Raw genomic sequence first — 143078 nt, 5'->3', positions numbered from 1 at the left:
TAACAAAATAAGTCTTGGGCTTAAGACCAGAAAAGCTCAGTTCATCCTAAAGTCATTTTATACAAATCAAATATAGAAAAGTGGTCAATTTGTATTATTACCGAGTTTACATTCATCGATTGAATAGAATTGTGCCATTATTGTAGAGGAAATGTTTCCCAGGATGCATTCGTTCAATCCCTAAAGAGACCTGCATTTTGATTAAAAAATCTGATGATAAGCATATTTTGTCTCACTCAGTTAAAGCCACTTCATGTCACATTTAGTACTTCAAGATACCTTGAAATCTAATTAATTATATGCTTTATATGGGGGCTACTTATGGGTACAGAATAGGGAACGTAGAGGTCAAGCCTCTGAGCCTCCAAGCCCACTACCTTAAAAAACATTAGTAAATAAAGCTCACACGCTGTTGTCTTTGTATACGGTCGTCATCTTAGTTATTTTTGTAAGCAGTGTGGCCGCAGGACCATTTACCAAAGAGTTGAATGGGCTGTTTGACTATGTCATTGTCATGAGACTTTTAAATTTAGGCAATTACATAATACTCAAACAGTGTGCAGCTCTCAAGGTCTTTGCAGAGCATGCAGGGACATGGCTCATATTTGGATTTCGCACACATGCTTTTAACATTTCTAAAACTTAAAATCAAATTACAGACAAACCAGAGTTTGAAAAGTTGGCAGATACTGATCCTAAAAAGTTAGAAGTGGAAAATACAGTGCAGAAATAAAAAAAAACAGTAACGTCCTCTAGAATAATTTATCGTTTTTCCCTCCACTAATTTACTCACTGGACCATTGCCAAGGATTTATTGGGAATCTGTGTCGTCAACATGTTTGATCGTCAAAATGTACCTTTAAAATAACAGATACTGCACCACTGACTTCAGACCAGGCTGTTATTGGGCAAAAGTACAACTGTTTCCTACTCCCTCTTGCAACGTGCCATTAATGTGCCTGATCACACTTCATTTAAAGACCAACGAGCCCATGGGTGCTCAGATGGGTGTAAGTGCATTTGCTATTTAAATAACGTAGGTGTTGGACAGGGAAATGACAACTGCTTCGGTCTGAATGTAGCAAAGACATTCGTGTGGTGGTTGGCCCCTTGTTGTGCCAGGTTTACGAGAGGGCCTCTTGTGTTTTTAGTGACGATCTCCCTTAACAACTGACCATTGTTTGTGACAGGTTTAAGAGGATCCTTATCAAGACTCCAGCTCGATTATGTGGACATTGTTTTTGCCAACAGAAATGATGTCAACAGTCCGATGGAAGGTCAGTTACAGATGTTAATGAAATGATTATTCTTGTTTGCTGATGTGCAGAGATCTTGTAATATACGGTTTATGTGTGAAACATCTGTAATCCATTGCCTTCAAGTGATCAGAATTGCGTAACTTTAATATGATGTTATATGCTGTGATTTGCAGAGATTGTACGGGCCATGACCTTTGTAATAAACCAGGGTATGGCCATGTACTGGGGAACCTCACGCTGGAGTGCCATGGAAATCATGGTGAGTGCTCATCTCCCATTTAAAGGTCCAGTGTGTAAGATTTAGGTGAAAAGGATGGCAGCAATTGAATACAAAATAATCCTAGTGATGTTTTCATGAGTGTGTTTTATCTAAATGGTATAAATTGTTGCTTTGTTTACCCCAGAATGGGCGCTTTATATTTAAATACTTATTTACACAGGGTCCTCTCTATGGAGGCCGCCATGTTTTTTAAACTAGTCCAAACTAGATAAACTAAACACCTTCTCAGTTTTTATGACAACTGAAGTCTACGACAGGTTCTCCTTCATGTTGTGCACCTTCACCTCTAGAGGTCACTCAATTCTACACACTGAACCTTTAATGCTGTCAGCGTTTGTCACATATGCTGATTGGTAACCATGGCATGTGTCTGTTTCTGCACCAGGAGGCGTACTCAGTGGCACGCCAGTTCAACCTGATACCACCTGTGTGTGAGCAGGCTGAGTACCACTATTTCCAGAGGGATAAAGTCGAGGTGCAGCTCCCCGAGCTCTACCACAAGATCGGTCAGATATCCACACATCTCACAGCTCAATTTATCTTTATTTTCTTAAACTGAAGGTTTGTTTTGTTTCATTCGAATGTCCACAATTATTCCTGTCTTTCAGGAGTGGGGGCTATGACCTGGTCTCCACTTGCTTGTGGATTAATCACAGGGAAGTACAGCGACGGCGTACCAGAGTGCTCCAGAGCGGCAATGAAGGTCAGTTTGATTTGAGCGGTCGTCCTCATGGAGTTTCTCTCCCTCATCAACGAGGTACTGTGGTGTGAAATCAGTGTGGGAGTAGCTGCCTTATGAATGCTTCTCTCCTGGTGAAGGGATACCAGTGGCTGAAGGAGCGAGTGAACAGCGAGGAGGGCCGCAGACAGCTCGCAAAAATCAAGGAGCTCCATCTACTGGCCGACAGACTGGGCTGCACTGCGGCACAGTTAGCCATAGGTAAGCTTTACAATCTGTACAGCATATATAGACTATAAAGACTTAATTTCAAACAGTGTCATGTGATCTGAATGCTGCAATGAACCTAATATTCTTTGAGTTAAGTACCTTTTCTTTGGTTTTGACTGATGTCACCCAGTTTTAACACAGAACGTTTTATTTACAGCCTGGTGTCTGCGTAGTGAGGGAGTCAGCTCTGTACTTCTGGGAGTTTCCAATACAGAACAGCTACTTGAGAACCTGGGTGCCCTCCGGGTAAAACCTTTATTACATTTTTTTTGCCTCCCACATTCATCATTTTGCCCGACACACGCTACAGTTGTGTAAACCAACAGATATGATATTTGTGATATGCACAATGAAGTGGCAAATGACCATTTTCTAAAAGATCGCTTTCCTTCCCTCCTCCTCTCCGCAGATTTTATCCCAAATGACCCCACAAACCATTACCGAGATTGATGCCCTGCTGGGAAACAAGCCACACTCCAAGAAAGAGTCGCGTGCCTGAAGATGCAAATCTGAGTGACGGACGATGTTTCAAGGAGACAAAGACGACAATGACACCGGGAAACATCACTTTTCGCTCTGCTGTATACTCAACAACTTGCATGTCCTCGGCAACATTATGCTTCCAGTATGTGCGCATATCCATTTTGCGCAGTACATTGTTATCATGTATGAAAAAAGAAAAAAAGTCTTTCAATTGTGGAAAAAAAATACAACAGGTCATATATTTGCTCACTGCCGATTGTTCAAAGAATAATTGTTCCTCCAGAGGGGGAGGCTGAAAATGGTTGGAGCGACGCTTCTCTGTGATCCACTGAAACCAAGAGATGACAGATACTCACCTGATTTGACTTGTGTTAATGAAAAGCTCTAATGTGGGGGGGAAAAAAACACCTCTGCGCTAAAACAAAACTTTACTGCGTGAAAGGTGCTTTCCTCGGACTTCGGAGTCTCCTCCCCTCGCAGCCGCCTGTTATTCTGTATGATGTTTATTACCCAGCAGCCAGAGAGCCAAAGGTTAGTACTCATGTGTCTAGCCTAACATTTCCCATAGTGTGCATGTGACTGGTCTGCCACGCTCACTGCTTTACAGGGTTGGGAAAAAATGGATTACTTGTCTTGAGTCTTTGGAGTGATCTGACTGTTCAAAAAATAAAAATGAATCCACTGTGGTATTACAATCAGATCACGTGCTTTAAAAAAAATGCCATTTGAGTTGAACGCGCCAAGACAGCCATCAACACCTTTGACACATACTCAAATAAGGATTGATTTTTGGCCCGATCCAAACCAAGATAAATGGATCACATTAGCATCGTATAGGTTGGAAACTGTCAATCAAGAAGTAGTGGGTGAGATTTTTTGAAAGCAACTTTCCCAACCCTGCTGCTTTCTCTGCAGTCTTTTTGCCTCCTCTTGTTTGTAAACTGTGCGCATGTCCCTTTAAGAGAGAACAGCCCGAAACAGGGCGTAAATGTGGCATGGCTTTTACGGCTTATGTAGATTTGCAGTGCCCTCGTAAGCCATTATTTTTTACTCTAAAATGGTCTGGCAGTCTGATCCAGGTGTGGGCACTTTTGCTTTTTAAAGACTGTGCAGTCCGCAGACACAGCCGCGTGTCCATCTGACATATAATCTTTGTATTGTCCTAAACTGTATCAAAAAAAAAAAAGAAGAAGAAAAAAGACGTTGACATCACTGTCAGCGATGCCATCCCTGTGAAGAGCATCATTGTTGCTAAACCCGAGGGTTGAGACAGTGGGGACTGTGTTGAAAGGTCACAGAGCATCTGATGCAAAGATCTGGACACACTGTGGTGAACTGCTCGTTTTCAAAGCGAAGGGACATGAATGATACGTCTTGCGTTTATCAAATACCACAACTCTTGCCGCAGGTCACTTGGGGTAAGATTTAGCAAATGTACTTTTTTTTTTTGGTGGAGGCCTAAAAATACAGCTTCTCTGCTCATTTCTCTGGGAGCTCTCTCTCTCTCTCTTTCTCTCTCTTTCTCTCTCTGTATTATTTGTTCCCTTGATTCTTGCACACATGCACAACTCATTTTCTACTGTGCACCCCTTGTCTGTTCCCTTTAGTTTTGTATTAAGTCCACTACTTTGTAACGCGAGGGGGATTTTGTTCCTCATGTGAAGACGGCACTAATCTCCAGGGTGGGTGCGTTTTTGACACATGAAGTTGTTTTTCGCTGGCACAGGGTTACATTGTAGTGTAAATATCTGTTTTACAGTGAGATAAGAGGTGGTTACATTTATGAAGAAAGGAACTCCTGAAGGAGTAGCTGAAACGTTGCTCCCCGTGTGTATGTGTGTGTGTGTGTGTGTGTGACTCTGTGTGACAATGTACAATTTGACTGAGTGTAGCTTCCAGTGTACATAGATACTTCGATCAAACCTTGAAAAAATGTAACTTTGCCTGCATAACTTATATTTTACTGTCTTGCAAACAAAGAGAAACCAAAAGAGAGAAGAGACAACTCATACTGAATGTATCCTGTCTGTTACCCAAACCTACAGCATATCTAACCTAAGGGGACAAAGCACATCACGTGTTTTAATGGTATTTTTCTTTTTTTGTCTTTGAACCTGTCCCATAAAAAGAAAACAAATGCAAACATTTAACATTGTGACTGAAGGACTAAAAGATTATTCACAGAGGCTCAAAATGTGCTCGCCTGTTTGCAGAAAGTCAGAGAAGAGTTTTGTATTTACTATTCATAACCAGGTCATATTCGCTGAAACAGGCTAATCCTAGCTGTTATGTTGAACATCCACATTAGCTTATCTTCTATGTTAACATTTGGAATAAAACTGTTTGTTCGAGAATATGTGCAGAGATATTTTATGAGTTACATACTGTGTAAAGAACAAAATAGTGGCATCCTGCCCACAATGTGAACTGTAGGATTATGATCATAACATTCTCATATAACATGTGCTCCATGGTGGCTTCTCAGTTTCCCTCATTCTGTGCACTTTGCTGAACAACATATCTCTGCCAAGACCCAACAGTCCCCTTCTGAAAGCACATCTAAATTCACTAGATGCAGATTTTTATTTGGATCTCAACCAAATTTCACACACTCATAAATATCAGTCCCCTAAACATGACAGCTGTTTTTTTCTATGAAATGAAAATTCCTGGATCCGCCCCCTGATCCAGAACTGCACCAAAATGTAATGGGTTGCTTCTTGGTTCATGCCCAGCCCCTCAAAAAAAATGTCATGGAAATCGGCTGTGTGTTTTTTGCATAATTCTGCTAACTATCTAACAAACGCAGACAAAATTGATAACTAACAAACTTCATTTGTGTGTGTGTACAAAACTCTAATCCCTCTGATGCACAACACATATTTTTGATTGTGGATTTAAAGGAAGTAGAAAGTGAAACAAGCAGGTTTGTTTTGTTACTTTGGTTAAACAGGGTTTTGAAAACCAGACACTGCACAGCAAACATGTTTTGAAAACTCGCTAGAGATCATAAGTTAAACTAATAAACCTTGACACCAGTGGATAACACTTACAACATGATACATACGTCATAGATCAGCAAACACTAAATCTACCTTTGACCCCAAGCAGCATTTCTTCACTTGAGGCTCATACTGAAGTGCCTCATGGTGTCGTACAGTAAAATAGGAAGAGATTATTTTGTAAGCCTAGAAAAAGGAAGCAACATGTACTGAGCATGGAAACATTACCATGACTCTTTTTGTGCTCCTACCTAAAGGAGATATATTCATTTTGCAGATGTCTTAAGCCTCTAGCTAGCTTTGGCCCATCAAAAGCTTGATTATATCACCTATGCTGTAAGTGCAAACAGTACAATTTCATAAAGGATTACCAAGGTCACGATTTTAGTTTTAACAGTAGGATATATTTTCAGGTTTGGTAAGTAATAGCTCTTGTCTTTGATTTACTACCTCAAAGGGGGTGACAATTTATGTATAAAAATGTCATTTCAGTCAGAGTAGATGATCAAGACATTTCTAACTTGCAAATAAACAAGCCATTTTTTCACTTTCTTCTGTGAAAGACAGACAGACAGACAGACAGAAAGAACTCAAACTAAATGGACCCCTGTCCTCCTCACATCCCACGTGTGGCAGCTCTCTGCCAGTGGACCCCAGGGTCATTCAAATGGACGGTCCAGGAGCAGCATCACAGCTGCAGTGCCCGCCGCTGTCTGTGCTGCTAAAATAGCAGAACTCCGCTGGGACACGCCACACACACTTAACCACAAAACAGAGAACATCTGCGACGCCAACACTGTTAATCTCTCCGCTAATGGACTCCATAATGTCATCAGAGTGAGAGATGAGACATATGTGTGTGTTGCAGACAGCCACCCTCTTGATAAACATTATCACGTGTGCTGAAAAACGTTGGATGTCTCACCGCCAACACTGTCGGAGAAAAAAATAAACAGGTTTCAACACATGACTCATCCTTCCTGCAAAGGAACAGGCTGGACGAGGTGGAGAAAAATAGAAACGAGTGGCTGTGGAAAGTTAATAAGCACATTCGAGACGTACAAGCCCCCACATCTAATAAAGTTTACTTCATATCTTGTCTCGTTGTTGCTTTTGGATTAGATCAGAGATTGTGTTCCTGGCCAGGACAGTAGCAGCCTGTAGCTGCTGCTGTTTACCCAAGGTCACAGGACACAGTTGCAATAGCTGGTAAAAGAAATACACAGTTCTCAAGTTAATATCTCTTTTACTGTGGGATGGAGCTGGTAGAATATTTTTCGTATCGTCAAAAAAAAAATCCACTCAAAAGACAAAACCCTGAATTGATCCTATTAGGGTCGTAAGTATTGCCTGTGTAGTCAAATCCTGACATCGCCTATTTGTCTGCACCATAAAGCTCCATTGTTTCCAAAAACACATCAATGAGCCATTTCATTGCACCTTCATTATAATGAAAACAGCCACTGTAATTTAACTTTCCATAGGGCAATACACCCTCCTTCTACATGAAGTACTCACCAGAGCATCAAATGTGTATTCATCAATTCCCCAATAATTCTTTTGTTTTAACAACATTTGATAAGAGCTAACAAAATAAGTCTTCAGTGGGAGCCACGAGACAGAAATAAGGAGACAGACTAACATATTCTTGGTTTTGGTCTTTGCACAGGATTTAACAACATTAGCTTTATTCTTCTAGTTGTATTAGTGAATTATTATAATTGTAATCATATTGCTATGGTTTCACTTTTACAGATTTTACAGCAAATCATGTCACAACATAGTAGTTTTCATTTGTTGACCGTATCAAACAGTCACTCAATATAGATATTGTATCAATTGGACAAGCAAACAACCAGATACCACCCCAGACACAAATGTTCCTCCCTAATTCATCCCTGCTGTCTGCACATCTGTTGCATCATCATTCAAATCCCTACAGGCTGCTTTGCAACAAAAGTCCCTGACATCATTTCAACACGCTGTGGCCTTTTAGCCTCCTCTGCCTGCAGAGGGAATACACACTCCCCACAGCTGATTAAGTGCTTCTCATGGCTGCTTTTAAAACTGTATCCATGCCCGGATCTTTTGCCAAATGATTATTGTTTACCTTGTCCACTAAAATTGATGTCAACAACAATAATTATTATAATTACAAGTGCAGAAATGAACAAAGGGTGAGTCCGATGATCACAGGTTACCTTTATTTTCTACTAAAATACATGTTTCATGCAGGCTTTGTCACTTTTCCACAACAGTCAACAAAAACACAATGAAACTAGCACGGAGTCGCCTCGAGCCATTTTGCCTCACGACATCGGGCAAAGACGGATGTTAAAAGTTGTTCATTACAAGGTCTTGTATGTTTGCAAAATCCTAGCGACTTTGTAAAGAGTGTAATATGTTGTAACATGCGTTCATGTGACATCCCAGAGCCAGCTGATCGTACTTGGTCATATTCCTGCAATTGATAAATAATGATACGATAGTGCTTGTTTGGAAAATCATGCAAAATGTGCTGGAAAACTGGAAAAGAATAAGAAAACATTGCTGGAAAATTAAGGTCAAAAGTCGCCGAAATGCTGTCGACAGAAGTCGTTGGGTGAAGGTTCTTAAACTCTCTCCATCAATCTCCAACCAGCTGTGTTACAAGCTGGTACAGTTTAGTTGGTCTCTTCATTGATCATTAGCTGGATGTGGCCAGTAAGAAGTAAATGTTTCTTTTCTGTGACCCACAGAAAAGCTTGTGCGCTGACAGGCGACAGCGGCACAGCTGAAGTTCAGAGAGCGGAGTAGAAGGCATATGTGAATCAGAGTACACTGGATCTCAGGGAGAGACTGAGCATGGAGAAAACTCTTCACTCGACTTTACAAGGCCCGCGAATGATCTTCATATGAAAATAAAAAGAGGTAGGCAACTTCTCTCCACTGCTCAGGAATACTGACACTTTAATAAGATGCAGAGTTGGGTATGAAGTGCTCGGCAAACATGCTACACACATCGTCTGTTTTTAAAAAATGACAGTCCGGCACGGCATGCTTCGAAATCTACCACCCTCCCCTTTTTCCTTCCTCTTGTACAGTTGGTTGCATATCAACACTATTAGGACTTCAATTACGTTTTCATGTAAACAGGGAGACAACAAAACACACGGCTCATGCATTATCATCTCCAGAATGTAGAACAACAGTAAACACAGACGGATGTTACTGCACAGCATATTCAGTGGCGGCGGCGGCGGCGCGGCGGGGTGGGGTGGGGTGGGGGGTGGGGGGGTAGTTTGGATTTTAAGGTTGCATGAGAATGTCAGGGAGCTCTGTTAAGTAATACACATATAAAGCAACCACGATTCAATGCATCTTCTTTCCTTTCTTACCGCCTGTCTGCATGACATCATTAAGGGTAAACGACATGAAGGCAATCTGCTCAAGTTCACTCTCTTTCCCGCACTCCATCAGGCACGAGAACTGATCCTTGTCTCCGTTGTAGGCCAGGTCCGAGTAGCCGCTGGGTCCCCTGTGGAAAATCCTGGGACGGTCCCATCCCGACGAGTGCAGGGGGGACCGGTTCAAATACACACCCATGTCCCTTCTACTACACTTTTTGGTCGGATGCATGAAGAGGAGCCAGGTTTGTGTGTCGGGAGACAAGAGGGACGTGCCGCAAGCTTTGCTTTCGGCGTCGTCGTTCGGGACAAATTCTGGAGCGGGGAAGCCGATGATGCTGCCCTGACAACCCGTAGGTGGTTCGACGAGCTCTCGGGCCGTGTGGGGCTTGTCGAAATACAAGCCGCTGTTTTCGCTTAGGGCCTCGCATCTGTGACCTCCGGTGTGACGGGCATTGCAGTAAAGATGACTCCTGCCCTCGTGGTCTATAATCTCTGCCATTTCGCATTCACACGACTTTTTTCGAAGCATCTTACCTATATGCCACGTCTGTCCAAAGTCCTCGCTATAAATGGACAGTGCACGTGGGTACACTGTGAAAGGAATGGGGTAGGAACAGCATCTGTAAGGGACGTAGTAGGCGTAGGCGGGGATGATCAACCTGCCGTTCTCCAGCTGAACACCGTGGCCTGGACCCACAGCGAACGTGGCCCACTTGTGGATAGTTTCGCCAACCACACTCTCTGTCAAGTCTTTTGCTGGACTCCAAGTTTGCCCGTCATCACTGCTGCTAACACAACAGAGGCGGGCCTTGTTCTTACCTGTGAGGATCTGCCTCCTCTCTGTGGTGTTTCCCCACACGCAGACGAAGAATAAAAACAACATTTTGCTGTTTTTCTCATACACCGGGCAAGGGTTCATGGTGCGGCGGTTCGGTAGGAGCGCTGTTGACAGCTCCTGACTGGGGGACCACTGGAGGAAGACAAAAAAAACAAAGGACAAGAATGAGAAAAGGTGGGCTCAGATCCTGCTGAGGGGTTTTCAGTCTGAAAGCAACAGGGGTTAATGAAAGGTGCAGACACCAACCTGAACAGTTCCGTCATCTTTCAGCGTCCCTCTTCTCATCACTAGAATTTTGGCATCCTGATCCTGAGGGGAGGCTCTTTTCTCTGCAAAGGCGAGGAAGGTGCGACTGTGCCTCAGATAGACGAGAGCAGGGATCCTGTATGTGATCCCACTGAGCTCCTTCTCGAACAAAGTTGTCTTGACCAGTTCCTCCATGCTGCCACTCTTCGACGCCGTGTTCCCCATGGTGGATCAGAGCTCCTGGGGACAGACAACGATCCGGATGTGTGACAGGCGTGTGTTTGTGCTCTTGTTGTGGCTCTAAAAGCCCAGACTGGTGCTCAGAGTTGTGCGATACATGACACATGACCGCACAGCCACACACTGAATCGAACGCACAGTGCGTGGACTGCAACGAAGCCTCTTACCTTCACTTGTCACTCGTCACCCTTGGCTTTTGGCGTGAACGACATCGTAGCGTCTAATCTCACGCTGAACCAGGGACCTTTGGTGTTCACGACACTGACGCTGTGGGTTCATCGGAAGAGAAGACTTGCTCTGGAGCGAGAGAAGACACTCGCGCGCACTTCCTCGTTTGTCGTGACGTAGCCTGGAGCAGCAAAGACTATATTGAACGTGTGTTTTCCCGTTTTTATGCTAACATAATAACAGACAAGCTAACTGCTAGCTGAAACAGGAGACGAGGAACCAGTCTCCCGCTGCACTCGCAAGAATCGGCGTCCGTGATATGCGCACTGTGCTAGCAAACAGGTTTACCGCTGGCTAGCAAAAAGAAACGAATAGCGGTGGGACGTAACGTTTTCTTGCTAATAATCATATTAAAAAAACTTGCGTTGCGTGCTGGAAAACAGCAGGATAAACGTAACAACAGCTGTTAAATACCCTTAAATATCCCAGGCTAGCTAGGTGGTGTATCATCTTATCATCGAGTTCAATCTTTGAGCATTTACGATCTGTACCCACCTTCATCGCCCCCTGCCGGACCGGAGGGGGACACTCCCATTTAAAACGCTGTTGCTAGGATACGCAGCACCACATTGGCGCTGCAGCAGTTTGTTCAGCGCGTGAGAAGCGTAACTAACAAGCGTTATAAAAAGTTTACTTTTCTTTCCTCCAGATAAATGGATTTAGATGAGAATTCAAGATGACTGCTGCGTCCTGTAAACTGGAGGATGGACAGAGACATGCAACCAAATGTTTCCCTGCTCGGTCATTGCTCCATCGAAGGAAGGACGGTGGGTTAGATTCAATTTAAAGGAGATAATGCATGAAAAATAACTGGTTTATATCGTCAGGCTGCATGGAAATATCAGCACAATGGCAGCGTCACAAAAGAGTAGGCCTGCAGGTTAGTATACTAAAAATAATAATGACTCATTGTTACTGCTTCACAGTAGGATCAACAACCTTTGTGTCGTCAGTCAGGTTGTTGAAAATCTTCCTACAATATGACACTTATACTCAGAGGCCACCAAACATCATGTGTGCAGCTACACAGCATTAATAAAGAGTAACGGGTTTCTCAATTCAGCACAGTTCAGGCCGACACTGGAGATCACTTCTGTAAGGGTTTGATAATGTGCAGCATCTGCAGACTGTGGATTCAAACATATTATTTCATATGAGAAGACTTCGATAAATGGTTCATTTCAGTAAACATCTGATCAAGTGCACGTGTTATGAATCATATGCATTCCAAGCTTTGGTCATAGTCTGTACAGCAATACCATACATTGTGTATTTGACACTTTGAGTGGATTAACTGAGGACAGAACATCTATTTTGATCATCAGTTAACTGTCTGAGAAAATGCCAAAATATTCTTAGCTTCACAGCCTCTCAATCTGAAAAAATCAATCTGAATTATGATCCCTACTTAATCATGTTTTACAGACAAAATGCAAAAGCACATCATCAACACAGTCATTCAACTGCATAAAAGTACAGAAGCATTACAAAAATGTAAAGTATAGAAACAGTATAAAAACACACGTTACAAACCATTATAATGTCTCATTAAAATGCAGGATTTAGTGATTAAATGAAGGCAGCAACTTCTTTAAAAGCAGGTTATGGCATTAATAAGAAAATTACCTGTAAATTAATCTATAAAGAGAATAATTATTAGTTACTGGAGTGTTTGTATTTTTGAATCTCCAAACAACATCTGCTGACATTATTTATTCAGTTTATTTCCCTTGCAGGTGGTGGACACTGGCTTGTGGCTTACAGGAAGGCAGAGGAGCAGAGTTACAGTCACGTGCACAGACGGATTAAAGAGACTCATAAAGAACATGAGAACATTGCAGTGACTGATGCTCCTCATGGTCACACATTAAATGGACCGTTCCTCGTAAGTCACTGAACTCTACCAATGTGAAAATTGCCTATTTGACTAAATGTAGCACGATAAGTTGTCCTCAGGCCGATCTCAAATAATTACAAATGTCACTTTTCCTTTGCAGCTGCGGTTACATTGTGTGGAGAAACCATCTGAGCTGTGCACCGTTCACATCAGTGAACAGGAGCTGGATTCTGTAAGAGCCACTTTTCACATTTTAGTTCAAATTATTTGGTCGTCTGTGGAGGAGATGGACTATATATATATTTTCCTGTATGTGCTCAGGTGAAGCCTGAAGATCTCAAGATGTTCGATAGTGTAGCTTACATCGATGCCTCTGTCAACCTCCTGTCTTTAGGTGATTGTTTTTACACATCATGCAAACCCTGTGTAAAATCCTCTTTTGGAAAAGAGTCAAAAGTTCCTGAATTATTTCTCTACAGGGTCTTTCAGCAGTTTCGTGTCTTTATGAGAACTCAATCTGTCGGTAAACGGGATTCACAACATGACGTTTGATGCCTCTGACTTCCCTCATCTCCAGGTGAGATGACTGATACTATACATATTAAATAAATCATTACATACAGTTGTATAATAGATAGTCACTGCATCAATACACAACTTGACCTCACTTTTCAATCCCAACAAGAACTGGAGAGTCTTTTACTTCCATCCCACATGATTTAATTTTCTTTGCGCTGCTCCCTCTGCTCGTTTTCAGCTTCTCTCACAACTCCAGTTCTTTCAGAGCTTTTCTCTGATCTGGTGACAAACAAAGGAACCATGTACAGCTAATTAAATCTCTACTGACGCTACATCCTGCATTTCAAAATATAATTTCAAAGTTTGAGCCTGTTTGATGATTAAACCAAGTTTATTCTGAAGGTGCAAGGGTCAAATTCATAATTAAGTTGTTTTAGTGCAGGACAGATCAGGAGCCGATGTAGAAAATGTATAAGTGTGTAACATCTGTAACATTCCTCATGTTTAAACTGCTGGGAGCTCGTCACTATAACTCCTCCATGGTTATGTTTATCTTTGTTATTTATTGAAATCCTCAGGTTTTGGATTTATCCTACAACAGTCTGTCAGCTGACGATGTTGTTTCCATCGGTCGTCTTCCTCGTCTAAAAGTGCTTCATCTGACTGGAAATCAGCTTCATCATCTTCCTCCTGATCTGGGATCCACTCAGCTGTTAGTAGACTAACTAGCATTCTTATTACTTATGAAAAACATGCTCGTCTATGGTCAGACAACCAGTTAATTAATTAGCTCTTTTTGCTTTTATACATTTTGATGTAAATTTAGCTAAAAATCTACATTAACACAAAGGAATCCACATCCTTTGAAACAGTATTTGCTCATTTGATCTGGGAAAAATGTCAAAAATGCAAATTGATTGATTAAACTAGAATGACACATAGTCGAGCACATAGCCCCATCGAGGCCAGACGATCCCACACGTCTGTCTGGCTCTTAGAAGAATAAAGGGAGAAAGGAACAAACAAACATTCCAACCAAGAGACAAAGGTGAGAACATGACCTCGTAGATGGAGGTAATTAGCATGTGTGGGCGAGTTTTGTTTTTTTGATCCCATCTTCACACGCAGGTCAGTTCTGTCAATCACTGCATTGTGTAGTTCGACAAAAAGCCGACTTTCCACAGAAAAGCTATTTTTGAAAAACTCTGACATGAGTCACGGAGAAGCTGGCACAACGAAAACATATTTTCCACATCAAAATGATTGAATTCTCCGACTACGGTCCGACACTGCCTCCAGGCTTCTTTATTATATTACTACATAAAACATCTCAAGCAGGCAGCACACATGAAACAATATGTTGATTATGTCTTTGTGATTACAATTTATAAGCAAGAATGAATAGTAATATTTTCTAACTTTTTTAACACATAATGATGCAAATGTTTCATATTTGTTATGCTGATATCTTTTTATCTAATCATAATTACCAGACATCAATTGGCAATTTTGTACATTACATTTTTATATATTATATATAAATCATGTATTATTATTTAGATTATTTACATGCACATGTATTTTGTAATATGTTTTAACTTGATCAGTGCATTAATGTACTTAATGTCAAAACAGTTTCATTACAGAAAATTCACAAAAATTCAAGATGCATTTGAAACAGTTTTCAAATTAACCAGAAGGTGGCGTACACATGTACCAGATTCTCACTCCTGATCCTGGTGAAGAAAACATAAAGACGTTTAATACACCTGCTCCACAGCCTTGTATATAAAGTCAAACAGGAAACACACACACATGCAATCATGTTAAAGTATTTTTATGACTTCAACTGCATCATTTATTACTTTCACTGTTTATTAGCTCATGTTCATGTATAGACTCTGAGACATTGGTTAATTTCACTATTTTCTTTTGTGTGTGCAGGTCAGCTGCAGAAGAAGACTCACAGTTTAAAGCTCTGGAAGTTCTGATGCTTGATGACAACAAACTTTCCTCTGGAGTCTTCAACAGTCTCAGAAACCTGAAAAGGTCATTATGTGGTTTTATATTTCATATTTTCTGTTACCAAATCTTACTTAAATCGACATTGCACCAAGTCGTTGTCTAAACATACAATAGTTTATAACATCATCTAATGACGGTTTAGACCTGAAAAGCCAATATACTTATTTTGGGAATCGTAGGATCCAGTGTTTCTTTTTATATTGATTTGTTTATGTGACAAGTACAATGTAGAGACACATCGTAACAGATTGCAGGAATATATATGTAAAAAATATCTATTTTGGCCTTTGCTGCATCAAATTAGTCTATTCTTCTTTTCTATTCATCTGTTGCAATGGAAATACATGACTAAATCTCTGAAGAACCATTTCAAAAATATGAATTTGTTTTTCAATTGTCACTTACAGGTTAAAGTATTTAAATCTACAGGGGAACCGCATTTCTGAAATCCCATACGTGCAACCAACGGGGCCTTTAGAACCTGCATCCATTTCTGAAAAGGAACCCGGGGAAGACGAACCTGGTAATTGCTAAGAATCTGCTTGATGTCATTAAGTAAATGATTTAATAATCGGCCTGCGTGTCAGAGTTTCTGCAACATCTGCTGTAAAAACTCTCTTCAAAGCAGCTCACACTGAGCCAGATCCCAACAACGATGAATCTGTCGAGAGAATCTCACAGGTAATTCATTCTGCAGTTGGTGTTTGAGATGTTTCATCGTGTTTTTATAGCCTGCATTTAAAACCCGTGTGTGGTCCTTCACAAGGAAAACCTGGAGGAGCTCTGCAAAGGATCCAGTTTGCCACTACCAGAGCTTCAGTTCCTCAATTTATCTGACAACAAAGTGCGTCTCCTATTTCACATAAATCACTCCACAATTTAAAAAGAAATATTTCATGTGTCTCATCAGTGTTTTGTCGTCAGATTGCAGAGGAGGAAGCACTGATGGCCGCCGCTTTTTTCCCCATGCTTCGTGAAATCGATATTCGCTCCAACCCTCTGACCACACACAGAAGCGGTAATTCTCCTCTATCAACAAATCGTTTTTAAAAGAAGTTTTGGATTTTGAATCGCTAAAATCTCCTCCATGTCTTTGTCTGGACACAGGAGACCCTCCCTTACTGACCTACTACCTCCAGGAGAGACTGGGGATAACAATAAAGCGTAAAGAGACACGAGAAGTTGTGAAGATGCCACTGAAAGTGTCCACTGATCCAAAATGGAAGGTTGGACATGTGTTCTACATAGTGAATACTGTCTAAATCACAGTATGAAAGTTGAACAGTTATTTTAAAATGCATCTTTTTGGACATTCTCGTATCGCAGGTGGAAGAAAGAATCCCAAAGGTGTCAAAGAAACATTTGCTGATGGACGAGGAAACTGTAAAGAAAACATCAGAGTTTGAGGGGAAGAACAACGAAGACGGCCCCTTCACAGAAAACACTGATAACTTCTTTGTCACTCAGGTATGTACATGTCCGGTGGCCTTGATTTTCACACAACTCCTGTTGTTTCTAAAACTATGAATTCTACAGCAATGCATGTTAGAGTAGCGCCTTCACAATTTCTTATTTCACATTGCCGTTTAAATCGGACATAAACATAGAAACAGTGAAACCAAAGAGCATAGCAGTGATTGAAAAAACACGATAAAACAAAATCCAGACGAACCAGGTCATGGAGGGGAAGAACAGAGAGCGCGAGAGAGAGAGAGAGAGACAGACAGATGAAGAGAAAGAGATGGGGGTCCTCTCAATTCAGAAAGCCTTTAAGATCCCCCACTGCTTAGATTTATATTAGTTTGATTGTTTCATCTCTCGCACGCAATAGCGAGCCCAAGATAAATCAACAGTGAGCACCCATTGTCGCAGAGTGTGTGTGTTATGGGGTTTCCACTTTCTTTGTGTCTTTACTGAATGTTATTTCAAAATCAGGCAGCAGACGTTTCTAAATTGGATGAAAAAGAGACGGCGGAGAACGAGGACGCCACCGTTCCTGAAAAATTCCACCATTACCAAACGTTGATGGACGCGAAACCAAACCCTGGTGCGGTGGAGCCCGTTGGTGAGGCCTGTATAGTGTCACCTGCAGCTGTTTATTTTCTGTACATGTTCATCAAGCCCTGAGAGGATTGACCATACAATGGCTCCACAGTGAAGAGGAAGATTCATGCTTTTTTTTTTTTCTGTCAACAGGAATTCAAACAGCTGTTCGGATGCTGGAACACACACTGAAAACTCTCAATGTTTACGGAGACTCAAAACCAAAATCTGATAGCATCCAGATGCCACACAGAGAGAAAGAGAGAAGGGTTTGATATTCGTGCTTCACAAAATTCCCTTTCGATCAATGTTACCGTCAAATTGTAACAACAACTGTAAATAACAAGGAGATGTTTGGACCAGTGTGACTTTAAAAAATAACATTTCTGTGCACAGATAAAAGATCTTCCACCTCTGAAACCAGCGAAGCAGCCGGCAGAGAGGGTGGATGAAATGCTCAAGGAAATCAGAGAGAGTACAACGATAAGAGAACTCGCCCTGAGTAAGAACATTTCCGATACATCCCCTGAGTTACATTACATTACATTACATTTCATTTAGCTGACGCTTTTATCCAAAGCGACTTACAATAAGTGCATTCAACCATGAGGGTACAAACCCAGAACAACAAGAATAGAGAAAGTACAATTTCTTCAAAAAAGCAAAACTACAAAGTGCTATAAGTAAGTGCCATTTTAAGTGCTACTAAATTGTTAGTTTTAAAAATGTTATTCAAGTTATTCGAGTTGACCTTTCATGAACCGACGCCTTTCTTTCTTTATGTTTATGGCTCCGTGTCAGCGATAGTTCGTGGCCGGAGGGAATATGTTCCCAGGTGGTATGTCTCTCTCACTCCTCTGAACCTGATTTCCCAAGAATAACTTGAGGGAATTTCTTAAAATTGGGTCCAAAGTTCATTCGGACACGAGGATGAATTGATTAGGTTTCACTGGTCAAAGGTCAAGGTCACTGTGACCTCACAAATTTGGTTCAAATGTTCACTTAGAGGCATGGATAAACAAATTAGCATTTGGTGGTCAAAGGTCAAGGTCACGACACATATTTTTAGCCTCTTGAACATAATATCTCAAGTCTGCCTTAATGGAATTTATTTGATTTTAGACCAGTTGTCACTTGGACCCAAAGATTAAAGGTTCAGTGTGTAAGATTTAGGTGAAAATTATCTATTAGCTGAAATTAAATATAAAATAATCCTAGTGATGTTTTCACTAGTGTGTTTCATCTAAATTGTAAGGATTGTTGTTTTCTATACCCTAGAATGGGCCCTTTATATTTTAATACTTTATATATACAGGGAGCGGGTCCTCTTTACAGAGGCTGCCATGTTTTTTACAGTAGCCCAGACTGGACAAACTAAACACCTTTTGAGTTTCTATGACAACTGAAGGCTACCACAGGTTCTCTTTCATGTTTGGAAGGGGAGGGTGAGGTGAGAGGTATTCAGCTGCAACATGAAACTTCACCACTAGATGTCACTAAATTCCACACACTGAACCTTTAAATGATTTGATTTCAGTGTTCAAAGGTCACAGTGACCTCATATGAGTCTGGAAAAAAAGTATCTAGACTGAAATTGCCCTCGTTGGAGGAGACATACAACCGCAGGGGGGGTAATTCTAATTTTTCTCCACACAGGCGATGCCATAGATGGCACACGTGTTAACAAGCAAGAACATAAGGAAGTTTTATCGCTGCTGAGGGACATGAAGACAAAGTACAAGATGCTGCACAAGAAAAGCATTGAACAACTAGCCAGCGTTGAGTCTGACAGAAACACCGACCTTCATAAAGCTCCACCCCCACCTGGTCAGACGCTCTAATTCATGTTCAGATGTTACGATGCACTTTTCTTCCTGCTTTGCTGATGGCGGTGTAGACCTGGTGTGTGAGGAACTGAAATCTCCATCTCATTAATACTATGACAGGCATGTAGTATGTCTTAATATGTAAAATGTTTTGAAACCATCTGGAGAATATTTATACTCTGCAAGATAAAGGTAATCAATAGATTTACTATCTCATATCTCCTGGTTTGTTTATCAGACATATATAATTGTATGATTCATATATGATCGGTCACTATTTCATTTCCATCAGGCAGGATCCAGAGCACTGAGTCGAGCAGTTGTTTGTGAACAGACCTCAGCAGCTCAGTCAGATTTTCAGCTCACACGATCATGTCTTATTACAGCACTGGTTGATATGTTTACATGACGTTCCAACAAGCTCAATGTTTCTTTTTTCATTTGGAGTCATGTTTCTTTGTTTGTTTTCGTTGTTCATTCCTCGTTTGATTTCATGCTTCGGTCCTTCATATGATTCCAATTATTTGTCTTCGGCGCCGCTCGCAGATGTGGAATGCGAGTTCAGCCCAGGTGAAATAAATCAATAGGTGCTGTGAAGATGCTGTCATGCGAGATTCGACTTTGTTACCTTCATCTGTGAATATTTCCCTGCTTCTGTGTCTATTAAATGGTAAATAAATAATGCATTGCATATTGTTTAAAGCCACCCGATGGAATCTGTGCACTGTCATCCTGTGACATATTTCATGTTTTATTTTTGAAATAATAAAAAATTTAATTTTTATTTAATTTCAAATGTCATTTAAACCATGATATTAATTTATCATCTAAATATTTTCAGATATATTACCTTTAAAATAGTTTCAAAGCTAATGATTAATTTCTAATATATATATATATATTAATACAGCCATATATGAAAGTAATGATAAGACTAGTTCTCATCGACATTGAAGACCCAATATCAAATATTTTGTTTAGAATTATTACAATAACCGAACCAAAATGAAACTGGCTATTTGTATAAAGACACAAGCACAACTGAAAGCACTTATTTGGTTGTCATGCAATTTGAAAATCAGATATCAGAATATCCAAAAGAAGAAATAAACATAAAGTCACAGCAACATGTAAAAGAGGCCGTTCGCTCTGGTGAAGACATTCAGGTCCTGGAAACTCTCAGTGGGCAAACACCTGGCCAGTCAGTCTCTGTCTGAGTTTTTTTTCTGTTAACCACGATACTTTTACTGCTCTACCCAGACTCTAGTGAAACTCAAGTAAAGGCCTTTCAGAGAATTTAGTTGGAGGCTGTTCTCCAGCCAGTGAGTCCTGGTACGAATTAACTTCTGACAGGAAAGCTGCTTTCAAAGCTGTGAATGTGAAGTGATAATGATTCGTACTTAAAGCACTCACACGTTGCACGAGTGCAGCGTTTTCATGCTGGAAGTGGACACGTACCGAGGTTGTGAAAGAGTTTGTTGTACATGTTGGTTTTTCCACTAACAATGATCAGTCAGAGTAACCACTAATGTAATCCATGCAGACAGAAGGCACTCACTGACCTCATCTCTAACCTCTTTTGTACAGACTGTTCAAGGCGGGAATGTGGCCTCACAAGACTCTTGAGTAACGAATCAGAAACTGTTATTTCTCAGATATCAATGTTCATAATATTAGAATAAGTTTATATGTTAGCTTATATCAACGTTTTAGATAAACTACAAATAAGCACCATAAACTAATAAAAAACCCTTAGCCCCCAGCTCCTATCTTGCATTATCTTTTTAATAGCCTACAAGCATCAGTTCTCATCTCATACTCTCACCACTACCTTTCTCTTCAAATAGGCTCAGAATTGAAAATATAAAGGCAATGGACAACTTGAGATTCCCTTATGATTCTGATTCGGTGATCTGTAGGCTGCACAATCAAATGCTTCAATCTGTCAGCACCATACTGTTCATAAAGGTGGATGACATGACTGTTTCCCAAAAGTGAAGCCAAAGCATCCACCTGGTGGCTGGCTGCAGTATGGGTCATAAACCCCGCCTCCTCCATGTTAGTCGGATGGAGCGTGGACTAAACTTAAAAGTCAAAGTACACTCAAATGTATTTTCTTAAAGATGGTTTCTGTTATTTTAGGTATCAGTAAGTCCGGTTTTAATAAGTTATTTCATGCTATAAATACATAGTGAAACCTGATAAGAGTGTTTCTATCGGCTGAACCACGCTACTGTGGTTGACTCTGGCTCCAAATGAGCAACATGGCAGCGTTCGTATTCAGGGTATTTTAGCTTCACTTCGGGACAGTGGGAGGAAGTGGAGATGCACCGTCCATTTTTATATACAGTCCATTGTCAGCACAGTTTTAACTTAGCACTGTGGGAAGGGGTTGTTGCTTTATATATGTGACAATGACAATTATAGCAGTCAGATGTGTATTATATCTTTAATTTTTTGATTTTATAATCACACAAAACCATGTAAACAGTTGTTGATGTAAAATCATCATCATCATCATCATCAAGAGCGAAACACCATCATCAAAAATCATCAAACAGAGCAACTGATTTTGTGTCGTACATAAAGTGCTAGAGAGATATATTTTTAAATAATCCTGACTTTTAATGCGTAGTTCAAGTTTCAAAAACATTGGATACTTCTGGACTTTCCCACAATGCAACCTCTCATCAGAACCTCCCTGTCTGGTACATGTTGTATTAACATGCCACACCCCAGGTCACAGGCTTTCTGTTATGAATTTGTCACGTCTAACACTGAGCCGGGGTAACCCTGATGACATCACTATGACATCATCAATGTTTTTTTTTCCCAGCTCCATCCAGCACCAGGACACATGATACTGTTATATCAGTATATCTGCTGGTTTTAGTTAGATAACATTATTCCGTATAGCCAGTAAACGAACTAACTTTGTGTGTAAAATTGTTCTCCTTTAGGGCTTTGTGTTACTTATCTCAGCCAAGGCGTTATGTCTTTGTCTGCTTTGTAAACATCACCTTTGCTTTCTGCCCTGCTGATCCTGGTGATTTACACTGACTGACCTCATGGAGGCGTGCATGTTAAACAAGTGAAAACAGTCCACTAATGTGAAAAATCACTTCTACTTTGAACATAATTACACAATCGACACATATGTCCTCCAGATATGGGAAATTACTCCAGAAGTGTGATTTTTATAAAGCACAAAGCTACAGTTACTTCATGTTTCAGAGTGAAGCCAATCGAAACCCATGTCTCTTTATTTATTTTTATTGGACCCGTTAATGAACACGGAATAAACGGACAAACAAAAAGGCTCAGTTGTGCTTTTCCTCTTTAACCTCCTTTGCTCCTACCATGAAGAACTGATGAGGTGAGTTATTAACTGAAAACACATTTTATCCGTGCTCTCTGATATAACGGCGTCTGGCAGCAGAGCCGGACACTGAGTCCAAAAGCAAAAAATAACAAAAGACAGGATGAGGAAAAGCATCCGTGGACCATGTCAGACCTGTGTTAGACAGGTTCGTTGCTTACACACATCTCCTGTATATGTTTTTTATCATGTATATTTGAAGGCGGTGCGTGTTGACATCTGGAGCAGTCATCACCGAAATCAAGCCTGAGAAATGTTTGGGTAAGATTTGTTTGACTCTCGCGTTGAGGGCCAACAGTTAAGCTTTGAGAATAACCCTGTGGAGATTCAGACACCAGATTTGGCTCAGGAAGAACAGGCCTGAATACCTCATGAACACTCCTCATTACTCCAGTGCCAAATGAGTTCACTGCAGACTGGACCTATTCATTATTTCTTTTGATGGACAATTGAACTGTAACACAATTATCATGTAATCCTGGACCCGGCCCTCGGATACTCTGGCTGACATCTGAAAAGAGGCCATTATTAATAATTACAGATTATAGCTGTAAAGTAGTTGCAGGTCTTTATTTTACTTTGCGAAACAATACACCTCACTGTGGTCTGTCGTTAATAGTTTACAGTCGTCACAAGCAAGTGTTTCAAATTTTCACCTTTCAGCCGAGCCGCTCGGGACGAGGGGACGAAGACCAAAGTGCTCGCGACACGTACCCCCGGTATTGTCCATGTTTTCCTGGCGAGGGGCCAGTCGCCGGCTAAAGTGATCAGGGCCAACTTAATTAATGAGGGGGCGAGGGTGTAAAAAAACAGAGCCTTTGATAGATTGTGGAAGCATTTTGATGAAGTATAAACTCAGGGGTTCCGCCGAGCACCTTAATCAGCTATGAAAGCAAACACGTCTATCAGACTTAATTAACTTAACACAACTTGGCTCGCTTTGAACCAAAAGGCTGCCTGATGGATTTGCAATGCTTCAGTTGTTCACAAACACTGTACACATGTGGCGAGGAGCCTCTCGCCGCAGCAGATGAGGATGCTTTGTCTTTAGAAATAAGTTCAGCCCCAAAAAAGACTGTGATCACTGGAAAGCTGCAAAAACCGAATCTGATTCATTTCAGAGTCTTTTCTGTAGCATGCATGAATTGATTCTGTATCTTCAAACGTGGACTATGAGTGAGTGTTTCACTGCAGTGGCTGCAGATGGTGTCCCAAGAATTTTGTCCAATTTTACATCAGAGAATCAGATGTCAAATGTGTTTTTGCCAAGTGAAAAAGAAGTAAATTACATTTTTCTGTGTTGAATCATGAACAATAATGATTTTTTTTTTTACAACTCTGTAATTATTTAACTTAATGTTTCACTAAATAACGTAACACAACACAGAGATGAAAGCAGCAAAAAGAACCATTTCAAGGTCTTTTCTGTGGCATGCATGAACGGATTGATGTTCCCTGACCCAGTCACAAAGAACTTGACATGCAGAGGAGGGAGAAAAGCAAAAGAGAGTTGTTAATATCATAATAATGGCTGAGAGGTGCCTCCCATCCTGAGCTGAGTCGTGACCCTTTGACATTTTCTTCACTTCTGACTGAATCTGGGCTACAGTGGCAGCAGGGTGGAGTGCACATGCACAGAGAGCCGAGCGGCTGCTTGATTTATACCTACTGACTGCCCCCAGCTGTTACCATTGCCAGAGCCAAGAGTAAGCATGCATAGCAGAATTGGCCCGTGAGACGAATTTAAAAATGTGGACAGAGCGGAAATTCCATTTAAAAAAATGACAAATATAAAAAAAATGCACAGCCAGATACAACATTGTTAGTTGAAAAATAAAAACCAGAACATTTAATATCCATCGTTTAATGACCTGCATGGGAAACTGACAACGTGAAAATGTTAATCACTAATTTATGTTGGCAGCGGGGAAGTAGAACACCCCTCCTTCGCGCCCTTTTGACTGGAACGACCACTTTGGACAACTAAGGCTGTTGTAAACTGTCAGGTCCGGCAGCGCACACAAAAATATTTGTGCGAGTAATGAAGGCGTGCAGGGGGGAAGCGCGTTTGTTTCAAAATATTGTTTCATGCCCTCGGGGAGAGACGGACAGAGCTGTCTGGCTGCAAAGTGTGAAAGAAACACAATGAGTCATTGTGGACGGGGAGGGGACGGAGGGAGCACGTCGGGAGTTCACAGAGGAGGGAAGCGATATTGTTCCGAAGCACCCGCTCAGTCCACCGACTGAGTCATGGGAACCACAGGGATAATTTGACACCTGTTGATCAAATGGGCCTGCGGACAGAAAACTTCAACAAACTTTTCCACAAGCAGGTTATTTGACTACTGGGATGTTATTTGAACGTATAAATGTGTTTTTAGTGAAACCTAACTACTTAATAAGTATCGTTCAGGCTTCTTCCTTTTCTCTTACGTTTTGGAAATACAGATGTTGTCCAGTTTCTTGACCTACTTTTGGATCCATCAGCACAAACCATGTTTACAAGAGAGTAATCCCTACCACAGCAAGTCAAACGTTTAACCGAAGATGTGTTTTTCATCATGTTGTGATTTGGAGAATTGGAGAAACCTCAGACAAGAGAGGGACACATGCATATTTGCAAATTGCCCTTCCATATTTTTGCAATTACTAGTATTTGGGGGGAAAAGCAATATATTGTTTTGTCAATGTCAAGTTGCCAGTCACACATCCAGAAGATACAGATTGTCATTAATTTGGAGACATCATTCTGAACCATCTGGTGAATCTAAGTCAAATATTCTCTCTCTTTTAGCTCAGTTTATGGTCTCCACCAACTCCTGACACAAATATCTGGCTCTTTAGCTGCTAGCTAGTAGCTAACTTTGCTGCTTGATAACCAGTGAGTTTTTAGAGCTTTTTGCTAAGACTTCTGCTACTGTGGCTAAAAACACTACGGAGCTCTATAGCTCTGTGAATTTATCACTAAAAGAAAGATCTTTCACATACATGTGATTCTATGTTAATGTGAATATATTGATAATAGCAGCTTTAACATTGGCTGACCAACATTTTAACCCTGAGGTTCTCAACAGTTAGAAAGGGTAATTCAAGTCAAATGTATAAATAGTAAAATGTTAGATTGACCTTGACAATAAATAACGTGCCAGTTGAATGGATTTGAGGCTGTTGCTGTTTTGCAACTCGACAAGGCACAGAACAGGAAGTGGGGAGCGCTGATTTGCTAATGCAAATACAAGTTAAATTGTTTGTTTCCTGCAGTACTTCAACAGCTTCAACTGCTCCTACGTGCCATCCTGAATAATGAATAACCTTGTCGTATAATAAAATCACGTAAAGACCAGCTGTTTCAGGGCAGTAAAACTCTCACGTTTTGTGAGTGAACACTGGGAGTGAGACAGAGGAAACCAGCTCCTCGGACCATCGTCTGATTATGGTATTATATACCTAATAACAAATAACAAGACATTTTAGGGGAAATACTGGTGCTGGGCAAACATTACATGTGTGTTTGTTTGGGAGGTTGAAGGGAGTTTCAACTTCTGCTTTTGATTTTCACGTCTCTGATAACATTTCATCTCCAGCGGGAACACAGTTTATCCGGCCTTCCGGAGCTCCATTAACTGAAGCCCTGGGGGCGATGATGGCGTCCGCTGTTGCCTGGCATGCGGATCAGAGTTGAATCAGCATCATTTTTATACAATGCTTTGAAAACAACTGTGAGCTCTGAGTCACATCTTAAGCTTGTTTCAAATACACATTCTCACTGTCGCACAAGGACAATTGGTTCCAGTGCATGCAACATTTAAACATGAAAGCTACGGCCAGAAATAAATCAGACAAAAGCTGCTGACTGGTGTAAAACACAGACAAAACTTTATGGGTTAAAATTGTGAGCAGGGGGGTACAGAGTGAATTCAGCTACATCAACAATGGCCACTTAAAATTGAAATAGTTCTGGTATGTGGAGTTGTAAGATGTCATTAGGCTGTGATAACAAACCACTGTTTGGATAAAACTGTGCATTTACCACAATGCGATGCCTCTTGCTACTTCATGCAAAGGGGAAAAACATTCAACCACACAAATGTACTGTATATACAGAAATCATACAAGAACCAAAACGCTTTAAATAAGGTGCCAAAAAACCCTCAATATTTACAATAAATACAGTATGTTGATCATACATCCTTTAATAAACCCTTTACATTCCAGAACATGGCAGCTTGCCCCGCATATTCTGAAATACAAATTATATTTATATGTTTAAGTAAAGGGTTTGTTTGAAAAATACTGATCCCTAAATGTCCTCAAAGTCTCAAACTACAGACTCAGAGCTGGAGACGGAGGCTGTCTCCACGTTCACTTCACCTTTTGTTGCATTTTGTCTCCCAACATATTGAATTATTACAGGTGGAGGCGGAACAGTTGTAGCCTGTGTTTTACATGACAGAGTATTAGGGCCACTTAAAGGGGGACATTTTCGAGATTTCGAGAGTAAAATTGTTATATTACAAGAATAAAGCCGCAATATTATGAGAATAAAGTCAAAATATTTCGAGACTAAAGTCGTAATCTTAGACTAAATGTCAAAGAAGGGGAAAATCAGAAGATCAGACTGTGTTAACACAAGGAATGTGGAGAATTTTTTTAAGTGACAATGAGATAAACATTTTTCTAAAGTTTTCTCATTAAATTACGACTTAATTCTCATAATATTAGGACATTATTCTTTAAATATATATATTTAAATATATCAGAATTTGGCAATACCCATAGTTTTGCAACCTAATAATCAAATAATGCAAATATGCGATGGTTCAAACATGATGCACAATGATGTCTGAATTAACTGATGAGCAACAATATCATAACTAGAATCTCCACCATTACAAAGGGAAGGATTCAGGATCCAAGTGCAACATGCATGACAGGAAGTATGTATATCAACCATGTGCTTATGTGGAGCATCGACACAAAGAGTGTGTATCAGGGTGAGCACAGGCCTTCAGTCTGAGCGGGGTTTATGAACGTCATCACCTCCCGAATCCCGTCTTCACACATCGTGGTCTGAGGAGCTTTCGTCAGGTTTCCTCCCTCCTCTTTAAATTTACTCCATGTGTCTGAAAAATAAGTCAATAAACATAACAAACAATCACATCTAACAAACATACAAACATACAAATGCATCATGAAATCCTTTTTCAACAAACCTTCATCAAGCGTCGTGAGCATTGTGTAATTTTCTGGATGATCCATGATGTGTTTTCTTTGAGTGTCACCAATATCCAATATTTTCAAAACACCTGTATAAATGAAAATAAATAAATAAAACAGGGGACAATCAAACAATGCTGCAGCGATAAATTACGTTTGTCTAAAAGTATTTTTTTGGGGGTATTTTGGAAAGTACTTTTTTCATGAGTCAGATGAGAGCCACTATCAGGATATAAGGGGTTAGCTTAGCTTAGCAAAAACAGAAACCTCTGTCATGGCTCTGTTTTCCTTTGGTTCTATGCTAAGCTAAGCTAACCAGCTGCTGGCTCTAGCTTAGTATTGAACGAGTGCAAAACCTGTTGTAAACCTGCCTGTTTGGAATGGGCTGTTTGTTTGATGCTGGTTGCAGTGTTCTTTCTGAAACTGGAAAAGTGACCTGCAGTGATAAATAAAGACAGACTGCAGGAATCTGAAGCCACCGCTGCTGCACAAAGAGCTGTTCCCCTGTTTATCCAAACTGGAGAATAAGTTGTTGTTGCCATTGTCGTGAACATCCCTGTTGTCACGATCTTCATCACTTAAGTTGATGAGTCCCATCTGCCGCTGCTACACAGCGGTGGCCGCTTGTTTATTCAAATTTTATTGGACTCGCACCAAATTCAACACGGTTCTCGGTGATGTGTGGAATTAGTAGATAAATGGACAGATATGAGAGGATCACTGATCTTCTCATCAAACTTTGCTAAAAAGTCAATATGCCATTTTCTCCTGTAACATAGCTCCCAGCAGTGTTGGCGGTACCTTCATCCGTCTTCCATGCTTGCACTTCAACTTCAGCAGTTCTCTTTCTCTCAGCAGCGATGATCCTGACTGCGCTGGACGAGTCGAGTCTCAGAGATGATTCGACTTTATACACCAAGACGCTGTTTTTAAATCCAGGATAACACTGGGTGCGGTTACTTTCAGCTTTGGTCTCTGAGGAGAGAAAAAAAACACAGGTTGTGTGGATACAGCCGATCAACATCATAAATGGTCCATTATGCAACAAGCCACGTTTTCTACCTGGACAAGTCTTGCAGCACTTTCCCGCTGACTTCATGGGATGTTGGCACGGATACTGGCTGGGACACGTGATGCGTTTGCAGTCCTGGAGGCCATCAGTACAAGTGCACAGGATGCATTCCAGGACCCTCCCCAAAACTGGGTGCCACATGTCTCCATGAGAGTACGTCTTGCCATTGTATAAACACGCTGAGAGAAATGGAAAACATCTGAGCGTTGGGCTGCATATGGGAACGATCGTAAACGTTGCGAGGAAGATGTCCATAAAAATCAAACACCTATAAAGGATCGCTCTGTTTTGTCAAAGTCTCACCTCTTTGTTGTTTCCTCTGCAACAGAATCTTCACAGTGGTCTCCGAAGCCCCTTTGAGGTTGAGTTTACTCAGGATCAGGCCTCTGGGAGAAGTCCTGACCCTGGGCGCAGTGGCACGGTCGGACCGCACCTTGCTCGGCTCTGCAGGACACTGGTCGACTGAGTGCCTCTTTTGAAAGCAAAGAAATAACAAGACGCAGTTATCTTTCCTCAATTCAGCTATAAGCATTTCAAATAAAGCAACATAGTTTAGTCTGATTCATAAGACAACTGCTCTGTGGATCATGAGGGCAAGTGTTAGTATTTATTGATCACAGTATGAATCTGAATAATGCGATGCCAAGTTGAACAAATGATCCCAGCAGTATTCAATGGAAAATAATAGTTTTCCTCTCCCCTTGCACAGGGAGGTGATTGGTCAGGGTCAGTAGAGATCAGCCCCCTCCTCAACACGTTCAATGACACTTCACTGTGACACTTGAACCCAAGTCCTGTGATTTAAGTGCAACTGCACCTCTTTACTGCCTTCCTCTACATTTAAACATGTTTTAAGTTTAAGTTCCATGTGAAAGCAACGTTAATGATATATTAGTTTAATGAAAAATAAAATAAGGACATACAACGCCTCTGTTCAGCTGCTGGTTTCCATCCTCAGCCGATGAGGACCCACTGGTGCCGTGATCTAAAGGAAAAAAAGGACAAACCTCCTATGAGGAAACTGTAATTGCCACAGAAAAACATAATGGTTCATCTACACAGTGGTTGGGCTGTATTTCAATGTTATTACCTGAGCCAAGGTTATGTTTTCACCCCTGTCCATTTGTTTGTTGGTTAGTTTGTTTGTTAGCAGGATGACACAAGAACTACAGGATGGATTACTAAGAACCTTGGTGGAAGAATGTGGAATGGGTCAGGGAAGAACTCTGGGGAAAAAAATCGGGCACCTTTAGGGAACTGATATTTGGTGCAAAATGAAAATCAGGATCTAGTGAATTTAAATATGGTTTCATGAGGGGACTGTTGGGCGGAGTGGAATGTTACCATAATGAAAAGATCATATTGTGATATTTCACAAAATAATCGTATTTACTGCATTACATCTACACAAAGCTAATTTTATTATTAAGTTTAACTCTGCATTTTTTTTCATATATATAAGTATCAGAAAAAAACTAAACATTCTTTCAAAAGCTCAGCCCTGACCCGCAGTTCAAATTCCTAAAAGCGATTATTGTTCCAGGTTGGAAACAGAGTAAAGACATTTTGTCTGCTCGGCGCTTGGAGTTCGACTACCTTTACACACCAAACAGCAGGTATCTGGAACTGACACTGGAGAGGAACAGGTGATTGGTTGGCACGTTTTCAGAGCACAGAAGATGTTTCCATTCTGAGGAAAGAGGAGAAGGGAGAATTACTCATCTTTTACATTGTCCAAGTATGTGCTGAAGGTGAGGTGAGGCTGAAGATTGAATGCGAGGTGCTGGCCGGCTCATTGGAAACAAGTAAGGAACATAGGACACACGAACCAGCAGCTCTATGAATAATGGACTTCCTGCTTTACTACCTGAACCACCTCAGGGCATCTCAGGGCATTTATTGTAAAACTGCAGTAAATCACAATCAGCTTTTCCCCCGTTATCGGAGAAACTAGTGTCAAAGTAACAATTCTCACAGACTCTCTCAAAAGCTCAGAGATCTGTGAAGGCCTGAACAACAGAGTCAGCTGAGCTCTAAACGTTATTACAGAGAGATAAATAAAATAAATATCAAGACAAACATAATTTGTACTGTTCTAAAATGTTTACAAGTCCTTTTGTTGAGTTTATGTTCATGTTTTGTCTCCTTGGAAACGTAGAAACGTGTGTTAATGAACACCACTTATCAACTCATAAAATGACCTCCTCGCATCATGACAAGTCCAGGGAGATTTCAACTTTGGCTCCACGTCTTTTACAGTATCTGCCTTTTGTTATATATATGTGAAGACGTTCATCTGTTCTCTGGCGACAGTCACAAACACGCCAAGCCAACACGCAAACCAAAGCAAGATGCTTTCACCGGCTGCAGTATTTAGAAATACATGGGATACAACAACGCATGTCTACTTTGACTGCACATCATTAGTAGGAGTAAGTTTGTGCGCAGAGATGCTCTTCGTGCATATGTAGTAATCTTTAAAAGTTTTAATTTTATCACAGCTAATATTTAAAAATGTTTGTTTTCCTGTTTGGTTTTAGACATTTAAAGCTGTGCTGGTATGTTCCTGAATAGGTTTGAGTTGTTTAAGATGCAAAGAGCAAATATAAATCAAAGTAGGTTCGTGACAAATCCATGAATTTTCAGTCAGAAAACTTTTTCTTGCAAACAAACCTAAAGATTTGTTATGTTTTCATCTGCGTTTGTTTGTCTGTCTGTCAAAAGGATTTGGCTAAAACTGCAGGAGGGATGTGTTATCAGACAAAAAAAACATTGAATGTTACTGTGGATCCAGATCAGGGGGCAGAGCCAGAGATTCTTTTCCACTTTCTTTCACATTGTTTTTCAACATTTGTATTGATTTCTCACAGACTAATAAATTAATGGATCTTGATGATTCTTTTTGTTTCATTTAATTTAAGTGTGTAAAGTTTACATGATAAATCTGCTTTGAGAACAAGAGAGAGAATGTAGGGTTAAAAACTTCAGACCACAAGTTTCTTATTTACTATCTGCATTCGAGATATGATCAATAAATCACAGCCTGACTGTAAACGAAAGCAGTCTGTTACTTACGGAGCATGAGCACATGGCACACTGGTTGCTCTGCTTGGATGGAAAGAGGTCGACCTTGGTGAAGGTTTCCCCCGGCTGATAAAGACTCCCATTGTGCCTGCAGGACTTCACTGATGCTCTCAGGCCTGCAGGGATCCTGGGCCCGTCTGAGGAGAGCACATCACACACACAGATGATTAGAGTTTGAAGTCGCAAAGATGAGAAATTGATTCTGTCAAAAAGCCTGGAGAGGTGTGGGGAGACCTACCTGTGCACCTTGGACAACACTGCTGAGGCACAGCCACTGGGTTCTCACAGGACAGAGCCGGGCACTTGATTGTGTTACATTTCACGTGGCCTATCTGAGAGAGAACAGCACCAGTTTACTAGCACAGGGATACCAACCCACCTCTAAACCATTATTACAGAAACTGAAACATCAGCAGTTACCTCAGTGCAGATGCAGCGCATGCAGAACATAAATCCAAATGGCTCCAGATAGGGATGCCAGCTGTCTCCTGGGCTGAACGTCTTGTCTTTAAAAGTACATACCACCGCAGAGCCTGCGTGTCAGAGATGAGACAGACGAGCTATTGAGACACATGTGGTGCAAATAAACAGAAGCATTTACATGGGAACTAATCTGACTAAACATTTGTCATTTTGTCAACAATCAGCTCTAAGTATTTAAAACTGAAGAGGGAAAAACATGCACTACAAATACAACTGATCTGATTTGAGGTTAATGCAGTGCTGGAGTAAGTACTCAAACAAACTACAACATTAACTGTAAGTTAAAGTTAGCACTTGCTTTCAAATGCACTTAAACAAATAAAAAGTAAAAGTACCACATTAACTGTTCTACTTGAGTAAAAGCTAGTAAATAGTACTTGCTATATGATATACTGAAAATATTAAAAATAAAAGTACCACATTAACTGTTCTACATGAGTAGAAAGGAGTAAGCACTACTTGCAACTAAATATATTTAAAAATATTAAAAGTAAAAGTACCATATTAACTGTTCTACCTGAACAAAAGTGAGTAAGTACTACTTGCTATTAAATATACTTAAAATATTGAAAGTACCATATTCATTTTCCTCTTGAATAAAATTTTGTAAGTATTACCTGCTATTAAAAATACGTATAAATAAATAACTAATATCAAAAGTAAAGGTACCACATTAATTTGTCTACTTGAATACTCTGACTGGATCAGTGGACCAGTTATCCTCTCATTATTGATTAATGTTAAAACAAACAAACAAAAATACTTGCTGCTATAAAAGGTGGAAAGAATGTGATAATAAATCTTCTAAAGTAAAGTACAGATACATGAAATATGTACTTAAGTACAGAAACGAAAGTTACTGGTACTTAGTTACATCCCACCACTGGCCCTGTGACTGTTCAGACAAACAGACTTCAGGGTTCCACTTTTAAATGCTTCTATGACCAGACAACATTTTACACAAAACACCAAAGCTGTGTTTAGAACAACAGAGGATGTTAAATGTTAAAGTATGAGATCATCTTCTTGGCAAAGTGCGACAAAGCTGTCCTTAACTTCACTCACAATTTCTCAAGCTTTTCTCTTATTTTAAGCCCCGAACGTTTGATGCCAGAGGAGAGAGAAAGATCATGAGCAGGGTCTGGACTCACCTTTCCTGGGTTTCAGCTCTGCATCTGCAAACCAAATGATGAAGAGGAGGAAAAGCATGGCCTTCATTTTTTTTTTTACATGTGCGCGACTCGCTCTCCTGTGCGCAATAAATATGTTTCTGCAGGACAGTGAGAAACAGCAGGGATTTTAAAAAAAAACTCGGTATTTCTCTGTTGATCTCTGGCGCCTCCTTCAGGACAGAGGCGTCACAACATCTGGAAAGGCAGAGGGATGACAGTGGAGTGAAGCAGGACCTTAAAATAGACGTGACCTAATAAAACCAACAAATCCACTGTAACCCATTTACCTGTTCGTCGAAAACTGACTGTCAGATTTAATAATAGTGTATTGATAACATATTTTATATACAGAGAAGTGAGTGCATTTATAAAAAAAAAAGTCATGTTATCCATTTAATTTAGTGTCTGCTTATGTTTCCTACCCTTTTATTTATTTTTTTAAATCAATGGAGAGCTAAAATGGAAAGATTTGGCTGTGCAGAAATGAAGGCAACATCCAGGCACAGGTATAATACTGTTTATTGACACACATTGGGGATAAAACAGTGCAACCATGTTAAAATAGACATCAAGATGCCAAGAACCCCTCGACAAACAAAAAGACAGTAAAACCTAATGACCCATATCCCAACAAGGAGTCTGGCAATCCCCGCTCCCTGCGATGTTGCCTATTGCAAGACATTGCATTGCTCGATAATAAAGCCTTTCACTAAACGGTTTGATTCACAGTCAGTGCAGATGGAGAGAAACAATCAGATTCCTAAAACCCACAGCAGTATTTTCTAAAATGGGGCTCCTGTAATGATGGAGGAAAGGCTTGTATCCAACTTTAAAATTTCACAACAGGTTACGGTCAAAGAAAAAAAAAGAAAAGACACAAAAACGGATCAATGGATGACGTTGCTGTTCCCCTTTTAAAAACTGTACTGCATATTTGGAACACTGTCCGTGGGACTTTTCCGTCATGCTTTGCCTAAAACCTTGTTTTCAAAGCGTCATCTGGTCCTGACAAAGCTCAAAACTGGAAATACTTTTAGTTATTAAAATGTCACTACAGGACTAAAAATGTTGATCACGCTCTTGACTGTCTATCTATAAAGCCTTACGTTTTTTTAAAATCATGCATGAAGATATCAGATGTTTTTATCCAGTTGTAGTATTTTGTAAGTCAAAAACTTTCCTATTATATGGGATCCTATCATGTGTGAGAGGCTTGACAACAGACACTAAAATGTCACGAGAAATCGTTAGACAAACGTAGAGTGATCCACTTCCTGGATCAGACACACCCAAGCAATTTCCAATTACACAGGATTTCATGGTTTCAGCACAGACCCAGTAAAAGAGTGGCAAACATACTATATTTGCTGCCTGTCATAATAATTAAACTTTAAAATGTCTGGAGAGAAGGATATTATTTTACAGCATGAATTAAGAGTGTTCAAACAGACGCACTGATGCGCCCACACACACCCACACGACAGTAGACAAATCAGGAACAGTGGAGACTCAAGTTGTGCTGCTGTGTTCCCCTGTGTCGTCCTCTCGCTTCTGACGTTTCTTTGCTCTGATCGCATTCATGGCTTCCTCTATGGAGCGAGTGTCCCTCTTGTTGGCCACAGGTACTGGGAGAGAAAATGACAAATGTGGTGAGTAAATGAAAAGAGGGGTGGAGGCAGAGCTGTACAGTGTTTCTATGACCACGGTCGGACCTGGTGTCAACATCTGTCTTGAGTGATCTGATCACAAGTGAAAGTACTGGTGACTACGCACCCAAGACATATTGAGGTCGCATCTGAGATCTGATCACTCAGACATTCAGAGGTGAACACATGTGACCACCTTGCTTGTATCGGTGTGAAAGCAAATGCGCCCTGGCCACATTGTAGGACGCTACAGTTTTAGAATAAACCATTTTTTACACTTCTGGACATATGAAACAGATCAATGTAACTGATTAAGTGATGTACTCACCACAGCCATAAGTGCTGTTTGCCTCTAGAGTATGCGCCGCATCTTTTGCAGCCGAGGTGCCGATCAGGTGAACGTACTTGTCTCTGTAGTTGGAGTTAGGAACCTCTGTCTTCTTCGTCTCACTGGAAGCTTCAACTTCCAGTGCGGCTTGCTCCTGTAATTTGACAAAAACACAACATGTCTTGTGATTGTGTTTCTTTATGTATCTATGAAGGAACTGGTGCCTCTTTGGATACGTTTTCTCCCTGTGTGACTGTACATGTTTCTACATTATGGCAGGTTTCCCTGTTATTCTGCGACATCCAAATATATTTCAATTTGTTGGTAATTTTCTCATAAAGCTAGAACCTGTCTGCTTTCCAATGTAGTGTAGGTGTGAATGTAAGAAGATTATGGGATATTTATATTGTAACAAATATTTCCCGATGTTTATTTATCTACATTGATAAGAATTAAATACTTGCACGACAACAAAATTAAGCCAGAGGTGCAGGGTGTATTGCCAATAGCTAATTTTATTGCTATTCAATACTGTCCCCTAGACAGACCATAATACCTGTGTAAATACAAAGAGTGAGCATCCAGTCTTACTTTTAGTTTTCGTCGTTGCTCTGCGAGTTTGGGATCCCACTCCTCTCCTTTGCGATAAGCGTCCAGCTCCTCATCTGATGGCGCAAACTCCTGCCACGGCACAAGGTTGAAAACAGCCAAATTACTACACACTGTTTTTTTGTAACTTGAGCCTGACAGTCAGGTTTATTAAAATATCAAACACTAATAAGTATTCAGACCTTCTTGAAGAGCATGACATAACGACTCTCCTCGTCCTCCCCGAAGGAAAAAGAAGTCAGTCCAGCCACTTCGGAAACATCGTGCCTACGAGGTAGGAAGATAATAAATGTGAAACAGTTGTGAACATGTGACAAAAACACCAACATCTTTTGCCCTAAAGTGTATATTTTATGCACTGACTACTACTTACAATATACTCCTTTCAATTTTCCCCATAGGGTTGTACTTTCGGTTCTGTTGTTTACTGTCCTGGATGAATTCCGACACTTCTTTCTCCATCTTATCAAGAAATAAGGGAGAACAAAGTCTGTGAGGAATACTAACAGTGATGAAGCCAGGGCAGAGCAGCTTCGTGTCAGAACTAAATTCAGTCTGCATTAGATGTGACACATAGACTCTTACCTTTTTCCTGAACTCTGCTTTCTTTCTTTTCTCATGTTCCTCCATCTTCTTGAGTCTTGCTGCTTGCTCTGAAAACAGCAGAGGTTAAAGTTGAGGTTTGTTTACGTCCAATAGCAGTAATGGTTTGTTTTGTAAACACCGCTCATGGAGTCTTAGAGCCACACCCGGCCTAATTGTATTTTTAAAGACTGAATTCACAAAATGGCTTCTAAAGAGACAGATATCCTTCCCACAACGTTTTCGGATCATTCAGGTCTGGAGCACAGAGCGACTCTAATCCTTTTATTTTTTTAAATCTGTCTAAGTGGGCACATCCTCTAATATTTTATTGATAAACATATTAACAACCCTTAAGGAAATTGATTTGGCTACATTAGATTGAAACCTGAGCAAAATGGGATTTTTGAGGGCCAGTGCCCATGCCGATATTTTTGGAGGGAAAATGTGTTATACTAACTTTTGAATGCTTAGAAATTTAAAGATTGATATTTTACAGTTGAAAACCAAAACTTAACACAAATATAACCAACTATGTCCAATTTGAATGAGAAAAATCTAGATTATTTCTTAAGAGCACCTCTTTTATGCATTGTTTACTCTCTAAAATACAAGTTTTCATTTCAGCACATATCTGCAAACATAAATATACCAATAAGTCTGTGTAAAGCTCATATCAGCTGATTTGATCTGTCAATCATTATATTGGGTCAGGCACAGCTTTTCATCCCAGCCATTTTATGGCTAAGTCTAAAAACTGAAAAGTTGTTTATTTGTCATAATACTACAGTCAGTCCTATTGTCAATATTGTGAAGAATTCCTAGTTTCTAATATTTTCTTGGTGCCATATAACAATTTGGGGTTATTGCAGTTTTTGATAAATAAAAATGGAGCCACAGACCTTTTTCACCTTTTGGTTGAAATAGTCGATAAACAGAGGTGTTTGTAATGAATGAATATAGTAGTAAAGTATAGTAATGAATCAATGGAGGTTCTGTTGTATTAAAGTACATGTGATTAGTAACATCTGTGTTTACCTGCTGTCTCAGGTCAAAATGGCTGCTGTGAAAAAGCCCTAAGGAACCTTTCAAAATCATCGTTTATCTTTTGTTTTTTTATGACTACAAATGACAAAAGCTATGAAATATATATATATATATATATATGTTTTTATTTAGATTCCTAGCATTCACTTATATTTTTACACACTCGTGTTTTCTGTCGATGATTAATTCCCTGTGGCCAGAGCTAGTTAGCAGATTAGCTTAGGTCTGATCAGTGACTTCATTTGTACATCACTGATCGGGATTGGGACAAATCGTGGCTCAGAGGAGGCTGGTGTGCGGAGGGCAGAGCACAGCCGCTGCTGAGGAGCGACCTCTCCCCTCAGGGGACATCCAGGAGGAGGCTGCAGCGGGTCACACGTGTTCCCCTGTTTTGAACCCTCCACAGTGAACCGGGTTAAATAAGGCTGAGTTCAGGTTACAGTTCGGGGGGTAAACACACAGCTCGATTTCTACACATCACCGGTGCGGTTTGTTTACAGTGTTTCACCACCGGCAGCTGCCTGTGCTCCAGACTCTACCCTCTGCCCTGCGGGACATGAACCCGAAACAGAGTCGACTTGACCCAGTGGCAGCAGCAGAACGTGCCCCCTCCGGTCCGGTCCGTATTCAACACACTCCGGAGCCTCATATCACGGCCATGGCAACAGTTTCAAACTACCGCAACACTGGTCGTTATTCAGGGAACACACTATGTACCTCGAGCCTTTCGTCGGCTCTCCTTGTCGCCAACAGTCGGAGGCTTCTCCATCGAGCTTAGGATCGAACCGAGGAGGTCCGCCATCTTGGAACGATAGAGCAGACTGTTGTTGTGGGCTGCAGCTGTTCGAGCTGCGCATGCGCACACGAGCACGCTTTTCTTCGCCGCGTTGAAATAGAGGTGAAGTAAACTGCTTTACAAAACTTTAGCGCCCCCCTCTGTACAGAAAAACACTGCCCACCTTTCACTTGTTATTGAACAATGTTAAATATACACATAATATGGCACTTAATCCAAATACTGCACTGTGAAAAGAAAGGACAAGTGCAGCTATATATAGAGTATAAATAAAAAGAGATAAAACAGACACGAAACTAAAAAACTGTAAAAGTTAATCATTAATAAAATAAATGAAAAATAATAAAATTAAAGTTAAAAGGGCTAGAGCTTTTCTAAACCACTTTTTTTTCACGAGTTTTAGGGCTTTAAGGAGAAGAATTCATTATGAAACACGTGAAATCTATAGGTTCCATCTATCTATCTATCTATCTATCTATCTATCTATCTATCCATCTATCTATCTGCTGCAGTACATGTGATTCAAACAGAGAAGGACAGGTGTACTTTTCTGTGAGCATGTTATAGCCATGAAAACAATATACTCACTCCATTTCTCTCTCATCAATAAGAAGTAAATAAATAAATAATTGAAACAGGAATTTATCATTGGGCCAAAAATTGTGACATGACCAAAAACTGTTTTATTGATATCTATCTCAATTAGTCATTATTTATTGTAAGTTTGAATAATAAATACTTAATTTAAACTTCATTGTGCTTGCACAAAGCACAATAATTATATCAATATGCATTCGGCTTTTGTTTTATGATCAAAGATTATTGCAATAATAATTGATATAATTTTATTGCCCAGCTCTTATTGAGCAGCTGTGAGACAACTGCTTGAGTGAGTTTTTGCTCTTCTTCAGGAAAAGTCTTAGATTTGATTGTAAATTGTTCCTTTAAGTTGATTTTTGGTAAATAAAACAAGCAAGCAAACAAATATCTTTACAATAAGCACTAGGGGGCATGCTGTACAAGTGCATGTTGTATGTGTTGTGTTGTTATTGTTTTGTTAACAATCCCCCCCACGTCACTGGAGTCGTGTGTTTTGTGCAGTTTGATTGTAGTTTCACAGCATCAGCAATTGCACATGAACTACTGGCATATTCAGATGTGGGCAGAGCAGTGGACGAACAGAGGGCGGCCCTGAAAACACAGTGGGACAGAATTGTGCTGCTCACCGAGTCTAAAACAAACAGCTTAGTACTTCACCCAGTAATTATAACTTAGGGAGTGCTTTGTGGTCTGTGTTCACGCCTCTGTCCAGACATAGAGGTGTGTGTGAGAAAAGAACTGTCCCTTTTTTTATTTAGGCTGACTAAATAATGACTTGTTTTGCTCATTGGAAGAAAATGACAGTCAAAATTGAGCTGATAGTCCTGACCCTCAGCCCTCAGACTCCCATCATTCAGCGATACTTTGTTATTGTGATTTGGACAGAGCACGACGGACGGACTCCTCCCCCGTGATGGAAATGCTGTATAAATGCAGCATCAGCCTGTCAACAGCAGTGTCTGAAAGCTTATTGGTGCCCGAACATGAAGGGACTGAGCTTGGTTCTCCTGGTGCTTCTCCTGATGCTTGCAGTCGGAGAGGGTAAGAAATGAAATACACCCATTTTCTTACTGTGTGAGATCAAGCAAATCATGATGCTCAAACTTCACTGTGCTCAAATGGGGCCTGACAGACATGACAGTTAATGTTAACTTATTTATGATATTAACATATTTATTGGGATTGCAGTTTATGAAAAACACTATCAAGTAGAGTCAGTATTGATCAGTCTTATGGGAACATATCTGTGATTCTATCGACAGGCAATGATCCAGAAATGCAGTACTGGACTTGTGGGTATAGAGGACTCTGCAGACGGTTCTGCTATGCTCAGGAGTACATCGTTGGTCATCACGGTTGCCCTCGGAGATACAGGTAGGCCTGCCAAGATCATACTGTAGACCTGCACATAGCCCTTTCATATTTGTGTATGTTTCTGCATGACTTCCAGCAGAAGAAAAACACCTATTCTGAAGAAAGACAGAACCTTTTTGAGATTCTCTAAAGTCGCCCTGTGCTCATTTCCAGGTGTTGTGCCATACGGTCTTAGCAGCTCCTGCAAGGTGTCCCGGCATGAGGGCCGGCATCTTCAGCTCACGCAGCTGGGATCCCGGCAGCCGGCACAGCCTTATTCCTCCGGATAAACCATCCGGACAACTTTGCTGTCGATCAGTCCCTCTTGGATCTGACGCCGAGTGCTTTTGAAGTGGACTTTATATGCTGTACTAAGAACCTAACTCATTTACTCATGTTGTTGCCTGAAACCTGGTGTGGCTGATCCTGTACCTCACACTGAATGATGTCTCATAACACAACAGTTGGTTCCTTCTCTCTGAAATGCGGTGCCAATGCCAATAAATGCATGGAAACAGATGCACTGGTGTTTGGTTTGTTTAGCCCAGAGGATCCTCACATTCAGATTTGATCATATTGTCCCAAATGCAATGCAAAGTAAACCAGTTATTTTGCATGTGAGAAAACATCTAAAATACAGTGTCTAAATGGAGCTCATTGCCCACTTGGCTTGACCTTGGGGAAATAACAGCATGGAAAGCAGTCTGCGTGGAGTCTGGCATGCTGTCGCTCAGCGCTGTACTGACAGGACACAATAATGGTCAAGTGACTGACCTAAATAGCTGTTGATGAAATAGAGCTTTTGTGAATGAAGTGTTATGGCTCTGTGTTTATGTTATCTCACCATTCTGTCGGTCTGGACAACATTGTCTGGAACAGACGGATGACGTCACGATTGCAAAGCAGATTCATTGTCACATCGCCGGCCCGTCTCAGATCATCGTGCGGTCAAATGTCGTTGCTGGTAAATTTATTGTTTCTATTTTTTTAGGAATCAACATAACTGTCTGCTCAAAAACTAATTTGCTCATCTCAGTTTGAGGGAACACCAACACAGGCCGACAAAAAGGCTGTGGTAATAAATAATAAAAACTGCACCACAATGACATTCAAACATTTGGTTATCCCTCTGCCTACTATACGTTGCACTAACTGATCCAGGATCTGAAGATGGTTGATGACTGGCCCGGGCTGGTAGGTGTTAAAGGCATGGATGCTATTTGTAAACAGGAGCCACTGTATTGTGCCCTGCATTGTGATCTGGGTTGAATCTTTGTACTATTCAGACAGCGGAGCGTGACCAAGCCACAAAGGGGCAAACCCCCACAAACCTGTTTACATGAGGCTTTCTGTCTTCACAAAGCAACAGACAGCAACAGGTTGGAACTGAAAATTATGACAGGATGCATGAACTGTAACTGTATAGACCAGTGTTACTGTGGGGAATTCAGGGTTTGACGATGTTGATGACAAATGAATCACAGGGACCAGCAGTAATTTAAAACTAAAGGGACGTTATGACCTTTAACATCGCATCTTAAATAATCTGAGCTCTGGGTTGAAGTTTTCTTGTGCATCCCCTCAAACCTGATCAACTTACCTGGTTATTTAACTGGACTTTTTAGCATAGCACTGGTCTCTTACTGTTATTTTTCATTGCATCTTTAAACATTTTTAATTAAACATGATTAAATCAAACAATCAGAGAGAACTGACACTGGATTTAATGTAAATTTCAACGGCATCTTTTCTATATTATTCAGTTTCTGATTATTTGTTTGGCATTATTCATCTCATTGATTGCTTTTAATCAATTATTAAAAACATGGCATTAGCATGAAATGTACAAAATCAAGAACAGTCTCTTTCTATCCTCCATTATGTACAGTCCATTTAAATTGCACTGTAACTGATCAAATGTGAACAAGTATATCTTCAGCTTTGGTGTTCAGAGCTTTTTATTGGCCAGAGGTAAATTAAGCTTTATTTTACTAGATGGCTGAGTGTTCAAGATCCTTTTACAACTTCCAATAATGTTTCTGCTTCTGGGTCATTTTACCTTGTGATGTAAATGTCAGGTGAAAACAAACTGTCTTTGCTCAGGTCAGATTGTTTTGTGGCCTCTGGATAACAGAGGATAGCTTCTCTTAAAGATCATTTACAGATCTCCATCCCTCATTCCCACAGTCTGCACCCCAAAGGCCTTTCTTAGGATGCTGACACCACACGGATTAGCCAGGTGATTATGAGCAAAACTCGACTTTCATTTGAAGTAGTCTTTCACATTCAGGTTTAACTTCCATGGAATCAATCCAGAGAAAATGTTTCTTCATGCTCGTAGTCTATTTAATGCCATTATAGCTCTAAAGTCACAAGACTCTTACTTTTACAAGCACACAGGCCTGATCTATGGAGCTCTGCAGAGGACAAGCCGGTCCTCAGTGGAGGATTTCTGAAACTCTGTAGTGGACCTGTGTCTTTTCTCACCTCAATATAAAGCAAATGTTTCTACCTCGAACCTGCTTCTAGCTAAAAATGTCTGAGCTTGGTTACTTTAGACTTCATTGTTTGGTTTTTGATTTAAAATGAATCTTAAAATGTGCATTTTTTTTCAACCACTTTGAATGGTATGGTAACTTTTAGAAAGGATAAGAAAAATTAAGGTGAGGGAATGAAAACTTAACAGTGGCCGTTACACACAACAGAAGAAACACCTGCACAATATTATGCAGCCTATTTCCAAGGCCTGAGATAGACCGTTTTTGGGAAACTATTTTACTGGCTAGTAATATAATTTCCAGGTTCGGGCCTTTGTGTCCACACCCTTTTCCAAACAAACTTTGGACTGTCGGCCTTTATATGAGACATAAACTGCAGGAAATAACTTTTCCCTTTGGAAGGGGTCAATGAGAGGTCTGCACTTCCAGATGTTTCCAGATGAGGGGGGTGGATTTAATCTTGGTTGGTTGCTAACCTCCTTACAGATTATCATCACATCAATAAGAACAGTTCTGGGGCGGACCATGGGTCACTATGACAACAGCTTTTCTGTTCAGGTCATATGAAAAGAAGCAACATGTAAAAAAGCTGTAGGGCTGAAAAGATGTACAACACTTAATTTGATAGAGTTGTTCATACATTATACACAATGAACTAGTCCACGTCTGGACCAACTTCCACCCCAAAATAAAAACTTACTGAACCACAAAATCTGGAACCACTTTTAATCATTGAAGATGTTGAACACAGAAACATTCAGATATATCTTGTTGTTGTTGTTCAGAGGCATGAAAATTAAAAGCTTCCCTGACAGAACTGATATTTTATTCAAACAGTTTCTTTTAAACCGATCCTAGTAAAAGGTACACATGTAAAACATCAACTTGAACCGCAAAAGGCTTACTCAGCTAGTTTAATACCCTCGAGTCATATCAGTGCAAATTCAACATGAAGAGGTGACTTTTTAGTGCCGTTAAAAGTCATGCACACCTTGAATTTATGCATTTGTTGTGCTATAAAGAGATTACAATTTCCTCTGTTAGTTTTAGAACTGTTTTATGGACTTGGATGTTATGAAATGTCTACAAAATGAGAAGCAGGTGGGCAAAATGTTAGTATGACAGAGTTTCGGACAAATATTTGATCGACATTTCATTGCAATGCTGCAGAACTCTTATCAGGTTGTAGCTACAGGTTTTTAGAATTTAGAAAATGTAATCAGTATTGAACATGATTGTTTAATTTCTTTGGCATCCACAGATCTCTAAAAATAAGGATTACCACACATCGTTAAATAAAAACCAGAACATCTTTCTCTCAGTCAAATAACAAAATTCTGCAATTCATTTAACTTAGTATTGTAATGGATCCCAGTCTTCAAGTTGCAAATATAAAACAGAACAATAAAAAAAACTAAATAGGGTGAACTTTGATTGAAATTTACCATGTCATATTAACCTATTATTTTCTTTGCAACATGAAAACCTGGACTCAAAATCTTTCACATTCGAAACTAGAAAAGATTTCTCAAACTCAAATCTATCCTACACTTATGGTGGCATAGATTTTTGTCGATGAAAACAGATTTAAAGAGCAAATATTGCACAAAATTGTGACGGAAACTACAACCTGAAATGGGAGACCTGACCATGATAGGCTTTGAAATAGTCATAGTAATATTCCTCACTGGCATCAAATCCTGTTGACAGGGTGTCAGGTTACTTAGAGCCAGGTTTTTGTGAAAGTTAATTTAGTCTAGGGCTTGGCACAACTTTGTGCAAAACTTCAAGGGAAGTACAAAGATTTTAAACAACACTGTATGACAACATGTCATTTCACATCTTCGGCAAAGACATCCTTTCACTTGGACACCTAGACTTACAAGTCAGGCCTAGGGTTGAAATCTGTGGGAGACCACTGCTGAGACAGTAAGGTGCAATCTTGAACATCGATGGCAAAACCAAATGAACTTTAAACAATTCATTTTTCAAATAAAACGCTTATTATGTGACCTGCGAAAAGGAAAGATTGTTAATAATACAGAATGCAAAATGCCCTTAAAACTACAGCAGTGGGCTGATCTAAGCCTGAGAATCCGATTGTCTGAGCTTAGGAGAGAAGTGTGATTTGGTGCCGTGTCTGTTGGGCCAACTGAGGCTGCGTCCAATTCACTTTTGATTCAAAACATAACCTGAAGCTTCGTTTTATAGGTTAATCAGTGTTCCACAATTTGTTATAAAAAAGTCTGACGGAAAAAAGTATGCAAAATCTGAATCTTGAAGAATTTAAAAAAATGTCTAGAACATGTCAAATGAAGTGAAATGAAAGTGCATTAACACAAACACTCCTTTCAAAGAGTTTATAAAAAAAAAATAAAGAGCTAATCTAACAATCCATGTGCCTGCCAGGACAGAACTAATCAAATCATACCAGAACTTTGCAATGTACATGTTCAATTGTTGTGACAGAACTGGATTACTGATCCGTTAAAGGAGACGGAAACTCTGACCTGGGACTTAATTTGCAAATTGGCAGCAAACATTTGAAAACACGTCCAAAAAAAAAAAATCCACTTGAAAAAAAAATGACAAAAGCAGTTCTGAACTAAATATTGACAACAGTAAAAACAAAACTTCCAAACTAATTTACATTGATCACATACTAAAATAGAAATTATCCATCATCATCAACTCCTACCCCAGTGTGCTAAATACTGAGACTGAACCAGTCACAAAAAAGGAAGATTTTCTGCCCCAGCCAATTTTTACGAAAGGTTGTAGATGAGTGATCGGTGCACTCCAACGAAGATATGATCACAGAAAAAACCTGACTACCTGTAACTCATATCTGTTCTTATTGGGCCAAAGACTAACGCGATGATGATACATTGAGGAAACAAGAGGAAAAGACACGTAAAATATTTTTGCACTTTAATACAAACAGCATAATTATATTCAAATTAGGTTAAAGAAAACCTTCATGTGGATAGATTCCAGCAATTAATCTATTTTTAGCCTTAAAAAAAGCACCAGAGTACTTCAAGTGATTCTGATGCTGTTTGAATTAAAGCCTGTCCAGCAGTGATGATCAGACTGTGCAAAACTAAGCATATGTCACGATTACACGGCACTGAAGACGCTGTAGCAACTCTCTTTACAGGCCTCTGCCTTCAATTTCACTCTTATTTTATTCTCTTGTCAGAACTCCGTGGAGGACATTGTAAACAACATGTAAGGTCGGGCTATGGCTTCACTGTCATTAAAAAAAATTATAATGAAAACAGATTACTGCATGCCAAACTTCTACTTTGCAAAATAGTCCTTGTGATGTCTGTGCTGAATGATCTTGAGCCCACCACCGTGTCACAGCAGCTCAAATGTGCCCCCTACCATTAGGATGGAGCATCGAAAAGGCCCAAAGAACCCATGTGGTGATCTGCTGCTTCCTAAACAGTTAAAGTTACACTCAAAACAGCCCAAACTATTTTTCTTGAAAATGCCAACATCTGATTTTTCAATTTAGGATTTAGAATTACAGCTGATGTCTGATTTCAGAAGCCAGACTAAGTATTCTGCTTTCCAATTATAGGAAAGCACTGTTGAACTATATAGCCTCTTATCCACTGATGAAAACCCCCCACTAACACCAGCTAACATCTGGCTTTTATCTGCAATGGGAATGGATACAATCAACATTCCCTGGCGGGTCAAAGGACTCTGCAGAAGACACTGGTTTTCAACGGCTCCAATCGGCAGTGATGGAAGCGAGACACTTGAGTGAACGCACCAATTTGGCAACACAGTGAGGAAAGGGAGCTTCACAGGGACTGGACGGAACAACCAGTTTGTCGGTCATTACTCTACCATTATACAGCTCCTTTTCACTTAAGCCGCACAAAAAGAAAGTATCACTTAGTGGTAAATGTGTTGCTGATAAAGGGAAGTAAACAACAGCACTCACAACAACTTTCAGGATTTCACAGGCTGTTCCCCGTTTTGGCCGTTTTGAGTGCATCATTATCTTCATCACTTAGACAAACCTCTTTCCACAGGTCTTCAACAATTAAAGAGCTTTCGGTTTGTCTATTCCAAAATGAGGAGTTTTACATTTTTACAGCTCTGTATCAGATTAGGGTTAATTCAGCTCAAAGGTCCATTTTGCAAAATAATGACAAAACAAACTACATATTAGGGTTAGGAGATGGGACAAATACTGTACATGCGCTATTAGTGATCCACTGATTGACTCTGGCTCTTTTAAAAACACCCAAATTTGCATTAATGTGTCTGCTGATGCAAAGCTTCAAACCTAATCCAAATACTTAGCGCCGAAGAGAACATTTCCTGTGCCATCAGTGGCAGCTGGCAATATGGGGCTCTGTTTCCCATCAGCCTGCAGTGTCCTCTATCTGCACTCGAGGGCGGGCTTTACAGAGACATCATGTAAATGTTTAATAGCTTTGTAATCCAGTGTTACACTGCAGGTTTACAGTGAGATAATCTGGTGAATTCACCAGTTATTTCCAGTTGAAATGGCGATGGTGTCCCATTGGAAAACTCTGCCTCATCCCCCAACCCTAACATGTTACAGTGTGGTAACGTGGTGGCACAGAACTAAGTCATGAAAGCAGAGATATATGGCCAAAGGTATTCAAACATGTGTTATGGCTGTGTATCAAACTGGGGCGTCATTAGCACGTGGAAACTGTTCAGATGAGCTAATTTTCCACAGTCTGGCCAAACTGTGATGTCTGGCTCCAGGTTGGACAACGTTGTAGACTCCCATCAGAGTTCATCTCATACCGAAAGAATTTGAAGTCACAGAAAATTCTGATAGGTGCCTCTTCTCAACGGATCTCATCTTTACAAAATTAATTCGACTTCTGGTCCCATTTCATCTTCAGCGTCTGAAAAAGCCGGAGTAACTCTTAAGGATTCTCGAAGATTCCTTGCAGTCCAGAGCAGCTGGCTGGCTTGTTTTTAGGCTACTCACATTCAATGATCTTCAAGGCAGGAGCGGTCATTTGTGAAATAAGTAGATTGGCCTCTGAAAACCTGTCACGATGCAAAGAAAAGTTAAAGATGGCATCAGGCTGCGATGGTGAATAATAAGTAGGTTATAAACTTGCACTGACAAATTGCTGAGTTACCTTTTATTGAACATTGGGGGGTCCCAAGGTGCTCAAAACTGGTGAAGCCCACCTCAGATGTAAGGTATGATGAAAACTGGTCAGGTTTGAGGTGGATGCTGTGATAATGCCCGGTAATATTATCCTGTCACATGAGAGAGAAAACAAATATTTGTTATTTCTCAGCAAAACAACAAAGCTTTCAGAAAGAGAATGCTGCAGATATGCACTCGGTGTCTCGGTCTCTTACAGTCAGCTTCCTTCTCCTCACATACGACTCCCACGGCTGCGGCTCGAGGATGAACAAGCCTCCAGGACGGAGGTGTCTGTAGACTCGCTTGAAGAGCCGCTTGAGGCCAGTGTCTCCCCAGTTCAAGTGAACCCACTTGGTAACGCTCAGGCAAAGGATTACGTCATACTCCGGCCGCTGAGTCAGAAGCAGATTATCACTCTCCAGTACATAATTGGCCTAAAGGAGAGAAAGGGTGGAGTGAGAAAAACAGGACCTTGACAGGATAAACATCGTTTTGGGGTAAATTAGTCCCACAGCTGTCATGAAGTAAAGATTATTTCTGAAACATAAACACATCCGGGTTTTTAACGACAGGTGAGTGGAAAGTCAAGATCTCATTTATATGGAGTTCATCACATTTTGTGTGATACTGTCTCAGCTATCTCTCAGCTTCTCCATATTTTGGATTGGTATTCTGCATGTGCCTGACCATGCATTTATCACTAACTGCTGTTCAACAACATTGTGAAGAATCAGTAATGCGATACCGTTTCAAATTAATATCTCAGCAATAACTCAAAAAACTACAGACCCAACTTTCTGGAGGTCTTGATGACATTACAAAATAACTGAGGAAAATTTGACTAACTTTCAAATACAGTTTTTTGGGGGTAAAACAACTTTTATTGTTATAATCATTCATAGTGCTGTTATTTTTTTACATTGGGGATAGCAAAATGTTGAAATATAATACAATAAGGGCGATATGGCCAAAGTCAAAAATATCAGCAAACTGAATATGTGATATGGGTGTTTGGTAACTGGGTCACATCAACCTGGGTTAGAAATCCCACATACTCCTGATTAGAATGTTTTTGGCCGGTATAACAGATAGAACCTTATAATGGACTGATATACATGAATACGAGATGACAGAAGAGCAAAGTTGAGGAGAAGGGGAAAGAGAAGGAGTGTTATTTCATCCTGATCAACCTTTTAAATAGAATACCACTGAGATCAAATTCTGGGACAACGTGATGACTGAGAACAGACCTTTTTCGCTGAAGAGATTTTGAAATATCACATCAGGAAAAGCACCGTTGTTGCTATTTAGCGGCAGTTTGGTCTATTACACAGCCAAGATCAATTTTATTTCTTAATCACTGACACTATATTTTGTAGTTGTATAATTTGTGTATTGATAAGTATTTAGTGGTAAGGATCTAACAAATCTTCAATATGCTTCCCTTCACCTTTCAAATGCTCTGCAGCCTGACATTCTTCTTTCATATCCAATCTTGCATTGTGCAGACTGAGCGGGATCAGGCGTTCATCTTGGGGCCCGGTTCACTGCTTTTACAGGATAAGGTCTGTGCTACACTGCTGTTATCTCTACTGCTTCATTCCCAGACACTACAGTTTCTGCTCCAAACCCGTTCATGTGGCTGCCTACACAACGCCAGCAGGCACAAGGCCAGTGGAGTGAAGAAACGTCCGTAGAAACTAGAGGAACAAAACCCTTAATGAGAAACTTTTATGTCGATTAAAGTAAAGCTGTCAGAATATTTGTCACATCCTCGACAAAGGGAGGCAAAATAAAAGCGGAAGCCGTTGGCCAACTTAAAAAAAACACGATGAAAATGATAGACTGCTGCCTCTATGTCGCTTCCATCCTTCAGTTCCCAACATCAGTGGCAGCTTCAAACACCAACATACAAACACACAGAGAAACCTATGGGTGACAAATGAGTGGAAATTCCCTGCACACTCAGTTTGAGCTTGTAAAGACTCGGATTAATCAAATGTTAGAGTCTGACTTACAGAGATTCTGAACAACAGGCTTGATTTATATATTATTGTGTAAACTATATTGAGGGAGGAGAAACTCTGGTCTTTTTAAGAAAATGCTGATAATCTAAAACAAGAAACCAATAACTAGAATAACAAATCCAATCACGTGAACTTTGATCAATACCCTAAAAGACCTACGTGACTCATTACTTTACTGTTGGAGGCCTACGACTACAACTGAATGGAATTAAATCTATAAAACCCTGATGAATGCACATTTGATTCCACTCATTTGAATATCAGCAACGTTTAGTTACAATGTTAAATTTGCATGCAAATCAAAGCGGCCGTTCATTATCCTGGTAAGTTATTACCATACGAGTATAAGTGACTGTGCTGTGACAGTGCCACCCTTCATTGAGATGCAATATAATTATCACCCATGTTACAGGGAGAAGAGAGGCTGCGCAAATTCTATCAAATCCTCAGAGTGAACTCAGAGTTTCTCCTAACATGTAGCCTCTTTCTTAATAGTTCTGTTTGTTTTGTTCAAGCGCTAACGACACGCTGTTACCCTCGTCTTAATGAATATATATGATGCACTGCAGACGTAATGCAGGCAGTGACATGCTGAATTTTATTACTGAATTGCTTTCATCTAGGCTCCCAGGATGCACCAACATGGCAGCATGATTCCGCCTGCACCAGATGTTCACACACACACACACAGAACGTCTTCTTACCTTCATGAAGGACACATTTGAGGGGAACTCCCCAGGCCGCGTGGTGGATGTTTCTGTGAGTGGTGGTGCAGCAATGGGCCCCCTTGAGATCCGCAGGGACATGGGAAAAGAGCAGCTCACAGAGGGATCAGCAGGGCCCGAATCACAATCTTCCTGCTCCATTTCCTCTGTTTTGCTGCCCTGCCTCTGGGTCCCTGCCTCATCTGTGCGACGGGAGTCATTGTCATTTACAGCCTCTGCGGGGCCACTTTCTCCTTTCACTGGTTTCCCATTTTCGTCCCTGCTCTCGTCTTCATTGTGCTTCTTTTCTGTGCGACTGTCGTTTCCATTCCTCTCCTCCTGTTTAGTGCTCTTTTTCTCCTGCGTTGCCCGCCTGGCCTCTTGGGTCTGCATCTCAGAAAGATAATGTCTGATGTTCTTTCGGGCTGCGTGCACCAGGCCACTGTCAATATCCAGACCTAATATGCGGGCAGGTCTGAGCATTTTGGCAATATACAGTGTTATGTGGCCTGAGTTGCACCCCAAATCCAGTACCTCTTTACCTTCAAACCATTCTGGACGAAGCCAACGCGCCCGCGGATCTTCACTAGCGCCCGGGTTACGGTAGCCATAATACTTGTTGTAGTTCCCAAACTGGAACTTCTTCTGTTGCTCCTTTGCATGGTTGTGTGGCTGCTGGTGCTGGCGGCCTCCCGGGCCTGTTTTAGAACCACTTCTTGGTGTGTGGAAAGACTGAGAGTACCTCTGTCCCCCTGTACTGCTACTCTTCTCTCCAGATCCTGACCTTGCAACGGGGGTAGAATGGGTTACCGGAAGCTCCATTTTGCCAGAGTTGCGCCGCCGCTTGCGTCTGCCTGCGTGCTGGTTTGGACCTCCCAATAAAGAGGAAGCGGAATCCTCCATTGATACAGATGTTGTCTCCTCCTTGCAGCTGGCTGTGGTGTCAGCTGAGTGCTCATGGGATTCTCCTGTGACATTGGAGACACTGTCTGACTCTTTGGAGACATCTAGTGCAGAAGATGAAGCTAACACACCAGGAAGCAGTGCAGAGCAACCAGTTTTTACCTCAGGTTTTCCCGATTCGGAGGGGTTGATCTGCGGGTGTGAAATTCCACCTCCTCCTGCTCCTCCATGGTGTCTGTTGCGGTGTCTCTTCCTGCCACCGCCCTTATAGGGGGACACCAAGAAGCTGCTGTCTGCTAACCCGCTGTTCAGGTTTAACGGATCTGTGATGTCTCTGGGGATAAGGATCTCCACGGGGTCTCGACTCTTCGCTGGCAGCGGGGAGGATTTTGGCGTCTCTGCATTCAGGGCCCTGTTCACATCCTCATCCAGCAGGCTGTTGAGATTTAGGGGGTCGAAGATGTTCCCACCCAGCAGGAAGTTGGTGGGCAGGACGGAGTCACTCTCAGAGTTGGCTCTTCGTCTCCTCTTGCCAGATGTCGGATGCTTGAAACCAAAGCTAGCTGTGTTGCGCCGCTTCGTTAATTTCGTTTGCTGCTGCTGCTGTTGTTGTTGTTGTTGTTTGGAATGATGAAAGCTGTTTCTGTGGCTGATGTTGTCCTCGTTCCCTCTGGTTCTCTGTCCAGTATTGTCTGAGTGACTAAGCACGTCAGTCGTGCTGGTGTGTTTCGGCGAGGCTGCAGTGCCCGGGACGGGACACGCAGCTGCAAAGTCAGGGGTGGCTGTGGTACCCTCCACCATAACGGATATGTTACTGTAACCTCCAGTGCAATCTGAGAGCTGCATAAATGAAGCTGAGCTGGCCTGTGGGCCGCCAGTTTTTACAGTGTCCTCATCGGCAGACATCTTGTTAGGTTTGCAGAGCTGATGCAAACATTGAAGTTTTTTGTCTCGATCTGAAAGTCAGAGAACAACAGTTAAAATAAAGTTTTTGAAATAATCTACTGAGTGCCACCAATTTGTGCAATTATGGTCAACAATATTACAATAGGTTAGTTAGGTTTATATATAGAATGTTTAAAATAAAAATAGTAATATCTGCAAGTATGAAAAGGCAAAGCAAGCAAGTGAACTTTAACAACAAATGTTTGAAATAAATAAATAAATGATATCCAAAAAGGAGAAGTAAATACTTATCGAGTCCTACCCCCATTTTTCATATTTCTTAAAAACATTTTGTGAAATGCTGCAATATTCCAAACTTTAAAGCATCTGCACACCCCATCCCACTGTGCTGATAACAATAATGCATTGTATTTGTACAGCTCTTTTAACAATGCTTAAAGACACTTTGCAGGATGACTGGAATAACAACAAATAATAATAATAAAATGCACGTCCTGATCACACATTGAAACATGAGCTACACGTCATAATCAAACATTAACAGCAGTTGCAGGAGCTTAAAATGAGCCTGGAGGAGCTTTCCTGTGGCTGCGATCTCACAAACTTAAGAGTGCAAACTTGTAGTCGCTTGTACCAGCTGAAGTTACTATGAGGCTATACTTCTGGGCTCCAGAGTCCGGGGACCTGTGCCCTCCAGGGAGCAGCTCACTAACATGGGGTCAGCTCGAGTGGACGTCGTGGTCAACTCCTCCGCTTCCCACTTGTCATTTCAAAACATGGTCTCGCTTCTAAATCCGGAGTGTCAGTCACACAGTTATCGGACTGAGGATGCGACCTCTGGGTCGGGTCCGCTCAGGGGGGGGGGGGACTGACCTGAAAAGTTTCCCTGGCTGTGTTGGACAGTTATCTAGTTAGCAGCTAGCTCCTAGCTTCTCCTCCGCGGGCCACAACGTCGAGCAAACGTCCCGCTGCACAAACCGCGTTATCGGACAAACAGTGGAGGAGCCCAGCTGCTGCCCGAGCCCCGTGTGTGAGTCGCCCTGCCCGGGGTGATACTATCTCCCCGGCGGCCTCCTGTTCGCCTACAACTCAAGTGTGTGTAGTCGCCATCAAAATAACAGTCTCACCTCGCAGTTCTCCTCCCCGCCTCCGGCCGGACTGTCACTACCCCGCTCTCGGAGCTAGCGTTAGCCTGAGCTAACTCTCTCACTCACACACACACACGCTCACATACACACAAGTGTTCCTACACGGCGGCAGGTCGACGCACAAACACGGAAGAAAACAAAGCGCTGTGGCCGCTGAGACGGCTCCTCTGTCCCCCACCACCGCCGGTGAAGACTTCCTCAGTCAACTCCTAGTCCTCCAGCGGCAGGCAGGTTGCTGGAGACATTATTCGCTCCGTGGTAGAGGCGGCATGGCGGCGCATCCGGGCTCCGAGCTGTAGCCCAACATGACTGGGGCGGAGATCTCCGACCAGCGGCCGCAAGATGGTGAGGGGGGTGGAGGCTGTCTCCATGTGATGATGAGCCTCACGGATCACAATAATAAAGGCTAACACGAGGCCTGCGACCGTCCATATGTCTTCCTTATCGGTTATTAGGTCGATAATAATCGATTATAGGCGAAATTAATCGATTGATCGTTTAGTTGGTCATAAACACAGGTCATAACTGGGGCTGCAACAATAAAATACCTCACATTTTGAACATCTGAATTACTGAAATTAAAAAATATTGGCCATTATCCTATCATCGGTTTGATCGATCTGTTCTCCTGATTAACAAGTTGAATATTGTCAAAATGTATCAATTAACCGTTTACTTTGTCATAAAAACAGGTCATAACTGAGGCTACAACATTAAAATACCTCACATTTAGGACAACTGAATTACTTCAATAAAGAAATATTGACATGGCCTATCAATAAGTTGGTTGATCTGTTCTCCTGATTAATAAGTCGAATATTGTCGAAATTAATCCATTAATCGTTTAGTTGGTCATAACTGAGGCTACAGTGATATACGACCTCACATTTTGGACATCTGAATAACCTCAATTAAAAAATATTGAATTAATTGATTAATCGTTTATTTGGAAAAAATAAAACAGCCCATCAAATTGATGAATGATCAAATTGAACTTAATGAATCATCACGTTGATCTATCTATTTTCCTTATTGATTAATCATACAAACACTGTTCAATTTAATCAATCATTTAGCTTGTTTGATTTACAAGTGGATACCATCACTGTCTCTACACAACAGGCCATAACAAAGGCTACAGTGATGTAGGACCTGCATTCCATTATATATAGACAGAGGAGTCACCTGTGTAACATGGAACATGGAAGTGGAGAATGTAAAGGCCATTTCAAGTTCATGGTTATGTTGCACACAAAATCATGGCTAGATTTTGGATGTTTTGATCTCAAAGATGTCTTCTTCTTTTCTTTGTAACCACAGCATCGCAGCCACGGCTACCATCCACAGACCAGTTGTTGGTGATTTGATGACCCCATCACAGCCAACTTCAAGGTTCCAAACTACGAGGTAGGTTTAGGAAAATGTCCTAAGGGAGCAAGGCAACCTTTTGTCACCTTGACCTCCACATAATTGTGGTTGTTCACCGGAGCAGCCTTTGCAGGGTTTGATCAAGGCCAGTGTTCAGCTGTCAGCTTGAAGATATACAGTTGTTCTTGGTTGAGGCAGCAAATTGGTCTGTACTGCTTACTCCATATAAAATTCTCTAAAAGACTTGAGGTTTGTATTCTATGACACACCTCTCTGGACCTGAGAATGAACGTTTTAGACCTCAGAGGTATAGATAAATATATATGTGTGTAAATGGTCTGCATATATATATATATATATATATATATATATATATATATATATATAGTGCTTTTCTTGTCTTTATGACCACTCAAAGCGCTTTACAGTACAGTTTATTGACATTCACCCATTTCCACACACATTCATACAGTGCATCTATGGGCAGCACTTGATGACCGCTCTACCCCCTCAGCCACAGCTGCCCCCCTATTCACGTCAGTTACATTCTTAATGCAGATTTTCTTTGTACTTCTTTGTTCTTGTAAAATAAACACGTGACACTTGCTGACCATTTTGTCCATCAGTGACGCTAAGTATCAGTGAGTGGTGAAGAGTGCAACATTTACCACAGCCATTTAATTTTGATGAAATCGATCAGTTAAGTCAGCAACAGAATCTTTCCTTCTTTCAATGAATACAGCCAGTGATTTGTCAAAATACCTAAATGTTAAACTTTCATTTTGAAAATGACGTTAACTTCAAATATGGCATAGGCTGTACCCTGTTCTCTAATGTAAGCTGGACAGCACTTTTTCCTACGGGTGTAAGAAAGCTGACTTTGCATTGAACTAATGGACTAAATACTAAATTAGTCTAAATGGGACACAGCAATTATGTAAAGAGATACTGTAATGAGGATGGTCAGGAGGAAGTCAGAATTTACTGGAGATTTTTGCAATCCTCCAAATAACCACTAGGGGGAGACAGAATATGCAGTAGAACAGGTATGTACGCCTACAGAAACAAACCTCTCTCTCCCTCCGCTTTCTCCCTCTCTTGTTTTTAATCATACTTTTACTACATTTTGTTGTTGTCATATGAATACCATTATTGCATCACTGCAATTTGAAACTTAAAAAGTTGCTGTTTAGCTTCCCCTATAAGTTGGTTTATTATGGAGTAATAGAAAAAAAAGAAGGAATGGCAATATTTATTTCAGAAACTAATATTGTGGTTGTGAGAAATACATTGTGGTTAGTGTGATTAATGAGTCAAAGCAACAGAGCGGCCCCATTCCACCCACAGAGAGGCTCCAGCCCTCGAAATCTGCAGCTGTTGCAACAGTAGTATTTGTGTTTTTTAGGGGGAAATTTGCCTCCAGTGTAAAGAAAGGAAAACACCACCAACCCTCAAGGAATCTGTTGAGGTTTTGTTTTGAAAGGCTATAACTCAATCTGTAACTGTAAGATAGCTTTACCAGGTCCAGGAACATTCAGGAAAATCCAGTCTTTGTTGCTGCAATAAGTCCTTGCTTTTAACAAAAAATATATTTATTCCCAGATTACAATCAACAAATACTGTAGCAGCTTTAACTCTGGCTTTTGTTTTATAATGTGAAATCCCAGTATGTATATCCTCTTAAAACGGAAAATCCGTAAAAAACATTTTAAGGATTTTACCACCTGCTGGCATGGAAATTTAAAGGTTTAGTTTCACAAAAATTACATGAATACCATGGAAATGTAGCCACATGCACAAAGGCACACATTTTTATTATAAAAGCTGAAAATATTTTGAACACTGTTCATCTAAAATGACAATCATGAGTCAGTTACTCTTGCAGGCTAACATGACACTTGCAAAATGAAGTTTAATGAAGTGTGGACCTGGAAATCTTAAATATGAATAATATATGATATTGGAATAAGGAAAACTACCCTTTTCTCTAACTGCAGATTTGACAAACAGGGTCCTCACACTTGATGTTCTCTGTTGTGTTGACAGCAGCCTTCTAATTGGGTCTCAAATCAGCACCACAGACTCTGTTGGGCAAACGCGTCACCCCCCTCTAATCTCTTTAGAAGGGGAATATAGGAGAGAGGGTACCTGTTCCCCGCCCCCCGGCCTCTGTCCCCCTCTTTTCTCATGTTAATGGGGGTGCGGTCCTCGATCCCGGAGACCATCTGCCCTTCCTCAGGGTTTGGGCCCCAAGCACTCCAGACGTGTCCCATTGTTTGTGTGTGTCCATGCAGAAAGTGGTGAGTACACACGGTTCTTGTGGCCCAAAAGGCTCCTCCATCAAGAGTGCGAGCCTGCTGTTCACAAGAATACGTGTGACAGAGCTCGCGTGCCCCCGTGTGCAGTAACATCCGGGCGCTCCAACCATTTGTTATGCTGCGAGTCAAGTTCAGATGTAATGTGTGGTGTCATTGTAAGTAACCGTCGGCTGTGGGATGACTCAGCAGGTCAAAGTGCTATATAAAAGTGTCTTTTTTTATCAGTACATTGATCCAAAGATACCGTTGTTATAATTTATTGTCACACTTAAAACAAATCAAATATCACACGAACAATATGCATTAGGCGCAAAAATAATAAACACAAGGTTTACATTAGTGTGATCAGACAATTATCTAATGATTTTCATTGTTACAGATACACTGAAGGTAGAGGATAAACCAGTATGGCTTTGTTGACATGCATCATCCCCCCACTGAGCTTGGTCAAAATTGGGTGTCTGTGATGTGACAGATGCATGAATCAACGGAACGATAGAGACCAAACCGTAGATGGCCTTTCTGGATTTCATTATTTGGAGGGACAATAAAATGACAGAACCAAATGTCATTGTTCGATATTGGGGAAGAATAATTGCAAACATGCCACAGTAACCTTTCATGTAATTAATTTGATCGCAAACCAAATTATTCAGCAGATATAAGAAAAGGGACTTGACTAATAAATGTAGCTAATATTCACACATTATACATGAAGTAAATGTGAAGAACACGCTGTTGGCAAATTGCAAAGAAAAAGGGTGTTTTATTCAGACTTAACAAGAACTCTTTGCTGGAGTCCGATCAAAATTGAGAATTAGGGCATAAAACTTTGCCGATACAGATACATCAACCAATATATATGTTAAGAATAACAAATCTTTTCACATTGGTGCATAACAACATAAACGCCCATACTGACGATGTCTGTGAAAAGCTATTATAGGCCAACTGATGAATTGGTCGAGCTCTACTTTTAACAACTTGAAGAAAACATTTTTATTTTTACCTCGACCAAGAAGGTTATGTTTGTTTGTAAGAATTACATTTTGGTGCAGATCCAGGGATTTATTTCACTTCCTTTAACGACAATTTCATTGAATAATTCATGTTTTCTGTTGAAAAAAATAAGATCAGACATGTTTAGGGGACTGATATATAGTGTGTGCAATCTGGTGCAGGTCAAAATAAAAATCTGGATCCAGTGGATTTATATGTGGCTTCATAAGGTCACTGTCGGGCCCTGGTGAAGATTTGCACTCTGGTCTTGGTTCGGTATTGTGCGGCCAAGGTGTGCGCACCATCTCTGACCCTATCCATGAATCTTCATGTCAACTGAAATGGCTCCCAAGCGGGTGGCAGACAGCAGTGACGAGCGGATTATGACTTTCCATCGGACCTTCCCTGCTCATTTTCAAAGCTACATGCTGCTGGCTGCATTGAAATTAGTTATTGAACTGTCCAAGCAAGGGGAAACAAGGCCGCTTCAGAGGCACAGCACACAATAAGCCAGCTGTCAGTGGGAGGGGCCTGCTCAAACCAGTGTTGTAATGGATAGTACTTTAGTGCTGCCTTTCCCTCCGAGAGCTGATAGGTGCTCCTGTGCAAGGCCGCCATGGAACTGACTGACACTGACACAAGGCTTGATTTAGGGAGCAGAGCTAAAGAGAGCAGCATAGAAATGTCAGTGTAAAGTGAATCTAGATACTCTGTATGGGCTCTGAATATCCACAAGTTACATGACAAAGCTTAATGATAAGAAAAGTATTTGTGACTTGGTGCTCAAAATATATTTTATATATATTTTTATGTTCAGAGGTGTTGTATGTACAACTAGATTACTGACCAGCAACATTGTAATTACATTTGCACCAGCCTTAATTTTGAATAGTGCATAAATAATAACTGATTTAAATGCACACAGATGCTCCTCTCTAATCCCCACAGGCTCCTCATTTGCTTCCTCACACCTGTTTTACATTCAGAGGTGTGTCTCTCTCTCTGAGCGTCTTGTTCGCCGCATCAGAGCTTATGTCCTTGCTGAGCGTTTCATACACTAAACTGTGCGATTTCACACTATGCTGAATAATGCACCTGTGCTGTCACGCTGCACAGAGACTGAAATAATAAAGAACCCGAGATATGTGATTTCAATTTGTTTTCCCTTCATTCTAGAATAGAAACAGAAAAACACAGTATTTAACGTGTTATTCATAAGATCGTACAATGGGCCTTACAAAGTTTATTTCATCTCCCTTATTGTTACAGTCGCCAACAGCATCACCAGATGCTAAAACATCAGTTATAATTATTGCTATGTAATTTTCATCAATAGCAATATAACACGGGAAGTTCAATTATACATCAGCATAGCACAGAGATGAGGTGTAATGCTTCATTGATATACCCCCTAAGTGTAGAATACTGGACAAAATATTAAACAGCAGGATGAGACAGCATGTTACAGAGCAAAGATAGATCATATGAAATGTAGTTGTAGAGCAGTTACCATCACCATAGTATATTTATCAAGGTTTTATGCATGTTTCTGTAATTTAATTGATTCATTTAATTTAGCTGTTAAGGCTTATACAATTTCCCTGGACAGTTATGTGGATGGATATTTCACAGAATGTGGTACTACATTAACTGCAAAAAAGATAGTTTTGAAATCAATTTATTTTATCGTCACACATATTGCAAATTTGTTCAGCGTCATGTAGTTGATTTACAGTAAACATTAAACATATACCAGCCTCACAGTCATCAGACAGAGCAGGGTATGATACTGCAAAATATCAGTAAGACCCCCCCCCCCGCTCCACAACACCACCATTGTGGGGAACCACAGATTAGCGGTGTGAGGATAGGGGAATCACGTTTGATGATATAAACCAGCATTCATTATCCGAAACAGTCACTTGAACAGTCAGAGACGCTCCCTCTTAGCATCCTCTTTGAGTTAGCAGGTTGAAACATGTAACTTAGCCTAAATTTAGAATTGAGTCATAACGGCCAAGGTGTTAAGTGCACGGTATTAAACTGCACTGTAATCTGTAATTACTGCACTGGGTTGACAGCGCTTATTTACTGCTGAGCATTTTTCCATCTGAAAAATGGGGAGTCGACCTAATGAGTTCTCACAAGACCACGTGTAACCTATCAATAGGTTAACCACAATCAGCAGGATAGAGGCCTACTAACCTCAATTATATTCCTTTGGGGGGTTTGCTGTGCGCCAACCCACACGAAAAGTATTTTCTGATTTCTCCTGTCTGTGAATGTAGCTGTAGCATGAGTGAGCGTGACCCATTATCTTTTACATGCAGCGTTACCAGCGGCTTACAGACGTTAATCTGATGTAGTAAAATGAAGAGCATTTAATACACTGTCCATACCAGTCCTCCCTTATCCACACATATCCGCACACTTACACAAACATATCATATAATGGTGTGGATGCGTGTGAGGTGTGTTGTCAGAATCAAAACAGCTGTAAAACAACATTATGTAAAATGTAATGTTAATAAAAGTTGTTTCAAAAGCTAAAATCTTTCAGTTTAGTTTTTGTTTGTGCTTGATTTAAATGTGATTGGGTTTGTGAGTAATATCATTGCAAATATCCACTGTTACAAAACAGATCAAATCATAATTTTAAGTGTAGTACAAAAATGTAGGGCTTGTTGATATGGCCAATAACTATATCAAGAACTTTTTATATTTCGTCAATCGATATTTATCATGATAAATGTCATGTTATAATTTCTTTTAAAATTAAAGACTTTTTGATCCTGAGTGAAGGTTGTGCTTTTAAACTCTTCTTTATAGACTGAGAATGATTGAGAACAGCAAAACAAAATCTGAGACCAGGTTTATTTTCTTACTGATATTTTGTTTTATTACCATGATGTTTTTAAAATACACTGGGAAATGGTGGTAGAATCATTTCTTGTCATAATATTGTCATAATATCTAATAGAATATAGTCAAAGCGACTTGAACCTAATGAAACCATCTGAAAACAGTCTTTTTCCCAAATTGCAATGCCTGATTAACTTATAGAAAATGTACAAGATGTACTTTACGCGTATATTCAGGCACAAGTGAGAAGCGAGAGATTTTATCGATGCTCCTAACAGAAAGTGAAGTTTAGTTCAGTGGGGATTCACCCACACACCTCATCTCGTCTCGTATATCATCGTCTCCTGCGAGGCATGCAAGTCTCTCCGAAGCCTCCCTCTACCTCTGCTCCCTCCCGGTGCACAGTGAGCTCTACCATAATATGATAATCCAAACCATAATTTGATATGGTTTATACAGCGGTGACTGACCAGCGCTATGATTATTTGATTCCGGACCAAAGGAGCTTCTTCTCAAATTTCTTGCTTCCATTTTGCAGAATGATACATTCCTCTTGGACTGATGAGGAAGGATCATCAGGAAATGCTGCAGCACACAAGCAGCGATGACAATTCACATTCATAATGCGAACAAATTGTATGAGGTGTCTGTTGATGGAATTTATGGTTGGGCTTGCTGAGTTGGAAAACAAAAGGGATCCTTGAGCAGATAAAATAGATTGGACTGGATTGAAAAGCTTCATTGGCATAAAATGACAAACATGTCCAGAACAAAATAATCATTAAAAGGTGCACAAATCTTTGAATTCTTTATACAGAAATAATATATACAACACATGAAAACAAACAAGGTTAGGCAGCTGCAGCAAAGTTACCAGCTCCGCCGTAATAACGTACAGTGGTGCTTTGTGCTAAATTATAATATCAGCACGCTAGTATGCTCGCAATAATAAACCTAACCTGCTAATGTTCGCAGGTGTAATGCTCACGCTTTAAGTTAGCAGTTTAGAATCCTGTAATTTGGGCTGATTGGGAAGGTCTTAATTGTGTAGCTATTTCAAAAGTATGACTCTGCATTATATGAAAAGTGAATTGATCATCAGAGACGTTACAGTTCACCCTGAGGTGGGGGGCGTTTCTCTTAAAGCATTAATCATCCAGGAACAATGTTTAACTGTACAAACGTTTGTGCCAATGCATTCAGTGCATGTGAAGGTATTTGACTAGATTAGTACTGACCTGCTGGTGTTGCCAGAGGAAAGGTCAGGGGATCCCCAAAGTCCTTAGGATTCCTCCTCTGGGGACCATGAATATACCACATTTCATGGGGTTCCATTTTGTGATACAGTGGAAACCGGATATAGTGATCAACGGTTTATTTGGATCAAAAAGATTCAGACAGAATCTTTGCAGATACAAATGCTTTTTGAATAATTTGGTTAGATTGATGAAGGATTCGGCTTACAGTCAGCCAGGTAACTGTAAACTGCAAATGCACATAGCAAGATTACTTCATTGTTTTTAGGAACCTCTCAGATTATGGTACTGATGATAAGATTGTTAATCAGAATAATTGTAGGTTATACAGATATAGGTTATACTTAATTTAGAAAGCAATTTTCCCGACTGACCGAAACACTTGAAAATTCTGACACGGCCTATAACAAAATGTCACCACAGAGATGTGCTCAGCCTCCAAGGATATTTATAGGATTCATTATATAAACCTGATCACTGACAGCAGCAGCCTATGGGTACTAGTAAATCATGCTCCTCCTTACTGCAGCTGCAGGTTGTCCTGTCAGCTCCTGATCTGAGCTTGACTGTCAAGTTTTAGGAAATGATCGGCCTTGAGTATTACTCAGCAGAATTCACAAGTGATTATCACTTATTCAACAGAATGTGCAATGGACAATATTGCAGCAGTCACATTAACGTCAAAATGACTGATAGAGTTTAAGTTTAAGACATATGCAACTTAAAGCTGGGAGACATATGGTCTTTAATTAAAACATTTCATATTGTTGTCAATTGTGACCATAGACTGTATATAAAGATGGACGACATGACACTAAAAGTGAAGCCAAATCTTCTTGAGCACCTCCTGGTGGCTGGTTGCGTTATAGGTCATAAACCCTGCCTCCTCCATGTTCGTGGATGGGAGACGGATCAAACTAAAAAGTCAAAGTAAATGTGAAATTAATGTTTCTCAAAGATGGTTTCTGTCATTTTAGTTAGTTCTCATCACACTGATATTGGTTCAAGTGTTCATTCTCCTGGTGTTGGTTATTTGATGTTATAAAAACATACAGCACGTGTATCGGCAGGACCTCGATTCTGCGGCTCCACACTACATGGACCACAGCACAGACTTTATATACAGTCTATGACTTACAGTGAGAGAGAAGATGTGACTTCAGTCGTGCTAAAGGCCACAACTTCACACATGCATGAAGGGACATTCATTGGCTGTGATAGAAAGTCTGTTATCTCCACCATTGCAGAAGGGAGGAAGTGATTATGTGTGTGTTGTTTCTTTGTTGGGTGCTGGGTCCAGGTTCTGACCAGGGTCATGTAACAACTCTGAAGGCTGAAATGAAGTGTGTACAGCAACAGATGGATTACAGCCTCTTATAACTCATTATACCATGCAGCATTCACTCTATAATGGACAGCATAAACACAGTTGGCCAAAAGCACTAAGCAGTGAATGTCTGAGAACAAAAAAAAACAGGAATTGATCAGCCCTGGTTCCGGTTGGACCATTAGGTGTCTCAGTTGGTAGCACTGCCGCCTCAACGGGTGATTTCCTCTTGCTGGTCTTTTTATGTTTCTGTGTTTGTATGGATTTCTTTTGTATCCAGTGACCTTTGGGTTGTGTTAACGATGACTAACACAGTAACGTGTTTGAGAGCGTTTCTCTGTCCATGTGTTGGACCTGTGATGGACAGCTGACCTATCCCGGGTATTTCCTGCCCATCAGCCACATGCTTGCTCGTGCAGCCTCACTGTGATGCTGGTTAGTCATAATTACAGTCACATGTAGGGAAGTGATAGGCGTAGGAAATGGATGAAGTAGTGGTTGCAGATATTTTAAACTTGTGGGAGGATTGAATTGGCTATAACAAAAAAGACAGTAGATCCCCAGAGAGGATAACATTGAAGAGACTAATATAATCCATATGTTGTTTTCTTCATGACTTAAAGGCTTTGTCATGCTACAGTAGGGTTGACTCAGATCCAGTAGTATTTTGACATTTTTCTTTATAAACCGCGTCCCACTGCCTCTGTTGTAAGTGTACAGTGATTCTCAGTGTCTGTTGTCAGGAGGACAGAGCAGAACCTCTGCTGCTTTGAAACATTTATGTGGCACCGCTGATCTACATTTGCATTTCTCTTTCTTGTCTGTGCTGGCAGGTGTGAACCTGTAAAGCTGGAAAAAACTGTCACAAAAGATGTGCATGGAATTGTTTGTGCATGATTTTTTTATGCACACCTAAGACTCCACAAAGTTGTATATGATTGTTATAAAGATATTAAAGTAAATTTAATTTCAGATTTGAGACATTTACCAACATTTATGTGTTCTATATTTTAAATGCGTTAAATTTCTCATTTTAATTACGATTTATCTAAAACTCACTAATGCCTCCTCCTGATGTAAACAAGGGATGATAAGAGACGTTGTCTTCTTGCGATCATCATTTGAGTGAACGCTGTCACAGAACAGCCATATTACTCCCCGACAAGGAATCAACATTACAGGGGTTGTCAGGACAACCAGCCATGATTCACAGAGCCTCAGATAGGCCTCCACCTTGGGCTAGAAGCACTAGCCATGAGACTGAGCAGATGCTGTGACAGTCAGCCAATCACAGGTGAGACAGAGGAAAAAGATGACATCATAGGCAAATTAGGGCAAATGCAGTGAGGATTGTGTTTGTCGTGTCCGCCTCAGCCTTTTGTTTTCACTTTTACACCTGAAAATCTGTTATAAAATCTGTGTTTGGCAGATATGTGTTTGGTAAAATGTCCAAACATGGAAAACAGACCTGTTTTTAAAAAAAAGAAAAAAAGAAAAACCTTTGTTGGTATATGTTCAGCACAATCTTGTATGTAATTGATTGCCTCTTTAATATAGGGAATCTTATATAAAGAGGATACATTTCATACAGTACTTGTAAACATACAAGGCTTAGGGAAGGGAACTCTCAATAATGAGAACTAAGATTATTCTGAAAGCTGTAGATTTCCTACACAAAATAAAAGTGTGCTATTCCACGTAGGATGTAAAATAGCAAAGTTCAGTAGGTTTGCGATATGTTTGAGTTTTATTATTAAATATTATTTAGTCACAACTAATCACATTTTAACATGTGATAAAATGTTTTCTGTTCTTGTACTCTGGACATTTGATCTTTCAAATATTATACTCTTACTATTTATAATACTTACATACTGTTTTCTTATATATGTTCTATACATACTGCTTTAGAGGAAGTAGTGCATAAAAACGCAGCTTTGTCATAAAAGCCTGTCCTTATAAGATTTTCAAATTTTGTATAATGTTTATCCAATATCCCTGAGGTATTAAGAGCTACAGCAGCGTGGACCTCTGCGAAAGATCCCAACACAGAAAGAGGTGCCTCCCTCCCGCCTCTCTTCTCACTCAGCAGGTTTGTTCTGTCAAACAGCAAACCAACCCTGTCTGGCCGTTGGCTGCCTCCTCCCCCAGACCCGCTGCCTGCATTAATATTCAGCCTCTCAGCCAATGGGCAGAGCAGGGTGGGTGACATCATGGACTAGGGAACAGTGAGCAGCCAGTGAAGCATCCAGCCTGCCGAGCAAGCTTTGCTTTTTAGGGTCAGGAACTGGTCTGACAAGAGAATGGCAATCCTGCCTTTAAACTGTCACTAGTGCCGCTGACGATGAACCCTCCGCAGCTCCGGGCCCAAAGGCGAAGCACTGAGCAAGAGAATGTGAAGACATATTTCAGGTAATTCCCTCTCTGTGTATGTAATAGGGGATGTGGAGGGGGGGAGGCAGATGAGGGAGGAGAGGAAGAAGAAGAGGAGAAGGAGGAGGAGGAGGACGAGAAGGAGGAGGAGGAGGTGGGGGAGGCTGTGTATGTAGGGGTGCTTTGTAGCCTTTTTTCCTTCTTCTTCCATTCTGCATTCTGCCCTGCTAAGGAGGCAGCTGTTTCCTCAGCAGCCTGTCTGTGAGGGCGAGATGGAAATGGATGCCTGCATCAGATGGGCTGGACATGTTTTGTATTACCATATAGCCCCCTCACCCCCCTCTGCATCACATCATCTCTGTATGTTCTCCCTTGTGCCTCACACATAGCATCTTTATTGATGGGGAGGTGTTATAATCAATGGTGGCATTTGTACAGGCCTTGTGTGTTTGTGTGTGTGTGTGAGTGTGTGTGTGTGTATGTGTGTGCGTGTGTGTGTGTGTGTGTGTGTGTGAGAGAGTGTGTGTCAGTCCTGGAGAAATGCAGCAGCTGCAGTGGCATCACTGGCACAAAAAAATGAAGCAATGCTATTTTGGGTCTGTAGACCCGAGGCTGACGGAGGGATTTGAGCTCTATATGCTGTGCATGGGGTGGGAGGGGTGGGGGGGTGATCGATGATTAATATGCTGATGGGTGCTCTTTTGTTATCTCTAACATTTAAGGTTTTTCTAGGGAGGGTTCCATGAAGAAATGCCTTTTGATTTCCATTTCTGCATGACACTGATCTCACGCACAGAGCAGAGACGTGCCTCTGTCTCCCAGCTCCAACATGGATGTGTGTAGCGGTTTCATGGCGTCTGTGGTGACAGGGAGATATACAACATCTGGTCACCTGACTTCATTTGGGATCGGAGTGGGGGTGGGGGCCGGTCCTGTGAAAGCTGAGCTATTCCGCCTCGGCTCCTTCCACAGCCGTCGGTGGTGGAGGAGGATGGAGAGGGTGCTGGATGGGTGTCTCTCCCCCCCCCCCATCACCTTTTTAGATTGTGGTGTCAGAGCCGACGTGGAGGGGCTGAGAGAGGTTCCTCTCCCAGGAAGCGCAGTCATCCTCAGGTCTGTGAGGATGAGCAGGGCCTGATGGGAGACCTGTTGTCTGGCTTTCGTGTGAAGGAGGGATGTTAGGGAGTCATGTCAGTGATGGAGGGAGGGCGAGATGGTTGTAGAGGGGAATTGGGGGATGGGATATGGAAGGTGCTATACTCTCTTTGAACACCGGCCTGGTCTATTGATACAGATACATGCTCTTCCATTCACCAATATCCAGACAACACAAACATATTTTTGGCTTAAAACATAAACTGTCCCCTACCATCAGCGCCAACACTACTCTCCTGTCCTGAACATAATTTGTCGATCTAAATTGTTGTTTTTTACTAAAACACCATTGAGAATTTCGTTTTTATTTATGCTAGTCCAGCACATTACTCAGCATTGGTCTCGGCAGGAAAGACACCGGGCCTACACTAATCATCTAATGCAGTATGCCATCAGACAGAAACGCTGTATATACCATTACAGAAGAATGGAAGTGTTTTTGAGGCTTGTACACGTCCTGCTGTTTTCAACTGATCTGTGAAACTGCTGCTGGATAATTGGTCTCCTCTCTGGGGCCTTAGAAGCTACACTCCACATGCCACACTCTTGACACATTTATCACACCTTTATTCTCACACGTCTGGTCCAGCGTTGAGATGCACAGCTAAAAGCTTTATGGGTTTGTGCAGGACGTGCATAACATCAGTTCGATGTATTCAAACCTGCATATCGGCTGTTGCCTCTGCATTGGTTACATGCACCTCATGAAATTTTCATACGAGCAACGAGAAAAACACAGACAGAAGCTGTTGTTGGTCCAAATTGGATGATGTCACCGGTCTTACAAAGCAAAAGTAAAACTGCACCTTTCAGTGTGCTGTTTACAGTGTAAACATGTAATTCTGCAGGCAAAATCCAGGTTCAGCTTTGATGCAAATGTTTCCACAACTGAACCTGATGATGGATGAACAATGAACTACAGTTACTTTCATTTTTATTCATCACATCATGTCAGCTAACTACTGGCATTGGATAGAATAGCTTTGCAAGACTGAAGGGGGGGGGACAAGAAGAAAGATTATTAATAAATGACCACAGAAAATAGATAAAGAATCCTCATTTATAGTATCTGTTTTGCATGCAAGGGTTTGACTTTTCCTTGTTCGTTCTGCTTAAATAATGTACAACTTTATTCTAGCTTGATTTGACAGAAAGGCGTAGTAGTAGTTCTGCTGAGGAGATTATACCTGGACCTGCTTATCTCTTTCACATTTGGATAAATGTAGTGGATGTTTAATTTTCCTTATTTATTTTTATAATATGATCATCTGCCCAGAGTTAATATCTAATTTGCCACCACATCTAAGCATAAATTGTCCTGCAGCTTTATATAACATGGTCGTAGAGGACAAATTTGTCCCCCTGAAACAATGCAAACCATTTCTTTTTCCATTGTGTTTTAGTGTGCCGCTTTGGGCTTCCCCATGTTTTCCATTGGCCGGTGTAACCCAACACACACAGCTTCTCTTACCTCACCTCAGCTAACAAAAGCAAAAGACACAGGACCTCATCTGAGTCTGTAGCCTGCTAGCTGGGCTGGCTGAAATATGATAGTAGGACGCACACACAGACACACACACACACACACACACACACACACACACACACACACACACACACACACACACACACACACACACACACACAAGTAGGCCTCCATCTGTTGAGGACTTAGTGCAGCTGAGTTGTGCTGCTATTGTTGAGTGGAGTTATCGTTGAGGACTCCTGTTGACAGTTTGTAAATGTGTGGCGGTCTCGTGCCGTGCGATCGTGCGCGTACATGCGTGTGTTTTAAGGGCACGGCCGCCTAGAGCCTAGCGGTAGTCTTGCGGTAGGTGTGTCAGGACTACAGCCTGTGTGTTGTGGATTAGCATGTAGGATTGGAAGCCATCTGGCCATTTTGTCTCCGAAAGGGGAGGGAGAGTATAAGTGAGAGAGATGGATGGAGAGAGACAGGGAGGGAGAGAGAGACAGAGGAAACACTCACACACTGACACATTGACACAGCTCCCTCCGTAATCTCCCTACTTGATGTCTGCTGCTACTTAGAAAAGGGTTGCTTGTCTGTGTGTGTTTGTGTGACATATGATTGTGTGCACTACAAATACAGATAGTTCTTGTGTGACCTGTCCTGTTTCTGAGGCCTCAGGACAGTCGGAGGTGGGATTCAAGATCCCAAAAAGTGAAAGACTTTACGTTGAGGTGATGCAATGACGGTGAAGACATCCCAGATGGATCAAGACTGTGGAAAGGAAAGGATGAAATGTGGCAGAGGAGGAAAAGGGTTCAGGGGGTTTAAAAGATTAACACGTTTCACTGGGGGTAAAGAGTTTGCAGAGAGTTGCAGAGAATGGCATCTGAACTTGAAGTTGATTGAAGATGAACAGGCTGCAGGAGGTAACACGTTGGAGGCTATCAAGTGGAAAGAGTGTCCAGAGAATGAAAAGTCTGCACGAGCGGGTTACAAGGTTACAATGTAATTTATCCTCCAAAAAATAATTGTTATAAGTGTTATAAGCTCACATTTTTAACCTTGTTTTAGTGGCTGTGCTGTATTTTCTGAGATTAGAAATGTACCTTATGTTCCTGGAGCATTATCTACAGGTATAAGGGCCACATTGAAGGAAATAAATTCAGAGATTTCAAGCCTAATGTAGTAATATTACAAGAATAAAGTCGTATTTGAGTACCAAGTCATAATATTACCAGAATTAAGTGTTTTTTAAATGAGAAAATGGTCATAAAAATTAAATTTCTTAGGAAATAGGCAGTTTCACTCCTTCTGGATCCAAATCGTGAACCAATCTCATTGTTTCCTGAAAGCATGAAAGTCCTTTGAATAGAACTCAGATGTAATGTAACAAGCGATAACTGTATCGTCGACCACCAACAAACATTTCCTCCTCCACAAAAGAGGCAATATCCTCCAAGTCAGTGTCGCTCTTTCTTCTGAACAGACTCAGTTTTCATCACAATGTTTTCAATGTCCTGATACTTAAAAAATAAGAGAGAAGTGTTTCATTGTTTGTGAAACTTATACTAAAGTATAACTTTACAAGATGCTCCACATTCATCATTTTAAGGCAGGCAAGAGGCTGATGTGATATCCCCCTTCTAAAATTACATGTAGCCTAAAATTACGACTTTCTAACTGTAATATTTTGAATCTATTCTCTTGAGTTTATGATTTTTTTCTCATAATATTACAACTTAATCATCAAAATATATTTCCCTTCAAGTGATACTCTCTGTACTCTGTCATACCACAGGATATTAGACTATTTGGGAAACTTTAATTTCAATTATGGGAATGCAGCAAACCTTGATTATTATTTGTCATTTGACATTTTCATTTACACAAAGTTTGATAATTGAGGAAAACCTCGGGCACAGTTTTGTTTCATATTTATAGAGAAGCTGTTTTCCTAACCACATTGTGTTTTGTAACTTTAGGTAGAGTGAATGCTCACCAATAATAACGCCAAGTCCTGCTGACACACTGTTGCTTCACAGCCAAGTAACTATGAGCAATTCTGCGTCTTTTCTCAGCTGATATTGTGATTCACTTGTTGACACAGTCTCATCTGTCTCATGGTAACGTCTTTCCATGCAAAGTCAAAATGCAGCCAGGCTGTATGAGCTTGTCAGGGCAGAAGTTATTATAATGAAATGCTTGGGCAGGTTTAATTATGGGAGAACAGTAAAACTAATATTATAATGTGCTGTGTAATTGTAGAACATACCAGAGGGCCAGGCCTTTTAGATACAGGATGACGTGGAGAAACAAATTAAGTTTTCCTCAGACATTAAGTATTTTACACATTTTAAATTCCGTAGTTATGCTCACACAATAACTGGCAGGAGTAAATGCTTTAGAGCAACAAATCTCTCCCCCCCCCATACTGTTTTCTCATCCTGTCCTCCGAGGGGTGCATTTTAACCCTTTCAACTCGACTCAGAGTTTCGTGCACCAGCTGGCGTGGCAGGAGGGAATCCACTCCCCTCTCTGCCTCCAGCTGGCTCTCAAACATTACCCACCCATGCCACACTAATGCAAAAATAAAAAATGCTGGTACCTTGAGAGCATACGATACAAGATGCTGCCTCACCTGTGCTTGGTGCTCACGTCTTTCCTGGACATGGTAGCAGAAGGTCAAGGCAAAAAAGCAAACTACCGTAAACAGCGAAAGTGTAGTTTGGTTCAAAAGTTAATTCAAGTTGCTTTCGATCATTGTTTTGATAGTATGAAACTAAACCTAATGGGCCTGTCTAATTGCTGGCAAATCCTCTGACAATGCAAGATCAAGGAAACCTAGAGATGCTAATAGCGAGAAAAAACTGAGACTGTGTCGCATCAACCACAGGAAACCATTACTGTGTCTAGTTTGTCATCTTGAAAACTGATGTATTCTATGGCTCATTATTTACAGTATATTTATTCCACTTTATACAGCCACTGACATAGAGCTGGGGTTATTTGGTGGAAGCAAGACATGAGGTTCAAGGTTTTTGGCATCTCTGTGGCCTATACTGTAGGTGCATCATTCATTATTGTCTTCAGGCTGATCTTCCATCGTTTTCCTGGAAGCCTCCACTACCATCGAGAAAAGACCATCTATAGGTTAAAATAGGTTCAGAGCTGTTAAATTATGACAATATCCACTGGACCGAGCCAAGAGAAATCACAAACTTCTGCATCCATGTGTTTATTTTTTCACCCAAGATTAAATTGACAAGTGCAGAAGTAGAACCTCAATGCCAAAATATATCAAATAACACAAGATGGACCATGTGCTTGTACTAGTCTAACAAACGTGGGCTTTGTCAGACAGGAAATACCAATCAGAATAAACTAGAATATGATACACTCAATATGACACAATATGATACGATATAAAACAATACACTTGATACAGTACATTTGGTACGATACGATATGTTACGATACAACAATACAACTAGCTTTCGTCCATTTGACAGAATGAGCTGCATATTTTAAGCACGTACTCTACTCCTTGGTCGTCCTTTTCCACACAAATTCCCCTGATGCAATAAACTGTTTCACGTTAAAGCCTTTTCAAAGCAAACTGTCAGAACAAGGTGCACGGCCCTCTTGTCAGCCGTGACTGTTCTACAGTGCCATTTATTGCTTCAAATTTAATGTTGTTTACCGTTGCTGCTGACATGTCATCATCCAGCAAAAGGGAGTCTACACACAGCTAATTAAATTACCTTGGAAAAACGCTGTTAACCAAACTGTCATTTTTGAGATTGTGAAACTAATGTGACAGCTTTAGGTTTTAAGACATGAGGGGGAAAGTGTTTTTTCTGATATGAGGGGAGCAGCACATGGGCCAGGTTCACCAGAACTAGATATTAAATGACATAGCGAGCTCTCAGGCCTCGGCGGCAGGGGAGTGTGTGAAAGGATGACGCCTGATAGAAAGAAGAGTGCTGGTGGATTTGTGGTCTGTGGGGAATATGAGCGTGGACCAACCTGCCTTTTCCCTGCTTTGTTTTAAATATGAGGATTGTTATCCCACACCCTGTGAGCAGAAGGTTACTAAATAGTAGGTAAATCAACCAGGGAGCTGTTGGGTGGCAAGACCCACTGAATCCTTTGACTCCCAGAGAGTAATTAGTGCGATCAACTGAAGAGAAGATAAGGCAGGTTTTTATCACTGTGTGCTTTTTCAATCTCATTAGTGTTGCTGCTGATTAGCATCGCACGAGATCAGAGTGGAGTTTTCAAAAGCCAAACAAAAGATGCATTGGAGTCGTCTAATTTAGATTAAACAAGAAGTGTATCAGGAAAGCACCTTGTGTGGTTTTGAAGCAGATTACAGGAAAAACAACATCAAAACTCAAGAGTTTAAGGACTTGTTTATTTTCTTTTATCTTCATATGATATGAATTTCCAGCTTTGTAACTGCTGGTTAAGTATCATTGTAGTGTCATTTTTGTGTGATTTGCAAGGAAAAAGAGCAGTAATATGCAGCATTATAAAAAAATTATGATTTAAAAAACATTGAATTTACGTATTTCAACTTCCATGTAACATACGTTCAATGTTATATTTAATGCAGTGTTTTCTGTCATGCTGCGTGTAAATATATCAAATAACTTGAGAGTAATTTGACTGAATAAAGAATGGAACTTAATGTAGGCCTAATAAATTTACATGGAAATGTAATATGTAATTGAAATACATAAATTCAATGTTTAAGGTACAGATGTAATAAGCTAATAAGGTGTAAAAAGTTTCACAGTTTGTCTCCATAAGCTCTAATACCACTGGCTTATTGAGTTCTGGTAGAAAATCCAGAAAAGCAAGTGACTGAAGCGAAACAACATCAGACACAAACATCCGTGTGGTGGCTAATAATAGATCACTGGTTACTGATTATGTTTATGAATTTGACTACATTTGCGTGTTTGCTCTCAGGTTTCTGTCTTTTGAAAAACATACAACACGGGAGGCGAGAGTTCAGCTCTCTGAGGAATCCAATGGGTCAGTGTGATGGGCATTTAACATGGAAGAGCAACTATTGCATCCATTTAGGTTTGCCTTTGATATTGTGTAATCATGCTCTAGTTGGCATATTATGAACGGGTATAAACCTTTTCTACCAACACGATTAAAAGATGTTCATGTTCAACGTTTTTCCATGGCTTCCCCCCTCCTCCCAAGGCATGTGTATCTGCTAAAAATAGAAGTTTGGAAGAAAAAAAACAAATTGACTCAGAATATTTTTGTTGAGTAATGAAACTCATGATTTTCACCGCTGTGAGGCAATTAGCAAATGATGGAGGGGAGAAGTGATTCTGCGTTTTATGAAAGGTGACAACAACTGAGTCAATACTTTATGAATGTGTAATGAAACTCAGTTCTAAGCGCCATCAATATCGCATTGGGTTTATTTATCAATTTTAACCCTGTTTATTCACAACTGTTGCAAAATTGTTTGAAGGAACGTTTTCTAGTTTTCATCCTGAAATTTAAAACAGCTTCTTCTGCACCCAACAACATGTAACTTGATGATGAACTGTCTCACCTGCCACATGTTCTCAGAAAACTAATGAGGACTTGTCCCTGTTATGAACCAAACGTTGGCAGCTGTATGCAAAGCAGAGTAACTGAGTCTTACAGGAGGGGGAACAAACCAGACTAAAGAAGGTGGAGCCTCTGTAACTGACAAAAGCTGTTAGGGCAGAACTTTTTTTTACACTCTCAGTCACAGTCTCATCATATTTAGATGTTTTGGAAAGTTCGGGTTCAATTCATGCTCTCACAACGTATAACACGTTTGTCAGTTGTCAGGATTACGCAGAACTACTCCACCTACTTCCATGAAATCTTGTGGAGAGGTGGGACATGACCTAAGGAAGAACTCATTTCATTCTGGTGCAGATCTGGATCAGGCAGCGATTGAGGAATTATTTTCCTTTTCTTTTACATTGTGAGATTCGGTTTCATTCAACATTATCCTTGATTTCTCAGAGAATAATTCATGGTGGTTTCATAAGGGGACTGTTGGTCCTTGGTGGAGATATGAGCTCTAGTTCACAGATGAAGTCACATAGATTTCTAATGCTGACGTATTTTATGTTTACTTTAAACAGTGCAAAATGTAAGTGTAAAAATATCATGTTACAGGTGTAACTATATATAATGTGTTAATAAGTGAGTTTTAAAGGTGTTTATAAGCATAATGTACAGATCGTATAATGTCAACTCTTGGCAAGAAAGAGAAAAAGCTTGTTTATGGTCATGTATAAGTCAAGGTTAATGACTGGACATAAACTGCAGTAATGCAGGAGTGCGCTCATAATGAGAAAAATGTCAATATAATAACATCAAAAAAGACGCCATTGTCTTATGTTGAATTTGAAAAGTTACATAAACAAAAACGACCCCAAAAAAACTTGAAGGAGATCAGGTTGTTTCCTCGAGGAAGCTGTGGCCTGTTTGGCCACATGAGGTTTTGATCTTGTGACCATAAATTCTGCTCATGTTCCTCTCAAAGCCCTTTTTAACAGAATTGAACACCACTCCTCCTCCTCCCTCTCTCTCTCCCTCCATTTGAAATTAAAGGGGGATGGCGTCCGCATGGCATCTACACTGTGGCGCTGTGTGTTTTTATATTCTGACCTTGACAGGCCAGCCATGTGAGAGAGGAGTGTTTGTGCAGTAACATGTTGACATCCGTGTGTCGTCAGCCGTCAGGGCTCTAACATCTGGGTGAAGTGTCTGTGTTTTTGTTGTGCTTTTAAGGTTTTCTTGGTTTTGGTGTGTGTGTGTGTGTGTGTGTGTGTGTTTGTTTTTTATATTTTGGTTTTTCAAGTAACCTGGCATCGCCGTTCTGCCGCAGCTTTTTAAAAATACACACTGTAGTGGCCATTAAAACCAAAATAAATAAGATAACAATGGTAAACTGTGGTTTTGGAGTACCCCCCCTCCTTCCTCCTTATCCTTTGAATGTCCTCTAGCTGTCCATCCCATCCAAGTAATCAGCATCCTTCAAAGAAGCACAGCCAAAGCTAAAGCCAAGTCAAACAGTGAGTGTGTCCTAATCAGGGGCATGAAGAGCCAGGCTTATGGAGCCCTCCCCCCGCTGCGGGGGCCATTACTGAGCCGCCATGGGCTCAAGATTAGAGTCTCTTCCTGTGTTAGACATTCAAATTCAGCATTAATGTTTGAAAGAGAGTGAAAATGCCTGCTCTTCATGGATATATTAATATTTTATGGGACAGAAATAGGAAAACATCCCCAGTAATATATGAGTTGAGCTGGTGTGGTGGCTCAATTATTTTTTTTTTGAGACACTTGAAGGTTTTGATGCTGTTGTCGGCGCGCCAGCTCCTACCAAAGCATGCAGAAGCAGAAGGAAGTTTGAAGCTGTAAGATCTGACAAATTAGCATCTCGTGGATCAGTGTCACATCTGGTTTACATTTCGAAAAAACAAATCAACAACTCATGAATGACTGGTCTCTTTTTTTCCTGCTGGGATAGTTGAGCCTCATGTAAGACTATCCTCAGTATCAGGCAAACAGCAAGCGTAGCGTTGATTTATGATGTCGAGAGACTGGCCTATGTGTGTTTCAGAAAGAGGAGCTGCTTGTTTCAGGGACAGTGCACTCGCTGACTGACTGCTGGCCTGCCTGTCAGTCTGCACAGTAAATAGGTCAGTGTTTTATGTGAGTGAAGAATCTGAAATGTCTGGGCCTCCATGAATCTGCCATCCTCCGCTGTCTAGCGGCTCGCAGGCTGTCAGGTGATAAGCCAAATAGCCACACGATAGAGTAGTCAGCTCCAGAGTGAAGGATTTGTTTCATTTAAAATCTGTAATACATCAAATTATGAGATTCTTTGTGGTTTTCTGTGGTTTTCTGTTGCCGCGGGTGGCTCAGATTCTCACTGTTGCTTGATCACCACAGACTTTGAGGAGTTTTTCAGCTCCATCCTTCAGCCACACTGTTCTCCAATGGCAGTTGTTCGCTGAAATGATCATATTTATGAGCAATGCGCTACCTTTACTGTTTTATGTAAAGTGTTCCGTGTTGCCTGGTCCAAAGGAGGACACAAGAAGCCACGAAGTACAGTGTGAAACTACCTAGAAACCTCACGAAAATATCAATTTCATATTCAAAGGAGTCATAACCTCCTGCAACCTCGTCATCATTTGATGCTGAAGCCACAGATTTTGTTCTTTCCCACTGTACTTGCTGGATAGATAGAGACCTGATTGATGATATCCCAGTTACTCTTGTCAGGTCTTTCTTGTGCCATGTGAACATGTTGCTGAATCCACTTTTGTGTATAACTATGAAAGCTGTGGGACAAACTGAGTTCAATGTGTTCACACGATTACGCTAATGGATTAACAGAGGCATCAGTCTCAACGGGACAGAATCACTTGTATGTGTCTTTATAATGAACTCAAGGCAATGTGGATACATGCATGTATATAAAGGATTGAATATTGAATGCTTTTTAATGCAGCCGAGCATTAAGCAGAAACAATTACAGTAATTGTCTTTCCTTCACTTAAGGATTTCTGGGGATATGAATACAGTTTTTATTGTTTAAGATAAAAAACTGTGGCAGAGTTCACATTGTTTTTAAGATATGATTTACTGTGAGCTACCTTATATCATAGTGTAGATGGAAAACACGACAGCTCCCCAAAAGTGAAGCCAAAGCGCCTCAATTGCCCCCTGGTGGCTGGCTGCAGTATAGGTCATGAACCCCACCTCCTTCATGTTAGTGGATAGACTTGTTCTTGTCACACTGATGTATGTTCAAGTGTTCATGTTTGAGACTGACTTTTGATTGACTGTTTCTCCCGGTCGCTTCTGTGGAGACTCTGCTCCACATGACGTCATCGGCACAAGATGGCAGCGTTTATTTTGGGGTATTTTGGCTTCATTTCTGGATAGTAAGAGGAAGTAGAGGCGCGTCAACAAAAACTCATTTATGCAGGGGGGCAGTGTAGCCAATAGTTCAACCCAGACGACCATAGGACATGTGGAAGACATTTCAACAATGGCGTAACTTTTTTGAAGAGAGACTTCAGGTGTTGGAAAGAAATGAGAGGCATCTATATGAGGATACTTTGCATGGGCAAAGGGACAAACAGCCATCGCCATGTTTGTCGTGGTTAGAAACCCTGTGCTGTCCTCAAGCTGATGTATTGCTTAACAACCGTGCCAATGTAGAGGATGTATGGAAGTTTGTGGGCAGTGATGGTTACATCGATTGAAATGGACGTATCTCTTTTTGCAGCACGAATCAGCATAAACGGTTCAGTTTTCTTTCAGTGTTATTTTGCTGATAAATTAACCTCAATCCACAACTGGTGATTCAAGTGAACCTATATAAAGCTATTTGAAGCCATTGTGTACCAGCATGGTGAAAGCAGACAGCTCAACCCTGGTCAGTTCCACACAGCACTTCCTCCTGCATCTAGGTGGTGCAGGATGAGACTAATCTCCATGTCTTCCATGTTACCGCCACAGCTTCTGTTTTTTCCCCCCTCAGGTGTCATGATAGTGATGTTGTCAGCAACTCCCAGTTGCTGTCGCATGTCAACACTGTGACACTCCTTTGTAAACAGCAGAGTTCCTCCAGGTTTGATTGTCACTGACACGCCTAACCTCCAGCGTCAGAGAACCTGTTCGCTGCAGATGTCTGGACTAACACCGGCACCACCAGTATATCCCATAAGACCCTGGAAATACACCAGGAAAACAATCTGAAAAATGTATTAGCACATTATGACCATAAAGTGTGACTCTGTAGCTGTGTGGTAGCTCTACAAAAATAGTGTGGGGCCCCTCCAGCTAAGATGGATTTACATATACAGTTACTTTTATTTATGAGTATCGTGAACCAATCTGGAGTAAGTCACCTTTTCATAAATCTGTTTTGAGACGGGTTAATTCAGTTGTTTCCCGTGGCTACAAATGATTTGATCTTAATTTAAACAGGAGGAGGGGGTGTTTTTTATATCGAGAGTTTTTCATTAAGGTACACACTTCACTGTTGATGCCACTCGCTGGCTTTGTCAGTGTATAACTTATTTCCACAACGTGCTGCATCTTGATTTAGATAAGAAATGAAAATCTGATACTGAAGGTACGTCATCGTTCGGGCTGCTGAATAACAGATAACATCCTGCGGTTATTTTGAATAGTTAATCTCGTTTAAAAGACCTCAGTGTTGAATACTCCAGCTAAGTGAAAATTAATCCTTCTTTTTCTCATTATATGAGAGCAGAAGGGAACAAAAACAGTCCAATTAATAAGAAACATCAAGATTATGTTGATCATCTTTTTTTTTTATCTCAGGCCAATGTTTGATCTTCAAGACTTTTTCCACATAATAAGAATTGTCAAGTATTTAGTCGTTTGGTTCATATGAATATAACATAAAAACAGCCTGTTGACACATTTTAATTTGTATTTGATGGGAAGAAAAACTGTTAGATTGTGATTAGAAGAGACACTGCTCAGTTGTTCTGGAGACGAGATCGACTTGGTCAAGTTTGATGTGCACATAAACTTTTATTTATAGTAGATGCAGCATTGCCAGATGTACGATAATTATCCTATATATATACGATAACCTGATGTACGATCCATAATGCTAGAATTCCCACAATGTACGATGAATTCAGCATTTAGTGACAATATTAAAGTTATTATTATCAGTATCGTATAGATCTAGGTCTGTGTGTGCACGTGCTTGTGCTGAGGATGAACGTGAATATGGACCATATGTATCTCTTTTCTTTCCAGCCAATCATAATTAGCTATTGATGTAGGAGACAGGCGGTGATTCAGAGGTGAAGCTTTAAATATGTTTTTTTTTTCTTCAGGAGGCTAGGTTCATGTGCGATGTCAAATACTTGTTTGTCAATATTAAAGTACTGCTCATTTATAAAGATTTTTTATATATGACTTCGATCATTTCCCCAAAATAAGCCTTTGGTACGATTCTTCAACATTTCCCAATCTGGCGTCGCTGAGGAGATAAGAAAAAACTGAATTTAAGTTAAAGAAGGTAATCAAAATATCCACCAGCCCTGTTAATATTTATGTTATTTTGTGTCAGCACATATTTTTTGCTTCTCCTGCATCGAGATTTACAGCCATAAAGCCGCTGCAGAGTTGTAAAGACGAATAACTCCTTCTGAGACACTCTTAGTACCCGTTCTGTTTGCTCAGGTCACTCAGGTTCATGAGGAAGTGTCACATTACTGAGAAATAAAGAGGAAAAGTGTATATATTAAGATTTGAGGAAGCTGAGGGGAAAGCCCAGACGTCTTGTGTAATAATGCTGTTGCTGTCGACACATCCGATTTAATCATGGCGTCAAGTTACATCTTTCTGCTATAATCAAATTCCATCTTTCAAAACCAGTTCCTTTGGTTGACTAACAAAGAGTAGGGTGTAACCAACCAGAGCTGGTCTTGTGCATGCTGCGATGGTTATGTAAAATTGTAAGGGCCTCTGTGAAGGCACATGTGTAATTTGTCAGAGGCAGTGTGCACCGTGTAAGAGCTGAGGAAGGCTCTTTGTTTGCTAATGTAGGTCTGCACTAAAGGGGGCGGCCGGGATGGCCCGCTTTCTGGGACGGTCGTGCTGCACATCACATGATGGGCTCGGCCTCGGGGTGAGGCAGGGAAGGAGTCCTAAGATGTTGGTGGGACAGGGAGATAGAAGACGAGAGGATGAGTGATGGGAATATTTACTCTTGCCAGTTTCTTTTAGAATCAACTCCTGGTTACTGTTTTTTTGCAGCTCAACAGTCCCACTGGACATCGGACCCCACTTCTGCTCTATACCGCCTCCATTCAATTAACAAGGGAAACACTAGATAGATTCTTTTGAATCATAATCGTCATTTCAGGGTTAGGTGTTTTCTTCTAAATCTAAAACACATATCTACATTTCTTGTGCTATAAACAAAAATACACACCTCAGACCTGCGGATAGTGTTGCTGTTGCAGGTTTGCTCAATGCTACAATGCAAAAACAGGCCAAAGCTTTGAAACTGTTACTAGGAATTTTCGGGAAGTGTTATATCTGTCTGAATATGACCTCCACCTCACTCCAGTGCTACTGCTTTAGAAACCAGCCACAGAGAAAAGATATTCGCCCCATGTGTTAACCACTTGTCTGTGGCCAAAATGTCACACTTCAATCAAATACCAGACGTTTAGTAAAAAAAACAACAACAATAGATCTACCAGTTCTCCCTTCAATTATCTATTATTTCACCCTATATATCTTTGTGTTTTGGACTGTTTTGATTTTGAATTTGAAAACATTACACTGGGCTTTCTAACATTTTATAGATTATCTGATAGTTATAGAGCTTGCATCGGACCTTGTTCATAAAACATTTTAAAACTAGAATGGTAGGAAGTAGAGTGCATACTTCCGCCAAGGCCTAACAGTCTCCTTATGAAACCACATTTCAATTTCCTCAATGTGGATTTTAAAGTGGATTTAAATTTACACCAAATTACTTTCGCTCATAAGTATCAGTCCAGTCTAAATATACCTGATTTCTGAGAAATCAAAGAAGATGTTGAAACCCGCCCTATCTCACAATGTTAAAGAAAGCCCCAAAAAATCCACCCCCTGATCTGGATCCACAACAAAGTTTAATGGGTTCTTTCCTGACACATACCACATCCATCCATCAAGTTTCGTGGTAATACATCAAGTAGTTTTTGCTTATATATCTAGCTTATAAAACAACCAACAAACAAAACAGGAGGTAATCATGTATAAAAACAACAACGTGTATTTCTCTCTTTGCCCCTTGATATTATCGTATCTTGAACACTTACCTGGGCTAAGCTCTTGTCACAATTTAAGTTGGTTGTGTTTGGTCCACTGAAAGGAATTTTTAAACCGTTCCTCACCTGTTGACTTCCTTACTGATCTATGATCAGACTCCACTAACTCTAACTCCTCCATCTCTCTCTTCCTCCCTCACAGGACATTGTGAGTGCCACTAAAGATGTCTGATAGTGTTGATATTGAAGAGAAACCACCAGCCCCCCCCTTGAGAATGAACAGTAGTTCCCGAGACTCTTCATTGTTGAATCACGCCTCTAAACCGCTTCCAATGGCTCCTGAAGAGAAAAACAAGAAGGTCCGCCTGCGCTCCATCTTCCCCGGGGGAGACAAGAGTGAGTATCCCCTCTCTGGCTCTAAACATAAAAAATCAAAATAAATCAGCCTGTAATCAGGTTTTTGTTCTTCTCCTGCAGCAAACAAGAAGAAGGAGAAGGAGCGTCCTGAGATATCCCTCCCCTCGGACTTTGAACACACCATTCATGTCGGCTTTGATGCTGTAACGGGAGAATTCACAGTGAGTATCTCTCTCACCTGACGAGCAGACGTATAAACAGCAAGTGATTCTAAAATCCTCCTCCCATGGCAGAGATCCAGGCACACATTCTAAAATAACAACTCCCTGAAGTGATGGAGTCCACTGATGTGTTTCCCCTCACCTAACGTTGGTAATAAAGTCACTTGAATGAACATCATGCTATCACCGCTATCAGGTGAAATCTGAATTGAAATCCTTTAGTGTTTCTCGGTGAATAACATTTTAGTTGCAGTTTGCAGTTGATGTTTTATTCCAGCAAAAAGCCTGGATAAGCAATTCCATAACACAGTATTTCCTTATTCTTATATTTTCTCAGTTTGATATTGTTTTCATCAAATTTAGTGAATTAACAGACCTGTTCCAATGTTTTTATGTTGCTTTTATGTTTTGTACCTCCCCCAACCACCAGCTACTCTAACCAGGTTTACTGCAGCATATTAGGAAGAAATAAATCAACATCAGCATCTGTTTCACACAGTTCACTGCAAAGATTTGTAACTTTTAAAGGTTTTAATCTCAGGCCCCACTCAGCGATATTGTATTACACATCGTATATATTGAAAGGAGAGTTTTACTTTAAATTCTGTTCTGAGGGGGATTTTATTGCAGGTGTATTATACTGTAAGTGTTCATGATATTCTTTTCCACACTTTGTTTATGGTAGTCAGTTTCCCTCAGGAGATTGTAATGATAATGTCAGATTAAACAATGGAAACCTACTCAATTATTCATGAACAGCTAATTTAATTTGGCAATAAAAAAAGAAAAAAGAAAAATCTGACATGGTTTTACAAAACCAGGACTTCTCTGGTATTAAAGCAGTAAAGTCTTGTCTTCTTAATTTGTCCTTTAATCCAACTTTACACTAAGGACTAATATGGATTCCAATGGATTTGACTTCCAAATGAACAACCCTCAGTTCATGGTATCACTTCCTGTTTCACAAATAGAGCCCTATCAACACAGTCTTTAACCAGACCGCTCTGGTTAAACCAGTCCTGTGGTTTACTGGGAAGAAACTGTAAATTACTGTTTGCTCCTTGATCCCACTCAAAGTAGCATCTCTTTTTCTGAGCCTAAACACCACTGCTTCTGCAGAACAGTGGACTTGCTTTTCAACACAGTGGGATAAAATCCTCAGGTGTAACAATAAAGGACAAAACTTTCATTTTGTAACTTAAACCTTTAAACATTTGATCTCCGTCTGTTTGCACAGGGTATCCCGGAGCAGTGGGCGCGGCTCCTACAGACCTCGAACATCACCAAGCTGGAGCAGAAGAAGAATCCACAGGCCGTGCTGGACGTCCTGAAGTTCTACGACTCCAAAGAGACCGTCAACAACCAGAAATACATGAGCTTCACCTCCGGAGGTAAGCAAAACCAAAGCGCTGATAACCATAACACAAAAAGGTTAACAACACACATGTGAAAGATTTTTTGAGTTTGCCATCTACAATGATGTTTTCTCTCTTGTTACAGACAAGTCGGCACAGGGGTACATAGCCGCAAACACTCTGGTGAGTTGTGTTTTTAACCTAAACTTACTTTGGTTAGTGTCGCTTAGTTTGCCAAAGTCTGTGTTAATACGACAAAATTACTATTTAATGCTTGATTTAAAAAAAAAATTGTGATGTTGTTAATTAAGAATGCCGCTCTTTGTTGGAGGCGGCTCCTCGGTCTGTTTTATGAGTGTTTTTATCTCTGCACTGCAGATCTTGTCCTCTCTAGAGTGTCTGGTTATTACAGTAGAAAAAACTTTACAATTAGAAATCAATCCAGTCTCTGGTTCTAAACCATTCACCATCTCTGCTTTAATTCATTCCTTTTGAAAAATCTCATAGTATGGAGGGTATTTTATTTCTTTATGATTTATACAACAGTGTAATAATTTAACAGGTAAGTTACAGCATTATGTGGCTTTATATCATCATCTTAATCCTCAGAGCAATTACACCGCCCCGGCCGCACCTCAGTAAATCTCTCTCACTTAACTCTCGCCAACTCTGTCTGGGAATTTCGGGGATAGACTGTGCCCCTTTGAGCACATTAATTTCACACAGACTTCTCCCTCTAATTGGCAAAAATGTTTGTGTTCCCCTCCGGAGCCGCACCGCTCCGACTACGCACCGCAGTGCCCTCACTCTTGCACACACGCCAATCAGTTTTGCAGCTCGTGCACGGAGACGGTGACGTCCGCGGGAGCTTGCCGTGGCTCATTGTTTGTTTTTCCAATCCACTTAACCAGATTTTGAAATGCCCATAGACAGGCTTCACTGGAGGCTCAACTGCATCTAGAAGGGACTCCCACTGTGTTGACCTCATTCCTGGCTTCGACCAGAGTAATCTATGCTTTCAATGCCTCGGCCGGCGCACGCTCAGCCGGGTGAAGAAGTGGAAATCCAAGTCTGTTCAGTGAGATTTGCTGCCCAGGGCAAACTATACTGGGAGCACTTCACGCAGGGCTATCGCATGAAAGAGCTCTTTGCCAGTGAAGGGCGAGCGGGTGTGGCGTTCAGTCTGAGAGGTTGTGCGAGCCCAGTGAGGGCATTCGAGAGCATCTCAGCCTCGGACTGTCACACTGGTCTACGACTGCAGAAGTGACTCAGCTTTTGGCCGCAGTGCCGCAGATAGTCTGCGAAGATTTGGCCACGCTGTCTGACACCAGCAGAACTACAGGACAGGTGCCAATAATTTTGTAAGCAAGTTTTCTAGAAACTGTAACAGTCACCCATCCCGAGCTGCTACCTCGTGCTCTCTGTCAGATTATATCAAACACCAGCTCCTGCTAACCTGTAATACAGGTACATGAGATCTGGTGTTTTATTTTCTTACATTCTCCTCTGTACTCGTACACGTACAGCCCTCGTCTATCCTGCTGCTATCCTGACATCAGAGATTAAGAAAAATAATGCCCATAATGCATCAGCACGATGGAATAAAAGACAGCTATCTACTGGCTATTTTGTGAGATATGTCTAGGAGATTTCCGCCAGTCGTCCCTAACCCACGTTCTAGGTCGACCTAGTGCCTCAGCTTGACCTCAGCTCAGCGTGCACCTGTGGCGGTAGAGAAGACACGCTGTGTTGCATCCTAATCCGACCGACTGAAAAAGGCCCATTTGAATGTTAGATTCAAGGACAGCAGTAAGAAAACTTAACTTCTGATTGTCCCTCATAAGGACACGGTTACACACAATGCAGGTAAATGTCGCGACGCAAGGTTCACCAAAGTCAAATTCCCCGGGAGGCCGCGCTGCTACATTCTCGTATGTGTGACCATGCAGTTACGATGCTAAATCTTGTTCTTCTGCACAAAAGATTTACTCCAGAGATTTAAATTTTTAGCCGGAAACACTGATGATTTTTATCATCAACAGAAATAAAGATAAAAGTGGTTAAAAAAAAGAGCAACACATTCTTAAGAGTGTTTTCGGATCTGTTTCGTTGCCTCTCTTTAACTGACTGGTGACTCAGTGTTAGTTTTTCTCTTCTGATTTGACATGTGAGGAGTTTTTCACTGTTAAACCATCGGTTAAGTTAATATGTTTGAAACAGGAGGTTGTGGATATATATTTCACTTCAGTGTTTGTCTGTCAACTAACAAACACAGATCAGCCGCAAGTGTTCACATAACTACGCTCGCAACATTGACAGTTTGTTTTGCTGAGTGTGAGCTTTACCTCATGCTGCACTTGACATTTCATCTCCCGTCTGTTGTTGAAATTACGGCTCAGCTTCACAAGACCCTTAAAATCCAGCACAGTTGGAGCATGGATGCCACAATTTTGAGAAACGTCGCACGCACATTTTTTGAGTGTGTTTACAGAATACAAATGCTCCTCAGTATACACAGGAAAAGATGACGTTTTTTTACAATGTCTTAATATTGTTGGGAACATCAAGTCAGTATTAAGGTTTTTGTCCTGTAATATAGTTTGTCTTTTCAAATATTTGATAATTCAGTTAGATCTTAAAGTCTCTTAGCTTTGACGATATCTATACTAAGACTAATGTATTCTATCCAAAACAATAATACATGTATATGCACAAGCATACACAGCAGTGGAATACTGCATTAAGAATTAGGTACAACTTTTTTATTTGGCTTGCAGACAAGTTGAATACTACAACTTTATATACATTAAATATATCATAACTAGATAACCTCCGCCAAAGCCTAACAGTCCCCTAATGAAACCATATCCAAATTCACTAAAAGATTTACACACACTCATAAATGTCAGTCCCCTTAACATGCCAGATTTTTTTCATCAAGATTCATGTCAACAAAAGTGTGTAAAAACGCCCAATCTCGCAAAATCCCTGTGCCTGTATCTTCATCACCATTGTAACATTGCAAACTGGAAGTAAGTTAAAACAAACATGGACCAACCACAACACGGAGGAGCAGAAGATTCAACCTACATTTCAACACATCTGTCTTTATGTTGTTATGCTGTGTATGCTATGAAGGTTCTGGACAATAATTAACAAGGTCTAATAACTACTACTTCAATTAGAATTAAGGTACTAAACTAAAAATGTTTTGAAGAAATTGCTAAATGAAGAGGAAACTGGGCACGTGCAAGGACAGTCCTCAGGTGGCCTGATCTGTCTCTGTCATGTCCTCGTCTCATGCTCTGTGTCAGGAAGATGATTCTGGGACGTGATGTCCATCCCTCTGTTGTAGCGGACCCCTGCCCCCCCCTCTCCCCCCCTGTCTCCCCATGAAGTCCACTTACTCTTAAACACTGTGTGGGTTTTGTTTTGAGTAAATCCTCCCATTTTCAACCTTCACATTCAGAACCGGCTGCTGTCATCTGGGCCTCCTGTCAGCCTTAGAACCTGCAGCGCATTATTTGACAAGGTAACTCCTCCACATTACTTTCCACATGATGTATCTCTACATTGGCTTTTAAAGCAAAATTTCCACCATTTGATCTCCTAATTTTCTGCCAAAAAATGAATTCCTGACTTTCGAGGCATCCTCACTCTCTGTCTTGAAATTCCATGGGGGGTGTGATTGGATCTGTTTGTTTTTTGATGACAAATGTATTTATTATCTATCTCACTTCTTCTCTTTTTCGTGACTGGACTGTGTCTGAACTGGAAGGGCAGGGGCGCATGTCACAGAGGGTTGTGATTACTGTCAAACTGCATGTGTGAGCTCATACTCCTCACAGATTAACCCACATGACCAATAATGTGCCTTTAACTTCATCACCATCGTAGACGTTATCGCATGGCTCTGATAAAATAAAAATGTAAAAAAATGATAGCGCTGCTTCCAGTGAGCCAGATTCTCATTTCTCCACTGCAGTCTTGGCTCGGGCCTCCCCGGAGCAGGTCAGAGGCCCAGCATGTCTGACTGGGACTTTTCCTTCAACCAGACCCTCTCCCTTTAATCACTAGAACTAAGCTGTACTGATTCATGTATGCATGACGAAAATGGAAATGGATGAAAAACGTTTCCATTCCATAAGAGGAAGACGATCCAAGGCTAACAGAGTTTTGGATGGGGGGGGGTACTGGCTGAGCGACTAGGCATAATAAACATGTCTGAGGAATATTAGTCATGCTTATTAAAAGCTATCTTCCATATCGAGAGGATGTGGACAGTTCATCACCATACTGCACATTACTGCAATGTTGCGGCATGTTGTTTCTTTTCTCTTAAGGCAAAGTTAAATCAGAACAGTTTGTTCAGGCGTAGAAACTCATCGTCATCATTGGTTCGCGGCCCAACTGACCCAACCCCTCAACTTAAAGACCCCTCCGATAAACTGCACTGAATGGCACCTCACCCCTTGAGTCTCTTTAGCTCTCACCTGACCCATAATGCTTTCCTCCATTATTAACAGTTCAAGCTGTTTTTGTTTTTTTCTTTCACAAAATGTCAGATGCACTGTTCCAGCGTAGGATATCACGATAGATGTTGGCCACATGCTCCTGTTTTTGACTTACATGTTTATGAGTATGGTGAATAATCTGTTCTACTGTATGAATGATATGGTTTAAATATCTATTCATCATCATTAGAGAGACAAAGTCCTCTTTAACCTCAACTGGCCAGAACTCAAACTCTGTACATGGCTGGTTTGGGGTTTTCAGGCTCTTTACTGTGGTAACAACTCATGACAGAGAAATTTATTCCAGGGTGCTACGTGGCACATGTATCCAGACTAACTTCCATGTCCTCTCTCCAGGGTGCCAAAACATCATCGTCAGAGCCCCCGATCGCTCCACCTGTATCCGAAGAGGAGGATGAGGAAGAGGAAGAAGAAGAAGAGGAGGAGGAGGAGGAAGAAGACGAGGACGAATTGCCCCCCGTCATTGCACCTCGGCCCGAGCACACCAAATCTGTGAGTTTCTACGCCACGATGGTTGAGATCCTTCTCCTTTCCTTCTGCATTTCTGTGACACTATTCCCCTCTCGCAGATCTACACGCGCTCCGTCGTGGAACCACCAAAGCCTCCCACCCCTGTGAAAGAAGTGTTGACTCCGCCGGAGTCACAGGTCCAGCCGGACAACACGTCCAACACGATGTACCGCAACACTGACCGCCAGAGGAAGAAGTCCAAAATGACAGACGAGGAGATTCTGGAGAGACTCAGTACGTGCCTTGAGAGCCACACATGATTTAATGCTCATCAGGACAGAGTTTTAGAAACTTAGAGAGTCAAGATGAGATGTTAGTGATTCATTTAATTGTTAAGTAAAATTTTCACTACATTTGATCTTTGTAGATGATGGAGAAATCCTAAATCTTCTCATTTACATGTTTATTTTCCTAAAAACAATCAAATATACAGATACTAAGTCAGACATCGATCATAATAATCAGCACAAATGCCCCAAAACAATCTTGAAGACATGACCATGTTGTCCCATGTGTATCTATGCATGATTTCTGGCTGTGTCGGGCTGTGTCGCATAGAGGACAGGCTGGATATTTCGTTTCCAGTGGCTTTTTTCCACATTTTACCTCCAGTGCATCTAATCTGTGTATTCATAAGAAATATGCATAAGACAATACAAGGACACTGTTTCATAAACTGTGGCCTTCACAAGACTGCTCCTCTCTATTATGCAATTTTAGCACGTATTACCGGCATCAAGTAGAGCTGCATGTACTTAGAGCAGCTGCACCAAACAGACTGAAGTAGAAAGGCAGAAATGGTTCTGCAGTGATGTTTTCTGTGTGTTTGTGTGAAGGCTGTCATGACACAAGCTCAAACATGGTGTTCTGTGTTTTCTCTCTGACTCAGGGAGTATTGTGAGCGTGGGGGATCCCAAAAAGAAGTACACACGCTTCGAGAAAATAGGACAGGGGTAAGTCCGTCCGTCCGTCTGCACGTGCACATCAGCCGCAGTTTCTGAAATAGAGCGATTTCAGTGGCAGTCACTCTCTCACCGGGAGAGACGCAGCTCCAGTGACCACTTCAGAGGGCCAGAGAGAGGGTTAGGTTCAATGACTGGGAGAAAAATAAGAAGGGGGGAAATGAGAAGTGTTTCCTGAAATGGCCATGGGGCAGATTAGCTCTGCCATCCCTCCCTCTCTCTCTCTCTCGCTCTCCCTTTCTTGTCTTTCTTTTTTTTTTTTAAGCATGACACTTTTCTATCACTCTCCCTGTTCACTACATCTCCACAGAAAACACCTGTGTGGCTCTTACCTGTTTTATCATGCACTGTGTTTCCACATCTGATATCAGGAAGCTCCTATCTCCAGCAGTAGATAACTGTCTATTTACTCTCCACTGCATTATCTATTAGAACCAGGAACTGCTCTTCATTAGTCATAGCTTCTGAAAGTAGACATGTGCTGCGGAGAGTAAGAGAAAGAGGAACGACTCTTGAATAAAGCTTTTTTTGTATCATGAAGTTACATTTCCAAATAAGGGCAGAACGGCTGCATACCAATCCTTTGAGCTTAACTATTAGACACCATGAAGTGTTTGTGGATCCACTATCTGTGCTCATAGGTAAGTTTAGTTTCCATGGTGACATGAGCACATACAGTTTGCTAATGAAAAACCCCAAAAAGGGTTTATCATGACATCATTACCACTTCCTTTTAGCCAGTGATATTAAGTATCAAAAGAATAAAATCATCTACCCTTCACTTTTTCTTAAGGTAAAGCAGGTTACGATAGGCCAGTATGTCTGTGGTCTAAGTAGCAACTATTAAACATTGGACCTATAATGGAAAATAACCTTGTAAAATAATTTTATTGTTATTTCTCTATATGAGTCTGTTAAATTCAGAAAATATAAGTAGACTATGACTTTCTAAGAAACCTTTGATACTGCTCCTGTCGTGGCAGCACAAAATTCCAATTGCCATAAAATATTATTTTTTATTGAATTAATATTATGATTATTATTAGTGGTTGTAGTAATAATAGCCGTGGAGGTGGTTGTTTTTTAATTACCTTATTTATTTTGTTGAAGTATTTCATCAAATTTCAAATTTTCCAGAGACAAAATATTAATCATATAATAACACCATTTAGTTTCGGTTAAATGTTTGAACACACTTCTCTATGATTATCAATGTCCATGATTCATTTGAAAAACAATTAAATGGCCTTTTATTGACGTGAGTTTGATCTTTTCTTTCAGAGCATCCGGCACTGTGTACACTGCCATCGACATAGCAACAGGCCAAGAGGTACAACATCCTCATACTGTGTGTTATTTCTTTTTCCTCACTAAGCCATCAGGCTTTCTCTTGTCCTGGGCTACAAATCCCCTGTGTTGTTTTCTCAGGTGGCCATTAAGCAGATGAACCTGCAGCAGCAGCCCAAGAAAGAGCTGATCATCAATGAGATCTTGGTGATGAGGGAAAACAAGAACTCCAATATAGTGAACTATTTGGACAGGTCAGTTTACACTCTGTATAAACCTGTATAAACTCATCAAGTGACATATTTTTCCAGACAACACTCCAAAGCCAAAAGATATTCAGTTTCCTTTCATATGTGTATAGTGGAAAGAAAAGAAGCAGATCGTGCTATTTGATAAACAGCAAATTCCAAAGTTATTGTTCATTGAAATTTCTCGTCCTTTATCGCTGCCAAAGAGGTTATGTTTCACCTCTGTCCGCTTGTTTGTAACAAGATTACACGTAAAGAACTGAACACATTTCCATGATACTTGGTGGAAGGATGCGGTATAGGTCATTTTGTAGAGATCGGGCGTTTTTTCTGCATTTCACCATTTTTTTCAGAGAATAATTCATGGATCTTGATGAACAAAGAATCGGGCATATTTATGGGTCTGATGCAAGTGTGTGGAATTGCAGCGTTATTGAATTAAAGGGAACCGTTGGCAGAATTGAGTTTAACAAATGATCTTGTTACTGCAGATATTTATCTGACGTCCTTGGGTCCCTTAAAAAAACGCTATATAAATGCAAGCCATTATTATTAATATTATTATTATGATCTAATATGAGAAATACAAGGCCCATACAAAGAGTTCATACCACTCAAACCAGACACCAGGAGGAATACGACACCGTTTTCTAACATTGTTAAAGGTTCTAACACGTCTCACACTGTTGAATGAATATATGTGATCTGCAGTAAGAGGCTGAACGAGGTCAGTGCACATTGGAACCACAATGACATTGAGGATCCCTCTGAGCCCGTCTCTTTCTTCTTCCTCATCGCCTTCTTCCTTCTCTCTTCTGATGGTAGACAGCCTTCATCGTAAAGGCACATTACTGCCACCTGCTGTTTAAATCTCAAATAAGAGTGAAACTACACAAGTCTCCAGTTTTCTTTTTAAATTTTTAGCACGAGGTCCCCTTTAATTTCATTAAAACTGCCCTGCTGTTTTTTCCATCTTGCAGTAACATGCTTGAGTAGCTTCTGTTGTCATAATTGACTCTGCACCATCAAACACACAGTGCAACTCAAACTGTTCAGATGTGTGTGTTGTACTTATTTTCAGGAAGCTGTGTTGGTATTGTACTATTATTATAATTTGCTATGGAGTGATGGCAATTTATTCACGTTTTTAAAGAAACTACTTTGCGAAATACATGCTTCACTAGTTCAGAACCTGTATTTTTCTCTCTTTCTCTCTGCACTGTTCAGTTACTTGGTAGGAGATGAGCTCTGGGTGGTGATGGAGTATTTGGCCGGTGGCTCTTTGACAGATGTAGTGACGGAGACCTGCATGGACGAGGGCCAGATCGCTGCGGTCTGCAGAGAGGTAAGACGCCAAGTTTAGACATCCGCAATACTGCGATAGAAAGAGACTGTCCAAGAGTGTGCTTAGTATAGGGTTGCTTGTGTGTGTGGGTGTTATTAAGATATCATTTTTAGATGTCATTTTCTTTCCCCCTTTTTTCCCTCTGCAGTGTCTTCAAGCTCTGGACTTCCTTCACTCCAACCAGGTGATCCACAGAGATATAAAAAGTGACAACATCCTCTTGGGGATGGACGGATCCGTCAAGCTTAGTAAGTCCTAACTTTTATGACATTAATCTAAATTGGTGAAAAGCACAATTGACGTCAAACAAGTGGTTCAGATTAAGTGTTTAGAAACATGGCATTGTTTTAAATGAAACATAAAAAGCAAGAATGAATAACTCAATGTCTCCCTCTGCAGCCGACTTTGGGTTCTGTGCCCAGATCACCCCAGAGCAGAACAAGCGCAGCACGATGGTGGGAACGCCCTACTGGATGGCACCGGAGGTGGTGACTCGGAAGGCTTACGGGCCAAAAGTGGATATCTGGTCCCTGGGAATCATGGCGATAGAGATGGTGGAGGGAGAGCCGCCCTATCTGAACGAGAATCCACTTAGGGTAAAACACAAACTGCAGCCACAACACAGGACTTATGATGTTAGCTGGAGTAGTGGAGATAAAATATCCAGATTTTGATCGTCTTTTTGCCCACATCCAGGCGCTGTACCTGATAGCTACCAACGGGACTCCAGAGCTGCAGAACCCAGAGAGGCTGTCGTCTGTGTTCAGAGATTTTCTCAACCGCTGTCTGGAGATGGATGTGGACCGCAGAGGCTCTGCCAAGGAGCTCCTACAGGTGAAACTGAGACTCACGCACCTACACACACTTTTTCCACAGTTAATATCTTATGAATCGACTAGTACTGTACCATGTGGGTGATGTAGCATCAACCAGGTAGTATTATAATTTAAAACTTAATACTGATCAGAAGAAAATGCACAAACACTTAAGGTGCTGACTTGTAACAAAACCTGATGCTCATAGTCATGATGTAATTATTATTTATTTTTATTTAAAACTGGTTGGAGTACAGTTCAAAGTAGCAGATTTTGTCCACTTTACTTTCATAAATCAACTAGCAGAAGGTAATGTATGGTGGCCCTTAAGTGAAAACACAACAACAAATCAAAAAACACAACAGCAAATAAGAAAACAACAACAAATGAAAAGACAACAATGGTATTTAATTCTAAAGAAAAGGAATCAACAGGTAGGAGATTCTGGCAAAACATGTTTTGTGATTATTTTGTGATTTGCACATCAGGGCCACCCTCACCCTAACCTTAACTAAACCTTATCCAAATCTTACCTAATACAGTTTCTGTCAACATTAATAATTCAGTCATATGCAAATATTTCTAAATCTGCATCTCAGTTCGGCTCCACACCTACATACCCTTTCTATCATCCACAGCATTCCTTCCTCAAGCTGGCGAAGCCTCTATCCAGCCTGACGCCTCTGATTGTAGCTGCGAAGGAAGCCATAAAGAACAGCAGTCGCTAGGGGCGTGCCCTCTGTCCGCACCCAAGGCTGGAGCCCCGTCTGTGTTGTGTCCGTTCATGGGGGCAGGGACCTGGGTGTGTGGGCGGCGGTGGGTGACCCGATAGCGATGGCACAAGGATGGTGGTGGTGGTGGGGGGTTATGTGACTTACAGTGACAGCACAAGGACAAAAGAACCCCAGGCCTCATGTGTAGGACGGACATCTGGCCTTGCAGCCTCTCGGCCCATGCTGCTGAAAAAAGACCTTGCCTCTTCGTTTTCTTTTCCAGCACTCTGTACATGTAGAGCAGTCCATCACAAGTACGTGTGCTGTGTGTGTGTGTGTGTGTGTGTGTGTGTGTGTGTGTGTGTGTGTGTGTGTGTGTGTGTGTGTGAGCGTGTGCACATCTCTTTGTGTCATTTGTCTTGTTTGGGAGGCAGTTGCTCCCCAGACCCCCCAAAATAGGGTGGAAAAAAACTGAAAAGAAAGTTCGCTCAGTTTCAAGAAGAAACTATTGGAGTAAAGAGGAGAAACTGGGAACTCTGAAGAGCCCTTGATTCTCTCCTTGGCCGACTGGGTTCTCTCTCCTCTAGTCCCTCCACGGGGAGGCCACGCCTGCAACGACCAGCTGATGCAAGAGAGCGACTCTGGACCCAACCTTTGCCTGCATGACCACAGCTCTGTGCAGAAACACTGTTACTCCTCTGCAGATTGTCACATCTCAACATGGTGGCTTTGTGTGCGTGTTTGTGTGTGTGTGTGTGTGTGTGTGTGTGTGTGTGTGTGTAGGGGTGCAGCTACAGGGGAAAAACTCATGAATTATTTCACAAGACCTATGCCAGCTTTAAACATCCTCCAGTAATCTGCTTCGTGTCAGTGAAGAGATACAGGTCTCATATTTCTTTTGAGCCAGCCTCTTCCACAAAGTTTCCGACACACTTGTAGATATCAATTCCCTACGTGTGCCTGATTTTCATCAAGATCCATGAATTATTCTCTGAGAAATAAAAGAAAATGTAGAAATCCTTCCTCTCTCGTAATGGTAAAGCAAGTGGTAAAAAAAGTTCCTGGAGCCGCCCTCTGATCTGGATCCAAACACAAATTGAATGGCTTCTTCCCTGACCCAAAACCCATCCTCCACCAAGTTTTGTGGTAATCCGTCCGGTAGTTTTTGCATAATCCAGATCTGATAATAAGAGAGGTAATTTAAAAATGCATGTACATAAACACTGTGTACGATCAAGAACTATTGTGTTGTCCTGTGTAAAATAAGAATTGAGTCGACGGCTCAACATCAACAAGGCTCAACAGAAATATGTTTTAATGTTATTTTGAATCTATATTTGGTGACACACATTCCGTCTCAAGGTGCCGGTGCAGTGGTCTGTGTGTTACCCTGAATCCCAACATTTCACATTTTCACATTTTTTTATGACAGTGGGGAAACAGAAGGTCATGTAGTTATTTACCTGCAGTGAATGGAAGGCCCGGTGCCACACTTTATCACAGTGTCCCAAGCATCCTTGCGTCCTTAGACCTATAACAAGATGACCTTTGAGAACAAAAAAACATTGCAAGAATAAAACCCATTAAATGACAATGCATTCAAACTGAAATGGTCAAAACAACACAGTTGTGGTGACTGTTTAAACGAGAGTGGCCTTCAGTAGATTGCACAACTCCACCAAGGCCCAACAGTCCCCTTAAATTCTCCATCCACACCAAAGTTTAATGGTTTCTTCCCTGACCCACATCACATCCTTCCCACTAGTTTCGTTATAATCCGTCCTTTGATTTCTGCGTAACCTTGTTGACTAACATAGAAACAAACGCAGATGAAATACGTAACCTCCTTGGCGGAGGTAATAAAATGAATGTGGACATACACGTTTGGAATGCCAGTCAAATCCAGGCCGTCCTTTCCAGTTCAACACGTCCAATAAGGTCCCAGCTATCCTCACCCCCCCTGCCCCCTTCATGCTGCTCATTCATGCTTCTGTGTCCTTTTCTCATGTGATCCATAAGTTTTTTTTATGTCATGAGCTGTTTGGATGTGTGGCAGATCAGAGAGGGAGGAGGGGTGTTGTCCACTGAGTAAAGCAACGAGTGCCATTTCATGATTGTACCTTGTCCTGATGAGCGCTGAAAACAGAAGAAGGTTCATTTTGCCTCCTTACATTCCATCCGAACCTTAGTTAGCGTTTTTAACTCATCTCTGTACAGAAGGCTTTCCACTATGTGTCGTAGCTTTGTCGGGTATTTCCCATGTAGCATCCCTCAGTGCGTGAGTGTGTGTGTCTCAGTGGATGCGTGCTAGGGGGGGGCTACCTCAATCTGCACTAGAAGATGCCTCACTCGTGTCGTCCACCTTGACTCTTGAGGTGCGGGTAAGCTGCGTAGTGTTATTGCACCTCCGTTGTACAGCCGCTGTGCAGAGGACGAAGGAGGCAGCAGGATGCGACAGGATCCATGCATGTAAAACAAAACCATACACTGTATCTCATCTTCGAATAGGTTAAGATTGTTAGGTTATGTATGTATGTATGTAAATATGATGGGAAAACGCCCCCCTTTTTTTCAGAAATATGTAACTTAAAATGACAATATTCAGGTTGCTCGATGGTATGTATCAATAAATGTTTTGCACCCTGGAAATCAAAAAAACAAAAAAAGAAGAGAAAAGAACACACGCACTCCTGGATCCAGCTCTCCTGTCGCCTGGGGCTTCATGGGACCCTCCCTCGTGTGGACAGAGAGCCGGTGAACGCAGCGCTCTGTGTGCGGGCCCACACAGTCTGTCCTGAGTACCACTGCTGAGTGTTCGTACATGTATGTGTGTGTGCGGTAGGTGTGTGTGGGGGAGGGGGAGGGGGTCCTGTCAGGAAGCTGCGCCGGCCCTGGGATGTTTTTTTTCTTTCTTTTTTGGGGGGGGCCTCTCGCCCCCTCCCCCCCATGTACAGGTCTGAACTATATGAGCACAAAGGTGAATATTGGGACAAGAGACACCGCTGACGTGCCCCTTTCTCTGTGATGGCGCCTGTACATTCCTATCTTCTGAATGTGTAAACCTGTACACGTGGTGTGAAAATTCCTCTATTAATGTGTATCAAGAGAATGGAACAAAGACAAAAAATGTTACTTTTTAAATTATTATTATCATTATCATTATTATTACTCTTATTATTGTCTAGCTTTGTAAAACTGCTGAACCATCTGGCATACCTCAGCAGGCCTCTCCCCATCTTTGGAAACGGACAAAAACGATGGATGGGGGAAATAAGGTTTTGGATAAACTATTTTTAATTGTGGTTGAAGCAATAGACTTTTTGAACTTTGAATTGTGCATGGCTGTGTCTTGAGTGTAATAAAAAAAACGACAAAAAACTAAATATTGCAGTTTGGGAACTGGACTGAAATAAAAAGAGGAAGAAAACCACAGTTATCGTGACGATGCTTGTGATGCTGAGGTTTATTTTTGATTTTTGTTAAAGATTGTGAGGTGAACTGATTCGAGACGGGAACAGAGGCTGAATTAAAGAAACAGACAATACATGAATGATGAAGTTGTACATGCTGTTTAGTAAGTTTCTCCGCATTGTGATGAATACAGGCCATAAATATGAAAATCATATGGTAAAGACCATATTACTCACAGTATGTGTAGTGTGACAAATAGAGGGATGGTGTCCCCACAAGCGACCTTGACAAATGTCGATATAAAAATGTTGTATAACTTATAGAAACATTTGTTTAGAAAAGTCATTAGAGAAATTAAAAAGGAAAGAAGTTTGTATACAAAGTAATTAACAGGAAGTGACATTCAGTCTGTCCAATAGTGCCCTGCTTCTAATAGTGTAAAACTGCTCAGTGTGATCGCATGTGTTCTACAGTGGTGGAAATCAAAGCTGCTGGTTTTGGTGCTTCTGTCCTCCACATATAGTTCAGTGACTCAGCAATGACTCGGCTCTCTCTCTTGAGTCACTGAAGGCCGGGTATCACATGGCCAGCAGCTGAGTGGATGTGACAATCCTCACGCCGATGAGGCCGGGCATCTCGTCGGCCATCTGCCGGCCTCGCTTCCTCAGCTGGAGCCTCTGGGGGTCGGCGCTGTCCTTCACCGAGCCGGACAGCACCACTTGGCCCATGAACTCGTCTGCCACCGCGTTGCTGTTCCACACCTGAGGAGGAACAAGTGAGTTTTAGATACAGGTGAGAATTTCACTGTCACACAGTATAAGATGGTCGTGTGTCTTGGTGTTGGTGACAGTGACTTCAGACAAACATGAGGCCCTGGACCCTCAATTGTCATGTTACAATCACTTATAAAGAACATAGAAGTTATACGTGAGCTATGTAGTTTAACATTTAACATTTATATTATCTTCAATATATGTTAACGAAAAAGTACACATGACAAAGTTCACAAATATTGCTTTAAATCTGTTTTTTAAAAAAGATACACACCACTTTTTAAAAACATTACGGAGCTGAATATGGTGAAATGCCATTTTCTTTTTTCTTTCATTTGTATCGTAGAATTTGAATTTGAAAGCTCCAGACACATTATGTACCAACTAATGGACTCCTTTTGCTTTTAATCCTTTAAAAACCCACAGAATTATTGCATTAATTGTCTTTGAGCATCGAACTGACTAACTGAGATGAATGACAGTCATCAGACAGACGCCATCTTACCTGCACAGTTACAGGCTTCCTGGGCTTCTTCCTGTAGAAAATGGCGCTGGTTGTGAATTCTGGCTCCAAAGTGTCCTTCTTGATGGTGGAGCGCACCGAGCGGCCCTCACAGGATATGATCACATATGGGTCTGCACCTGCATGAAAGATAGAGTTAAAGACATGTTTCTATAGACAGAAAGACACTGGCGATATTTCAGACCCATGGGGGTGAAGTGGAGCTGTGTGAGCGTCCTCTGACCTCCTGGGTTCTCCTGGCTCTGCAGCCCCTCAGCTCCGTGGACGTAGACGTGAGTCACGACCTGCGGGTATCCCAGAAACGAGCTCCAGCATCTGACTTTGGGTTTATGCTCTGTCAGCTCCCTGTGAGAGTAGAGGAGGATTACGGGACCAGGAGAGAAGTTGAGTTACTACATCTTGATACTCTGACTTTGATATTATCAGCTATCAGACAACTGAAAGACTGCAGTGGTATTATGTCTGTGTCTCAAAAAATTAAAATAAAACTGCTTGGACGAGCTGTATGTGAGAAAACAGGGTCAGGTCTTGTGTCATAAACTTGCCAACAAGAACGTCAGAAACAAAATAAAATCTCTGTCCAAGAAAAGCAGTGGAAGGGTGCTGTTTTAATTAAAAGTGATTTAATGTGAGCAGACTATCAACAACCATTGTGGGTACATTTTATAGTCTCCACTTTCCAAAACACTCATTTGTGTGGGTTTTCTTGGACATTATCCATCCATGAACCGTCTGAACAGAGGGACGCTGTGTTCTCCCTTTCCCTCGTGTGTCTCACATCTGCCAAAATTACAGATTTACGCTGACTCCACCACACAGCCGTACCTGCAGTCCGCGGCCACGTCAGTAAATATTCGGATCATGTAATCCCCCAGCGTCTGAGGCCTGAAGGTGGTGGGGAAGACGATGTAGCGGCCCTGCGGCAGCATGCTTCTCAGGAACACTGTCCGGGCATTGATGTAGGTGGATGTCCCCACGGACGGCTGTGTCAGGATGTCATGCATCCGATACTTCCTGTTCAGCTCCACCTGGAGAAGGGAAAAACTGTCACTATTAACCAGGTTTCTCATGTTCCACATCAAATTTAAAACCAGGATAATAGTTCGTATTAAATACAAACTCAAGCATTGTTGTTAGACTGGACAGGATGGACTGTTTGTAGACTGGGGCTCATGATATAAAGAGCACTTAGTAGAGCGCACACCTCCGTCAAGGGCCTTTCCCTTATTAAACCACATTTAAATTCAGTAGATCCTGATGTTTAATTTGACCATCTGCACCAAATTCCATGAATTATTCCCTGAAATTGACCAAAATGTTGAAGAGTATCCTATCTCACAATTTTGAAGAAAGTGGGGAAAAAAATCTTGTATCTGAACCCAGATCTGGATTCCACACCAAAATGTAGCGGGTTCTTTTCTGAACCATACTACATCCTTCCACCAAGTGTCATGGTAATCCTGCTAAATAATAGACAAACAAACGCAGATGAAAACTTAACCTCCTAGGTAAGTGAGACGGCTGACATCTTGAATAAACACTCATAATGTATAAAACATATGCAGTACACACACAATCTTGTATCTGCAGGAGTAATGCTGCCTACATGTATTCTCCTGCCCCCTGTTGGCAGAATAGTGATTGAAAATCTAATTCAGCTCATTGTAAGTGTGGGTTTTTTTCAGTTCAGAGTTAAAACGTATAAAATCCTGTTTAACATGCACCTTTACATTATTTATTTCTTTGTGTATTAAAAGTCTTAAAAGAGGCCAATTGATTCAACTACCAGGAACATTGTTTCACTGACAAAACACGTCTCAAACAGAAAAATACAAAGTTGCTGTGGATGGTAGCACATGACAGAGGGAGTGTGGACACAACATGTGGAGTCCATCACATAAAGGAGGACACGTTGACCATCAATGACACAGGTTCAACTCAGGTTCATTGAGCTCGCAGCAGGTCAACGGGCCACGTGCACACGTGCTGCTTTTTTAATCCCACGCCCTGTGTTGTTTATGGCTGTCCAGCACTTGTCCCCTTTGGCAGCACTTCTGTCAGCGTGATAAGAGCGTGTGGTGTGTGTTTGAACTGAACCAGATCTCTGACAAGGGAGCCACTCTACAGTAAATGTGATGTCAGTTTTTTTATGCCACATACGGTCACGTGGCCTCATGTGAATGTGACAGACTCTGCATGCGAGATCTAGTCTGACATGTTTAACAGCCGATTTAAAGGAGTAGTACTTTGACTTTCTTATCAATAATCAGTTAAATCCACATAGAGTAAAGTTAATGCATTGTCAAGTCTTCAGCTAGTTTACCAACTTTTTTTTCCCAAACAGTGTCACAGCTCTTGTCAGATTTATTTTTGTCCTTTAATTATTTGAATTCATTGGTTGAGGCACATGGGGTTAGGGGTTGGGTTAGGTATGGGGTTAGGGTTAGGGATATGGATTAAAGATAGTAATGGGGATAGGGATTGGGGTAGGGGTAGGCATAGGGATAAGGATATGGATTAAGAATAAGGATAAGGATATAGTTTGGGTTAGGGTTAGGGTTAGGGAGAGTTAAGTGATCTCAATGACTCCCCCTGCCTCGTCCGTTGACTGGGTGGTTAAGATGGGGAGCCAAAGGCAACGCACTGGCTGATGCATGTGAGTGAATAGCTCTCCATGTTCCATATCACCTTTATCCCAACATTTCTAACTTTCAGGGTTAGGGTTAGGGGGTTGGGGTTAGTGTCTCAGGGGGGTTAGGAGGTTAGAGTCTCATGTTGGATGCAGAGTAAGTTGTCCAAGTTTGTGCTTTCAGTTGTTTGACTTGTATTCCTGTATTTGAAGTGCTCTCCTAGCCCTGCTTTTGGGAGCTTTGGAAGCTTTATCTGGTTGAGATCAGGACCCTCTGACCTCTAGGTTCTACACCAAGATGGTTAGGTTTAGGCATCCAGGTCAAGGGTTAGGGCGATTGGTTGGTCAAGGCATTATGATCTAGAAAAGCTATTTTAAATGGTCGTCCAAAAGAGGGTTTCAAACTTCTGACCTCTACGTTTCTTTTTTGTTTTTGTCAGGCTGAGGTGTGTGTCTCTGTTCTGTTTTCCAGCCTGAAACAATCAACCTAATTGTGCGCATTCTTTGTGTTTCATGATTCGCTGAAATGGTGTGTTTTAGTTTCTGATAAAAAGATCACGTAATGTCTGCCTGATGCTTTAAAAATTACAAGTTTTGCAAGAGAAAAGGCAAGTGAAGCCAAATTTTCCCACAAAAATGAGCCAAAGTTTGATGGAATGACTCTTCCCCCCCCTAAATAAACAAATATTTGACAAGCATCATTTCCTCTGGATGCATTCATCACTAGTGAGCCTCACCCTGAACTCTGTGTAATGTTTCACAAACCCTTCATATCTCATACTGATTTTTGCCAGTCTTTTGGCACTTATCATTCAATATGCTGCATCAATCAATAACCGTTCATTAGATCAATACAGTACTGTGGATAGTGTCTGTGTTGCACAATATATTACCCTAAAGATAATAAAGCCAAAGGTTATATTTTCTCCTTGACCAACTCGTCTGTGGATCTTCACGTCTTTCTGTTGCAAGGAGATTTGAACTTCATCGACCTCCTTCGTCACGTCAAACAAATACTGTAAGAGAAGAAGAAAACAAGTAAATATACAGGTTCACATGTGCATGGACGCAGGTGATGTGAGGAGAACGTGCAGCCAAAATGTGCAGCACCTGTGGATTTTGCAGGAATGTCTGCTTGTGGTTGGCGCAGCCGCCACAGCGGTTCAATAGAGGATCTGCGTTTTTGGTCCAGCTCCCAAAGTGCACAACCTCATGCCACGTCTTGTGGACGCTGATCAGCGAAGTGTTGATGATACGGCAAATATCTGCATCTGTGAAGAACTTGCACCAATCTGTGAAAGACATCCTGTGAATGCAAACACATGTGTTGTTAAACTGTCAAGGTGGAAATAAACTCAAGAGGTGGAGCTTTGCATCTGGAAGAACTCACCAGAACTCTCCATCGTCCTCCACCGTGATGCCGAGGTTGCCCCTCTCTGTATCCCCAACCTTTGACCATTCCTCAGAGCTGATGAACAACAAGTAAAGCAAGTGGTTAATGCACTTAAAGATTTTTTCAAGAACCAAATTCATAGTTCAAAATAGAATCAACACAAAATCCACAACTTGAGTATTAAAATCTGTCTGTAAAAGTTTGTCTTTTAAATAAGCATATACTCACTTACTGTTACTCAAGTAGAAAAGTTAATACTTTCAGTACATTAGTATCTATTTATTTGTACTTTTACTTAGTAATATGTTTGACTGCTTCCTCCACCACTGATTGATACTGTTGCCATCTTAGATGCACAGAAGTTGCATTAGATTCCAAAATGATCTTGCATCAGGAAAAAGAATGACCACCCCACATCCTTGTTCTTGTCAGAACTTCTGATAAAAATCATGTTTTTTCTCAATAAAATCTTAAAAAACACGTTTTTGTTGCAATAAAAAAAGAAATCAGAGAACAATGAGAATACATGTGTGGATAAACAATAGATTAAAGTGGATAATGACACAGGACAGGTTTGCAGAGTTTTCCTGCAGAGTTACTTTTTTGTCACTATTGAAATCCACTGGAACTATTATGAGCTTAGATTGAACACAGCTCTTCTCTCCATTCAGGAACAAACTTCCGACTTTTTACTTTAATCTGTTAAATGAAATAGAAATTCTAACGAGGGATAATAAGTGAATGTTAAAATGCTCTCACCTGTCACTCCAGGGTCCTTTCCACTCAATCTGGCCCCAGGGGTTCCTCATGCGGATCAGGGGGATGGTTTCGTTCTTGAAGTACGACAGCAGCCCGTGACCCAAACGCACCTCCTTCACTGCGGTGATGGCGTAGGCATGTCCTTTCACCAGCCCGTTAGCCATCTTGAGCTCGATTTCATGAGGCCCTGCCTGGTGAATTTGTAAACAGGAATAGTCCACTAAGTTTCTCTTTAAGTACAGAAACTGAAGTGAACATTTGGAAACGGGACAAACCTTTATGGAGCAACTTATGATTCCTCCACGGTCGTAGACCTTCAGTAGGTCCTCAAACAGCTTGTCTTGTTTTTCCTGGTCTTTGTAGTAGGCTTCCTCCTCCAGGTTAATGGCTTCAGCCACAGCGCCACTGAAATCCACCACAGCTTCTCCGGTGTTTCCCCCCTCCAGAGACTCATAGCAGCTGGCGAGCCTGGACACAGAGGACACAGTGCAGGGCAACCACAAGTTTAGTTACACATAGGAAGTGTTGCAGAAAGTATAAAATGTAATAAATTTGGTAATAAAGTAGAAGAAGAGAATGGATTCTATTTATTTGTAATTTGCAATACATACTAAAATATTGACAAAACAAAAAACATTAAAAAAACGGATGTTTGCTCAATATACAGAAAGCAGTAATAGTTGCTTGATTATACTATGCATTTACAAAATATTTTGTGTTGTTATTATTAGTATAATAAGTAGTAGTATGTATGAGTAACAATAATTGTATTTGATAGCAGTTTGTTCTACTACTGACAATTATCAATAACATAAAAGGTCATATTTTATAAAATCAACAATACGTAAATATGAAAAAGAAAAAGACAGGGGACAATCTGATTGAAGTTTACAGACTTGGCGTAGGCCTTCTCCAGCAGAGCGCTCCAGAATTCATTGTTGTTTTTTGAATGACAGTAGATGAGTTCTCCATTGACCGTCGGCAGCCGGTCGTCTACCACCACATCCAGCCACTCTCCAAACACCCAGAATTGAAAGTGGAAGATTCCTGCGTAGCCCTCCGGGTGTTTGGGATCCCACTCCTGTTCCTTCCAGTCAGGGATCACCTGGAAACACAGAAACATCAGTCTGACTACTGAGGCGCATGGCTCCTGATGTTGTGTATCTGACGAATTTAGATAATCATATATCATACATCAGTCATACAGCATTTAGACGTAGAAGAGATCCAAATATCAGACTTTTTATATAATATATACCTATACAATACATATATGTTTTAATATATCATTCATAAGAAAATGTGACAACACATGTCATCTACCAGCAAACACAATTTGACTGATAGTTTTAAGTCTATTTGACAAAGGTATTCCGTTTTGCAGTCAATCATTAGTGAACACCCTCAGGCAAATTCCAGTGCTGGTCACATTTCATGCAAAAACCTACAGGCCTCATTGATGTTTAGTTGCCAGCAGCGAATACACCCAACACCTCGACTCACAGAGTGAACAAACCAAGTTAACTCACCTTCTTCCAGAGGTTTGGCTTCAGGGCCAGACAGGAGCAGGCAGCAACGAACCAGCAGTTCCCCACCACACCCTGGTTCAGGTCGTGGGAACTGATGCCCTCCACAAACAGGTGGGGCTCATCGGATATCTCCTGCAGCAGAGAAAGTGACAAAATGAACCAAACAGACTTTATTCTTAAAGATTTGTGCACATCATTGTGTAGGTTTTGTTGTCAGTCACATTGCATAATATTTTTTGCAGGAATATCTGTATTCATTGACAGATGCTAGTGATGGACCATTACCACGACGGACTCACTCACCCCTGGTCGTTTCCACTGCACAGTACCAGAAGGCGGTTTCCTGAAATACAGCGATGCATTGATGGCTGGAAATTCTGGATCCTCGAACAGCGTCTTGTCCCTGATACAGTTGTTCTTCAGCTCAGCGTAGTGCTGGTTTTTGTACGGGACAGCAGAGGAGAACATGGTCCAAACGCTGAGACCTCACAGCTGCAGACTGAGGACAGACACCAGATGTTTCTCAGACTCTATGATAAAATGTTATAAACAGTTTTTAGTTGTCGTTGTGCGGGGGCAGGAGCTCCCTCCAGCCACTGACACTCAGCGTTTCTGGACGAAGCCTGCTGGACTGGATCGTTTAAATGTCTGTGCTGCTGCATTCCCACAGCAGACGATGAGACAGAGACCCTCTGAACTCAGTTTACTGATGAGCATTAAGCAACACTGGGCTGTGACGACAGTATATATGACATGGTTTCTATGGAAAGAGAAAAATTGGAAAGCTGAATTTGTAACGGTATATTTAATCTATCAACAAATGAATTTATAATAACTTTTATTCTTCAACAACAAAGGGCGAAGACAGAGGCTGCTGAGCGTGTGATTGGCTCTTCAAGTTATTTTTTCTGTTTAATGCCATATTGTGCATTAAAAAGATGTGTTGTACTCATGACTGAAGCAGAGATGAAAACCAGTTGTGTTCTCTGGGGAGTGAAGATATTTTAACCCCTTGACATTTGTCCCCTCACACTAAACCCTTGAGGCTGAATTTGAGTCAATAAATTTATTTTGGATCCATCTTCTAGTATTTTTCCCAAGAATAACACATCACAGCGAACCTAATTTAATTTACTGGAAGAAACAAGTTCAAAGTTGACTGAAGTTTTTTTCTTGGTAAGAGCCCTCAAGAGAGTTTGTGGGTTTCTTTAGAAGTAAATAATAAGTAATGAAATGTCTGGGTGAAGAGCATGAATTTATATTACTCATTTACAATATTTTTACACATACTATATGTATAAAGTACAATATGTTTCAGATTAGATTAAATGCTGCAGATTTTTATTTCATATATAAACATGTTTTAACAAACACCCAATTGTTTTGTAAATACTTATCTTTTCAGAATATATAATATACAGATAATATTTTAACATTGACGGTATTTGTAGTCATGATCTCTGTGCGTAAAGCTGATAACACTAAGCATGTATTCTGTTAACGGGTTTTTAGTTAATAAGCAACTTATTATATTACTAACATTAACCAGAATCATCAGACAGACTACATCATGTGACAGCTAAAGTATTTGTGACAGCTATGTGTACCTAATAAACTGCTCACCGAGTGTCATGTTTGAGTTTCAATTATCTTGGAGGAGTCTGGAAAGTTTTACAATAAGTTTACATGAAGTGTAACTTTATTTTGAAGCATCTGTAACAAGTTTCACACACTGTTTTTTTAAATAGCTACATATAATACATATATCATAAAATGTATAATCCTAAGTAAGGTAACTGAGGATAGAAGGAAAGGGTAGAGGTCCAGACGGCAGCACACAGTTATTCTCTCCTGCTCCAGGTGGTGTACCTGCACTTCTCTCTCTCTGACTCACCATTGACCTACTTATGCATGTATACTGTCAGAGCCACACCCCGGTTGTGTTTGTTCTATTTCATATTCAATTTTATTACCTGCTATCATTGTTTCACTCTGCACTGTGACGTCGAGAAGACGGAGTGCTATATCTTCACTTCTTAGCTACCAGATTTTTTTTTTTTAATTACTGTAGAACTAAAACAACTTGTGGCTCCTGTGGGAAACGAGGTCGTGAGCCTGTTTTGCTTGTGAGTGAATGTTATCTGTTTGAGAGTTCCTGACGAATGTGGTCAGGCAGGTTATTTTTGGTGGGTTATTTGTGTAGTGTAGCACACATCTGTATAAAAATGTCTGCTTCACACACTGTTTATTGACACATTCTCAGTTAAACTGGTTTAAAATGTGTAAAAATGGACCATTCTATACATGTCTGTCACAGCTTTAGTCTTTTTCAGTGTTGTCAGGGCAGGAAAAGATCTGAGATTGAGATTTAAACTTCTGAGGTAAGAGTGTTACTTGAGAAACTAAAGATGTTTCATAAAAAAGAAACAAGTGAGATTCCCCAAACCCTGAGTAAGAGAAAGTTACAAGAGAATTAGAAGAGACTGTAAATATCGGCTTGTAGGTGTAACGCTCACCTGTGCTGAGCTGTGTTATCCCTCCAGTCACCAGATCAAACACATTCACTGTCCTGTTCAGCTACTGTTGGATGTGTGTCCGCCTCAATCCCGCACTTCTGTTAAACCATCCGTCACATAAAACAACTCATCCGTGGTGCCTTTCTCAAAACAAAACAAAATCCAGCTCCCTTGGTTTTATCCTCTGGCTGCAAAGACGTCCCCAAAAACCTTTAGCCAAACTCTGCCTCTGAAAACTGGTCTGACGAGCAGCTCTCTGCAGCAGGAGACGTCATACAAAGGCTGATATGGTGATTGCAGCAAGGGAGGGAAGAGAAGAATGAAACTGAACACCTTTTACCGCCCACCACCTAGCAACTCATAGGTGAAGCAAGTAAAAACCTGTCCTGTTGTTTTACAATAACAACATTTTAAAAATAACCCATAAATGTAATATTTGCGTCACTGTTCTAGGATCTAGACAGTCTGGATGTATCTGTGTGAAATCATTTGCTTCCAGTTATCCCGAAGCCGGTGGAACTGAACAAACACAACCAATAAGCCATGTGCAATCCCCAAACTGCCAGTGAACCGTGGTAATAAGTCAAACTGGCAGCCGCTCAGAGGTCTGGCCTCAACTTTTACTGAGCACAAGAAGCACTTTAAATCCCTCAGAGGACAAAAAAAGAAAGAAAATCTTGGATAAGTCCAGCTTCAGACGGAGGGCAAAGGAGGCAGCTTGAAAATGAAAGAAAGAATGCTCGGACGCAGCCAACAGTAATGAAGTAATTAACGGGAGCTTGACAGGCTGACCAAGAAACTGGAAACATGTCTAAAACTAAAATGACACTCAGTAGAACACATATATATCTCCAGTCCCCTTAAATTCACTTATCTTGCACCACATTTTAACAATCATAGATATTAGTCCCCAAAATATGATTTTGGAGGGGGGGATTATGAAAATCCATTAATCATTCCCTGTGATAATGTCATTAAACTTCCCTGTCACACAATGTTAAAGAAAGAGATTTTAAACAATTCTTGGATCCGCCTCCTGTTTCGGATTTTAATGGATTCTTCCCTGACCAACACCACATCCTTCCAACAAGTCTCATGGAAATCAGTCCAGTTGTTTTTCTATAATCCGGCTCACATACAAACAAAACAACCACACAACAGACAGACAGACAGACAATGGTGAAAACATAGCTTCCTTGTCAGAGGTAATAAAAGTAAATCATTGGGATAAGAAGAGATGCGGGGTTTCAGTTATGAGCAAAAGTTTGTGAGAAAAGTGTCTAGTCACACAGTGTCTGTGACGTGAATTGAAAAAGAAAAGACTGCACTTATTGTAACGCAACACAGTAAAGCCTGGTAATATGCTCTTGTGTTGCTTTGGCGGACGTCATTGGCTAAATGAAGGGCAGCCAAACTGAGACCCGAGGAAACAGTCACTGGGTCGGTGAAGTCAAAAGGTCACTTCCTTGTGGGAATGTGTATTCATTCATATACCAGAGAATCCTTTGACAGTCAAATATTAGTTTTTGTGTTTACCTCGAAAAACAACACAGAAGAAAATCACAGAAGTTGGTCGGTCTGTTCATCCGTACGTCTGTCCTTAAGACAACCGCTCAACCGGTCGACTTCCTGTTTGGTTTTGAGTCTATTACGTCTGCAGGTGTTGGAGAGGATGTCCAGTCTCTTCACTTCCTGCAGACGTAATAGACTCAAAAACAAAAGGCACAGAAGACGACCGCTCAACCGGTCGACTTCCTGTTTGGTTTTGAGTCTATTACGTCTGCAGGTGTTGGAGAGGATGTCCAGTCTCTTCACTTCCTGCAGTTTCTTCTTTTTTTTGTGGAGTATATTATGATTCTACCTCTTAGAACCACTCCTGCCGTTTCCCAGCGTGCGCTTGTGTATAAATCAGGTGTTCTGGTGGTTTCTGCACAACACATCCACATTTTCAAAGAACTTGATAATAATGATCATTGATAATTTGAGTGTAAACCAAGCACAGTCTTATACACAGAGTTATAATAATACTGTGGATGTTTGAGTCTATTGTTTTATGTGTGAGTGAGTAGTCAATCAGAAAAGTAATAATGAGTAGTACGAATATTCTCTCGTGTGTCAGGTGTGTTTACTGTGAACCTGAAGAAGTGCTTTATACAGACTGACTATATTTGGGTTTTGCACTATTAGCTAGACTAAACAAGACATTTGATAAACTCCCTTCAGGTTTTAGGAAAGTATGACTCACTTTCACATTTCAAAGATTAAGGCTCCACATACTTGACAATTAGTGTCTCACTAAGTTGCGTGGGTGTAAGGTACAATGAAGCCTCTGGGACTGTTAGCGGAGATTCCTTTCATTTGTGTTGTTATAAAAGCAACAGCTGACAGCTTTTTTGCTCGTACTCCAGCACAGATCTGTCCCATGCTGCAACACATCATAGTTAGACTAATACCCCTGTCATCTTTCTGAAAACCCCTCCTCAGCCCCAGAGACATGTTTTTATGACACACAATGGACACTGTGTTTGAATTTGATTAGAACAGGATAGTTTAAAGAGAAATACGGCTCCCATGAGGCCACAGGCGGTCTAGACAATATTTGTGAACATGAGACAATTTCTCTCAAAGCCATTAGGTGATGAACTTTAACCTCTCATGTTGCCAAGACATGAAATTAGAAATGCATCCAGAGAATGAGAAGCAACCAAATGGACAAAGGTGACAACATAACCTCCTTGTTGCAGGTAATGACTTTTTTCTTCTGATGAGAATTTAAATTCTTATGACCTCACACAAAATAGTGACTGATAACTGCATTTTCTGCTTCCAATTTGTCAATACTGTTCATCATCAACAATATCATCATCATCTGCTTCCCTATATATGACTCCCCCATGACATAATATAAAATTACAGGACACACACACACACGTTTGTATTTCTGTCTTAGTGAGGACACTCATTGGGATAATGCATTCCGTAGCCCCTTACCCTAAACCTAACCATCACAACTAAATGCCTAACCCTAACCCAAACCCTAACCTAAACCTAATTCTAACCATAACTCTAAAACCAAGTCTTAACCCCCAAACAGTCCATTAAAGGTGGGTCAGAAAGGACCGGCCAAAATGTCCTCACTTTCCCAAAATGTCCCCACTTTCCCAAAATGTCCTCACTCCGGAGCTTGTAGTCTCAAAATGGTCCTCACAAAGATATCTGTACAAGAGTATAAACACACACAAGCACATACACACTTTGGCCAGTAGATGGCAGAACATTCATACAGATTTCAATGTCATTGTCATTGGACATGCTGCTAAAAAACAGCATCTGTATGTTCATATTTCCTTCAGTAGAGGGCGCTAGAGCCCAACTGTTGTATTAAAAGTTCAGCACGTCAGCTCCAGAGTCAAAGTATGGCAGTAAAATGGGGGAGCAATGAAATGTGCTGCAATGTCCTGCATCAACATGCTGCATATTCTATACAATTAATATCGTATTGTGATGTATAATGCTCTAAAATCACATCAATAGTTTTCAGTGGTCGTCAATGAAGCTATGGTTTTTGCTTGACAACATATAAAGTACACATTAGACAGTATATAGATGGACATTATATTGCATTATTTTTCAGATACATGTAGGGATTATTGGATGGCTGTAGAAGTAGTGAAGATAAAAACAGCTCACAGTATTTGTGATGCCGACAATAACAAGAGGATCATTGTAAGATCTGCATGATGTTTGTACTAATCATTTACTTCCATATGGTATTATCTGTTGTTCATATACATGTTTCATTGATCCTCATGCACATATTTTATCAATGAAACTGGTATAAAAGCCGGATGATATATCTGACGTAAGTAGTTTGGTTCTATAAGCAGCTTACAAATGTTATGACTTGAATCAACAGTTAGAATTGCTGATAGAGACAGAAGAACATGACACATCATATTTCATCAAGATCATGAGTTTGGCCGCTGCCGAGCGTGAGAAACAGGTTTCCTGTTGCCATGGTGATGAGGATGGTTTTGTGTAATGATTCACACATTAGCAGAATAACTCACTAGTGTTTTAACTGTTCAGAACAATTCATTAATTTGTAGCACACAGTTGGCGATAGTGTTGTACACATGCAACATAGACATAAAACACACACACACACAGGTTTGCTCAGCTATCCTTATTAGGACTTTGCACTGACTTCCATGCATTGTGGACATGTGACCTAATCAAAGCCTTATCCCTGACCTTAATGTCCAATTCACACCTAACCACCTTATTCTAACCCCAAGTCAGTTCTTACCCTGAACCTAAACCAATACCAATTACATTACGTTTTCATTAAAACTGGGCTTCGGTCCCCATGAGGTCCACTGGTCCAGACAAGACCAATGTTTATGCTGTAAAAGGTCCTCAAAAGGGAACAAAAACAAGTACACACCCTTTTTTCAGATTTTGCTGGCAAAAAAAAAAATTGTATTGTAATTTAATAAGGAACAGTTGTTTCTTACATTTCTCTAAAATGTGTAAAGGTGTAAAATGAGAAGACATTTTAAGCCAGAGCAGTGAAATACAACTGTTTTAATTTTGCAAAAGGATACCGGTTAAAACATTGAATGAATCACTGAAACAAGCCACTGTGACGTTGCAAAATACCACTTAAAAAAAGGACATTGTAAGTTTCCAAGAAAAGAAGTCATTCAGTCGATCAGGAAGGCAAACATGAAAGAGCACAGGGAGCGTATTTACACCGAGATAGAAGTGTCCTGTGACTCGTCTGGGAGACTTCCTCATTCAAGACATTTTAAAATGTTTAACAAACAGCTGTTGACAAAGAACAAGCCTTCGATGTCTCGTTTCATTTATTATTATCAAAAGACAGTAATCCTTAAAAAACAAAAAGGCACCACTGTAGGTGATGAATTCACACCATCCATCTTACATGGTGGCGGCCGGTTTACACAAGACAACCAACATTTTCTGTTTATGTTTAATACGCTGTAACAAGCTGTAGAAAAAGACCATTATTATTAGCATGGAAGGTTACACAGAACTGAGCGCTTGAGAAAAATGACGACAAATGGGGCTTTTGTACAAAATGGTGGGTGAAGTGAGGTGTCCCTGCTGTCGGATTGGCTGATGTTATTAACTGTTTGTGCTGGTGTGACAGTGCCCCCTGCAGGAGAAAGGTGAAGCTCACAGCACCAGATCTTTTTTTTGTTAGAATTTGTCTTGAGTATTAAGTGGGTGATAACAAAACAGCAAAGATTATCCAGAGGGCAGACGCCACATCACTCCTAAGACACACACATTCACAATGGAATAACTGCATGGAAATTTCAATTTCAGCTAATTTCTCATTATTCTATTAGGTATATAAAAAAAAAAGTCATCCTCTACACGAACTGAAAAAGAAAAGTCTTAACTATTCTTTAATCTGAATGCATAGATGTTAATTTAAAGGATGCCACATGTGCAGCATTTTTTAATTCAACACATTGAGAAATTAATTGTGGTCACGCATTGCAATGCTGGCAAGTAGACAGTAAAGTGTCTGTGATGAATAAGTAGCTCCCTGCTTTGTGCTTCAGTGTTTTGTTTTTCCAATTTAGAGATTCTCAGGTTTGATTCCCTGCAAAGTCGGAGAAAACTCTTCAGTAGATTTGTAAGACACACGCTGCAACTAGAGAGAAAAAAAAAAATCTAAAGACTAAAGAGAGTTGCACACAGAGGCTTGAAGAAAGAGTTTAGAGCTCATGTGAGCAACTTAAACCTAGAAATAAAAAATTCCCGGACTAGTACCCTAGATATAAATTAATAAACTTTGTTAAATTTGAAACCCACACATGGATTTAGACAAATGTTATGTTTTTCCTCTCCCCTGTTTCCGAGTGCTACGTTGAGCCATGCACATTGGATGAAACCCCACTAACATTCAGCGCCCTGACAACAGTAAGCGCCTCAGATGAGCATGATTTAATCTTGATGTGATTTTTAATGCATTAAAAAGCAACATGCATAAATCTCCAGGTGTGCTACCTCCAGAATATTTAAAAACTTACATCATTTCCCCCCTTTCTACAATTCCATGTCTAAAAATCATGCTTTGGCTTTTGAGATGGATATTTAGCTTTAATTTCACACACTGTTCGATAAAACATCTTCATATTGGTGGTGAACTGGTCCACAAGGGAATTATCTAGACTTCGGTGAATAAAATGACTTTATAAAAAGGGCCTAACTGTTTTTCCTTTGGTTGTTTTAGGTCCTTACTTTCATGATCATTCACCAATATCATGCACTGCAGTTTGTGAAAATCTAAAACACAGAGGGTATATATATACCTTGAACAGCCTACAGAGGGTCAAAATAGAGGAAACACCAACATAAAGAATTCCTGTGAGGGCGACGTGAGCCTCGTCTCCAATTGGACAAAGAGGAACGCCAATTTGAGCCAGAATATGGATTTTCAGACCTCCGTGTGTTTACGGTGGTTTAAATAGCTTCATTTTACAAGATTATGGTTTTATAATTTCTGGTGTAAGTTCAGTCGGGAACATGAATCCCCATCGAGGAGGCGTGGGCTCCTGCCCAGTAATCCTCTTCAGTCAGGAGCTGCATCCCACACATCCTCACCCTCTGCGGAGCGACTTCATTTTGGTTGCTTCTTTTACCATACCCTGTTATTGTGTTGAGCTAATGTTAAGACGGACACTGTAGAGACGTTATGGAAGCAGAGCAATGGACGGAGATGTTATGATGGATGTAGCTATATACACATTTACAGACTATCTCTGGCTTCGCAGACGACTTCCTCTCGCACGGATCTGTTACCTTTCACACTATTAAGCGTATCGGGCAGGAGGACATTGAGAAACATCACAAATACAAGTGATTCAAAAGTCAGCTTTGACTTCACACCCCTAAATATATCAATTTGCTGCTTGAGATTATGTGACATAAAACTTAAAGACTGTGCATCCTTCAATGAAACGTTTGAAACCAAAGTGAAATCTTTACACCGGGAAATCTGTGGGTGAGTGAGCTGTTTGAGAAATAGTGAAACCTCCAGATAGAAACGTGTCGGAACATTAGTGAGCTGATTGTTACAAAGTGGTCAAAAGTTAATCATCAAAAAAAAAAAATTTAATTGGTTTGTGTGACCCTCAAGCAGCAAATTGTGACGTAGCCCCGGCGGCTAAGGCCTTAAAAAAGAGACAAAGACATGGTTCTCCGAGACAACAGGTGGCACTGTGAGTGACGGTGGAAAGCAGCAGACGTATAAAAACTTCTGTGTTTCAGGCCAAAACAGGAGGCGGGCTGCAGGGGGAGAGTTTACATGGATTCGCCCTGAGAATCATCGTCATCCAGAGATAAGGGCAAGTAGAGATCCTGGAAAACAAAAAACAATAAAATCACATAAGGAGCATTTAATGATGGTGTGGTAAAATAGGGTAACAAGATGAAACGGGCAGGAGGAGGCGGAGGAGAGTTGACCCGGTACCTTCTGCTTGTTGTTGAGGGCTGGACTGGTGGGGGTGGAGGTGGGGGAATGCTTGGAAATCGGGGTGGACAGCTGGCTGCTGGAGCCCGTCCCGTTGGCTGAGAGAGTGCCCGCAGATCAGAGAAAAGAGAGAGGGGGGGTGAGGGATGGGAGACGGGGAGGGAGAGAAAGAGGTAAACAGAGGAGTGGGTTAGAAAAGTGTACAGGGAGAAGCCTGAACCTCTTTCCTTGGCTCTGGAGAAAAGTGATTCCTGAGCCGAGGCCTCATTTGGCCGCAGCGTAGAGGGACGCTGTCTACAAGCCGTTTGTTAGACGGCGTTTTATTCACTGGGTCTGCGTCTCGCCACGTTGCTAGGATTCCCTGTGTGTGGAACATTGTGTTTACATCTGAGAGCGGTGCGATGGGATGTAGTCGAGCGTTTTAACTGCCGTCAAAGAGTTTTTTTGTCTGCGGGAGATGAAAAGCGTTTTTTACTATGAGCCAGATGGCCAGAGTCAATTTGGGCCAATGTGAGTTGAAAAAACCCGACATGGAAAAAAAGAGTCATTGTTAACCAACTTAATGCCACTGGCTTCATTTAACCACTCAGTGGGATAAACACACTCTCAAATGTAGACGTAAGAAGCTGTTGAAAGGACAAACTCGTCCAAAAACAGAAAGAAATACACGTCCTGTTATCTCTGGGTCTTAAAATCTGTGTATCTGAAGATGAGCAGATCTCCCACACTGACTGTACAGAGAGTGCAGCTTTTTCCAAACGTCTCTCTGTATCAGCAAAGTTGCAAACACCGGGGGTTTGTCTTCTACAGTTGAGAGCTTTTTACATCCTCTGTAGAAAGTTGAGGATCACTGTGTTTTTTCACTTTCATCACAGGACCATGGCAGACGCAGGTTTAATGCACTCAACTCATTAAACCAGTGCAACTGACGACAAGGCTGAGGATAGTGCTGGTATAAAGATCACTGCTCTGGAAATCACATATACATTTTAGATTGAGGCTAGACAATGTGAGTCTGCACTTCAAGGTACATGCACATATATTTTTTGAGCTGTTGGCAAATAGACAGCTGTGAACCAACTGGTTTAGAGACAGATGATACAGTAATTTATAGTTTTTAATGTTGGACTATAATTTTACAGTAAGCAGCCTTAACTAGGGACATTTTGAATAATATACTATATATATAAGTATGCACACATCAGTTAACCTGACAATCATCAGTTTTCGGGACCTTAAAAATGTGTGATTTTTTTATGATATAATATTGCTATCTCCACCAAGGAGGTTATGTTTTCATCTGCGTTTGTTTGTTTGATAGTTAGCGGGATAACGCAAAAAACATGACACCGATTTCCACAAAACTTGGTGGAAAGAAGTGGTTTAAATTGTAGGTGCAGATCTGGATCAGTGGGCGGGTCCGGGAAGTATTGTTCGCTTTCTTTAACATTGTGAGATAGGGCATTTTCAACATTTTCCTTAATAATAATTAAATGATCTTGTTGGAAAAAAAATATTTTGATATTTATGACAATTAGGTGCAGATCTAATTACAATCTGAATCTAGTGAGATAAGGGTGACATAAGACAGATCCATTGAAATAGGTGTAGAGCATGAGAGACATCAAATTTGGAAAAATCAATTCTTCTTTTCTATTCTCAAGTATGAAGGTCAGTTAAAAGAGGCACGTCACACACACAGCGAGAGGCTGACGGAGGGGCGCGGCCCCCACGATGAAGCATCCCGGGCAGGCATGGCAACCCGTATGCATCCTCTGTACCCCCCACAACCCCCCTTCCTGCACGAACGCCACATCAACAAGTGAGCATGACCGCGGGGGCGGGTTGGTGGCAGGATTTAATAATGTTAACACACACACACACACACACACACACACACACACACACACACACACACACACACACACACACACACACACACACACACACACACACACACACACACACACACACACACACACACACACACACACACACACACACACACACACACACACACACACACACGATCTCTGCTGACCTCTCAGAGGTGATTCAAACTCAGTTAACTCTCCAGCCTGTTGGCCAACCATCTGCTGTGTTGAAGGCCGGCCTTCACCGATCAATGATCAATAAAATATACAAGACAGCTGAAGGCCTGAGGGAACCTGCAGAGCTGGAGAACCCACCCCCCCCCACCACCACCTATCTTGTAAAGTGGTGTGAAACATGAACTGTGGACTACCTGCAGCCACCCCCGAAAACTGTGAGAGCACCGACTCTCTGCATTTACCTCACAGGAGATTTCACAGCTCTGTCACCTGCCTCTGCTGGAGAGACACTGTCACTGACCCTCACACTTTACTCCTGTGTTTTCACGGTACCACGGGAAGAATTACAAGTGAACCCGTCATATGATACATAGCAGAGAGAAGAACTGATGCTGCATCTTTTGTGTTTTAGTGTCACACCTGCCCGTGTTTAGATTTCATGGCACCAACTGTTCAACGTTGCAGCTATAAACTCAAGTAGCATAGTAACACTGAGGTTTTACATTGTTTTCCCCATTGTTAAAAGCTGATGTTGACATAAAGCATTCAAGCATGTGCAGGCATCGGTGTCTCCATTATGTTTTTATCATGGATATTATCAAATGCTAAATGAAAAAAAACAAAACAGCTAAAAGTAGATTTTAATGTCTTTGTTTACTTTTCATGTTTTATTCATGAGTTTAAAGCAAAGAATCTGACAGAATTATATTACATCTCATCAGATTAGCTTCAATAAACAAAGACTGGATATTACTGTCCCCATTCTCACACATCAGGGTATCTTTTAATGAGATGTTGTCGTGAGATCAAAGATCTGGTGTTGTTTGGACCCCACAGTAAAAAACGGTCCCAACACAGAGAGGACACACAATTTATAGTCCCTCTAAAGCATGTCTTCAAATTACAAACAAGAAATAGATTACTGTGGATAGGACAATAAAAATTTTTTTTTCTTATTATCATCCATGAAATGTTCTCATTGGGCGGATGTTTGATTAGTGTCCAAAGCCATCTTCACACAAAACCCATCCTGAATCCATTACTATGCCTGCTATTCTCTTCAGAGTAAGGTCAAAGGTCAAGATCAGCTACAGCCCCCACACCACTGGATTTAATGTCTTCACCCCAGGAGCTACATCACTCTGCCGTCATATCTGATGTTGCATTCGTTTTCATTTCCCGCAGCAGCATTAGCCTCGTTCTACTTTCTACCAGCTCTTTGTTCTGATTTATGGAACAAGGCGAGGTCAGGTTCTGCTCCAGTTTACACAGGAAGCGTTACAGTGTAGGTGAGATGGTAATGGGCTCACTTGATTCAGCAGGAGACTTGATGCGCCTGATTGGAGCAGGACTCTTCACTGAACCACGCTGAGCTTTGGGCGTCTTCATCACCCTGCACTCTGTGGAGACAGAAGAACAAAAAGAAAGCACGATTATCACTAGTTTCCGAAATTGGATGAGTATAAAATATATAGTATAAAGTCTGGATAAAATACGTTTGAAGGTATTCGTAATGTCTGACATTAATGTTATAATAAAGCAAAACTAGTAAAACGTTAATATTAGACAAGGCTAGATAATACTAAAGTGAGAAAATGGGAGATTTTTGTTCTCATTTGGATGAAAAATCTAAAATCCAGGTTTTAAACATGTCGTTTGCTCCCTGTGGGCAAAGCAAATCCGTAGTGTGGCTCCGGGTGTTGTTCAAATCTGGTGAACTTTGACCTGCGATGTTTGCTGTGTGTGACAGTGCATTAACACTGCAGTTAACAAATGCCAGTCTGACTCAGACAGCCAGGATTTGTCTTGTCACAAACCCAAGAAACCAATCCTGTCAGCTTGTGGGTGGAGCTCAGTAGCTGAAAAAAAGGCTCCTCGACCAATGGTGAGCTGTGAGGGCATATTATGAATATTAGCATAGTCCTAGATCCCAGTCACAAAACGAGGAAAGAAGGCGTAGAGTTACATTCGAGCCATTTTAAGGCCATGAGGGGAATTTTTTCATTACGAACATTTTGGAAAATGCAACTTTGAGGAACAAAGGAGAGTTCCAGGGGAGTGGGCCTTGAAAGTATAATATGGACTCAGATGCTATCCTGATCATGTGTAATGCAAACCTTTCTAAATAAGATATTTAAATCAGTCTGAATAAAAATGATGTCATTGCAAACTGAACGGCTGCCTGTTGATTTGTCATTTTGATTCGTGGAAATGAAATGCAACATGACCAATGCACTGGTCTGATCACAGGCTCATTATTTCTCCAGTTTTAATATGTCAGTGAGGCAGAAGTTGATTTTAATTCCTCATAAATTGGGCTGAGATTGTAGGTTTTGAATTTTTCTTATCTTTCATTCATTTTCACAACACAATAAAAAGCTTTAACTGTCTAATTCCAGCAGTGTTGTGTTGTGTCTTTTCTCCCCCGAGTATTTTCAGTAACATGGAACACACCCGGTTTTGTGAGACAAAAAAAAAAAAAAAAAAGAGAAGGAAGGAGCTGTTTAAATTTATGTATATGTGCGACAGTGAGTTTATTTTTATCACATAAAGATGTATGCAGTGTATATAGTGTGGCTGTATTAATCAGGGTAGGCAGACTCCACTCACTGCTACCCCTCCCTCTGCATCGTCCCCTCTGTTTGTACTTTCAGCCCCCAACCCCCCGCCTCTTTTCCACTTTTGATGCTAATTATACTATCTGTCCTCCCTCCGTCTCCCGGGATCGACCACGTCTGTCTTCTCCCTCTCTTACCCTTCACACACTGCTGCATGCAGACACACAGTACATTTGTGTTCCATTGTTTTGTGCGAGGTGTGCCACCGCGCCTTTTGACAGTGCTTCAGACTGGCAGCTTGTCTCGTCCACTCAGTGGTCTCAAAATAGCCCCCCCCGGAGAGTGTCTGCACAGATTTCCCCTCAGCCTTAACTGACGCTGTTGCTGCATAAACAAGAGTAGCAGGTACACATGTGCTCCACTCTGTCCACACGTCCATCTGCATAGATTTGTATTTAACGTGAGGCGTACATGTGAAAAATAACCACTGGGGATTCAGATCTATTTTGGTGATTCTGCCAAACCCAAGATTAAAAGCATGTATCAGTGTAAGTGGAAAAAAAACAAGGTTTATTTCATTGTTATTGCTTGTGTCTGCCACGTTTGCATATATACTTAATTATTACCACCGCCGAGGAGGTTATGTTTTATAAAAACAACAACTAACATCTGGCTTTTGTCTGCAATGTGAATGGATACAAATCGACATTCACTCCCGGGTCAGACGACTCTGCAGTAGACACAGGTTTTTATCAGCTCTGGCTTTGATCGGCAGTGATGGAAACATGACACCCGGATGAATGTGCTAATTTGGCAAGACAGCGAGGTGCCACAGTTTTCGCTGCATTTGTGAAGTCAAACATGAAGCAACAGGGGTAAAGAAGAAAGAGTCACATCCACGTATACCCTCTACTTTTGGTATAAAAGAGATATTAGTTAGCAGGATTACGCAAAAATTACTGGATGGATTTCCACAAAACTTAGTGGAAGGATGTGGCATGGTTCAGGAAAGAACACAAAGAGCACACATTTAGGTGGAGATCTAGATCAGACAGCAGATCCAGGTTTTTTCCCCCCCACATTCTTTAGAATTTTTAATGTTTTTCCAGCAAATAAACGAATCACGCACTGATATGAGTGTTTTACATTTAGTGCAGCTTGATTGAACTTAAGGGGGAAGGTTGGGCGGTGGTATGCGCTCTATTGAGAGCCATTCTAGCTCATTATATTATCAGAATTACCTTCTGAAACAAAAGGATGTGATCATAAAGCATCCAGACTGATGAGGACTGTGGATACACAGTTTTCGTAATGTAATGTGATGTATCACAGACAGGCCTCTCTCCTCCGTCTCTGCTCCACTGAGGACATGTCTGGATGCTCGAGACTCTCAGCCATTTTATTTAGCATCGCCCGGAGGTTATCATAGATTGAATGAAACAATTTAGATTTGGTTCCATGGGGGCGAGTATGCTGAGAGGAAAGGGCCCAGATCATTATAAATAAACTGGAATCTCCATCCTAACATGATCTGACAAGGAAGCAGGAGGAGAGAAGGGGGTGAAAGGAGCATGATGACAAATCAGCCCTGTACTGAATCAGCGCAGCGTTTAGATTTAAAGGACATCTGTGTGCGATACTGAATGCATGGAGGAGGGACGTTGGGTGAAAGTGGGTTGTTAAAAATAGGGGTATTTCAAAGTCTGCGGGGAGCGGACAGACTCACTGAGAGGATTGGTTTCACATTTTCTCTCCACCACTTCTCGGCAGTATCAGCACCAACAGATCAGCTGGCCTGAACCTGTCACCGGACAGATTAATGGCTCTTTCTCCTCTACCTTTCCCTCCCTCTGCTGCCGGCTGCAGATAACACACTTCTCTCGCCGCCCGCCGCCTTTTTTAGGCCTGCTTCTCACATACGTAATTTTTCTCCTCACAAAGCTACAGTATGGAAGTGAGCATAACATCTTTTACGGGGACACTGGTGTATTAAACCCACCCCAGGAGCAAATTAGCTCTCCTCTTTATGTGGGGGTTTCCACACAAAAGACATGACACATTTTATATGCTAAGGCTCCATGATATAGAGACCAAGGGAATTATGTCAGAAACATGTTGAATTTCACAGATCTTTCTACATTTTCTAACGCTTATTCTTTTCCTTCAGTTTACTTCTTTATTAAATGTTCCCTTTTTGTCCCTATCTAATTATAAGTATGAGATTATGAGGCTGATCTCGTCATCATTAGGTTTACAAACCAGATGGTATAAAACAGCGAGTCCAGAATTTGAATATCTTGAAACATACACAACATTAATAATATAAATTTGATTCTCTGTAGCCTATACTGTAAAGTTTACATTGATTGACTTATAAGAGTTTACCAGACATATAGATTAATATTCTTTCAAATGATCTATGATTGAACATAACAGTTCTTTAAATCAAAATGCAGATATAAACAGTGCAAAAGCCCTCTTATGCATGCAAGGACATTTTCACTGCTGTAATGTGTAACTGCTGCATGAATATTTTATAATAATTTTGTAGAACAAGGCATACCACACAAAATATGATGTTTTCCGTACACTTATATACAGTCTATGCTATTATATGATGTAAAATATAGACTGAAGAAGTTACCCGGACCGTTCTGATCCAGAGAGAAGTCGTCCTGGGCATAGCGGAATTTCTCTGGTCCACATGCAATGAAGACATCGTCATCGCCGAAGAAATCTTGAAGGCAGGTCACCTATGAAGACAGGAGACAGAACTTATGAGACCCTTGATTATTTGGCTTCAACTGGTCGATCAAGGGAAAGACTCTGCAGCCATGTAGGTGGCTCTGTGAGGCTGTACTGTGCACAGCAGGAACTAATATCAGCATGCAAACGTGGTCTCAATGACAACACTGAGCAAGTACGTTGTTTACCATTTTCCCCACCAAGGTTTTCAAGGTTAGAATTTTAATATTTGCTCATAAGCACCAAACACAAAGTACAACTGAAGCTGATGGGAAAGTCACTAGTCTTGCAATCAAGTATTGGACAAATTAAACTTTTAATTTGATGATGCTGCTGCTTGAGGAAAGTTAAAGGATCATGGATGTTGTGGCAGTGGAGAAGAAGTCAGTAGAAATATTTATCAGAGCATGAAACTTATGAATGGCTGCGCATCTAAGATTTTTCACTCTGAACCACTGACCGACAGGCCAACACTGCGGTAGAGCCACACACACACGTCTGTCTTAAGTGCAAATCAAAGCCTTTACACTCCCTAGTGAGAGACTTAAAGACACCAAGAGGGTGCATTTGCCAGGAGGGAATCATCTGTTCATATCAATCTGATTAAATGACTGTTGGGAATTCATAATATAATAAAGTGTAACTGCAAATTCTGGACTAATCATTCATTAAGACAGCATGAGGCATTATCAATTCCTGTGCAGAGGAAGCACCATGAATGATGGAGTCACATGTTTGATGAAATGTAAGTAGTGTTAAAATGGTGAAGTATATTTAATTTAAAGTAGAATGGCCTTTAGTAGAATGCATACCTACACCAACAGTCCCCTCATGAAACCACATTCAAATTAACTTGATCCAGATTTTGTTTGTCTCAAAAATTGCACACGCTCATGAGTATCTTTGTTTTTTTTCCATCAAAAAACTATGAATTATTCTGGAAAATTTTGAAAAATGCTCTACCTCACAATGCTAAAGAAACTGAAAAAGAATTCCTGTATTCGCCCCCTGATTCGGATCTGCACCATAATATTTGGGGTCCTTCCCTGACCCATAATGCATCCTTTGTTTCCCTAAGTTTCTTGGAAATCCATTGAAAAGCTTTTGTAAAATCCTGCTAACTAACAAACAAACACAAACAAAGGCAGAGGTAAAAAAGGACAGTCTGTGGATAAATTCTCTGAGTAAAAAAAAGAGGATGTGGTGGTCTGCCAGCCAAAGGATTTAGTCAGCCTCAGGTGGTCGGTCCCTTTGTCTGTTACTTGTCTCGTTAACATGCCTTTAGCTACAGTAGCTTCATTAACAAAACACATTCACACAAAAGGCATAAAAAAGGCTCAAACAGAGAGGATAAAGTTACACCTCCGCTGTAATGTTTAAAAGACTAAACCTCCGTCCCCTGGGACTTTTCACTATAGCAGCTGTTGACACAATATGGCCTACTTAGTGGACAGATGTCTCTGGGCCACACCTTCTCCGCTGCTCTCCAATATACAGGCCCTGTTACCAGGCACGCCTATTAAAGCCATTCAACCCAAAAGCTCTTTCCCCTTTGGTTAAGGTGTTTTGTTTTTACTTCCTGGTGCAAGTTAGATTTGTTTCCAGAGCATCTTCGTCTCATTTTCAGTTCGTCTTTCAACAACTTTTGAGAAGTTTTATCCTTCATCACTATAATTACTGGATCAAGACACATTAATTTAATTCCAGGTGACTTTCTGGGCTTTTTTCTGACTTTTTCTAAAAAACTAAATCTCTCACAGACGGAGCCCATCTGTAGGTTTCTGTGAGTGGCCTGAAAGATTATCCTTTGTTGGGACCTTCGCCAAGATAGTCAAGATGCATCACGGTTTCCTTTGTGATACACATCTAAACTATGAGCTGCAGATAATTTGGGAGCACCGCACCCCAGCAGCTGCCCAGTTGGTTCTCCGTCCTGCTAGACACGCTAAAAGTGTGCGCTGGTGACTCGGTGGCGTGGCATCCAACAGCTGTACCCTCTCCGCCTCCCACAATGTTCCCACAAGATACAGGCTGGCAGATTCCCCGCTGAGGTACAGAGACGATGCTTTGACTCCAGGGATCAAAATCTAATTGGTTTTTCGGCCGGGGGTTGAATTTACAGGCTGCACATTTGGTTTTTTTTTTCTTTGTTCATTATCAAGAGATCAGATACATGTTACTTTCATTAGGTTAAACCGTTGTGCTGCAGTAACAGCACCTGACAGTTAATCAAGATGAAAGCATTAAGAAAGGTTCCTTTTCCCTCATGGCCACCGGGGCGGAGGAGAGGAGATGGGAAAACACAGGATGGAATGGGGCGAGAGGGTAGAGACTAGTCCATGTTTTAATGGCTTTAAGAACAGAGCTGATTAAAGGGATAAAGTGTTTAGCCAACAGACTGCTACCTTAATCTCGCTCTTAACAGAATCTCCATTAGGAAAAGATGATTAGCTTCTCTCTGTTGGTTTCTGATTGCAGAGGACCACTTGGCGGCACTAGTTCATTTCTTGCCACTCAACGTGTTCAGAGAGGGGAATCAAAAATGACAAGTGCAATTTACACATTGAAAATCCAGGGTTTTGACAAGTTTGATGCACTAGTACAGTGGCCATTCTAAACCCTCTCATCTGGAATGTTTGTTTGGCTTGTGGTGATGCTGGTTGCATCTTTCTTTCAGACACTGTGAAAGTGACCTGCAGTAATTGAGTCACGGCAAATAAAGACCAGCTGCAGAACACGGAAGCTGCACCACCGCTGCAGCACAAAGGGCTGTTCATTCAAAGTTCAGCAAACCTCAACTCAGTACACAGATGCCCGAACTGGAGATTCAGCGCTGATGTCATGATCGAAAATGTCACTTATGTTGATGAGTCCCAGGCTTTGCTGCTGCAGAGCGCTGGTCGCCTGTCTTTTCATAGTTTATTAATATTGAACGCATCACAATGTCCAATTCCCTTGGACATGCATTTCCTTGGGCTCTTTACAACACACACGCCAAGACTGAAGCCGAAAAGATCAACGGTTCTCGAGATATTCCAGCCACAGACAGATTTCTGGACTTATTTGATAGATTGATTTGTTTGTCGTCTCTTGTCTCACATATCTGGGACTGAAGGGTGCTTAGCGAGTGCTATCTCCACCAAGGCCAATACTCTATCTCGCCATATGAAAGAAAGCGAAGAGAAAGATCCTGGGTCCACCCGATTATCCGGATCCGCTCCAAAATTTAAAAGGGTTCTTTCTTCTAACCCCTCCATAAAATTTCATGTAAATCAGTTCAGTAGTTTTGAGAGTAATCCTGAGGACAGTCATCACAGCCATGAAAACCTCCTTGGCAGATGGAGTAAGTCACACTTTAAAGTGCACTGTTAACTTTATGAGGCTCAGTAGACTCGACAGCAAAAAATTACAGCGATCTCGCCAAGAACAGCTTTGCCACTTATTTGTCATCGCTTCTGAACCAAGATATTCCTATAATGCAACATGTCAGAAACCTTCGAGAGCATGATGACGCAGTTCATGAAAAGGCAGCAGGCTCTGAACCTGGGTACGTCCACCCCTCTTTTCAGTCCTTAGCAACAACACTAAATCCTATTTAGAAATCCTATTAATCCAGTTCCCCACAGTGATCACTTGAGATGCACATCATACAACGCAGGTCTCAGACCAGGCCTCTCTACATCATTAAACCTACAAATAATTCATATACAGTGTGTATCAAATGTCCTGCAGCCATTCAAAACAATCATCCAAATCTGACCTGCATGTGCACAACCTTCTGATTACAAACATTATCGTGAGGTATTATTTTCCTCTCCAGTGGAATCTGCCTATGAACAGTTGCTGTAAGCCTCGGTAAGTTTTGACATCTGTCTACAGTTGACAGACACACAGGAGACAACCTGTTCGCTTTGCACGCAATCACATCGAGAGCAAAATGTCAGCGTCTCTTTGAAACGTGGCTGCAGTGAAGAAAGGGCAGGCCGGCTCAGGGAACATTCGGATATAGGCTAAGAAGCATCCTCTCTCAATTTGAAAAGGTCAGTCAGCTGCATCAGCCACAGCCACCTGGCAACAGGAGGCAGGAGAAGGACAATATGAAATGACATGATGTCATTTTGATTTCTGCAAGCCTTCATGCTTATTTACACACTGTGCACGCAGCCAAACGCACACATCAGAACCAATATGTATATATTTATTGATGGGTTAATCGTAAAAAAAAGCTTTTATGAAGAACTGGCTCCTTCCAGACTCCAGGTGCCCCCCACCCCCTGTCCCACCCCGTCCCAACAAGCCCATCCCTAATCTCTGCCTCACCAGCTGTCAGTACCAAAAGACCCCCAGGAAAACACTAACCCATCCACCATGAGCTATACGCTCCCATCCACCAACTTCACAACAACTGAATTATTCAGAGTTCCTTATTGACCAACTGACCAATCATCCACAGATGCAGACATTTCATTAGGTGATAGTGGTCAAGTGGTAAATTTAGAAATTGAGAACACTGTAGTTGGGGAGATAGTGGGTCACAAGTTGAGGCCATTTCTCTAGTTTGTCTCTCTGCTGCTATATGAATGTTCACAAAACTACTGGAAATTAGCTCAGAGGTGATGTTTCCAAATTTGATAGAATTCATAAATGGAGCTACCAGGTAACTATCTATTTTATACTCTGTCCACACTAATGTGGGTATTTTGCAGAATGAACCTTTTCTCTTTTACCTCAATTCCAAAGTTTTCAAAACCTCTGGTTTCCGTGTGTATGTGTGGCACAACTACAACAACAGTTGGTAAAGGAACAGCCATTATGATCTGGGCTGACCAAGGCTGTAACCCTTTGAAAATGGACATTCTGGGATTGGGTCCTAACTGTCTGCAGAAGATTCTGTTTCTGATCCTGTTTAAAATCTATCCAAAATAAAAAACCATAATAGCTAGAGGAGTCTTTCTTTTTGCAGCAGCAATCCAAGGCCTCCGTCTTTCTCCTCGAGTTTTATGCTCTTAATGACGTCAAATGTGAAGTGAAATACGTGTTGATAACCTGGGGTGGTGCCGGAGAGAGGTGGGAGAGGAGCAGGGGAAAATGGGAAGATCTACAAAATGAATAATGTACAACGTTAAAAAATAACTTATCCAGTGGTAAGACATTTTTTGTGCATGATTTTAAATTAAATCTTTTATGTCAATGTGTTTTATGTGTATATTGGACCAACTTTGGTGACAAATGTACAAATTGTTGTGCAAATTTTAGAGGTATGAGTTATTTAAAGATGTTTCAAGAAATTACAGAGTGAGCAAAAATACCAATGTGGGCACTGGTGGACCATTTCTATTGCGGAGTTTAATTTGTGTGAAGTGGCAGAAAACCTTCAAACAAAGCCCATGTGTCATTTGTCTTCGACGTGCAGCTGACCTGTATTCACTTCAGCAGAAATGAATTAGCGGAGAGAAACTGGACCTCAGGACTCATCAGTCACTTTGACTCCACACGTCCATGTTAATTGATCTCCTTGCAAAGGAAGTAAAGCCGACTCCCTGTCGTGACCTGGGCGTCTCATCTAACCTGTGCTGCTGTGACTAACAGTAAAGACTTAACTCCAGCGTTAATGAGTCAGCAGAAAATACATCCTTAAATAATAAAAACACCATAGAGGAGTCATCTCAGCCCATGAGGTTCTCCTCTCACTTCTGTAGAAGTACTGCACTGTAAAGCTGTTTTTTAAAAAAGTCTTCAGTGGGGGTGCACACTGCAGCATTTTCTATTTTACTGTGCTTTCTGTGCATTGGCAGATACGAGTACAAGGGACACTTCAAAAAGGGGAAAAATTCAAAGACTTCAAGTTTAAAGTTGTAATTTTTTAAGAATAAAGTCGTAAGTGTCGTGTTACAGGGGGAACTTCAGAGGATAAGCCTGCTGCCTGAGTTAAAATGAGAAATGTGGAGCATATCTATAATATAGTATAAAAATAAAACACATAATCCTTGGCCCATCAGCACCACATTATCATAATAATCGAGGACTTGTGAAAGAGACGTCTATTCCGAAGAAAGACTCTTTTGTTGGAGCAGGAAATGTCTGCGAGTGGTCGACTGGTTCGTTACATCTGCGCGATGTTCAAAGGGGTTTAGTAGTTTCTCATGAGACGAGATTTATAATCAAGATTTTGAATCAAGAATATAATAGTTTTTTTTCTTTATTGTCAGAATATCATGTTTTAATTAATACGTCACAGGCATGCGAGGATGTGACTGCGTTAGGTGTACGGTTGAGTGCATAGTAATCAATTCAAGTTTGAGTTAAAGACAAACAACAAATCCTACAGTGAGCAGATACATTTTCATTAAATATCACATTGTGTAGTCTCAGGATTACCGAGCTGTGTTGGAGGAAGTGTAAAAAAAGATTCAAAAAGGCGGAAAAAGAGCCAGTAAGACCTGGTTTGCAACCCATGAGGAAACACCCACACACACACACTGCTTCACTGTTGGATCAATATCAGCCTCTGCAATGAGCAGAATATTCCTCCAGAACACAGTCTCCATTTTGTCCATCTTATTTCAGTGTCTCATAGACAATGAAAAGAGCTTGAAAAACACAAAAAAATCATATTAAATTGGCAGATTTTCTAACAACAGCTAGGTTAATGGTTACAGTCAAATCAAAAACAGTGAATTCAAATATAAAGAAAACCCATATTTGGGCATCAGGAAATGTTTCTCGCTGGTTTCTTCTCTGACCTGTCGGTGACCTTGATGCACCAGTACAGTCTGAGTGCTACTGCAGGTTTTTTTTTTCCCCCCGGATGCATTTGGAGCACAGATGAGCCAGTTAGGCTGCAATATCTGCACAGTCATGGGGACCAGCTGGTGCCTGATGTTGTTTTAACCCCCGCCCCTCCCCGAGCCCCGAGGAAGCAGGCTTTCCATTTGGATGACTGATGTGGTCTTAACATTATTAAATCCTGCCACCAACCCCCGCCCCGCCGCGGTCATGCTCACTTGTTGATGTGGCGTTCGTGCAGGAAGGGGGGTTGTGGGGGGGACAGAGGATGCATATGGGTTGCCATGCCTGCCCGGGATGCTTCATCGTGGGGGCCGCGCCCCTCCATCAGCCTGACTATCTGCCTCTGTGTGTGTGTGTGTGTGTGTGTGTGTGTGTGTGTGTGTGTGTGTGTGTGTGTGTGTGTGTGTGTGTGTGTGTGTGTGTGTGTGTGTGTGTGTGTGAGATGCGGCTGTGGTGACAGGTGAGGAGCAGAGAGCAGGCAGGTAAGACCCTGCGTAAAGAGCACACTCAGCGTATTACAGCCATTGTCAAAACCTGAATCCATTACAGCGGAGCTTATTGCCATGACAACTGCTTCTGCAGCATGGCAGAGAGCAGGCAGACTGCACGAGCGCTGATAACCAGGAAGAATCAGGCTTTTCTTCCCCGTTACTGGATACTGGAAGCCCTGAACCCACGCCTCTATCCATCTCCCATTCAGTGAATTATTTTTGCAGCATCAGTTATGAACTTTTAAAGCGAATTTGAATCTTTTGTTCTTCGACAATAACGGTGTGACCTTGTGCCTGAAGCATCCGTTTCTTTTCTTCTGTGACTCATTTTATTATATATTTAATATTATTCTGTTTTTTTTAAGTCTTCATTCTAAAACCAGCTTGGAATAAAGGACACTCAAATCTGTGAAGAGACTCCTCTGCAATCCTGCATCAAAGGCAATTCACAAGGACAAATCACACAGCAGCACAATGGACCCTCCAATACACATTTTTTCTTTTTACAAATGATATTCGGATTTGGCAACCACCCAAGCTGCAATTCTGCTGAACACGTCGTAGATCTTAAATGCAAATCAGAAGTATTCTCCTGTGCAGACACCTCTCTCACAGAAGAATGCAGAATAGAGTGCCAGCAATCAAATAAACCCTCTGGTTTAATGAAGCCTTTAGAAGCAGTGAGGGCAAATCAAGAAAATCTACTTTTTTTTTGTGCTGTGAGGAGCGGTGAATAATTACTCCCCATCAGCAGAAATAAAATGATCCTAATTTGCTCTTAGAATGGAAAATGACTGCTGAATCCACCGGCCCCACCCTTCCTGACTGAAGTGAAAAGCACCGACATTTGAGGGGAAAATTGGAGTGATTTTGTTCCCGGACAAAGAGAGGACGACAGGCTGTCTTTACAGTCGACACAGCACTGAGGAATACGCCAAAATTCAGCCTGAGGAGCAGCCATTTAAAAAAATAAAAATAAAAAAAGATAGAAAACACAACCTGTGCAACCTTTTAGTCGAGCACAAATGAATCTTTCACAATCAAACATCACTACAGCCCATGATGGAATGTACACAGGTAAAGAAATAATAATGTGACATGTGATTTTTTTTAAACCAAAGACTCGCATTGATAGACCCTCACACCCACTACAGGATGTGGTATCTGACAGACCAGTCCACACCAGCTGGGCTCTCTTTGTGCCCGAGATGTGGTCTCCTAGCAACCGGTCCCAGCAGCTATCGCAACGGAATGGGAAGAGGAGGATCAACGCAGAGTCAGGGAGGGGCGGGCGCTGCATCAATATTGCCTCTACCATATCACCTCCACCACAGAGCAGCTGCAGTGTGCCTCTGCACACAAAGGCGCCGCAATAAACGTGTGCAGCATTTTCCCCACATTTCTGCGCATTGCCACGAGGCGCCGGCACGAGTCAATGGACACTGGTCATGAAATAATCCATCTATTGCTACCGCGATGACAACAGGATCAATATGCTCTGATTGGGATGGCTAAAGCATGGGATGTGCTATTAAATATATTTTGTGGGAAGCAATAATCATTAAAAATTCATAGCAAGGAAAAAAATGAAGATGAAACCTGACCACAAAGATAAATGCACATAAATATAACAACGACTGTAACATCCTACAAGATGATAAGAATGTCCAAACAACACAAGTGTTTCTGTAGGAAGAAAATCTGTGCAACGCCCAGGGCGGCCAGACTGCACCCATGGGAGAGAGCATTAAAATCAAATTCCCTAATCTATCAATGCAGCGCTCCGCCCCTCCTCCAATACACACATGTGCCTTATTACTACAAAGTAAAAAAAGAAAAAAAAACAAGAGGTACAACCTACAGGAGCTCAGCAGGCCACAATCCCCAGTCCATCTGTAATGAATAATACAGGACAAAAAGGTCCCCACACGAGGATTTGTGAACATTTAACCATATCAAAGAGGGGACTGAAGAACAGATGTCCGTATGCACATCCACACATGCTTCCGTGACTGCTCCGCATCCACGCCTCCGTTCATTGCAATAGACTGGAAAACAAAAGCTATGTGATCTCTGCAGCAAAAATGCAGGTGAGACGTGCGAGAGGTTTTAGATGAGGTCACTCCCCACTGCACGGAAGATAATATACTTGTATAACCAAAATAACATTTTTCCTTGGACCACAGGACTCTAACATTTTATTTATTACTTTACGAAGTCATACACATCTTGATATGAAGGATATAGACGACCCAGAGGATCTCAGACACCTCTCCACGTCCTCCCAGTTGAAGTGACCTTGCCTGGTGGCTGTTTGTCCTTCCAGATTGTTCCATTAAAGCTCAAACATGAATAAAACATCATGTGCTTTTATGGCTGTGTGAAGAGAAAACAATAGTCTTCCCCCAGGAGTGACTTTTAGCCCAAGTTCATACAGATCATTTGATCTCTGTGCTTTTGCATCTGTGCCCAGATTTTAACCCACATATTATTCTAATCGAATATACTTTAGATTCTGATAACTTCATGGTAAACCTGGATTGGAGATAATAGTCTATACAAGAAATAATTGTACCGCTTATATGTGACAATGCCAAGCCTTCTATCAAACACAGTCTAACATGTAAAAACATTTTCTTGCCTTTACTAGAGAGGTTCTGATACCAAGGCCTGTGATACTGCCAAAATGCCAGGTGGGGCATCTGCGAGTACACAAATCTATGTAACGATTTCATACCATGTCTAGTAGTATATTAGTTTAATTCAGATGAAACTGGGATTTTCTTTTCTAACTAACTTCTTCTTTGATCCAAAAGGAGTAGTTGCCTGTTTTTAGAGCTGCGAAGAAGAAGGGATTTCTGGTAGTGTAGCGTTACTGAGCTACCTAAAATGTCAACAATTTGGCAAAATTTCATGCTGGAAAATCCCACAAATAAATTGGTGACGAGTACTTTATGCAAGACTTTAGTTTCAAGATTCGTTTATTAATTTGTGTTCTTTTTCAGTTACTACTGTCAAACTAGATAATAAAAGAAGCTCTATGTTGTACATTCTCTGTATGTATTTGTTTTCAATGATAGCAATCATCTCTTCCATACAGGGTTGGTAGCATACAGCAGTTAAATTTGTTATAAATTTTATAAATAATGTGAGTTTTTGGTTTTGTCTAATGTACCCATATCAGATCGGTACTCAGTATCGGTCAAACACAAAGTCCAGGTATCAAAATCTGTATCAGGGAGGGAAAAATGGTATCAGAACATCTCTGCCCTTTACAAATGTGAAGTTACAGATTGACCGGGCTATTTATCTATGTGGAGAAACTTTATCTCAAAACTGTAAGAGCCAAAAAGAAAAAATATATATAATTTGCTAATTGTATTTAGCAGGTAAGCAAATTAGGCATCAGTATGAACTAGCCAATCAGAGTAAACTCAGTGAGCCAGTTACCCAATGGACATCAGGATGCAGGGTTCAACATTTCAATAAAGTGAAATAAAGATTGTTGGAGGTGCAGCATCAATGTTCATGAATGCCACAGTGAATAAGTGAATAAGCACTTTTTGCTCCGGACTGGGATTTGTATTTTTGTAATTCAGGCAGCATATTGCCTTTAATCCCACACTGTGGTGTATATTACAGAGTTTTGACGTCAGTGCGTGTTTTTACTGCCCACAGCCAGCCAGTGGAAACTGGCTCTCTGCAGGTTCTTCTCATGGGGATTCCTGTGCCCTGAATTCTGTTTGGCTACATCGGCCAGAGGATCCCATTCAGTGAACTCCAGAGAGTCGTCAAGCTCGCTCAGGACACTTTACTCTGTGGCTTCTGTTACATGGAGCAAGACGTGTGCATTTCAGACCTCAACAACTCGAGCACCATCATCACATAGGGAATTAATGATGAGGATCCAGACGTGTCTTTGACAGACTGACTTTCTCTAGGACGATAGGAAGCTTAAAAAAGTGTTTTAACTCTCAACCTCAGATGTTTTCTGAGGTCAGCATATTGCAAGGATTTTTAAATGTTCAGAGTAAATTCAAGTTTCAGCGTTTTATTTAAATACCTGCATGCACCACCCTAAAGCAACAAAGGGGGACAAAATGATCAAACACAACAATACAGGGCTTGACTCTTTGTACCCGGCCATAGTGGGTGGAGGGCAGAACTTCCCAGGACTTGAGCTTTTCAAATCGCAGATCTACTAAAGAAAAATACCTGTGGCCTAAAAACTAACTGCACAACAAAAGGCAGGTGGACAGGATACTAATGACCTGAACCACAAGACAGGAGAATATGTTGTGTGAGAGTGAACGTGAGAACAAAGACTGCAGACAATGAAGGTCATTTTTCACTCAGGTTGTTCTCATGGTTCCCAAGGTTCTCATGAACTGGCCGCTGTTGACTTATGGTCAGAGAGGACAATAGCATTTTGTCTTTTTTTCTTGCATTGACGAACACATCATTTGGTTTCCTGCTTCTTTTGATGCTGGCGATACCTGCCTGGGTGTGGGCGGACATAGGAATAATGACCTGTTCTCAATCCAGACCACAATTGTTCCTATTGTGTAACTTTAACTTATGTGCTCCACCATCTTCATTCCCAGAACAGAGCTTTATTATGAACACAAAAATCTTGGTACCTTTGAGTTTTAGCTGTTTTGAGTTTTTCATATGCACATTTAGACCCAATTACAGGTTTCCAGCTGCAAATATAGAGCGCAACAGTGACCGCCCACTTTTAGAACAGCTCCGGTTCTGGAAGTACATTTCCCAATCATTTTCTCCATTGACAGTTTAGAGAAACCTTATAAAAATAGTTTTAAGTCCAGCTAGGAGATGAATACTGACCACTAAATATTTGATGCTGAAAAGATATTGTTACAAGGGTACAAGACTACTAAATCTTTTTAAGATCAAAGAAACTACGCATCCTATCCCAATACAGACTATTTACAATGATTTGTAACCACTGTTAAGCTCTAATCGAAGGTCTTATCTGAGAGCGTGATGTAAGATGACTGAAAGTGAGACGTACCTGCTTGCCATCAAGTGTGTAGATCCTCTTCACGATCCCACTTTCAAGTTTTATGGCCTCTGTGATGTCGGTGAGGACCTGCTCGAAGGAGTGTGCCGTTTTCTTGTTGAGCAGAATGCGCACAGCCTTGCGCGGCTTCACGCCACTGCGCATCACCGTCACAAGCTTGGGGCGAACAAAGTCCTTGGTCTCCCTGGTCTCGCCCGCGGCCTTGGCGGCTAAGGACTGCATGTTCTTCTGGCTCGCAGAGGCCTTTACATTCACAGACCAGTTGGGGTTGACGTTCTTTGTGTAGTCGACCTTCTTGAACAAGTTCTCTGATGCACAAACGTAGCTTTCCCCTGCGATGACAAAATAAAAAAAAAAATTGGGTTAGTGTGTTGTAACACATTCAGCGGTTCAACTCTGACACCCGAGAGTCCCAGAGGTGTCCAATCAGAAACATTCCAACCTGCAGGAACCCAAACGATCAGATGTCAAGACCAGTGGGAGAAAATGTAACACCTCTGATTTCATCTCAGTTCGATCTAATGTCACAACTAAAACTCGTTCTCTCTTTGTTGAAGAATATAGTGCAAACTGCAGATGGTGTCAGTTTGATTTTCAGACCTTGCTGAGAATTAAAACGGTCTATTGCACAGTGATCATGAATAATGAATAATGATGTACCATAACTCCCACCTGCATGTATGTCTGGTGCTATAGGAAAAAACTAAAACTTCAAAGATCTCCCACGAGACCACAGCACAAACCAGTCCAACAGTACCTGAGCTGTACGGTACAGACCGACAGTAATAACAATACAGTAGAGACACATCTTCACACTTTGAAGACTCATTCTGGTTTTGAGTTAAAATATTCCCTTCGGCTTCATTAGACCTATATTACAATGCACATTAAAAGGAGGACTTCAGTAAGGACAGTGCTGATAGAAATACATTTATCATTTCATATTGTGTTTCATCCCTAATTTTCTTGTGTCACTAATTTCCCTTTATAATTCCTAAACTCCCCAAAGGAAGCCAACATGGAGGAGAGTGAACGCAACGCTAAACATGGTCATTTTGAACAGGGAAAGAACTCAGATTAGTCAAAGATGAACAAGATCATAGCTAAAAGAGGAGTTACTTCTGTCAGCAGGTTTCACATAAAGTCTGAAGCACAAATCCAGACTTTATGTTAATTATGCCGCCACAACACACTCAAATCCAACTAAACTCCTTTACCACCTACGCAAGAATCATGTCAAACAGAACAGAGAGTCTACGGAGCGAGAAGGTACAAAGAAAATCTGACATTATAAGAGCCTTTGATCCTCGGCAAATCATATAAAAAAAACTGCAAAGAAGTAAGAGGATAACAGCTGCAGATACAAGATGTACATAAAGGACGATGAAAATTCTCCGTAAGTGAAGCCAGATCACTACCTGGTGGCTTGCTCCAGTATAACTCCAATGAATCCTCCTTTCTCCATGTTAGCATATGGGACATGGACTAAACAAAAAATTGAAAAAAATGTCAAATACATTTTTCGCAAAGATGATTTTTGTTTATTTAAAGTAGAAACTGATTTGACGATGGTCGTGCACGAGTGTATCGGCGGGACTTTGTGACCGTGCCTTCACTCCCCCGATTGCTAATGTGCAGACTGCAAAATGGCGGCGTGCCCATCTGGGATATTTTAGTTTAATTTCTGGATGGGGGAGGATGTCAATCTTTATATCAAGTCTAGGTAAACAACCCCAAGTTACACTGCAAAATGTACAAAAAACTAGATAAGATTTTACAGAAAATGATCTACATCATGATAAGTATTGTTCTCTGGATATGTAAAGATCTAGATCAGGATATGAGATTTTAGTGACATTGCACAGCCCTAACCTCAGTGATATGCTCATATTCCGCATCATCACAAATGTACTTCTGAATTGTCCCATCCTTCTTACAGCTCTCTAAATAATCTACAGTAATTTTCTTTGTCATTCACTGACCTACAGTTTCTACAGCAGATTGTGCTGAGGAGCTACAGTTAAGACAAAAGGCAGCAGGGGGAAGAGAGATAAAGAGAACATTTGGCAATAGGGAGAATCCAGAAGGCAACAATTAGGCCAAAAGTGGAGAAATGACTGCAAAGACAAAAGGCACACAACAGGATTACACTGTGCACAAGAGATTGAGCAATTAATTACAACCCACAAGAGGAAGCACAACGAAATGCCCCCCACCACCCATAGTCTTTACTGTGCAGCCCCTTTACTGCACTCAACACACACACACACACACACACACTCCTACTCGCCTAAGCAGCTCAAGTAGCAGAGATGATCGCCTCATTTTGGACAAAATAAGCTGCAGTACTTCTTCAAGCTTCTTTAGAGAAGTCTCATAAAATAAAGTTTCTCAGCAAGAAGGGCAGAGCTTAAGGTTGGGTCTCTTCCATAGATTTTAAATTTAATCCTGAGAATCATTTGAATATTTAGATTGATTTAAGAATCTGGCGAGATCAAAATATTGTCCTCAAAAAAGGGGTTTTGCCAATTTATGGCTTTCCTCTGTGCATGCATGGATCATCCTGTCGGGTGCCAAGGAGATGCCATTGCCACAAATCTGTCAAAATCAGGTTGGCAACTTCCACAACATGAATCTGAATCATTTCTTTGCTCGGATCATCCCTCTGATGCCAAATACAGACACTAACAGATACGACGGCAGCTGCTCATAAAGCTTGAACAACTGATTATCAAGAAAAGCAGTAATAGTTTGAAATTAGTCAGAATGTAAAATGCCTTGACTAATTAATCAGGTTTTCTTTTTATGTTTTGAATACACTATAAAAAAGATTTGGCAGTTGAAAATCCCTCATAAATTGGCACCGGACATTTCTTTTTAGAGTCAGATCCTAACGCTGTCTGATAATGAACCATTTAGCCCATGCTGAGCTGCAGAGAGCTGACGCTACAGCTCAGTATGAACCATGCTGGGTCTAAGCTAAACATCCGAAAACTGAGATCCCTGAGCCCCATTACGACCAAGGAAGAGGACCTGCTTTCAACTCCGTCAGCGGGAAATCTTCAACAGCTGAATCATGAAATACTATTTATTATGAGTAACATGGGATATAAACCAGTTTGTGAATGAATGATGATTTCTCAGTCAGGCAAAGAGAGAGAAACAGTTTGAAAGATTTTTCAAACTGCCACCAAGTCACTGAACTGCCCCAAAGTAACCCACCAGATTAAAAAGTTACTACATCATATGAGAGATTATAGGAGTCTAGACCAGACAGATAAGACTTCTAATCTCAGAAAACTGGAAATGTTATTCTTCTAAATCTTCTCAGCGCAGAAACTGACTTGATCTTCTTTAGCATGGTGGCCTATAATGTCTCAGTTTGATCTCACCAGGGCAGCTCTACTGGCGGACAAAGCAATTGATAATCCAAACAATCCGGTATCCCATGAAGGAGATGCATTAAATCAGATAAGAGCTTAGGGGGGTGGGGGTAAAACAATGCTTACCTTCCTCTAGCTCATCCAAGGATTCGATCTTCAGGGTGCCATCAATAGTAAAGATGAAGCGGACGCCCTGTGGCAAGTTGATGTGGTCGGAAAGTGAGCGCGTGAGGTCAGCCAGGAGGGCGTCAAAGGTGCGAAATCGGTCGCCGGCCACAGCGTACACGATGCCCTTGAAGTAGCGGTCTCCGTTGCGGTAGAAGCGCACCTTTTTGGCTTTCTTCTCATTGCTGAGGGCCTGCAGGGTGCGTGTGCGGTAAAAGCTGCAGTGGGCGCTGTGGGTCGGGCTGGGGAGTCCATTCAGGCGCCCTCCCCGCGGGGTGCGGGATGCCTTGTCTCGCTCGTCAAAATGTCCAAAATCTAGCTCCATGATGACTGAAAGTTGTGATGGTTGTGACGAATGTGTGGTGGTGGTGACCAGCTCTGAAGAGTCTAAGAAAAAAAAAGCAAAACAGTGTATGTGAGGCATCGTAAAGTAAAATACTGAAATAATAGTATATTATTTGTAATACAACATTGGGTTTTCATCTTTTGGCTTGATCCAAAAACATGGACCAGAAGACTCAAATGTCAGGAGTACAGCAACAGGTAAAGTCAGAGTCTGAATATCCATTCTAATCTATAATATATGTTTTGCAATCATTCCACATTTGAACCTTAGTGGAAGCCGTCATCACATTTTCCCCATATTTTGCAAATCGTGGGGATTTTAAAGGTTCTTAGGATAAATTTAAATCATGCACCTTTAGCCATTAAAACAATTAACAATTTATGCTACAAGATGGACTGGCTAGAGCAGCTTTCCCATTTTACAACCAGTCTTTCCCGGTTAACCTCCGACTTGAGCAGAGTAAGCATACTCCCAAACCCAGAGCAAAAACTCATTAAAACATGAATTTCATATTAAAAACATATATTTCATGTTGAAAACTTTTACACGGCTGTCAAACATAAATACCGACATTGAAGAGGAAGTTATCTGTGCCCTGTTTAAAGCCCTGCTCCACTGACATAATCTCCTTATTCATGGCGTGTTCTTTAAAACACGAGTGATCTCAAATCACAAACTGAGAAGCAGAATAAATAAGTGTCGTGCATGTCACTTGTTTCACTTGCAGGTCTTCATTAGCCGACAGGACTTGACAGTATCGACTGAAAGGTCAAAGCTCTTTAAACACAGCTCAACTCTAAGTGGCTTGTTAACACATAGGTTTGGAATCTTCCGTCTTAAATTCATTTTATCACCATTTCATACAACACCATGAGTCACCATTATTTAAGAAGGGCTGCATCATGATGACATCACATGTAAATTTGGTTGTTTTTTTCCAAACTATGAAACAAAATGGTTCCACATGTCCGTTGTTTCCTGAACAACAGAACACTGATCGTTGTTGATTAATGAATTAGTCCATAGAAACTGACATTACTCGTTTGATTAATTTCAACTGCACTTTTGTTTGAGCTTCTCCCACGAGAGGAATTGTTCCGTTTTCAATCAGAGTAAAACTTGAACCTCTTCAGGCTTTGTTCTGCTGCAGAATTGATTTCATTAATTATTTGATTGGCTAGTCGATTGATCTGGGATTTATCACATTTGTTAATAAGAAAATTAAGCTCATGATATTTATCTCCAACATCGTCCAGTCCTACGTCCAATGAACATATTATAAAGTAAAGGAAAATCCCTTCAGTAATCTCTTGTCTGTCCCTTACACCATTTTGTTTCATGAAAATCAGCCAATGAAATTGTCTGACACGGCTCATTCGCTCACTGAATCTTTCCTTTGTGGTTTTCCACGATTTAAAGTAGGGCTGAACAATACTGACAAATTATATCAACATCGATGTTATCACGATAAATGTCACATTCATAATTCTGTTGAGTTTAAAACCTGATTTTGTGAAGGTTGAGGCTTTAAACTCTTCTTCATGGGTAGAGAAAAAGACAAACACTTTACAAACCTATGGTCGATCGATTACGTGTTGCATAATGCATAAGCAACATTAGAGTTTGGTTATATTGCTGTGGATGAAAATGATTTTGTGATAATGATTGATATCGTTTAAAGCCCTTTATATTCGTATGCATATACAGTACAGCATGCAAGATAAGACACATGGTGCCGCCACCCATCCATGTGGTGGGGCCCTCCACTCTCAGCTTGAACCCCTGGTTCTGCTGCTGCTGCTGCTGCTGACTGGCGTTTTATGACAGGCTCCCTGATGAGGGGTGGGACTTGAGCAGAATGGGTGCTCCTCAGCTGACAAAGGCCAGGTTTGGAGCCCATCTGCTGCAGCATAATGGGCAGATCGGAGTGTGACCCTTCCCCAGTGGAGCATCAACTAGGACGGTCCATTGTCTCAGACAGTGACATCATCACCACCACCACCACCACTGCTGCTGCCGAGTCCAGGAGGTGCAGCACCAGGCTTCTCCCACACAGGACACTCATCAAACAGTTCCAGTGCACAGCTATGTGACATGACATCATGATCGCCTCCCTTTTTGTGGCAGATCGATGCACTGCAGAGGTTTTATCATGACATTAAATCCAGATTCACATTTTAAGCAGCAGCAGCAACACTCATGATATTTTTTTTTTCCTGCTCCTGAACAAGCCTCCCACTCCCCCTCAACACCACAGCATGACTCTCTCCACATCAGAACTGAACCACACACACGCATCTACTTTATCTCTCGCATCCTGCTAGATAAAGCTGCTTTCACATCACACCCACAAAGAGAAAAGTTTCCTGATGCCTCACTTCTTCTCCTTTATGCGGGATGGAGGAGGTGAGGCCACATGGCCGCAGAGCAGCAGCTGCACAAAATGCAAGTTTTCCTCCAGAGAAAAAAAAAAAAGAGGGGAGGGGCACTACACCTCCTCACAATCCACCTGCTCACATCTGATCACCTCGAATATAAAATCATTCATCCAACACGTTAATGCCCACTGTGTTCACTGAATTGACCCACTCGCGAGTCTAAAGCAGCCCAATTCAATGTCTGCCCGGATCAGCAAAGTCTGAGGATGATCCCACCAAGCGGAGGACTTACCTGCGTCTCTGCTGCTGCCGGCGGAGGAGTGAAGGGTGTGTGTGCGCGTGTGTGAGCGTGGAAGGGGGGGAGTGAGTCTCTGCAGCAGGATGGAAGAAGCACGCCGTCTCTCTCCTCGCCTTTGTCTGCCTTCAGTCTGAGAGCCCGAGCCGCTGCTGCTGCCGCCTGCCTCCACTGGGTCCTAAAGCCAATGAGTCTCGGACCCGCCCACCGTGGAAATAACCGGAGGTACCAGTCAGTGTGGGGCTGGGGTGGAGCTGAGGATCAGTTCCACCAGAAAGGTGCATGTCATAGTGGAGGCGTGCATGGATGAATGCAGATTATTTTACAATTTGGGGTTAGAGACCTCATGATGCATATGAGGGTTCTGTATTCTGTCTGGAGCGATTCCTGATTTCAGCACCCTACATTTATTTTCTAATGACTCTACAAGACTGTGGTTTTCCATGGGAACTTAAACTGGGTCAAAATCATCAAAAATTTGTCAAGTTTTGACAAAAAACACCAGTTGGAGGCTTCCTGTCTGTTGGAGCCACAGTTGGGCGTGGCTGTCAGGATCGCCAGGAGGAGTGTTTTGCTCAATTGTGCAGCAAACAGTTGCATCGTTGGCCCAATTGTGAAGCTTTGACAACTACCTTGTTTCGTCTGGACCTTCAGACTTTTCATTTAGTCAGAACCAAAATAACAAGTGAGAAAGGGGCCTCAGAGCGAGGTTTGGACCAGCGAAACAACATTTTGTGTGACCAAATGAGGTGGTCTCGGTCCAGAACCATAGTTTGGTTCTTTCGCAGCGTGAAAATGTTATTTTTGTATAGTTCGGCCTTTCCGACTGATTGCAGGAAGTTGAGACATCATTAAAGAAGAAGAAATAAGTAAGTAAAAAGAAAGTGAGTGAATACTAGAGCCAAATTCTCAACACGACCATGTCAGGTGCATATTACAAACCAATCATTGTCAAGTATAGGTAGACACAGGGGATAGGTGACTACGACAGGATTCACGTAGGCCATACAAAAGTATTAAACTCCCTAAATTACAAAGGAAACCAAAACTAACCAGATCAAATATAAACAATGTAACAAAATCCTGAACCTCGGTTTGGACTATGCACAAATATCTGGTGATGAAAAGAGACAGAAACTCTCCACCAGAAGAAATGGCTTTGTATGAACTTACAAGTCAGTTTGTGTGACAAGGTATTTTCAAGATACTACACAGGCAGGATCTGTCACACTGAGGAAACCAAAACACCTCCTCACTATGAAGCCAACATTGCTCACAGTGATGTTATATTAAATTACAAAGGGGGACGGCGATGTGAACCTTCCTCAAACTTGTGGCTCTGTAACCGGTTGGAGTAAAAAGCGTGTTTGCGGCACGGTGTTCATTTCACTAAAAGCTCAGTCAGGATACTCGGGGCTCCACGGTCAGTGTCACACACCGGGGGAAAGGTGAGATGTGGAGCTTCAGAGGTGTCACACGATACTCCCATCAGGCCAAAATGTGCAAAGGGAAACACAAACGCTACGTTAGGCCAAACTTCGCCAAACAAATGAACTCCATTGTTGTGAAATACCTTGAAGTGTCTGGAC

At 41.2% G+C, this 143078-nt stretch overlaps 10 protein-coding genes across 15 annotated transcripts in view; 4 read left to right on the top strand and 6 right to left on the bottom strand.

Moving 5' to 3' along the window:
• The window catches only part of LOC118121905 (voltage-gated potassium channel subunit beta-2), a 26171-nt gene extending 20846 nt beyond the window's left edge, over positions 1–5325 (top strand). The window contains exons 8-14 of one of the 2 annotated variants that reach the window (XM_035178155.2): positions 1191–1277; positions 1433–1518; positions 1925–2045; positions 2148–2242; positions 2359–2479; positions 2646–2734; positions 2898–5325. In XM_035178155.2, coding sequence (XP_035034046.1) covers positions 1191–1277; positions 1433–1518; positions 1925–2045; positions 2148–2242; positions 2359–2479; positions 2646–2734; positions 2898–2987 — 689 coding nt within the window. In that variant the 3' untranslated portion in view covers positions 2988–5325. The remainder of the gene's footprint in view (positions 1–1190; positions 1278–1432; positions 1519–1924; positions 2046–2147; positions 2243–2358; positions 2480–2645; positions 2735–2897) is intronic. The other variant, XM_035178156.2, reaches the window with a different exon arrangement.
• On the top strand, positions 4275–19870 carry xrra1 (X-ray radiation resistance associated 1). The gene is given in 19 exon segments (XM_035178154.2): positions 4275–4389; positions 8712–8883; positions 11564–11681; positions 12651–12799; positions 12912–12983; positions 13073–13145; positions 13231–13328; positions 13849–13982; positions 15215–15319; positions 15703–15818; positions 15924–15976; positions 16062–16139; positions 16220–16313; positions 16403–16521; positions 16622–16762; positions 17231–17360; positions 17492–17607; positions 17735–17840; positions 18995–19870. Coding segments are annotated over 17 exon segments (1860 nt in total). The 5' UTR covers positions 4275–4389; positions 8712–8883; positions 11564–11590; the 3' UTR covers positions 19180–19870.
• Positions 8156–11406, bottom strand: neu3.1 (sialidase 3 (membrane sialidase), tandem duplicate 1). Its single transcript, XM_035178157.2, has 3 exons — positions 10854–11406; positions 10447–10686; positions 8156–10332 (listed from the first exon to the last, which is right to left on the bottom strand). Exons 2-3 carry the CDS (start codon positions 10669–10671, stop codon positions 9325–9327), a joined length of 1233 nt encoding a protein of 410 aa, XP_035034048.1. The 5' UTR covers positions 10672–10686; positions 10854–11406; the 3' UTR covers positions 8156–9324.
• Positions 19871–26397: 6527 nt separating the features above from the next.
• chrdl2 (chordin-like 2) lies at positions 26398–33675 on the bottom strand. 2 transcript variants are annotated; one of them, XM_035179117.2, is made up of 11 exons: positions 33551–33675; positions 32337–32449; positions 32155–32248; positions 31908–32053; positions 30429–30522; positions 29756–29817; positions 29136–29304; positions 28823–29011; positions 28562–28735; positions 27757–27849; positions 26398–27666 (listed from the first exon to the last, which is right to left on the bottom strand). In XM_035179117.2, exons 1-11 carry the CDS (start codon positions 33615–33617, stop codon positions 27533–27535), a joined length of 1335 nt encoding a protein of 444 aa, XP_035035008.2. In that variant the 5' UTR covers positions 33618–33675; the 3' UTR covers positions 26398–27532. The 2 variants fall into 2 exon arrangements, with proteins under 2 accessions (XP_035035008.2, XP_035035009.1); XM_035179118.2 differs by having other exon boundaries at positions 32337–32476; positions 33551–33664.
• Positions 33676–34073: 398 nt separating this feature from the next.
• On the bottom strand, positions 34074–38658 carry spag7 (sperm associated antigen 7). The gene is made up of 7 exons (XM_035179034.2): positions 38501–38658; positions 36740–36807; positions 36528–36616; positions 36337–36421; positions 36137–36226; positions 35546–35699; positions 34074–35196 (listed from the first exon to the last, which is right to left on the bottom strand). Exons 1-7 carry the CDS (start codon positions 38583–38585, stop codon positions 35081–35083), a joined length of 687 nt encoding a protein of 228 aa, XP_035034925.1. The 5' UTR covers positions 38586–38658; the 3' UTR covers positions 34074–35080.
• A 1410-nt stretch (positions 38659–40068) lies between these two features.
• defbl2 (defensin, beta-like 2) lies at positions 40069–41302 on the top strand. The gene is made up of 3 exons (XM_035179035.2): positions 40069–40220; positions 40442–40553; positions 40707–41302. The coding sequence occupies exons 1-3, from the start codon at positions 40163–40165 to the stop codon at positions 40726–40728; spliced, it is 192 nt and encodes a 63-aa protein (XP_035034926.2). The 5' UTR covers positions 40069–40162; the 3' UTR covers positions 40729–41302.
• A 2440-nt stretch (positions 41303–43742) lies between these two features.
• On the bottom strand, positions 43743–54212 carry mepcea (methylphosphate capping enzyme a). Of its 3 annotated transcripts, XM_035178689.2 has the most exons (6): positions 53862–54212; positions 50926–52784; positions 48410–48628; positions 48181–48304; positions 48024–48085; positions 43743–47937 (listed from the first exon to the last, which is right to left on the bottom strand). In XM_035178689.2, the coding sequence occupies exons 2-5, from the start codon at positions 52732–52734 to the stop codon at positions 48051–48053; spliced, it is 2187 nt and encodes a 728-aa protein (XP_035034580.1). In that variant the 5' UTR covers positions 52735–52784; positions 53862–54212; the 3' UTR covers positions 43743–47937; positions 48024–48050. The 3 variants fall into 3 exon arrangements, with proteins under 3 accessions (XP_035034580.1, XP_047199454.1, XP_035034578.1); XM_047343498.1 differs by having other exon boundaries at positions 43743–48085; positions 53862–54210; XM_035178687.2 differs by lacking the exon at positions 53862–54212 and adding an exon at positions 53369–53853 and having other exon boundaries at positions 43743–48085.
• A 12000-nt stretch (positions 54213–66212) lies between these two features.
• Positions 66213–95438, top strand: LOC118122125 (serine/threonine-protein kinase PAK 3). Its single transcript, XM_035178602.2, has 16 exons — positions 66213–66424; positions 82056–82249; positions 82331–82431; positions 83669–83822; positions 83932–83969; positions 87256–87318; positions 88658–88813; positions 88891–89065; positions 89721–89784; positions 91075–91123; positions 91222–91334; positions 92556–92673; positions 92822–92921; positions 93073–93269; positions 93370–93507; positions 94127–95438. The coding sequence occupies exons 2-16, from the start codon at positions 82078–82080 to the stop codon at positions 94214–94216; spliced, it is 1728 nt and encodes a 575-aa protein (XP_035034493.1). The 5' UTR covers positions 66213–66424; positions 82056–82077; the 3' UTR covers positions 94217–95438.
• A 2316-nt stretch (positions 95439–97754) lies between these two features.
• Positions 97755–108017, bottom strand: LOC118122124 (calpain-5). The gene is made up of 13 exons (XM_035178601.2): positions 107735–108017; positions 105522–105717; positions 105219–105350; positions 104586–104794; positions 103965–104157; positions 103690–103880; positions 102928–103005; positions 102648–102843; positions 102431–102553; positions 99734–99936; positions 99132–99253; positions 98891–99027; positions 97755–98373 (listed from the first exon to the last, which is right to left on the bottom strand). The coding sequence occupies exons 2-13, from the start codon at positions 105684–105686 to the stop codon at positions 98191–98193; spliced, it is 1932 nt and encodes a 643-aa protein (XP_035034492.1). The 5' UTR covers positions 105687–105717; positions 107735–108017; the 3' UTR covers positions 97755–98190.
• A 4289-nt stretch (positions 108018–112306) lies between these two features.
• Positions 112307–141683, bottom strand: LOC118122428 (neuronal migration protein doublecortin). 2 transcript variants are annotated; one of them, XM_035179141.2, is made up of 7 exons: positions 141487–141683; positions 138432–138857; positions 134914–135254; positions 122498–122606; positions 118606–118695; positions 115245–115342; positions 112307–115132 (listed from the first exon to the last, which is right to left on the bottom strand). In XM_035179141.2, exons 2-7 carry the CDS (start codon positions 138793–138795, stop codon positions 115076–115078), a joined length of 1059 nt encoding a protein of 352 aa, XP_035035032.1. In that variant the 5' UTR covers positions 138796–138857; positions 141487–141683; the 3' UTR covers positions 112307–115075. The 2 variants fall into 2 exon arrangements, with proteins under 2 accessions (XP_035035032.1, XP_035035034.1); XM_035179143.2 differs by having other exon boundaries at positions 122504–122606.
• Between the last annotated feature and the right edge of the window lie 1395 nt (positions 141684–143078).

This window comes from Hippoglossus stenolepis, chromosome 15 (assembly GCF_022539355.2).
Source record: "Hippoglossus stenolepis isolate QCI-W04-F060 chromosome 15, HSTE1.2, whole genome shotgun sequence".
NCBI classification, from domain to species: domain Eukaryota; kingdom Metazoa; phylum Chordata; class Actinopteri; order Pleuronectiformes; family Pleuronectidae; genus Hippoglossus; species Hippoglossus stenolepis.
The sequence above is the reverse complement of the archived record's forward strand: the minus strand, read 5'-3'. Positions and strand labels throughout refer to the sequence as shown.

Excerpts from the sequence above, each read along its gene's own strand:
- neu3.1 (XM_035178157.2), bottom strand. The coding sequence starts at position 10,671 with ATGGGGAACACGGCGTCGAAGAGTGGCAGCATGGAGGAACTGGTCAAG. Across the intron at positions 10,333-10,446 it reads AAGATGACGGAACTGTTCAG|TGGTCCCCCAGTCAGGAGCT; the intron begins GTTGGTGTCTGC and ends GTCTTCCTCCAG.
- chrdl2 (XM_035179117.2), bottom strand. The coding sequence starts at position 33,617 with ATGAAGGCCATGCTTTTCCTCCTCTTCATCATTTGGTTTGCAGATGCA. Across the intron at positions 32,054-32,154 it reads GTGTTGTCCAAGGTGCACAG|ACGGGCCCAGGATCCCTGCA; the intron begins GTAGGTCTCCCC and ends TGCTCTCCTCAG. Across the intron at positions 29,012-29,135 it reads GCAGAGGAAACAACAAAGAG|CGTGTTTATACAATGGCAAG; the intron begins GTGAGACTTTGA and ends CATTTCTCTCAG.
- spag7 (XM_035179034.2), bottom strand. The coding sequence starts at position 38,585 with ATGGCGGACCTCCTCGGTTCGATCCTAAGCTCGATGGAGAAGCCTCCG. Across the intron at positions 36,808-38,500 it reads GAGCCGACGAAAGGCTCGAG|AGCAAGCAGCAAGACTCAAG; the intron begins GTACATAGTGTG and ends TGCTGTTTTCAG. Across the intron at positions 36,617-36,739 it reads AAGCAGAGTTCAGGAAAAAG|ATGGAGAAAGAAGTGTCGGA; the intron begins GTAAGAGTCTAT and ends TTTCTTGATAAG.
- defbl2 (XM_035179035.2), top strand. The coding sequence starts at position 40,163 with ATGAAGGGACTGAGCTTGGTTCTCCTGGTGCTTCTCCTGATGCTTGCA. Across the intron at positions 40,221-40,441 it reads GATGCTTGCAGTCGGAGAGG|GCAATGATCCAGAAATGCAG; the intron begins GTAAGAAATGAA and ends TTCTATCGACAG. Across the intron at positions 40,554-40,706 it reads GGTTGCCCTCGGAGATACAG|GTGTTGTGCCATACGGTCTT; the intron begins GTAGGCCTGCCA and ends GCTCATTTCCAG.
- mepcea (XM_035178689.2), bottom strand. The coding sequence starts at position 52,734 with ATGTCTGCCGATGAGGACACTGTAAAAACTGGCGGCCCACAGGCCAGC. Across the intron at positions 48,629-50,925 it reads CAAATGTGTCCTTCATGAAG|GCCAATTATGTACTGGAGAG; the intron begins GTAAGAAGACGT and ends TCTCTCCTTTAG. Across the intron at positions 48,086-48,180 it reads CCCCCAATGTTCAATAAAAG|GTTTTCAGAGGCCAATCTAC; the intron begins GTAACTCAGCAA and ends GCATCGTGACAG.
- LOC118122125 (XM_035178602.2), top strand. The coding sequence starts at position 82,078 with ATGTCTGATAGTGTTGATATTGAAGAGAAACCACCAGCCCCCCCCTTG. Across the intron at positions 87,319-88,657 it reads GCAGCGCATTATTTGACAAG|GGTGCCAAAACATCATCGTC; the intron begins GTAACTCCTCCA and ends TCCTCTCTCCAG. Across the intron at positions 92,674-92,821 it reads TCGCTGCGGTCTGCAGAGAG|TGTCTTCAAGCTCTGGACTT; the intron begins GTAAGACGCCAA and ends TTCCCTCTGCAG.
- LOC118122124 (XM_035178601.2), bottom strand. The coding sequence starts at position 105,686 with ATGTTCTCCTCTGCTGTCCCGTACAAAAACCAGCACTACGCTGAGCTG. Across the intron at positions 103,881-103,964 it reads TCATAAGTTGCTCCATAAAG|GCAGGGCCTCATGAAATCGA; the intron begins GTTTGTCCCGTT and ends CAAATTCACCAG. Across the intron at positions 102,844-102,927 it reads GAGGACGATGGAGAGTTCTG|GATGTCTTTCACAGATTGGT; the intron begins GTGAGTTCTTCC and ends TTGCATTCACAG.
- LOC118122428 (XM_035179141.2), bottom strand. The coding sequence starts at position 138,795 with ATGGAGCTAGATTTTGGACATTTTGACGAGCGAGACAAGGCATCCCGC. Across the intron at positions 118,696-122,497 it reads TCTGGATCAGAACGGTCCGG|AGTGCAGGGTGATGAAGACG; the intron begins GTAACTTCTTCA and ends CTGTCTCCACAG. Across the intron at positions 115,343-118,605 it reads CAAGTCTCCTGCTGAATCAA|CCAACGGGACGGGCTCCAGC; the intron begins GTGAGCCCATTA and ends GCACTCTCTCAG.